At 46.9% G+C, this 142,929-nt stretch overlaps 2 long non-coding RNA genes across 2 annotated transcripts, besides 6 other annotated features; both read left to right on the top strand.

The window, feature by feature from the left end:
* Positions 34,150-34,209: an enhancer, noted in NCBI's record as "active region_20456". NCBI's record gives its function as "activates an Ori minimal core promoter by ATAC-STARR-seq in GM12878 lymphoblastoid cells {active_cell/tissue: GM12878}" and the evidence as "EXISTENCE:reporter gene assay evidence [ECO:0000049][PMID:35858748]".
* Positions 36,696-37,895: an enhancer, noted in NCBI's record as "BRD4-independent group 4 enhancer chr3:127121540-127122739 (GRCh37/hg19 assembly coordinates)". NCBI's record gives its function as "activates an origin of replication core promoter dependent on BRD2, P300/CBP, MED14 and CDK7 cofactors, and independent of BRD4, by STARR-seq in HCT116 cells {active_cell/tissue: HCT116}" and the evidence as "EXISTENCE:reporter gene assay evidence [ECO:0000049][PMID:35650434]".
* Positions 44,885-45,751: an enhancer, noted in NCBI's record as "H3K27ac-H3K4me1 hESC enhancer chr3:127113684-127114550 (GRCh37/hg19 assembly coordinates)". NCBI's record gives its function as "activates a minimal SCP1, AML or CMV promoter by ChIP-STARR-seq in naive H9 embryonic stem cells {active_cell/tissue: H9 hESC(naive)}" and the evidence as "EXISTENCE:reporter gene assay evidence [ECO:0000049][PMID:30033119]".
* Positions 48,089-48,900: an enhancer, noted in NCBI's record as "H3K27ac-H3K4me1 hESC enhancer chr3:127110535-127111346 (GRCh37/hg19 assembly coordinates)". NCBI's record gives its function as "activates a minimal SCP1, AML or CMV promoter by ChIP-STARR-seq in primed H9 embryonic stem cells {active_cell/tissue: H9 hESC(primed)}" and the evidence as "EXISTENCE:reporter gene assay evidence [ECO:0000049][PMID:30033119]".
* LINC02016 (long intergenic non-protein coding RNA 2016) lies at positions 49,922-118,285 on the top strand. Its single transcript, NR_110147.1, has 5 exons — positions 49,922-50,146; positions 84,309-84,341; positions 84,652-84,702; positions 115,861-116,057; positions 117,865-118,285. It is a non-coding gene; the product is annotated as a long intergenic non-protein coding RNA 2016 (long non-coding RNA).
* Positions 51,694-55,938, top strand: LOC105374094 (uncharacterized). The gene is made up of 3 exons (XR_924459.3): positions 51,694-52,183; positions 54,519-54,708; positions 55,233-55,938. It is a non-coding gene; the product is annotated as an uncharacterized LOC105374094 (long non-coding RNA).
* Positions 102,357-103,016: an enhancer, noted in NCBI's record as "H3K27ac-H3K4me1 hESC enhancer chr3:127056419-127057078 (GRCh37/hg19 assembly coordinates)". NCBI's record gives its function as "activates a minimal SCP1, AML or CMV promoter by ChIP-STARR-seq in primed H9 embryonic stem cells {active_cell/tissue: H9 hESC(primed)}" and the evidence as "EXISTENCE:reporter gene assay evidence [ECO:0000049][PMID:30033119]".
* Positions 132,952-133,001: an enhancer, noted in NCBI's record as "active region_20455". NCBI's record gives its function as "activates an Ori minimal core promoter by ATAC-STARR-seq in GM12878 lymphoblastoid cells {active_cell/tissue: GM12878}" and the evidence as "EXISTENCE:reporter gene assay evidence [ECO:0000049][PMID:35858748]".

Here is a 142,929-nt window from a genome sequence, read left to right as displayed (position 1 = left end):
CCTGAGTCTCTCTGGAAGCCTCCTCCTGCTGCATCATCACTCAGCCTTAAGCTGGCCCACTTGTCTGAGCACATGGCATTAGCAGCAACTGTGGCCCAAGAGTAGGTGTGGACGGCCTTGCTGAAGGCTGGACAGTCATGTTTGCCTCGGCTAATTGGTTAAATAGATTGTTCTACATGCACAGCGTTGAGCTTTCTGCTTTGATAAGGCATAATATTAATTTTAATTAAATCTCTGAAGGCTTGGCCAAATATTTCCATTTTCTGAACATGTCCCTTGATCATAGAGTTTATATTCCCTGGAGACAAGGCCGCTAGGAAGAGCTGCATCCCCCAGCCCCCTTCAGCCTCTGAGTGTAGGGGAAATGTGGGGGTGGGGTGGGGAAGGAGGTGGCTTGGCTCATGAGAGATTCACATGAACTGAGGACCTACTATGTGCCAGGCACTGTGCGTGGGCCTTCCATACCTTGTTTTCACTTGATAATACAAAATGGAATCTTAAATCCTCACTTGAGCAGTAAACACTGGATCAGTAGATTAAGAAGTTTGTTTAGAGTTATGTAGCTGCTAAGTGTGGGGTCAGGATCTCCCTGACTGAAGGGATCATGGGTGGTGACACCTGCAGTTTTGGCCCCTGTAGCTCTGCTCTGGAAACGATGCTTTGCTTTTCCTTTAGGGAGCCACCCCTCCCCTACTCAGTGCGATTCCCATAGAGCTAAGCTGCCCCTGCTCCCAGGCCACCCCAGCTCTGGAGGGGTCCACCACCTGGACCAGCCTGGGGTTCTCAGAGCACTTCACCCCGTGGCCTGGTGATTAGGGATGAACGTGAGACTCAAGCCTGGCCCCTGAGATCTAGTCCCGGGACTTTGGTTAGAGTCCATGGGAAAGAATTGCTGTCTTCCTAGTTGTTAGAGCAGGGTCTGGTACTATGGACAACAGCTTGTGGAGAGGAAGACAAAGCCAAGACATGGAGGCATGGGTGGGGAAAAGAAAGCAAATGCGTAGGGTGTATCATGTGAGCTCTGAGATTCAGCCGTGCCTGAAGGAAGACTGCCCTTGAACTTTTAACGTTATTTAAACCAGGAAATTATTAGGGTTTTCTTCCTTCTCTTCCTTCTTTATCTTTTTCTCTTCTCTTTCTCCTGGTCTTCTCCCCCTCCTCCTCCTCCTTGCTTAAGCAAGGTACTTAAAATCATTTCCTTGAGCGTCACTTTCCAGGTTCAACTCCAACAGTTGTGAAGTGCAGCCATGAAGAGGTGGGACACAGTGAAAAAGGTCCTTCCAGTCAACTAGCCATCTCAGGGGCAGCTTCCATCCTGAAGTGGCCTGCCCACTCCCTCTGATAGCTGCACTACCTCTGATAGGCATCTCAGCTGGCCCACCTCTCACTGCCAGCTCTGGCACACACCCCTGGCCTCCTGTTTGTGTGGCACTTTCGCTCCTGTTCTGGGCCCCTCAGTAGCTTGTCTTCTTAGCCAATTTTGGGCCTAGGCTCCCCACCCATGAGCTCGGAAGTCACCACTTCTTGGAGTTGTTGGAGAGCTAGGGTTTAATTTGGTGTTGAGTCCAGGTCAAATAAGGGAAATATCCAAGGCTGAGTAAGCGGTCCAGAGGTCCAGAGAACCCCACAGTGAGACTGTGTTTACCATTCACACATATGCATGTGAGTGCACCTTCACACATGCAGACGTACACGCAACCCTACAGATCCATTTGTGTGTGTATCTGTAGAGAGGGAGTCTGTGGTCAGGCTCAGAAAAATGCTGGGGGTTGTTCTGGGTGGCATGGCGTTTGCTTGCAGAATGTCTTTCTGGGTTACTGGAGTTTTCTAAAATGAGTACACATTATCTTTGCAAATAGAAATACATACGTGTATATATATCTCATATAATGTTTCAAAATTAGTTGCAAGTGTAAAAAATTGTAAGAAGAAAATGTAAAAAAATTTCACACAAAATATTCCCAGGGGCGGTGCCTCATTAGCCAAGCATGGTGGCTCATGCCTGTCATCCCAGCTACTTGGGAGGCTGAGGCAGGAGGATGGCTTGAGCCCAGGAGGTCGAGACTGAAGTGAGCTATGATTGTGCCACTGCACTCCAGCCTGGGTGACAGAGCCAGATCCTGTCTCAATAAATAAATAAATAAATAAATAAATACTCTCACCAAGAGAGGAGTGCCCATTTTCTCGCCATCTTTCCAACACAGGATATAATCAGTTCTTATAGTTTTTGCCAATCGAATGGGCAAAATCTGGAATTAGATTTTTTATTTTAATTTGCAGTTGCATAATTAGTGAGATTGAGCTTCTTTTCATATGTTTATGGGCTGTTTATTTTTCTCTGCAAGTAAATTTCCTGTTTATGTCCTTTGCCATTGTTTCTGCTGGGTTGCCTGTCTTTTGCTTATTAGGGACTTCTAAAAACATCTCTTTAGAGTATTAATGTTTTTCCCGTAATAAATGTTGTATTTTCTCCCAGCCTGTCTTTCGTGTTGAATTTGTTTATGGTGTCTTTTCCCTTATAGAACTTTCCATTTTATATCGTCAAAAGGATTTCCTTTATGGCGTCTCAGTCTTTGGTATTGCTTAGAAAGGCCGTTTCTGCTCCAAGTTCTACGGAGCTTGTGCCACATTTTAAGCCTGTGCTTTTATGGAATCTTTATGTTCAGAATATTGATCTATCTGAAATTTATCACCTCATATGCTGTGAAGTAGAATGCCAATTTTATTGTGTCCAAGATTCCCGTATAGTCACCAAGTGGTTCCTGAACTTTCTATGTCCTGTTGCTGTTATTATTTTTAATTCTGGGCTGTTCCTGTGCCTTCCACATGACCTGAAGGAATCAGCTTGTCAAGTTCCTCAGAAAAATTCTGTTGGGTTTTGATTGCTATCATACAGAATTAACTTATTAATGACTGTATGTATTTACTAGAAACCAGGGGCCAATATTGAGTTAATTATTTATTTATTGGACACCAGAGGCAAAAATTAAGTTACTTATTACTCTTCATTTCACGGCCCGCTATTATCATCCATGCAATGCTCTTTTCTTACTTTGTAGTAATTATTTCCCCTTTTCCCTCCTAATTCCCACTCCTAAGTAGGTACTTACTTAGGAGTTTGTTTGATAGTTGTCTTTGGATAGTTATCAGTCCTTATGAAATATTTAGTGTTGTTTTGTGTCAAGTGCAATACATTTTTCAATGATCGTGTTTTAAAACATGTCTAGGTAGCTATATGTGTATCCAATTTATTGCTTCTAGTAGTGGCATAGCATTTCTCACACAGCATCTAACATTGTTTTCTTTTTAAGTTTTAAATTTTTTGTAGAGTGAGGTCTTGCTCTGTTGCTCAGGCTGGTCTTGAACTTCTGGCCTCAAGCAGTCCTCCCACCTTGGCCTCCCGAAGTGTTGGGATTACAGACGTGAGCCACTGAGCCCAGCCTATCACTGTTTTCTTAAACAGTCCCCTGGCAATGAGTACGAAGGATGCCTCCAGCTCTTGGGTTCCTTAAACAATGCTTGGTTGAACATCTTTGTACTTATTCTCCTGTGGAGCTCGGCTCACATTTCTTAAGAGCCTGCAGCCAGGAATGGGTTTGCTGCATCACTTAATTTCCACTAAACGCTGCCTGATTGCTCTTCAGAAAGGCTGCACCCGTTTCTCTCCCACCCAATGCATGCACCATCCTGATTTCCTGTGTCTTTGCCAATGCAGAGTTTTTTCTGGCTTCCTAATTTTTACCACTGTGGTGGGGTAATTGTTTTAATGTGCATTTTCTGATTACGAATGAAGTTAAGCATCTCTCCATGTACTTAAGAACTATTTGGGTTTCCCTTGCTATGAGTTGCCTAATCATATCGCTTATCCTTTTGCTGTTGGGTTGATTATTTTGTTGTTAATCTGCAGACATTTCTTGTATATTCGTGGATGTTAGATAATGCAAATATCTTCTGCAGTCTATCACTTGACTCTATCTTTGTGTGCCTTTATCCAACAAAATGCTTCATTTTTATATAATCAAATCCATCTTTTTTCTACTTTGTGATTTGTGCTTTTATGTCTTAAGAGGTCTTCCTCCGCCCTTAGTTACAAATATATTCTCTTACATTGTTTTTTTCTATTAGGTTGACCTTTTATATTTAGGTTCACCTTAGTAAATGATTAATACATACCTTGGATATGAAGTTCCCTTAGTATATGATCAAAAGTAGGGATTTAACTTTATTTTGCCACTTATAATGAGTCAATTTCCCTACTACTGTTTCCAGGACACACTGTGCTGAACAGAAGTGCCTGGTCAGGCATTCTTAATTGATTTCTAATTTTAAAGAGAATGTATTTAACATGTCTATATATAAAGGCTTTTGGGTTTGGGTATACACCCTTTATCAGGTTGAGGAAGTTTCCTTCTATTACTTTTCTTGGTGTTCTTATCATGCATAGATAGGAATTGGACATGAATAAAGTCATTTCTGTGTCTATTGATATAATCCTGTGACTTTTCCCTTAGGTTATTAATTGGTGGATTTCACTGATAAATATTCTAATATTAAACTTTCTTTTAATTTCTTGCATAAATCCTATTAGGTAAACTACTTTTTCAAAAAGGGAATTGTTCATCAAGGTGTAACTTGCACACAAAAGGGAGATGAAATGGTAAATGAATGCAACAGTGGAAGCAGCGTCTCCATCAAGAAGCAACATGACCATCTGTCTGGAAACTTCTCAGCCCCTTCCCAGGTCTTGCCCTCCAAGGGCAACCACCGCCTTGACTTCTAACACCATTGGTTAGCTTTGTCTGCTTCTAACTCTTATGTTAGTGGAATCATGAGATGCATTATGTTTTAAAATATTCTGTTGGGTTTGATTCACAAATATTAGTTTAAGAATCTTTGCATTTATATTCATAAGTGACATGGCTTGATGATGTTCTTGTCTTGTCCTGTTCTTCTCCAATTTGGGATTGAGATTTTTCTAGCTTCATAAAATAACTAGGGCAGCTTTCTCTCTTTTCTTTGTTTCTGAACAACTTGCCTATAATGAGTTTTTCTTTTTTTTAATTTTTTAATTTTTTTATTTTTATTTTTTTTTGAATTGAACTGGGTTTTAATTTATTTTTTTTATTTTTTAATTTATTTTTATTTTTTTTATTATACTTTAAGTTTTAGGGTACATGTGCACATTGTGCAGGTTAGTTACATACATATACATGTGCCATGCTGGTGCGCTGCACCCACTAACTCGTCATCTAGCATTAGGTATATCTCCCAAAGCTATCCCTCCCCCCTCCCCCCACCCCACAACAGTCCCCAGAGTGTGATATTCCCCTTCCTGTGTCCATGTGATCTCATTGTTCAATTCCCACCTATGAGTGAGAATATGCCGTGTTTGGTTTTTTGTTCTTGCGATAGTTTACTGAGAATGATGATTTCCAATTTCATCCATGTCCCTACAAAGGACATGAGCTCATCATTTTTTACGGCTGCATAGTATTCCATGGTGTATATGTGCCACATTTTCTTAATCCAGTCTATCATTGTTGGACATTTGGGTTGGTTCCAAGTCTTTGCTATTGTGAATAATGCCGCAATAAACATACGTGTGCATGTGTCTTTATAGCAGCATGATTTATAGTCCTTTGGGTATACACCCAGTAATGGGATGGCTGGGTCAAATGGTATTTCTAGTTCTAGATCCCTGAGGAATCGCCACACTGACTTCCACAATGGTTGAACTAGTTTACAGTCCCACCAACAGTGTAAAAGTGTTCCTATTTCTCCACATCCTCTCCAGCACCTGTTGTTTCCTGACTTTTTAATGATTGCCATTCTAACTGGTGTGAGATGGTATCTCATTGTGGTTTTGATTTGCATTTCTCTGATGGCCAGTGATGATGAGCATTTTTTCATGTGTTTTTTGGCTGCATAAATGTCTTCTTTTGAGAAGTGTCTGTTCATGTCCTTCACCCACTTTTTGATGGGGTTGTTTGTTTTTTTCTTGTAAATTTGTTTGAGTTCATTGTAGATTCTGGATATTAGCCCTTTGTCAGATGAGTAGGTTGCGAAAATTTTCTCCCATTTTGTAGGTTGCCTGTTCACTCTGATGGTAGTTTCTTTTGCTGTGCAGAAGCTCTTGAGTTTAATTAGATCCCATTTGTCAATTTTGTCTTTTGTTACCATTGCTTTTGGTGTTTTAGACATGAAGTCCTTGCCCATGCCTATGTCCTGAATGGTAATGCCTAGGTTTTCTTCTAGGGTTTTTATGGTTTTAGGTCTAACGTTTAAGTCTTTAATCCATCTTGAATTGATTTTTGTATAAGGTGTAAGGAAGGGATCCAGTTTCAGCTTTCTACATATGGCTAGCCAGTTTTCCCAGCACCATTTATTAAATAGGGAATCCTTTCCCCGTTGCTTGTTTTTCTTGTTTTTCTTAGGTTTGTCAAAGATCAGAAAGTTGTAGATATGCGGCGTTATTTCTGAGGGCTCTGTTCTGTTCCATTGATCTATATCTTTGTTTTGGTACCAGTACCATACTGTTTTGGTTACTGTAGCCTTGTAGTATAGTTTGAAGTCAGGTAGTGTGATGCCTCCAGCTTTGTTCTTTTGGCTTAGGATTGACTTGGCGATGCGGGCTCTTTTTTGGTTCCATATGAACTTTAAAGTAGTTTTTTCCAATTCTGTGAAGAAAGGCATTGGTAGCTTGATGGGGATGGCATTGAATCTGTAAATTACCTTGGGCAGTATGGCCATTTTCATGATATTGATTCTTCCTACCCATGAGCATGGAATATTCTTCCATTTGTTTGTATCCTCTTTTATTTCCTTGAGCAGTGGTTTGTAGTTCTCCTTGAAGAGGTCCTTCACATCCCTTGTAAGTTGGATTCCTAGGTATTTTATTCTCTTTGAAGCAATTGTGAATGGGAGTTCACTCATGATTTGGCTCTCTGTTTGTGTGTTGTTGGTGTATAAGAATGCTTGTGATTTTTGTACATTGATTTTGTATCCTGAGACTTTGCTGAAGTTGCTTATCAGCTTAAGGAGATTTTGGGCTGAGACAATGGGGTTTTCTAGATATACAATCATGTCATCTGCAAACAGGGACAATTTGATTTCCTCTTTTCCTAATTGAATACCCTTTATTTCCTTCTCCTGCCTAATTGCCCTGGCCAGAACTTCCAACAGTATGTTGAATAGGAGTGGTGAGAGAGGGCATCCCTGTCTTGAGTTTTTCTTTTCTTTGAAAGTTTGCTTGAACTCCCTTGTGAAATGATTTTGGCTTGAGCTGTCTAGAGAAGTGGGTACTTGGTTACTATTTTAACTTCTTTAATCGTTATTGATCTATTTAAGTTTCTGTTTCTTTTTGTTCCAATTTTGGCATTTTATGTTTTACCAGAAATATATCTACTTTGTCCAGAATTCCAAATTTGTAGACTAAACAGTTGTTTGTAATAGTGATTACTTTGGAATTTTATATTATGCCTGTAGTGATTTTCTGTTTTTTGCTCTATATTTTGCTTATTTGCAATTTTCTCCCTTTTTCAGATATGTGGGAATTTTTTAAAAAGCCATCCTCCTCTTGTTACTGCTTTTGTTTTATTACATTATGGTTAGAGAATGGGTTTATATGATATTGATTTCTTATTTAATTTAGGGAGGCTTCACTTGTGCTTAATACGTGGTTGATTTTGTGAATGGTCCATGTGTGTTCAAAGATAACACATTTTGTCTCTGTTGGGTGGAAATTTTTATATCTATTTAAATATATCTTTCATATACATTTGCTTATGTTTGTTGTCTGGATCTATTAGTTCCTACGACAAATGTGTTACAATTTTCAGCCATAGTTTTTGAGTTCTCTATATCTCTCCATAGTTCTTTCAGTTGTTATTTTATATATATTCGAGGCTGTATTTTAGGTGAACATATGTTCATTATTAGCATGATATATCTCAATTCGTTGTTCTTTTTAACAAAGTAAAATGTCTCTTTTTGTCCCTTTTGATTTTTTTTTGCCTTGATTCCTGTTTTTCTCTTCTGATATTAAAGTTGCTGTGTTCTTTGTTCCTTATTTGCCTGATTTTTTTCCTCTTCGTTTCTTTTATTTTCATCTCTTTAATTGTGTCTCCTATAGACATTACTGGATTCTTTTTAAAAAATCTGAGACTCTCTGTCTTCGTTTGGTGCAGTTGCACCATTTATATTTAATTGAATCCTTGTTATATTAGGATCTATTTCTCCTAAAGTCTTTTTTGTTTTCTATTTATCACATTTTCTTATTTTTAAAATGTTGCCATATTTCAACAGATAGATCAAAATTTCTACTATTGATTTGAAATTTGGGCATTCCATTTTCATCTTTTAGAGCTTACCCATAACATATTTAGACTTTTACTCATGAGTATTTTTATCCAGTGTACGTTATTAGTCAAATTAGCTTATACTTCCAAAGGAATATGGACTCCCAAGGGGGAAAAAGACAACATCGTGTGAGCCTGGGGACTATGGTGGAGAAACAAAGATGGCTTCCAACGGCTGTGGATGTGAGCCGTTCCTCCTCACATCCAGAGGTAGAGCCACATTCCTCTCCCTCTGATCTGGGCTGGCTTTGGTTACTCATCCTCCTCAATAGAATATGGAGGGATGGCGTTTTGGGCTGGGTCATATAAAAACTTAGAACTTCCCTGGGTCTTTTGGAATGCTAGTGTTTGAGAGGTTCCCTCTCAGATCTTAACTATCATGCAGAGAGAAAACAAGCCACATGGAGAGACCACGTGTAGGCACCGTGACCAACCACCCAGCTGACCTCCAAACCAACAGCCAGCAAGAACTGCCAGCCCACACTGCGGCCAGGACAAATAACTGCTTCAACGTTGTTTCATCTGGGCGGGTGCTGTTGTTTCATTCCTGCCTTATACAGGTGAGGGGATTGACAACAGTCCTCTCAGTGTGCCAGGGAGAGAAAAGAGCAGAGTTAGGAAGCATTGCCCTGGCTGGGCATCATGGTGCGCGCCTGTAGTCCCAGCTACTTAGGAGGCTGAGGAGGGAGGATTGTTTGAGCTCAGGAGTTCAAGGTTACAGTGAGCTATAATCATGCCACTGCACTCCAGCCTGGGCAACAAAGAGAGACCCTATCTTAGAAAAAAGAAAAAAAAAAAAAGCATTCCTCTAACCTAATCCACTCCAACATTGACTGGCTCTTTTCCACTCTGGACTGTCATCCTTCCCTCTCCCTGCACACACACGTGCACGCACACACACACACACACAAGCACACGCGCACACACGCCAGAACTCAACCACCTTCTGTCTCATAGTTTTATGCTGGCTTCTCAGATCCATCAACCTCCCCTTCTCTGCTGTGGTATCTCTAATGCTGGGTTTTGGGCAGGGAGCCAACAATCTGTGCTTGGTATCTTGTTTGCAGTGAATTTATAGACTCCTTGGGGGAGAATCGATCCCTTTGTGTTCAAGAATGTAGTAGTTTCTCTACTTACTTAAGTTTTTGTTTATGTAAAGTTTGATCTTTTTTTCATATAGATCTTGTTACATGTATTATTAATTATTTTCTAGTTTTTGTCACTATTGTGAATGGGCTACATCTTTTCCCCCAAATGTTTTCTAACTGGTCATGGTTGTTGGTTTGAACTTGCTAGGTCATGTCTAGTCACTTGCTGGACTCTCTTATTTGTTCTTATAGATTTTCTAGATAGGCAGTTATATCATTTGCAAACGATGACAGTTTATTATTATTACTTCTGTCTAGAGACTCTTCTTTCTTGTTCTTATTGCAGGGCTTCTTAGGGCTCAGACTTGAAGGTCCCAGAGTATTCCTAAGTCCCAAATTCAGATGCAATGCCTGTTGGCTTTGCATTCCCTGGAATCTCAAGTCCCTTGCATAATAGGGTGGGAGGGGGCATTTGTCGTTTTCTCCCAACTCTGATGGGGATGCTTCTAAAATTTCACCGTTAAGTGTCAAGTTTACTAAGAGTTTCTAATGGACAATCTCTGTTAAATTAATGAATTTCCCTTCTATTTCCTAGCTTACTAATCAGAAGTTTTACAAGTCAGAAACAAATGTCGGATTTTATAAATTGCTTCTTTGGGGGTATCTATGTAAATGATCATATGACTTTTCTTATTTAATATGTGAAAATAATGGATAATATTACATTCATTATCTTGAGCTGTCTTTCAATTCCTGGATTACAATCTATTTTATCATGACCGATTAATCTTTTGATTATATTTTGCATGTAATTTGTTGATATTTTACTTAGGCTTTTGGAAAATCTTTAATGTGGGATATTGGTTTACACATTTCTTTTAAAAATTATCCTTGCCTAGTTCTTTTAGAAAGAGGTGGAATGTTTTCCATTTTCCTTGGTTCTCAAACATACATAATCAAAAATTTTAAAAAAATTGATCAAGAACTCAAGTTAAAAGGTAAATCAAAACAAAAATTAAAAATGACCTAAAGATGAACAGCAGTGATAGCATGACATATCAAAATATACAGGCTGCTGCCAAATCAAAGCAAACATTTATCTGAAGACAAAATGCATTTATTTGGAAAAATATGGCTGAAAGTAGAGTTAGCTAAGAGTTCTGCAAGACAGGCTGTAAAACAGAAGAAAGTTTTAAGCTCTAGGGATGAATATATAAATATATGCTTAGATTTAAAAATAGGGCTGAAAAATATACTCCAAAGTATTCATAAAGGTTAGCTCTGAATGAATAGGAGGGTGAAGCTGAGAGAATAAGAATAATTGCAAGAGGAAACTCTCATGTTTGGCTCTATGCACTTCTGTATTGACTGGCTATTTTACAGGGAGGATATGTTTTTACACTCCCTTTGATTTTTAAAACCTATTTTTTTAAAAATTAAAAAGATCATGCCAGTCACATTTCCCAAACACAATGCAAATAAAACTAGAAATGAACAAGAGGGGAGCACCCTCAAATCCATCCACTTGGAGATTTAAAAACAAATCTAAATAATGTGAATTAAACAATAACTCAAAACTGAATTATCAACTATTTAGAAATGAACAGCAATAAAGGCACTGCATAAAAAAACCCACAGGATACCACCCAAGCCATGTGTACTTAGAGGAAAATGAATAGCCTTAAATGCAGTCATTAGTAAAGAGGAAAGATTAAAAAGATAAGAGAAGCATTTACCTCAATAAGCTAGGAAATCAACATCAGAATAAATCTGAAGAAAGCAGACTGAAGGAATTAATGAAGAAAAGGAGCAGAAATTAATGAAATAGAATAAAACAATAGTAGATGAGATATAAATAGGAAAGATAATTCTTTGAAAAGACTGATAAGCCAGACAAAACTAGTAAATCTGATCAAGAAAACATATCAGTAACCATGCAGAAGGGGGATTATAGATACACAGATATGTTAAAATATGGGAGAATACAAAGCATATTTTTTGCCAATAAATCTAATTATCAAAGGTAAAATGAATACTTTTTAGGAAAAATCACATATGTACAAAGTGGCAGATGCTGCAACTTGGCTAACCCGACCTCTGCCCCAATCCCTTCCAGCAGGCCTGTCTCCACCCCATAAGTGGAAAAGCTAAAAACTATACTTTCCATATGTCCTTGCAGCTCAAGTTGAGTGTGTGGCTTGGACTGAGCCAAGCAGGTTATCAAAGCAGGACTCCAGAGGCAAAAGTGAGCTACAGTTGGTGGTTGAGGGGACTGTGTTTTTACCAGGAGGGGAGAGCCTGCCTGAGAATGAAGCCAACAGCAGAGGGAGGTGTAGCTTAGAAGTGGCAAAAGATGGATTCCTGGCACTGTTCCTGGATCCAGCTGTGCCTGAAGTCCCAAGGCTTCTCTGGCACACTAGCCAAAAGATCTCTTTCCTTTTATTTGTGCCTGCGTGAGATGGGATTATGCTTTTTACCATAGCAAGAGCCCTGCTTAACACAAGAGGAGTGACGAGCAATGGGCTGAGAGGATGGCAGGAGCCAGGTCATGTGCAGAAAGATTGTCTCTTGTGGCAAAAGCATTAGGCTCAGCCCAGACAGTTGTGGTAGAGGCACCCAGTGGTGAGTGGTGGAGGCAGTGGGTTTCTGTCAGGACATTGTGTTGGAGGGAATGGAATGTCTCCTCCCTTTTGTCTATGTTGCTCACCTTCACAGAAACTCAAGAAGCTTTCTAAACTCTGCAGTATACAGTGTTTTGCCCTTAACCAGCTGTGGTCTACATCTCTGGCTCATACACTGAAATTGAATCAAGAAGAAGCAAGGGGAAACATTATGAACAGACCTATTCAAAAAAGCAATTAAAAGGTAGCCTAATAAAAAAAGAAAGAAAGAAAAAAGAAGGCATCAGGTCCAGACAGTTTTATGGGGAAGTTCTGCCAAACCTTTAAGGAACGGATAACTCCTTTGTTGGAAATCCTGCTTTGTGTGTTCAACCTTCCCATTTTTATATGTTGTTAATGAATTCAGGTTTACATGCGCCTTGCAGGTCGGCATGCCGTGGGCTGAACCAAACAGGCTTATGGATTGGGTGTTGCTTGTGGGAGCCTCCTGTTTGCCCCTCCAATGCCCGGAACCCAGGGAATGGTTCACTCATTCATTCCTGAGTACGCCTACATGCCCGTGCTGTTCTGGGCATGGGAATACAGCAGTGAGCCAAACAGACAAACCCCTGTAGTTGTGGGATTGACTGCGGACAGTGCTCTAGCAGGGGAAACAGCCGCTGCAAAGGCCCTGGGGCAGGAGCAGCCTGCTTGTCATGTTCATAGAAGGTGGGAGGCCAGGGCGGCTGGAGCCAGTGATTGGGGTTGGGGGAAATGAGTAGGAGAGGAAGGAGGTCCGGCCTGAGCATGCCCGGGAGGCCACTGAAGGGCTCTGGCTTTTTCTTTGAGTGATGTGAGGAGGAACAGGATGGGGCTTGTGCTTCAGTAAGATTTCTCTGGCTACCCCAATGAGAAGAGACTGTAGGGGGATCAGATCAGTGTAGGGCTAATGCTGTTGTACAGATGACAGGCTTGGGCCAGGGTGGCAGCTGTGGAGGTGTGAGAGGGGCCTCACACAAGTGCGTTTACAGGGAGGGCTGGCAGGACTTTTCAGTGGGTTCCAGATGGGGTTGAGGAAAGAGATGCCCATGAGCTGTGCCAGTGTCCACCCAGGTGAGTGCAGAGGCCCCCAGGCATTGGGAAGCTGGCACTGTGTAATGAGAAGTGGTACCTGCCTCTGGGTAGGCTAAGGACGTGCAGTTTGGGAGCAGGGGTCAGGGCAGGGCTCCATGGCTCTCAGTGACCACAGGGACAAGGGCAGAAGGGGATAGTGTATGTGCCGGGGAGAGATGACTGGTGGGTGGTGGAACTGGGGCTGTTCCTAGCCCCGATCTTGCGTCCAGCTTCATTTCTAAGCACATCTTTCTCCCCCGCCATGCTGGGAAGTGCAATTTTGCTGCTATTGAAATACAATGTGCCTTCTCTTTCCTCGATCTCTCTGCTTTAATTGTGTACCCTGGCTCTGCGCCTCAGCGCTGGCCGGCTCGGAGATTCAGAATTTCAGGCTGACACCATAGTAACCACTTAGTTTGATTCAAGATTCCAGTGTCATCCCTGGCTGCGCTTGAATAGGACGGGGTGGGGGGTGGGAGCAGGGGAGGGGGCAACTGAAGACAGCTCCCTAGAGCAGCAGCAATTGTTTCTTCGTTTCCAAGGAAAATGTAAACAGAAGGTCAGCTTTGGCCAGGCTTCTGAATTTTCCTCCCTTTGTGGCGACAGGTTGATTTGGGGAAATTGGTCCTGTTTGTTATTTGGCCTTCTGGGCTTCCCCTCCCCCTCAGCTGGGACAGAGGCAGTGGCAGCTGCAGTGACAGGGATGGGGCCGAGTGCTGCAGAGCAATGCACGTCCGATGGGAGATGAGCCTCGAAGCAGCTGCAAATGCAGTCAGAGCCTGCCTGGCATCCTGAACAGCCCCCACCTCGTGCTAGCCCCACCCCAGCCTGCACGGGCCCCTGGGCTGGGGCCAATGCTAGCTAACGCCCAGAGAATGGCCCGGAGTTGGCCCTGCTTCCCCCTCCCAGCAGAAGCCATGAAGCTCTACCGTCCAGCCCTCCCAGTCCCCTAGCTTGTGCCAGCCTGTCCTGGTGGGATTCTGTAGCCCCTCTCCCAGCAGCTGGGGCGTGGTGTTACTTGTGCTGCCTTAGCTCTGGGCCCAGCAAGCCGCAGCTTCCCACAGCCCTCCCACCATACCACTCTTCTAGTGGCTCCCTGCCTTGGTTGCCCCACTTGTTCTCCAGGCCTCCTGTGGGCTCTGCCTCCCAGCTGGCCTGTGCTCCTGGAGCCACCCTGCTGGAGCCTGTTCTGTGAGCCCCTCTAAACCACTAACGCCACCAAGGCTTCTGGTGGCTGTGATTCCTTTACCTGTCCGAGCCTCAGTTTTTTCATGTGTGAAATGCAGACAAACATAGTGCCCTGTCTGCAGATGTGTTGAGGTCTCAAGTTCTCATGGTACTCAGAGACCGTGGCTCCCCACAGAGCTACACCTTCACCTCAAGTCCAGCTTCCCCCAGGACTCACTGGAGGTGGCAGGCCTGGTCAGCACCCCGTATTGTGTTATCCAGCTCCCTAGAGCCCCAGCTGAGCAGGCACATGATCAGAGTCCAGAGACACAGCTGATGACAGTGTCACTCACGTGGCGTATCAGGGACTGGCGGCTTCGTGGAGTGCTTCCTTGCCTCACCCGGCCCCTTCTGCATCTTGAGATCTGTCTCTTGTCACATTCCATTTCCAGGTGGCAATTTCAGAATCAGCAAAGCCTCTTTTGGTTGCAAGTAGCAGGGCCGGGGAGGCCAGGTGAAGTCCTTCAGGCACCACTGGGTCCAGGCGCTCGGTGGTAACATCACCCTGCGCTCCTCTGATCTAGCGGCCAGCTTCCTTCTGTGGCTCTGAGGAGGGGCGAGGCGGCGATCGGCTGCTCTGGGTTTACTTTCTGTCACTCTAGCAGAAAGAAAACCTCTCTGCCCAGCATCCATCAGGCAGTCCCAGAGAGGACTCCCAGTGGCCCTGGTGGGTCCTTTGCCCACCTGCTTGCTTTCCTGGGACCAACTGCAGCCTCCAGGGTGGGCAGTGGTCTACGGATGGCCCATCCTGGTGATAGAGCTCACCAGGGGCTGGTGTGTGTGTGTGTGTGAGAGAGAGATTTTTCCCCAGGTGAGGGAGGGGTGTGTGTGTGTGTGTGTGTGTGTGAGATTTTTCCCCAGGCGGGGGAGGTGTTGTTGCTGTGGAAGGGAAGGGCAGGCCTTTGAGGTCTGGCCTTCTGTGAGGCTGCTGTTCCTGACTGCCTGGACCCTCAGGGCCACTCCCTATCCTGGGCCTGAACTCCCTGAAACAAGGAGTGAATGTGCCATTCATGTTTTATGGCTGTCTGGAGCTTCCCAGCTTCCTGGGCCAGGAAGCTGCCTCTGGTCTGACCTCACTCCTCACCAACCCCGGGAGCCCAGGCAGGCCCAGCAGACACCGTCCCCAAACACGCAGTCCCTCTCCCTCAGCCTCCCACTGGAGCCGCCTTCTCCTCTCTCCTCTCCCATCCTGCCTTCTTTCCTTTGTGCCTTCCTCCTGTCTACCTTCAGTACACATTTACTGAGCACCTGCTGTATGCTGGCACTCTGCTATGGGCCCCGGGGAGCTGGCCAGGAGCCAGAGATCTGTGCCTGCCTTCTCAGCATTCACAGTCTGGGGTAGGGGAGAGAGACATGAATTGAAGGGCCACACAGTTCTAGGATTCCAAACTCTGGAGAGTTCTAGGAAGAAGGGTGTGGGGACGGTGTCCACCAGGGCCCTCTGCAGTCAGGGAAGCTCCAGGAGGAAGCAACACTGTGGCTGAGAGTTAAACAATGAGTTCGCAGAAGGAACGGCATGCACAAAGGTCCCGGGGTGGGAAGGAAGGCAGTGTGCATGCATGCAGGGAGAGGGGAGGCAGTGTGTGTGAACAGAGAGAGGGAGGCAGTATGTGTGAACAGGGAGAGGGAGGCAGTGTGTGTGAACAGGGAGAGGGGGGCAGTGTGTGTGAACAGGGAGAGGGAGGCAGTTCATGTGAATGCAGGGAGAGGAAAGGCAGCGCATGTGAATAGGGAGAGGAACGCAGTGTGTGTGAACACAGGGAGAGGGAATCAGTGGCCGGTGGGGGTGCAGATTGGGGTGGCGAGGCCAAGACCACACCTCTGGCCAGCTACTGCTCCTTCAGGAGGCAGCTGAGGTTTCGTCTCTTCCAGGAAGCCCTCCCTGAATGCTTCCTTGAGCCCTTCCTTTGGCCCTTGCTGTCCTTCCATTTCCGTGCTGAACTGTATTTGGTCGCGCATTTGTCTGTTTTCATCTCTGGGCTTTGAGTGCTTTAAGCGCAGGGCTGTTGGCTGTTATTGCCGAGTCCCCAGCACCCGGTGTGAGTCCGGACTCACAGGAAGCAAGTGGGGTAGTCTGGAAACGGTTTGTTCAAATGGCAGTGGGGTCGTAGAACTCAGTGAGAAAGACACAGACCCAGCCATGGCCCTGCCGGTCCAAGGACGTTCACTTCCTCATCGCTGCTAGGGTGGCAGGCTGTCGAGGGCCTAGAATTCTACGTCCAGGCTGGGAACCTCAGCCAGGGTCTCACTGAAGTCCTCAGAAAGATGTAGCTCAAAACACTGTGTATCATTTTCCTCCACCAGTGTTGAGCTGATGGAGAATGACCAGGAAGCCCTGTGGCTTCTGCGTTTGGGTGAGTCCTGGGGCACGGTGTAAGTGCTGAAGGAGGGGAGCTAATGGGGGCTCCTCTAAGGGGAAAAAGCTAGGTTTATCCTCTCTTGATACTGTTAGAAAGTTGACCTCCTCACTATAGAACATTTGGAAAATACTCAAAAGTAGAAAGGAAGGAGGGAGTGGGGAAGGAGGGAGAGAAGGAGAGGGATGAAGTGACAGGAAGAGAGACTTTGAAAGGGGAGGAGAGAGAGACAGAGACGGAGAGAGAGGGAGACAGAGAGTGAGGGAGAGAGTGGCAGACGGAGGAGGGGAGAGACAGGGAGATAAAAGGAGGTGGGGGGAGACAGAGAGAGGGAGGAAGAGGGCACAGAGAGAGAGGCAGAGGGAGAGAGGGAGGGAGAGGAGGAGAGAGAATGGGGGAGGAAGAGACGAAGAGGAGAAAGAGAGCTCCATTTCCACTGCTCACAGAATATGGTGTATTCCAGAATGGCTTAAGCATTGACTTTAAAATCCAGCTCTGTCTCCTGCCAGCTTTGGGGCCTGAGGAACTATTCCCCTGTCCCTCTGAGCGGCTTCCCTCCCTGTGAAATGGGTGCAGGAACAGTCCTGGGGTGAGAATCCCGTGGCTCAGGAAGGCTGGGGCGCCCTGGCCATTGGCATTCTGCTCTCCCCATGTTGCTAGAAACACTCTTAAACCATACTTTAATTCTTGTGAAGATTCTGAAACCCCACGCTAACCATGTTCTACCTGCTGCATAAGCGCGGACTGAGGAGCTTCGGGTAAGGTGGGCACCTCCAGCCCCGGGCCTTCCCCAGGCGCCCCCCAGCCTTGGGCGTCTGGGCCCAGCCTCGGGCGTCTGGGCCCAGCCTCCCGCCTCCACCTCACAGAGAAGCAGCAGGGCTCCCCGCAGATGGAGAGGGGTGACTGTGTCTCGTAGCACTGGCCTGTTTCCTAGGAAACCCAGCCGCGGAGGAGGGACTGGTGAGCACTCCCGGGGTTCTCCGATGTGGGAGGGGGCTCTGCAAGGCCCCAAGTCTGGCCCGTCCATTTGCTGCGCTCCGGACCTGGTCCTGGCCCCCTTGGGTCTCAGTTTCAGCACGTGTGTGTATGGGCCAAGGGTTGGGGGGGCCCAGGCTCCTGGCTCTGCTGCAGCGGGCACTGCCAGCTGGCCGCCCACCAACCTCCAGCAGACCCCTCACTCCGGATCTGCATCTTCCCTTAGGGGCTCCTCACACTCAGCCCATGCCCCTCCGCACAACCTGCCCAGCCAGGGTCCCGGGTACCTGCTAGTTGCTGGGCTTTCTGTGCTCAGGGGCCTTCCTTGTCCCTCTGGGACACCCCCTGGAGATCGAGGGAAACCTCATGCCATGCTTGGTCAGCTCTGGGGCCACTCCCTGCCCCCACCTTCAGTCATGCTGCTCCCAGGAGGTAGAAGGATTTCCAAACAATCTCTCAGCTCACCTCGCCCTCTCCATTCTGGAAGCCCTGGCACACAGCACCCTTTTCTGTCTGCTCCTTGGAGTAACAGTAGTAGTAGGTCCCATTTGTCATGCTCCTGGCATGTGCCATGGGCATCCCGTTCATCATCTCTGATTTTCGCAGCTACCTGGTGATGCCCTTTGTGCAGATGATAAAACTGAAGCTCAGAGAGACCAAGACTTCACAGACTCCAGAGCCTTGGTGCACATCAATGTGTCTGTTTTTTTGGACTAACCACACAGATACCAAAATTGGTCCATAAGAAACAGCGCGCAGTGGAGCTGGGGCAGCATGATCCCCAGGCCAGGACTGGCGCCCTTCCACACCTGGACCTTCAGCTGCTGCTCTGGTCCCTGGAGAGACCACTGTGAGCACCAGCATTGGCTTTGGGAGGAGAAATAAACCCCAGATTGTCAGTGGCATTTACCAAGCTACTGCCTTGAGCCGGTTGCTATTTTTGGTGATCTCTGTGACCAGCTTCTGCAGAGAAGGCATTTCAAGTCTCTGTCTGAAGAAATTGTCATGATTTGTATAAATGTGCATTAATGAGCCATATCCTGGCCAAGACACAGGTTTTTCCATAATGTTTAGCTAATTTGCAGGTAGCATCTACAAACCAGGAGCAGAGGCACCTATAGGGTCTGGGTTGGAGCCCTGACCTGCACAGGCTGCAAAACCATTAAAGCCTGCTCCTGCCCCCTGCCCTGGGCACTCACAGGGGCTTGCTGGAGCCAGGGTGCAAGGGCTGGATCAGAGCCACACTGCCTGGACTTGAATTCTGACTCTTCCACTTTGGAGCTGTGTGACTGTACACAAATCACTTACCATCTCTGAGCCCCAGCTTTTTCATTTGTTAAATGGGAAAACAGTAGGATTTACTTCAGAAATAGGGTCGTATGCCTATAGTCCCAGCTACTCCGGAGGCTGAGGCAGGAGAATGGTGTGAACCTGGGAGGCAGAGCTTGCAGTGAGCCGAGATCATGCCATTGCGCTCCAGCCTGGGCGACAGAGCAAGACTCCGTCTCAAAAAAAGAAAAAAAGAAATAGGGCTGTATGAAGACAGAATGAGTTAATATATGTACTGTATTTACGGCAGTGCCTGGCACTATAAAAGTGCTTATAAAACAAAACCCATAGGCTGGTAGAGATGTGCTGGGCAGACAGGACGCCACCAAGTGTGGCTGTACCCACAGCCTCCTGTAGATGCTCCTGGGCTTTTTGCTCAAAGTGGCTGGGTCCTTCACCTTGTAGTAGCACTCTGTCCTGCATAGCAGCTGATGACGCCCCGGCCCCTGGGATCAGCCCCTGTGTGAGCCCAGGGCTCTTGGAGTCAGACAGCCACCAGGGTGAGTACTCTGTTGGAGGGGCAGTGACTCACAGAGGCAGAGGGCAAAGGACCCTGCTTCCCCCTCCGGGGCCCTGTGCCTGCCCCGGGGAAAGGGGAGTATTGATGGAATCTCCGGATGTTTATAGCTTTTCACACTGGCTATAATCCTCTTTCCCCGTCCCTGCCCCAAGGATTCTGACATTTTCCCCTAGGGAGTGCTTTTCAGAATCCCAGGGAAGTAGCCTGGAGTGTGCAGTTAGGAAAAAAAGCACCTCAAGGAATTCTGCTCCATTTCCATACTATTACTGAGAGCCACAGGCAGGGAAAATATTTGATGTTAGATATTTGATGTTAGAGAAAAAGCATTAGGGCAAAGACTTTTGATGCAAAAATGGCCTGAAGTCTTAGACCTGGTGAGATCCTCTGGAGCCAGGATGAGACCTGGAGACACCCTCTAGCAGGTAGGGCTGGGCCCCCCAGCAGAGTGCTGGGTTCCCAGGCCCTGTACCTGCTCTGGCAGAGCTAGGCAGAGCACAGCTCACTGTCCACCCGGCTTCCGGTCCCAGATCAGATGCTGGTCCAGCAGCTGGACCCTGGCCACAGCTGCTAGACCTGGCAGTGCCCCTTGCTGTCTCTCAGACCAGGGTGGGGTTGTCAGCCCCGAGTGTGGGTGCTCCTCTTGGGTTTCCAGCAGCCCTGCTCTTGGTCTAGCTCCCTTCTGTTTGTTTTATTTTGTCAGTTGCCCTCTACCTTCCTCCAGGACAGGATTGAATCTTGCATGGCTCTCCCCCGGCCGTCTCAGGAGAGCATCTGGAGAGGTCAGCAAGGACCAGAGGGCTCAGGGCCTTGAACGCTGGGAGCTGGGAAGGCCAGACTGTGGGAAGGCCCCTCCTGCCCATGGGCTGCAGGGAGATGGTGGGGGCCTGGTTGTCGCAGGGAGGCCAGGGGCTTGTCTTAGCACGTGATGGCAACCCTCTCTCTACCTTGGCTGGTATGTTACCAGAGGAGTTGACGACGATCATGGAGGGGTCTACATTTCCCACCCCAGGGAACATCTTCCAAATATAAGACACCCAGCCAATCAGAAGGGCTGGTGGGCCATACTCTTGGTGCCAGGCATGGACCTGCTTGTGCCTTATGGAGAAGCCCAAGGGTCCTGGGGTTCAAGGGCAGCCAGGGATCCTCCATGGGGGTTTGGCGGCGGTCATTTTCCAGCTGGTTTTGAAGTGTTTTAGTATTTTTAACAACCAGTGGAGCTATGTTGATGTGCACCAGCTCTGGTTCCCTGAGCCCTCACCTTGGGGCTGCCTCAGGGGAGCCCTGCAGTGAGGTGGCCTTTTCTGGGGACCCATGGGAAAGAGGATAAGGCCTGCATGAGGCTGAGGCAGAGGGGACTGGGAGAGAGTTTGGGCTGGAGAGAGATTTAGAAGGCTAATTACTAATCCAGTGACTGAAGGATGTGGGTGACAGTTTGCAGGGAGGCCCAGATCATTACCTTGGGCTTGTGAGCCATTCACTGAGGAATTTCCAGAGCTTCACAGTTTCAGTAGAGCTAGGAGGAGAGTGTGGAGGTCAGAGGCTCCTGGCTGACCATACCATCGGGATGCTTGGCCTTCATCTAGAGAGAGCCTTGGGGTGGGTCAGGTGTGCCTGTGCAAGTGTGAGTGCAAGTGTGAGTGTGTGTGTGCCCGGTAGGCTGCTGGGGAGTCTTTCTCCTCATTCATCCTCTAAGCCCCGGCCCTGCTCCTCAGTCCCTGGCACTGCCCTCCCCACCCCCACCTGGGCCCCCCACAGAGATCAGCCTCTTGACAACCATCAGCTCTGCTGGAGTAGAGGGAATTTATCCGCTTGGCTGGATCCTCCTCCCTGCCACGGAGGACCATGGCACCTTCAATTACACCAGGTGCAAATTCATTTCATCCAGATTCACAGGACTGGGCTGCAGAGGGCTGTTCTCTGGCTTTATTGCAAAATGCATTATTTTCCTTCCTCTCTCAAAAATATTTATCTATGCTAATTTAGCACTGGAGCCAGCTAAGTTCTGCATGGGGAATTGCCCTATTAATTCTGCCGCCTGGAAATACTGCGCTGAGCTGCAGAGATGTTTCTGCTGCCTCCGGCTGGGCAGTCTCCTCCTTCAGATAGGAACCCCAGGCCAGAAGAGGAGCTGGCTGCCTGATTGGCAGTTTTGAAAGGTGCTGGGGACCTGTGTCTCACATATAAACTCCTTCACAGACTGAACATAAAAAATAACCCTTCACTTTTGGGAGGCTTTGTGGGAAGGGGCCGCCCAGATTTTTCAGGTTGCAGACATTGATTTCATTCTGGTACAGTCTCTACCATTTACCCACTGGGTGACCTTGGACAAATGATGCAACCTTTCTGATTCTCTCTCTCTGCATCTATAAAATGAAACTGATAACCTCACAGGGAGGCTATGAGGGTTATTCATTGGATACTTTTGAAGCCACAGTCACATGGCAGGGGAGTCATAAAGGGGGGTGTTAATGTCATTTGTCTCCAGAGCCACATTTCCCATCTAACAGATGAGGAAGGTGCCTGCCTGACATCCCAGGTGAGTGTCTCAGAGGCCTCTGAACAGCAAGGCCACCCAAGGAGAGCTCCTGAGGGCTCCCACCACATCAAACATATGATTTCTATACTCTACCACCCACCAGCTTTGTAGCCTACAGCCTGCTGTTCCCATATCTTTCTTTTTCTTCACCATCATCCCGACTTACATTGTTTCTATCTTCCTGTCCACTTCCCACACAGCTGTGACTCTTAAAATATAAGTGGGATTGTGTCATCCCACTGGCAGAACTTTTCAGTGGCTTGCCTAGCTCTTGGGGTGAAAGCCAACCCCTGGCCTCTCCCCTTTCCAGCCAAGTCTCCAGCCCGCCTTTCTGTGCTCACGAGGTTACACCATGGTTATGGGTTCTCCCTCCTGACTCTTGGCTTTTGCTGTGCTATTTGCTTGGATTTCTCCCAACATTCGGGTCTGGGTTCCAAAGTCACCTCCCCAGAGAGGGTCCGTCTGGCCTCCCTGCGGGCCCCAGAAGTCTCCGCCTCTCACACCACACTGCTTTCTTTCCTGTAGCACACACGCCTACCTGAGCACTTCTGTTTACCAATTTGTTTGCAGTCTGGGACCTTCCATGTAGGAGGCCCCCAGAGGCAGCCTGCTTCATACCCATCTCCCTCTCCACCTTTCTTTCTAACAAGACTCTCGATGGGTTCAAGTACCCCTCCTGCATGCTCCCAGCAAGTCCTGATGAGTCTAAACCAGCCAAGACAATCCCATTCCTCATGCTAGAAATTGTGGAAGACGCAAATCCAGCCACTGAGATGGGAGGTTGCTTCTGAGAAATGTTTGTTTTTTCTTTCTTTTATTAAGGTATCACACAAAATAAAACTCACCTTTTATACTGCACAGTCTGATGAGTTTTGACAAATGCATACAACCACATAAACACCACTATAATCAAGATATAGAACAAGTTCATCACCCCCAAAACTACCTGTGTAGACACTATCTCCCCTGCCCCGGCTCCTGCAAACACCAAGTTGATTTCTGTCTCCACAGTCTTCTGCTTTTCTGAATGCCTAGGTAGCTTTGTGAATTTGACTTTTTTCATTTGGAATTTGTGACTCAGCCATGTTGCTGCATATATGGGTAGTTTATTCCTTTTGATTGCTGAATAGTATGCCATTGGATGAGGTACCAGAGTTTGTTTATTCATCTGCCAGTTGAGGGACATTTGAGTTGTCCTAGTTTTTGGTGATTATGAATAAAACGTCCATAAACATTTAGATAGAGTTTGTGTGGACATATGTTTTCAGTTAACTTAGGTAAATACCTGGGAATGGAGTTGCTGGGTCATATGGTAGACGTATGCTTAGCTTGATAGGAGACTGCCAAATTGTTTTCCAAAGTGGTAGCCTATTCTGCATTTCCCCTAGCAGTATAAATATATGGAAGGTTAGCTGCTCAACACCCTCACAGGCACTCCGTACTGTGAGGTTTTTGTTTTTTTTTAAATTTTAGCCTTTCCAGTATGTATGTAGACACATATGTCTCATCGTGGTGGCTTTAATTTACATTTCTTTAATGATCCTGAGTGTCTTTTCATGTGTTATTTGCCATCCGTATATCTTTTCTGATGAAGTGTCTGTTTAGATCTTGTGCCTATTTTTAAACAGAGTTCTTTGTTTTCTTATCATTGAGTTTTGGGAGTTCTTTGTATATTCTGGACATAGGCTTTTTATCAGACACGTGATTTGTACCTACTTTCTTTCAGTCTTTTCATGCTGAACTGTGACTTTCAAAGAATAGAAACTCTTAATTTTGATCAAATCGAATCCATCAGTTTTGTCTTTTATGGAATGAATTGATTTTGGCATTTGCTTAACCTAAGGTCATAGAGACTCTCACTTAGGCTTTCTTCCAGAAGTTTTATTGTTTGAGGCTTGCACTTAGTTTTAAGTTCTGTTTTGAGTTAGTTTTTTCATATGGTTCAAGACATGAATTGAAGTTGTTCTCCCCTCCTCCTCCCCCTTCTCATTGCATCCGGGGATGTCTAATTGTTCCAGCACCATGTGCTGAAAGGACTATCCTTTCTCCATTGAATTGCCTTTGCACCTTTGTCAAAAATCAATTGGCCATAAATGTGTGGGTCTATTTTTGGACTCCGTTATGATCCATTGATCTATGTATACATCCTTTCTCCTACACCATGTTTCTTGATGATGGTAGCTTTATAATAAGTCTTGAAATCAAGTAGTATGATTCCTTTTTGCTCTTCTTTTAAAAATATTGTTTTAATTATTTTAGTTTCTTTGCTTTTCCATTTCAACTTTAGAATCAGGTTGTCAGTTTCTATAAAAATCCCACTGGGATTTGACTGGAATTGCATTGTATGTATAGATTAGTTTGGGGAGACTTGACGTTTTAACAATACCAGATCTTTTAATCCAGACACATGATTACCTCTTTCAATTTCTTTAGGTCTGTGATTTCTTTCAAATGTGTTTTATAGTTTTTAGCATGCAGATTTTGAATATATTTTTTAAGATTTATACCTAAGTATTTTATAATTTTGATGCTATTATAAATGACACTTTTAAATATCAGCTTTGAATTATTTATTTTTAGCATATAAAAATAGAACTAATTTTTGTTTATTGGCCTTGTATCCTATGGTCTTGTTAAGCTCACTCATTAGTTCTAATAACTCTTTTTTAGATTCTTTGGGTTTTTTTTTTTACATAGATAATTATGTCATCTGTAACTTTCTTTTTTGAGACAGGGTCTTGCTCCGTTGCCCAGGCTGGAGTGCAGTGGTGCAATCATGGTTCACTGCAGCCTCAACCTCCCAGGCTCAAGCAATCCTCCCACCTCAGCCTCCTGAGTACCTGGGACCACAGGTGCACACCACCATGCCCAGCTAATTTTTCTATTTTTTTGTAGCCATGTTGCCTAGGATGGTCTTGAACTCCTGGGCTCAAGGAATCTACCCTCTCCGGGATTATGGGCATGAGTGACTCCTGGCCCTGCATTTTTTTCAATCTGTATGCCTTTTATTTCTAAGTTTTGCTTTATTGTATTAGCTAGAACTGCCACAACAATGTCAAATGGAAGTAGTGAGAGTGGACATCCTTGCGTTGTTCATGACCTTAGAGGAAAGTATTCAGCCTTCCCCCATTAAGTGTTGAATTAGCTGGAGTTTCTTCATGGATGCCTTTTATCAGGTTGGGAAGGTTTTTAATCATGCATGGATGTTGAAGTGTTTTACTGTTCTTAAAAGGAGTCGGAAGGAAGAAACTCTGTTCTCTGGAACATTTTTGTACCTGGTTATGATGATTGGAACTGTGGCAGCCATTTTGTGACCAGGAAGAGAGCTAGTTTGAGGAGCAAAGTCAATCCATTGATAATGGGAAAGTGGAGAGATGGGAAAAACCAGACTTTCCATCATTGGTCTATTGAATTAACCAATCCTGGACCTTCCTTTACCACCAGAATTCTTGTCATATAAGAAAATATGGCCGGGTGTGGTGGCTTATGCCTCTAATCCCAGCACTTTGGGAGGGTGGGGCAGGAGAATGGCTTAAGCCCAGGAGTTTGAGCAGCCTGGGCAATGTAGTAAGACCCCATGTCTATTTTTAAAAATTAAAAAAAAAAGACATTAAATAGCTCTATTGTTTAAGCTTTGTTGTGCTGAGGTTTCATCCCTTGCAGCTGAGAGCTGCTAAACTGATACACACGAACACTCGAAGGTAGGAATTTGTTTTCTCACGGCTGCCCCATGCCTAGGATGGTGCCTGGAATATAGTAGGTGCTTGCTTAACATTTGCTGCAGAAATAAATGGAGGCCAGGGACTGAGGCATTTGCATTCTGAGAGTCAGTTTTGCTTCAGTCTGGTGGGAAGCCCTGGGGAGACAGGGAGAATTCTTTAGAATGTGTCATGTGAAGGGAAGATGACTGCTCTGAGCTTCGGAAAGGAGACATCAGACACTTAAGCAGGAATGGACTGGGTTTAAAATCAGGTCTCAGTCTTGAAGTGTGAAAGTGAAAAAAGAGGGGAAAGAGATGTAGAAAGAGCCAGAGGAAGACAGGAACTGCTCTGGGAGAGCCTTGTTCAAATTCTCCTTTATAGGTTTGAAAGCCCAATTTCTGCCATGTAAGGAATGATATATTTTTCGTTTCTGGGAGTAGCAGCCTAGGAGACTTGTTCTTTAGTCACGAGCCCTGTTTCAGAAGATAAACTATACAGATTGCAACAAGGAAAGAGGACATGTAATGCTTGCAAATTTCCTGTGCAAAGTTGCTGTCTGCCTAGAAATTATGCTCACTAGCAGTTTAATGTTTCAGTTAGAGAATACTTCCAATGAGGTAATGCAGCTATGACTGGGTGTCACCTTGCCCATCCTCCCATCCTCCCCGGCCCTGGGGAGTAATAAGCGGGGTCAGAATGCCCCCATCCCACCCTGGCTTGTAGCAGCTGCCTGGGGGTGCCCCAGTGTATGTGGGGGTGGGCAGTCCTTTCTCTGTCACCATCCTCTGCACATCCCCTGTGAGAACAAGTGAATCATGCCACATTGGAATGTTCTGAACTACTCTGACTTATTCTTTTGGTTGGACAGTGTAGGGGTTTAAGCTGGGAGCTCAAGGCAGAGTGGGTTCAAATCTCAGCTCTCCCACACACTGTCTGTGGGCAAGCCATATTGAAACAGGAGAGTTCCCTGGCCCCCCTTGTAGGATGTGCGACAGGGGTGTGTCTCTCTATTGGGCCACCAGGAGCTCAAACCCTTTATGGCAGGGGAGGGGAAGGGGGAGCATGCAGACAGGCAGGTGCAGGAACCAGGGCAAGGGCTTTTGGGCTTGGACCCCATGGCTGGCCATCACTGATCTGCTGGTCTGCTGGTCTCTCCTGGAATTTGGGATTTGGGGTTTATATTGGGGGCAAGATAGGGGGCATTGTGGGCCAAAAAGGCAACTTTTGGGGCACGAAAACAAGAAAGCCTGTTCTCATTTATTGACCTGGGAATCCAGGCTTGAGGGTGGGGCCTTTGCTGGGAAACCACTCTCTTCTACCTACTACTTCCTTGTCTCCTGTTCGGAACAGTATTTATGTCGGGCAAATCATTTATCCTCTCTGCACCTCTGTTTCCTCATCTGTAAGAAAGGGGGATACCATCAGTGCCTACCCCAGATGACCAAATGAGGATTAATCTATGTGGTTAGGACCCTGGGGCTTGCTGTTATTCTCCCTGGCAGAGGGTGACAGGGGCCCAAGGTTATTGCATGGGGAAGAGGAAGTGATTCCAGACAGTGACTGGGAGTGATTTCCACAGTGAGGCCAGAGCCCAGGAGGCCCCAGCATTGAAGACTGGGGGTCAGAGACAGCCGTGGGTGGCACCCCCTTGGTGACCTTGAGGGCTGATGTGTGTTCAGACAAATATGGGACAGAGGCGTGGGGACTCCAGACCATGAGTGAGCCACAGGAGGCATCGAAGTGGGAATCCCAGGTGAGATGGGGGCTGGGGAGGGAGGGCAGGTGTGGTCTGTGCCCAGAGGTAGCAGGGTGCCAGGGAGATTCATGAAGTTAGTGAACTAGAAATGCTGTGCAGGGAAGTCGGGTAGGGCCACAGTCATCGCTTCAGACCTGGCCTTGACATCAGAGGCAGGGGAACAGCCTCTCAGGAGGACGAAGTGGGCAGGACTCGCTCTGAGGATGGATCCTTCCACCAGTCCCTGAAATCCCTGACCTCTGGGATTGGGGAGAGGGTTAGGAACACCACTGCCCAGCCATAATGGACAAGGAAAGGGAAGCGAAGGTGAGGAGCCTCCAGCAAGGAACTTAGCCCTCCGTGCAGACCAGAGAGGCTGGTGAGAGGCTGTCAGGCCTCGTCTCTGAAGGGCCAGCTCTAGCATGAGTATCTGTGGGGAAAAGCAAGAGAGATCAGATTGTTACTGTGTCTGTATAGAAAGAAGTAGACATAGGAGACTCCATTTTGTTCTGTACTAAGAAAAATTCTTCTGCCTTGAGATTCTGTGACCTTACCCCCAACCCCGTGCTCTCTGAAACATGTGCTGTGTCAAACTCAGGGTTAAATGGATTAAGGGTTGTGCAAGATGTGCTTTGTTGAACAAATGCTTGAAGGCAGCATGCTCCTTAAGAGTCATCACCACTCCCTAATCTCAAGTACCCAGGGACACAAACACTGCGGAAGGCCGCAGGGACCTCTGCCTAGGAAAGCCAGGCATTGTCCAAGGTTTCTCCCCATGTGATAGTCTGAAATATGGCCTCGTGGGAAGGGAAAGACCTGACCGTCCCCCAGCCCGACACCCTTAAAGGGTCTGTGCTGAGGAGCATTAGTATAAGAGGAAGGCATGCCTCTTGCATTTGAGACAAGAGGAAGGCATCTGTCTCCTGCCCGTCCCTGGGCAATGGAATGTCTCGGTATAAAAGCCGATTGTACGTTCCATCTACTGAGATAGGGAAAAACCGCCTTAGGGCTGTTAGGGCTGGAGGTGGGACATGCAGGCAGCAATACTGCTTTGTAAAGCATTGAGATGTTTATGTGTATGCATATCTAAAAGCACAGCACTTAATCCTTTACCTTGTCTATGATGCAAAGACCTTTGTTCACGTGTTTGTCTGCTGACCCTCTCCCCACTATTGTCTTGTGACCCTGACACATCCCCCTCTCGGAGAAACACCCACGAATGATCAATAAATACTAAGGGAACTCAGAGGCTGGCGGGATCCTCCATATGCTGAATGCTGGTTCCCCGGGTCCCCTTATTTCTTTCTCTGTACTTTGTCTCTGTGTCTTTTTCTTTTCCAAGTCTCTCGTTCCACCTTACGAGAAACACCCACAGGTGTGGAGGGGCAACCCACTCCTTCAAGTATCCAGGGAAGGTTTGGGGCTAGGCTGGCTTGGACACAGTGCTCTCTCCTGGATCTGGGCACCTGGCAGTGTGATTGTCCCAGGGAGGGCCACATGCTGGGAGAGGGTGGGGCCAGCTGCAGAGGAGGGGCAACTGCTGAGATTAGGCCCCTGGGGAAGCTACCCAGCTTATCTCTATGCAGCAGGCAGAGAGAAAGGTCCTCTGGACCAAAATGAGCTAGGTCTGCCAGAGTTCTAATGATAACGGTATCCTATTTCCATTTGCCATTGTTTCCCATGTGTATACTTTCCTCAGAGCTGCTCAGTGTGGTGTGGGGACCTGGGAGGTGGGAAGCCCCTGTCCCTGTAGATGCTCAGCCGGCTCTGGTTGGCTCTGGCTGGGCTTTGTGCACCAGCAGGAAGCTGTTCCTCAAGGGCCCCATGATGTCCCTTTGCAATCTCAGATCCTCTGGTTCTTTTGACAGTCTCCCTTCCTTTGGTGCACTGAGCAGGTGGAAAGTTCCCCAGAGCAGTAAGGTTGTCATCTTGAGAGGACAAAATGAACAAGGTCTCCAGGGCACCATGTAGACTTTGCTGCCTTAGCAGAGATCTCTCAGGGACTCACTCCTGTGTGCCAGCTACCCCCTTTTCCCGAGGACAGTCAGAGCCTTGCTGAACTTCCTCGGAATCTGTGTGGATCTGCTCTGGGTGGGTGGAACAGCCCAAGATAAGGCTGGAGAGACGTGCGGGCCCTGCAGTAGTCCACCTCTGTGCCCAGGCAGGCCGGGCTGAGAACAGTGGGGATGAGAGTGTGCAGGCCTGGGCATCTGAGAGTGCCTTGTGCTGGCCTGAGCACCAACCAGCTCTTTGCCCCATTTTACCCTGACAAGAGCCCTCAAAGAAAGCACCAAGAGTACGGCTATTGTCTTTCATATGAGAGGAGGCCAGGTCCCAGAGTGGGCTGGTGGCCACCTCCTGGTGACGCTGTGGATCTGAGACACATCTTTCACTCCTTGCTCCTCCTTTCTGATGGTCATGGCTAGGTTCTTCTTCTTCAACAGTGGGGATGGTCTAGGATCTCTTCTCCCAAACAGAAGTCACTCTAGGTCTCATAAACAGGTGATTTGATACAGGGAAACTGGTAACCAAACTGGCTGGTGACTTAAGCAAGCCGGAGATTCATGACTGCTGTCCCACAGAGAGAAGGCAGTGTCACCAGAGCCCAGAAACCAGGGCACCTTTCGGAGTCATGGTAGAGGCTTCTGCATGGGAGCTGCGACCATGGAAGGGGGTTCAGTTTGGCGGAGCCCCAAACTGAGCTAGAGTTATGAAGGAAACAGCACTGCCAGAGGTGCTGCCAAGACTGAATAGGGAGAAACACCTGGCTATCTTCCTCCTCCTGCCCGCCAGCCTCTATCAGTGCCTTCCCGTAGACATACTTTCAGGAAGCCAGAGGGCAAGGCAATGCCCTACGGTACAGAGCAGGGCAAGGAATGAGATTTGCAAAGAGCAAATCTCAGATGTAGTGTCCAACATCCCCATGACCAGGCATAGTCCAGGCCCAGCCTCGGACCAGGGCCAACCCCAGCTCAGTGGTTCCTATGCGAACCGTAGGCCATGTTAGCCTTGTGCTCTGAGCTCTGAGTTACATGGCAGGCAGATGAACAGGAAGACAATCTGGGAAGCCCCACCGTGGGGCCAAGAGGGCACCACCCATTTCCATGCATACCTGGACTCCAAGCCTGGCTCCTTCACGCCTTAGCTGGGTGGCTCTGACTGTCACAAAGGAGCTCCAACACCTCCGTGAGTGTCAGTTGTTCTCATCTGTTCAATGGGTTTACTGTGCCTTCATGGGTATATTATGGTGAGGACTAAACGAAACAAGACCCTGTGTGAAATGTCCTAGCACTGCCCTTCTCTTCCTTTGGCCAGGGGCTGCTTAGAGCAGCAGCAGTCCTTCCATGCAGCTGTGGGCTGGGAGGCCAGCAGGGAATTCAGCTCCAGCAGGCAGGGCTGCCAGCTGCAGGGCCTGCCCTGACCTCAGAGGGGGCAGCCACCACGGGGGCCGGGGGACAGGAGGCTGCAGCTGCAGGCCCCATCTGTCAGTGGTGGATGTGGGGTGAAGGGAAGGGGATGAGCTGGGGAGGGAGGTAGGGAGACAAAGGAAGGGGAGAGTAAGATAAATGAGCAGGGAGCACCAGAGGGTGGGCTGCCTTCTTCCTGGAAGCCACCCTCCCTTCCTCTGCTCCCTGGTGGAAATGTCACAAGGCAACCTCTTAAAGACATAGAAAGGATCTGTAAAAGTCGGCAGAGAGAGAGAGAGAGAGTTGTCCCCCGAAGTGAAGGGACAGTGATACCTGGGACAGGTTGTCTGAACAGGCAGTGGTGGACAGTGGAGTTTGCCAGGGCAGGGAGGGGAGGCCGGGAGGAGGAGGATGGTGGAACTGGCAGTGGTGGAGGTGACAGGGGTAGGACCCTGGAGGCACGGCTCTCACACTAGGCTTTAAGAGGTACTGAAGGGAGTGGAGCATCCCACTGAGCCTGTCCCCACCGCTTCCAGGTAAGCTGGCCCCGAGAGGTTAAGTGACTTTCCCAAGGGTCACTCAGCTAGTTGGTTCTGGAGTCACTCAGTGAGCCTGGCTCCAGAACCCCAAAGACAGGCTGTTGCACCAAAGCACTCACTACCGCTGCTGGTACTTATAGTGCAGCCACCTTGGTGAAGTCTCAGTGGCCATCCTAACAGTCCTGGTCACTGTTTCCCAGGGACGCCCAGGGTTGGCTCATTAACCAGCTGCCTGCACGGCTTGACCCGGTGGCCTGAGCCTTTGCCTCTCTGCACCCTGATGCCCATAGGGGGCGGAGGGTGGTCAGAGAGGAAGTGTGGACTGCCAGCAGTGCATCTCTCCGTTGTCATGGCAACCCGGGCACCGTCTGCACCTGTCACTCATGAGGACTGGAGCTCCTGGGGTGGGGGTGGGGTTTTCAGATGCTTAATCCGCCCAGGCGAGGCTGAGACCCCTGGGCTCGCCCCATCCTCTCTTCCCCTGTGTCCTCAGGACAGTCACGGCCTATTTCCACCCCATCCCCTTCCCGGGCCACATGCCCTGCCCTGAGTGGACGGGGTGGTGGCCAGGCCTGGGTCTGCAGCAGCTTCTGGCCCCATTTTCTGAATGACCTCCCTGGGGATGGTCAGCCTCCTGCGTTTAAACACAAGTCCCTTGCTGCTGGAACTTGTTCATTCAGCCAGAGGAGAGTCTGGTCTGGGTCTCTCCCCATCAGAGTCCCAGTCCTGCACCAGCTGCCTGCTGGGCAGCTCCATGGAGGCCTCAGAGGCTCCAACCTTGCCCTGCATCTGAACAGTGCTGTGGCCTTCTCCGCAGAGCCTGCTCTCCCCCTCCACACTGTCCTCATGGGCACCTTGGCCTCCTCTCTCATCCAGGCGCTGTCTGTCAGCACATTCCGCTGGCTCTACCTTCAAAACACGTCCTCAATCCAACCATTTCTCACTGCCCCACCGCCACCCGCTGTCAGGGCCACCCTCCCGTCCTCCTTGGATGACTGTGACAGCCACCCTGCCCTACCTTCTCCACCCAGCCATGCTCACAAAAGCAGTCAGAGCGGCCCCATTGAAAAGTAAGCAAAGCAAGCATCTCCTCCACTTAAAACCCCACTGGCTGTCACCTTGCAGTGAATAAAGGCCACATTTCTTAGGATTCTGTGACCCATACCCCCACCTTCCAAAAGCCGGTCTGCAAAGCTGTGGGGCTTGCTGGCGCCCAGCCTTTCAGTCCCCATTCCAATATCACCCTCTCCATCAGACCCGCTCCCTTCAAACTGCCACCCCCGACTGCTCCATTTATCCCAAAACATTGTACTAATAATCATTCACTCTTCATGAAGACCACTGCCTCCTGGCTGTCTCCCCGCCTGGGGACTTTGTGAGGCTGGGGCTCTGGGCCCACACAGGCAGTTAGTTAGCATGTGCTCCGTGACTGAGCCCCAGCGGGGGTGGTGCATTCATTTGTCCACTCCAGGGCCTGCAGGGTCTTGGTTTGAGTCACACAATCCAGTGTTTCTGTTAATTTGAAAGTAGAGGCCAACTTTAACCAAAAATCAAGGTAATTGAAACAAAAACCTAGACATCTAAGCTCTCTGGGGAAATGGAGGAATCGGTCCACACTGTGCCCACTCCCATCTGGATGAGTTGGCTGGGGCTGGGCGGAGGTCATCCCCCTTAGGTGGGGCCACGGTCCCACAAGCGCCTGGTGCTCACTGCCAACCCTGTTACTCATGTCCCTAAGCCTCCAGCCCTCTGGGGCTCTGAGTTTGGCTCTCTGATTACCCCAGTCATCTTTCCCCACCTTGCGGTGGGTCCCTTCTGCTCTGTGGCAGGGTCTGCCCAGAGCCATGGGGCAGACTTAGTCTACTCTGGCTTGGGGTAGGAGGTGGTTGCTGTGCAGGGGTGGCTGGAGGCCCAGAGGGTTCTGCATAATACTCACAAGACAGTGATCAGGCAAGGCTCCCAGGGAGGTGGTCTCCGGGGAGAAGTCAGCCTAGGGGAGAGGAGACCATGGAGGAGCTAAGGAAGCCTCTGGGGTGTGGTCAGAGGGGTGGAGGGCTCTGAGAGGAGAGGGCAGGGGCAGGGCGGCCTAACAAAGAGCCAGAAGCCAAATGCCACCAACTGAGCAGCATGGAGGCCCAGCTGCATTCTGCCTCCGTGGGGAGACACTGAAGCCTGCAGCCAGGGATGGGACGTGGTGTAGTCGACACAGAGGTGTCCCTCCCCACTCTTCACATGCCTTGTTGTAGGTGTGCAGTGGAGACCACCTCTGACTGTCAGCTTCTTCAGGGCCGGCTTTGCCTGAGGCCATGCCCTCCTGAGGGCTCTAGGGGATAAAGGCCCCACCATTTCCATCTGCTTGGGGCACTGAAGGGCTTGTTCTGTCTGGAGCTCCCCTCTGGGTTGGCTGAGCGTTCTCGATTTTGCATTGCAGACTGACTTCTCCCTCTGCCCAACATTCCCCCACCAACCCTTCTTCTCACAAGGGTTGATCCCTAATAAACATCTTTCACCCCAAACTCATCTGGCCGGTGGGCCGAGGCAGGCTGGGGAGGAGGGTACACTGTGAAGTCAGGAGGTAAGCTGGGAGGTTCCTGCACCAGCTAGAGCCGAGAGGAGGAGACCTGAGTCATGCCATGGAAGACCAGAAAGTTTCAGCAACAGTGGATCACGTGGGGTTCAGCCCCCTGCTGGTGAGGTAGGAGCGACCTGAGCGCAGGTCCTGCCTCCACAATTTCCTGGTGACTCTGGGAAGCTCCCTGTACCTCTCTGAGCTGCAGCGATTGTATCTGTAAAATGGCAAGAATAGGGATGATAACTGTCTTGGGGGGTGGTTGTGAGAGTTCAATTGGATAATAGACTCAAGAAGCTCAGGCAGGGCTTGGTATGCAGTCTGCACCCTTTTTGTAAAGGTTGTATTGACAGGTTTGGTATCAATCATAGAACCCCAGAGTCAATCATCAATATAAACATCTGAGCAATGTGAGCCCCTCTCAGCCCTGGTGTGGCCCTCGGTTGAGGGAATTCCCACCGAAAGCAAAAGACCTATTGTGGTCTTTTCCTCCACAAATGAGTGGGGTATTTTGAAGTACTGGGAATTGGTTGGGGACACACATTGCTGTCTTCGTGGAGCCTGAGCGGGTCGGGGATCCGGGGCCGAGGGAAACGTTGCCAGAGGGCTCAGGAGGGTCTCCAGAGGCCAGTGAGATCCCAGCCCAGCAAGTTCCCAGGTTCTTGATACCGTCCAAGAAAGAATTCACAGAGGAGTTAGAATGAACCGAGGGTTTGGGTTTCTAATTTTATGGGTGTCTAATCAGTGGGTGGAATAATCACCAGGTATTCTGGAAAAGGAGGGGATCTCAGGGACCCCCAGTTACTGCCCCTTTCTCTCTTATTTGGGTTTGTCTGGAAATCCAAATAAGACACAGACATGTTATGGACGTGTCACCGTGACCAGGATTTGGGCCGTTTTCTCTCCCTTATTTTGGGTTTTTGGTTATTTTGTGGTTTCTTTACCCTGTTCTCGTTTTAGCTGTTGTTTGGGTTTCTCCATCTTCCTGTGACCACCTGGTGCTACTCCTATCTGAGAAACACTGGTCATGTCTTTCTAGCTCTCAATTGCCACTGATGGGCCTGAGGGGTGTGTGTGGGGTATGAGCAGGCTCCAGCTTGGCTCTGCAAAACTGACTTCTGAGGGGTTTCTGGTAGTCATGAGTCCCAGCAGGGCATGTGATTGGGCACCTGGACGGCCGTGCCCTTTATTAAGCTACTGAAGTCTTTGCACACAGCAGGGTAAAGAGCCACTGCCTGGAGCTCCTTGAGTGTGGCTCCATTCCAGACTCTCCCAGGCATTCCATCCACCTTCCTACTCACCCAAGGTGAGTGGATGAATGCCTGGCCCCAGGCCCCTGAGTGGCTGGTGTTCCTGCCAAGATGTCACAACTGTCTGCAGGTTGCCTGTGGGACCATTCCTGCAGCTCATTCCAGGAATGTCCTGCCGCGCTCTGTGCTACCGGGGACATGGAGCCGTGGTGGCACACAGCTGTGATTCTGTTCTCCCGAACCACATATCCACTGGGGGAGGAGGAGAGCCCAGAGGAAATCCGGAGCACTGTTTTTAGAAAGAATATCGTCACCAGCACTTACTGAGGGGCTTTCCTTGAGCCTAGTGTTGTTCTTAGCGCTTCCCCTGTGCTGTCAGATTCAAGCTGCCCACACTCAGTGGGGTGGGGGCCGTCATCATTTTACTTATTCTCACTCACGTTCTGGGTGAGGGTCACACAGCTAGTGAGTATGGAGCAGGGACCAAACCCAGGCAGTCTGCTTCCAGAGACCATGCTCTTGGTGACAAAGGCCTGGCACAGCAGCGTAGAAAAAGGCCAGGTGTCTTGCCCAGGCATTCCGAGGCTACAGATGATCTGGCATAGCTCCTGACACCTGGGAGCTGCCCACTGGGCTTCCCTGGCCCCTCTGGGCCCAACCAGGCATCAGAGGGGCCCCCCAGACCCCCCAGGCTTCTGTTTCTTTCCCCTGCACCCTATCACTGCCTGTTTGGAGATCTTGACAGTAGATGAAGTGACAAGTCTTTGTGCTTAATTAAGACACATTGTCCCACCAATTGGGAAGCAGAAATGGCTGGGCTGTTTTACAAATAGAAACAATTCTTGTTCATTATCCCTTAATTGAGGCAACAAAGGGCTCTGGAAAACATCCATCAGAACACATTCATGAACATTAGCAGAGAGGATTCGGTTTAGGACCACACAAAAGGAAAAGCAAATGTTCCAATCAGGAGTTATACAGACAAAGGGAAACAAAGGCCTGGAAGCACAAATACTACAGAATTAGCCCAATTACACACTTGATGTGGTGGGGAACAAGTTTCCTGGCTTCTGGCCAGCTCTTCTCTTTGCCTCTTGTTACCTTCTTCCTTTTCCCTGGTACCAGATGGAGAGGGGCAAGAAAGGAACCTCAGAGACCCTCTGCGAACCTGGCTTTGGTCCCCAGGTTGGGGAAGTGATGGGTTAACAGAGAGTCTTGAGGGACCCAAAACTAATCTGAATTCCAGATGTGGTCTGCCTGTAATTGTCACCTCCTTCATTTTGGTCACTATACTTCTTGTGATGCAACCTAAGATACTCTGTCCCAGTATGGATTTTAAGGTCAGCTTGTGGTTGGCTAAAGCTGCTGAACTGTTTTTACAACTTTTTTTTCAGGCTGGGTATTCCCCATCCTATATTTACACAATTGCATTTTGGGGTCCAAACAAGGAGTTTATATCCATTCTTGTTTGTACCAGCGCATTTGTCTGGTCACTCAGTGGAGTTGAGTGGATGTGGCCTCCTGGGACCACTACCCAGAACTATTCTTGGAAGCAAGCCTGCTTGTCTCTCTCCTCCAGGTTCTCTTGGGAGCTAGGTAAAGAGAAGCTTGCACACGTTAAGATAGGAAAAGCTTTTAAAAAATCGTTCCTGATTGGTTAGGAAATGACTGATCCTTGTGTCAGAGACATTCGAACCAGGGCAACTCCATCTCGAATGGTGCTGGGTAAAATGAGGCTGAGACCTACTGGGCTGCATTCCCAGATGGTTAGTCATTCTAAGTCACAGGATGAGATAGGAGGTCGGCACAAGATACAGGTCATAAAGACCTTGTTGATAAAACAGCTTGCATTAAAGGAGTCGGCTAAAATCCATCAAAACCACGATGGTGACAAGAGTGACCTCTGGTCATCCGTCCTCACTGCTACACTCCCACCAGTGCCATGACAGTTTACAAATGCCATGGCAATATCAGGAAGTTACCTTATATGGCCTAAAAAGGGGCGGCATAAATAATTCACCCCTTGTTTAGCATATTATCAAGAAATAATTATAAAAGTGGGCAACCAGCCTCCCTCAGGGTTGCTCTGTCTATGGAGTAGCTATTCTTTTATTCCTTTACTTTCCTAGTAAACTTGCTTTCACTTTACTCACCCTGAATTCTTTCTTGCTCGAAATCCAAGAACCCCCTCTTGGGGTCTGGATCGGGGCCCCTTTCCGGTAATATCTTTCTTGCGACCACTGAAGAGACTATAGTGCCGAAACCCCGACCCAAAGGCTAACTTTGGGTGAGTGGTGGGGTCTGGTAATATCTTTCTGGTGAACCACAGAAGGGACGATACTGAAGAACAACCCCCACATCGCCCCCCTCCCACCCCCGCAACCATCTGAAGGAAATAGACTGCAGCACTGATTGGCTGACTTTGGGTAAGTGATGGTGTACCCAGGTAAAGGGTGGGATTGGGTTAGAGGCCCAACTTAGGGGAGTTGGAGTCTAGCCTAAGACACAGGGTTAAAGGCTCTTCCCGATAAAAGGCAAGGACGCTTGACCAACCTTGGGTTTGAGGACCAACTTAGGAGGGTTAGAGTCCTTCCTAAGACTTAGGGGGTTAGAGGCCCTTTTCAGTAAAGTCCCTCTTGGCTAAGAACAGGTTTGGCACTATGGGATGGCAACTGCTATTCTCTTGGATGAATCTGTCTTGGACTCTTTGCTGATGGTAATGGGTGACAGGGTTAGGCATGTACAGGATCGTGGGACATGGGGAACTTTTTCCTCCCTAAAAGGGGAAACTTGAGAACTGATGGGACTGCTGGAAAAGATCCCTTCAGGACTGAGAAGCAGCTGCCTGAACTTTTCAGTGTTGCTGCAATGGGTGGCTCTTTCCCTGGCCTCCCTGAGTGCCTCGCCTTCCCCACCCTGCGTCAGGTAAAGCTTCTCTCTCTCTCTCTGTGCAAACTGGTGGAATGAATGGTAAAAATCACCGTTTATCTCCTCTGTAAAGTTTTGATTAATGGAAAAAAGGATTTGTGAGGCTAGTCTTAAGCTGTAGTGAATCTGGTGTGCTTTGTGTGTCTTTCTGTATGGTTCTGTCATGGAGAGGGATACCTTAGGATAGAATGTGGGCCTAGGACACCTATAAGTCCACTGTTCAAGACAGCCTAGCAAACTGGTCAGTTACAAACTTTGTTGCTGGTCCCTAAAAAAAAAAAAAAAAAAAACTGGATGAGGTTTCCCTCTTGTCTTGCATGTCTTTGGGAGCTTGACCTTGTAACCTTTTGGCCATGCTTTCTCTTTTCACAATGGAGGCCTGGATTCAGGGTTCAATCGCTAGCTTAAGGGATGAGCCTTTCTGATTGATATTTGGGTGTCCTTTGCAATTTTAAAATTCTCTTTCCCTCCACAAACCGTCTTAAATTTTCCTTTCTCAGAGCCCCTGTGAGGTTACTTTTGGTAAAGTTTAAAAGCCAGAAATATCGGTCATTTGGCCTGGCTAACGTCGGGTAATAAGAAATTTAAAAGGACTTTTCAAAAGAATGCGATAGTCAAAAGTCAGCTTAATTAAAAGCAGATATTCAAGTTCTAACAGCCCTAGGGATTCCTTAGGAAAAACAGAAGAGGCACTAAAGACCCCGTTTTGGGAAAAACCTGTTTTCCTCATGAAACCTTAGGAATTGAAAGTGAATAGATCCCTTTCAAAACCTAAGGTTCTGTTTTGTTTTGTATTGCGTTATCTGATGTTTTTTTACTTTTGGTGGTATCAGAAGTTCCTTCGCATTATGAGAGAACTTTGGTGTGTAGTAAGTAGGCAGGAAATATACTTTTAGGGATGTGTAATAGCAGTTATGGGGGAAACTTGGTTTTCACACATTTGGATCAGAGAAGCATGATCTTGGCCACCTGGGAAACGTGGAGATGTCCCCACCCGCTACTGAGAAATAAAACTCCCAAGGGTTGATGGGCTAAGTCCCTCTTTTTGGGATCCAGGATCTGGTATAAAAATGGGACCCTTAAATTTTGGGGATCTGTTTTGCCTTCCAGCTGTGCATGCTTATGAGGCCCTAAAAACTGCACACCTTAAAGAGAAACTTAGAAACTGGTGAGTAAAAAAACCTTACAACTACATAATCTTCTGTCTATCTGGGTATTTATATATATTGTGTGTGTGATGTTTATATCTAAAAGAGCTTTACTTAATTGGTTTTAAAATAATAAGAGCTTAAATCAAATATTTTAAAAGAAAAAATTGTAATGCCTTTTAGTTCACATGACTTTAATAATCTTTGGGAAATAAAAACAGCTTTAAAGATTATTGGTAAAATAAAGACATTTGGTCTAAATTAGGCAGGTCAGATCTTAAGTTTGCTAAATGCTTTAAGGTCATAAACTGCTTCTTTGACTTTTAAAAATTGTTCAATTTATTTTGAAGCATTAGATTTAGATAAGGCCTGGGGATGTGGGGTGTTAGCCCTGCCCCCTAGCTGTGCTGAAAAAAGACCGACCTTATCTAGTGTCCTAGGCTCCACACCTAGTACATAATTAAAATTGCATACTTACCAAGGTTTTCACCAAAAGCAAAAGTTACTAAGAGTTAACAGTGTAACATGTATTTGAGGCTACTGAAGAAATGGTTTTACATGCACCGTGTGTAAGAAAAGGGAAATGTGTGTTTGGTAAAAGATTATAAGAAATCATGGGAATGTGGATTTTTCTTGCCTAAATTAAAGGGTTAAAGGATTGTTTTAAGTCAGGTAAGATAAAGCCGAAGGTTTAAGCAAGTTGTGAAAGGTTTGTGAAAAATTAATTGTAAAAGAAATTCTGTGTGTGGACATTGGCTAAAATTAAATGGGTATTATTCAGTTTTCCCGTAAACTGAACATTGAATAACAGCACAACAGGTTTTTCTTAGAGCACTAATCTGCTCTTTAACAAAAAATTGCAAAGGGTTAGAAAAGGTTTATGAGAATCTTATGGTCAAACATAAAATTGGATAGATTTACTTATAAAATTTTATTAAGAATTGGGTTTAACATTAATAGCACACTAATATAAAGGTGAAATTTGGCTTATTTGGTATAAAAATCATACAGAAAGCACTGTCAAATATGAAATAGTATTTGGCTTTCTTTGAGCTATATTTGTATAAATATGTTATTGGTATGTGTTTCAAAATAATGGGAAACTCCTATAATTCTCTTACGGCTTAGTGTAGGTTATTAATAATTATAATTGTTACATAAAATCATTGTATGCCACAGAAGTAACCAAATTTCTTTGTCAATCGTGTTTTTTACTGTGGCTGTCCTAAAATGTTTTGTCATCCATGGACAACTGTTGCTTTGTTTTAATCCTCTTTAGAAGGTGGTTTATAATCAGCTATAAACTCTAATAGGTGTTCTTAAATGCAGGTTTCTGATAACTTTGGAAACCGTGATATTAGAATAGAGGAAAAAACTTTCAGGACGTTCATGGAGAGCTGAAATGTTCATGAATATCCAACAAAACAGGAGTTAACTGCATGGACTGAACTTTAACTAGAAGATTAAAGTAATCTTTTTGACTTTTTGCTTAAAACGTTGCTAATCCTTCGTTTGTTTTTCAGAGCCAAGAAAACTTTTCTTTTGAGCTATTTACAGCTTTAAACAATTGAGTAAAGTATATTCTTGTGAAAAAAATTTGAGCATATTTGTTTCTCTCTACCTGATTTCTCCAAAATTCAGAAATTATCTGTGAATAGCTTAACTTGTGGCAATATAGAGAAACTGGCTATTTTACCAAGGCTTTGACTGGAATGGTGTGTTTTCCTTTAAGGAATTAAACTTGACTTAGAGAGCCAATAAAAGGCCCTTGGGAAAAATGGTCTTGTACCTTGTGTACACAGTCCCTGTACAGGGTTCTTGACTTGTGGTAAGTGAAGAATGTCACTTTCTAACAGGCCCAGGAGCCCCAGGTAATCTTGGAACCTCAAGAGGAGCCCCAAGTTATCTTGGAGCCTCAGGAGGAGAGGAATTTACTCAACTCTTAGGTATTTCATGGTACAAACTCATGGCTGGGCTGAGCTTTAAAAAAGTCTTATCTGAGATTCCTTATGGAACAGAGTTCCATCAAAGCCAATTAAAAAGTCTATGTGAAAAATAATTATTCTTGCTGTATTTTATACAAATAATTAGGCCAAGTATACTAAAGCAAATCAGTTTTAACTGTGATTTGTCTTTAGTAAAAATAGGAAACTGGAGAGAGAAATTACCTTTCAAGAACTATGGTACACTTGTTATTAGATTCTAGTCTCATGGGTTATTTTTGAGTTTTTTCCTGCAACTTAGGCTGACCCTACTTATTCCTGTGAACTAACCAGTGATCTTTGGCTGCTGCTCAAAAAAAAAAAAAAACAAAAAACAAAAAAACAAAAACCAAAAAGGATGAGTAATGTAAAAAGTTGGATCAGTATTCTAATTCTGGACACATTGGAATCAGCTAGAAACCCCATATCAGCTTAGTTCCAACAGTTGCCCAGTTTATGGAAAGCCTTCTTATTTAGTGTACTTGGAATAATTTTTACTTATTTTGCTTTACTGTTTTGGAATATATTGCTGTTGTACTCCTTGTATAGGAATGCAAGACAAGCTTACACACGGTTTTCTTAAATTAAACACTTACTAATCTTCAAGATATCACCTTTTGTTGGAACTCAAGAGTTACGAATGGCCCTCAGCATACCAATGCTTTCTGACTGAGCTACTCTCTACCATTAAGACCCAATAGTTGGGCAGGAATATCATTGCCCCTATTCAGCCTGAAGAAGTTATGGAAGATGGGTCTTCATCCTTCTGCAACCCTTAGAATTAAGGATTTTCTTATAACAGGGATAGGGAAAATGTCAGAAGACTTTGAACCAGAGCAACTCCATCTTGAATAGGGGCTGGGTGAAATGAGGCTGAGATCTACTGGGTTGTGTCCCCAGATGGTTAGTCATTCTAAGTCACAGGATGAGATAGGAAGTCAGCACAAGATACAGGTCATAAAGACCTTGCTAATAAAACAGACTGCAATAAAGAAACCAGCCCAAATCCACCAAAACCAAGATGGTGACAAGAGTGATCTCTGGTCATCCTCACTGCTACACTGCTACCAGTGCCATGACAGTTTACAGATACCATGACAATATCAAGAAGTCACCCTATATGGTCTAAAAAGGGGCAGCATAAGTAATCCGCTCCTTGTTTAGCATATAATCAAGAAATAACCATAAAAAATAGGCAACCAGCAGCCTCAGGACTGCTCTGTCTATGGAGTAGCCATTCTTTTACTCTTTCACTTTCCTAGTAAACTTGCTTTCACTTTACTCTGTGAACTCTGTTCTGAATTCTTTCTTGTGTGGGATCCAAGAACCTTCTCTTGGTGTCTGGATTTGGACCCCTTTCTGGTAACACTTGCACAAAACTTGGAAATCACCAGGAAATACAAAAAAGCAGAAGTAAATAAATGGATCCCCCTGAGCAGCAAGTCAGTTTCTGTGAACAATTTTGTTTATTTCCTTCTAGTCTTTCTTTCAAGCACATTTTCCCATTTGTGGTTGAGAACATGCAACCTGTGACCTCCACTCTGTAACCTGTCTTTTCCCCTCTACATTTTAACCATCTGCATTTATTCATGTGATTGGAAACTCTTTCTAATCATCATTTTAGCGACTGCACAATGTTCCATCATATGGATGTGCCATAATTTTTTCCACTCTTCCTTATCCCGGAACATGTGGGTTGTTTCTAGCTTTGTTTATTATGAGTGATTCTGTCTTGGGCATCTTTGTGCAGAGAGTGCTCATGTGTCAGATTAGTTCTCTGAGACAGATTCCTCGCAGTGAAATTGTAGGAGTTAAAATAACTATTTTAAGGGTATTGCTACATATCGCCAAATTACTTTGAAAAAATCTACGCCAATTTATACTCTCACTAGCAAAGTAGGACAGTAGTTGTTCCAGTTTTTTTGTTTGTTTTTTAGAGATGGAGACTTGCTCTGTCACCCAGGCTGGAGTGCAGTGGTGCAATCATTGCTTGCCACTGGAGCTCTTGGGCTCCAGTCCTCCTGCCTCAGCTTCCTGAGTAGCTGGGACTACAGGTACGGTTCCAGTTTTGTAGCACAGATGTTCCTTGAGTTGCAATGGGGCTACGTCCTGATAAACCCACAGTAAATCGAAAATATTGTTAAGCTGAAAATGCATTTAATCCACCTAACCTACTGAACATCAGAGCTTAGCTTAGCCTGCCTTAAACATGCTCGGAACACTTACATCAGCCTACGATTGGATAAAATCATCTAACACACAGCCTATTTTTTTAATAGTGTTGAATAGCTCATATACTGCATACGGCTAGCCCGGGAAAAGATCAAAATTCAAATTCAAAGTATGTCAAAATTATGATGGTTTCACACCATCATAAAGTTGAAAAATTGTAAGTTGAACTATCCTAAGTCAGAGACCATCTGTATTTATTTTGGCAGTATGTATATGCGTGTTGGGGTGTCGAGGGGAGAGTTAGCATATATCTCACGTGTTTATCTGGCTCTAGGAAAGGGAGAAATCGCCCTGCACCCCCACCGCACTACAGGGGGCTTCCTCCAAGCTGCATAATCAGCTGCCTGCTTCTCCCCAGTCCCCGCCCCCTCTGCATTCCTCCCGATTTGCCTAAACCTGGTGTAAACTCTGTCCCTCTCCTGTGACAGTTCAACCCTCACTCCTTTTTCCTGTCTGCCCCACCCTCCTTGGAGGCTGGGTCTATTGTTCCAGGACACCCACGCACTGTGTTCAAATCCTTCTCCTGCCCCCTGCCCTAACGTCTGCCTGTGTGACCTGGGCAAGTTATTTCATCTCCCTGTGCCTCCGTTTCTTCCTCCGTAAATGGTGATAAAAATCGTGCCTACCTCCTTGGGCTGTTGTAAGAATTAAAGGAATTCAACATATGTGAAGCATGAGCACATAGTAAGCACTGATTTGTGTTGGAACCATCTGCTTCCATTGCGGGGGGTTTGTAGACTTTATTGTAGGTTTGGGTCCCGCAGGGAGCCTGTGGCCCTGTCTATCTTCTACCTCTCTGCGTTCCCAGCAGGGCAAACAGAGTGGGCCCTTCATCCTCCACAAGAGCAGCTTCTGTGGTGACACCAACGCCTGGTATGCGGATGCAGCTCCAGTAAGCTCTCCGTACCTCCCACCCTTTGAGCCCAAAAGTGATTGTTTGTCATCACCCCAGGCAGGTTTTGGGGAAGCTGACAGCAGAGAATGGCTAGCAGGATCATCGGACAGCTAGATGTTCTCAGGGCAGCTGGGTCCTGCCTTTTGCAGGCAGAGAGGAAACAGTCTCCAAGTCAGAGGCTCCCAGAGGAGTGCTTGGCGGAGGCTCCTGCTGTCTTGCACCACCCAGGGAGACAGCCACTGGGCCCTTCCTTTTAGGATGCCAGCGGTTGTGGTCCTGACCCATGTGGAGAGTGGTCAGGCCAGCAGGGGATGGACTAGCCAAGTCTGTCTAGGGGAGCCAGGTGCTCAGGGGATGGGTTACCCAAGGGCTAATAACTGACCAAGCCTTTCAGATGATGCAGTCTGAGGCCAAGCACTCCCTTGTATCTCAGACCTAGAACTGGCCTCCCTGTCTGCCAGCCACTTTCACTGTTTAAGCATGAAGGATTTAGCCCAGGTGGGTAGGGGGAGTGGCTCTCAGCACGATCTCCAGGACTGCCCCACGGTGGGCCTGCCCTCCTGCCATCACAGGGAAGCCAGGGAATCTGAAAGCCCGGATGTTCCTGCTGGAACCACACCAGCAGGCCTCGAAAGTCCCATTGCTACTCTTAACCCTCGGAGCTGTGACCATGTGCACTCAGGCAAGATGTGATGTGGACAGCAGGAGGGAGGCCCCAACAAGCTCTGCTTTCACTGAAAGGCTCGTCATGGAGACACTGGGTTTCGGCTGCAGCAAAAGCACCGGCAGGGCCTCTTGCTCTCTTCTGTGTTCTGGATCTCAGCCTGTGCATGTGAGTGGCTGAAGCAGAAATCCTACCCAGAACTGGTACTGTGAGGGAGCCTCGGAAAGGCTGAGCCCACCTCCAGCTTCTGCGTCGTGGGGAGCACAGCAGAGGATGTCTTTCTCCACCTGCTTCATCCACCCAAGTGCTGCCGTCCCGCCATCGAGGGGCATCAACTGTCCTCTCTGCCTTAGTGACATCTATCTCCTGTGACAGACAGGATCATTTGCTCCCAGGGTGGGGTAGTGTCAGGCCCGGGGGAATTCAGACCAAGACCTGCTCCCCTCTGCCTCTCCCTTGGTAAAGCTGGGAGAACATCTCTCCCTTTTTCTTGTACTTTTCTCACAACCAGGTCCCTTGGACTCTTACCTTCAGCACCAGTGCTCTTAAAAATATTTCCTGCAAACAGAGACAGTGCTGTCCCCAAGAGGAATTCTGGAGATGAAAAGATTTTCCATCTCATTACAGGTGTAATTGCTCTTTTCTCCCTTTGTTTGCAAGCCATACAAATGCGCACAGAAGGCTTACACAAGAAAAGGAATTTACTGGCTCATAGAACAAAAAAGTCTGAGGTGGACTTTAGGTGTGGCTGGATGCAGGTGCTTCAGTGATGTCATTGGCCCTCTCTCTTTTCTCCTTGTCTCTGCTCTGCTTTCCTCCACAGTGCTCAGGAAAAAAACTCCCAAAGAGGTGGCAAAAATGGTCATTATCAACTCTTTGTTTTCATTTCACAAGATTGGTCATCCCAGCAGAAAGAACATGTCTGCTTCCCAAGAATTTTCACCAAACTCCCAGAGTGGATTTTTATTGGCCCAGCTTAGGTCAATATCCCTAAGTCAAACACTGATTGGCTGGGCCTGGATCAGGTGCCTGCCTCTGATTGCACCGTGGTGGGTCCCATCTGGCCCCCCGAATGGAGGATGATGGACAGATGCTGTTGCCACATGGTCAGCTGCGATTGTCTCCACTGCAACTGCCCAACCTCTGTCCCAGTCACTGGATCCATCCTCAGTGCTCTGCTCTTCCTTAATGCACCCGGGGATGGCACCTGCTTCCCAGGTTGTTGTGGGCAGCAGAGCACTGGTGGGGTGGGGTCTCCAGATGGGCATTATGGGCTTGGCCCTGGGACATGCCTTGCTTTCAGGCCCCCACCTAGTGTCCCCTCTCCTGGGCTTTGAGATTTGGGGCCTTTCCAGAACAGTGAGGGGTGAGGCAGGATAGAGAGATTGTGGTTGTCACATGGAAGGCACCCCCCGGTTATCACTGGGGGTGGTGTGGACATATGGAGGCTCCACCTTAAGGCCACACCACCTGTTGTGGTCCTTGCATTCTCCAGCTTGTTTCTATCATGTCCTGAAGACATTCACACCAGCACAGGGCTGGAGATGCCAAGAGCTCCTGCAGCTCCCTGAAGACTCTGCTTCCAGGGGGTGTTTTGGAAAAAATCTTCCCTATCACCTTCAGCTTTTCCTCTCTGTCCCTCCCACAGTGGTCAGCATTCACTTTCTAAAGCTTGGCCTGACTTCACTCCAGGCTGGAGCCCCTGTGGATGTCTCTGCTGCATGGACTCTGGTGACTGAATCTGCACCTCTGTTCTGAATTCACCCCGGGGTGCCGGCCACTAGCGTTTAGGCCATTTAGGCCCTTCCTGACTCTGGGCCTTCCCCTGGGGGCCCTGGTAGGAACCCTCTGCCTCCTTTAGACCCCACTCCCATCCCCTGGGGCCACCTACTTCTGTCTTGCAGGGCATCTGCTTCTATATCACTCTGCAACCACACTTCCCTGGTCTGCCTGTCCCTCTCCCTCAGAGATGCTGTTCCCAGTGACTCTTGCGGGATGACAAAGCACCAACAAAACAGTGCCTTAAGACAACAGCAGTCACATTGTTGTCTCTGGTGGGTGGTGCTGGACTGGGCTGGCTCAGCATCTCCCGTGTGGTTGCTGCCAAGTGCAGAGGTGGGTGCAGCTGGGCTGGCTGTGTCTCTGCATGGTCTTAGGGCTCCTCTGTGTGTCTCTGAGCCTGGGCTATTTGGACTTCCTCTCAGCATGGTGGCCTTAGGCAGCTGGACTGCCAATGTGGTGGCTCAGGGCTTCTAGGGCTTGTTCTCCAGGGAGCAGACACCATGATCCAGGTTTTATGATCCAGGCTTGGAAGTCAAAGAGCATCACTTCTGCCATATCTGTTGGTTTAAACAGCTACAAAACCCATCAATCCCAGTCATTTGTAAGAAGAGAAGGTGGGACAGGAGATCTTGTCATGGTTGTCTTTGGACAACTCCTCTGCACAGGTGAGGAGGGAGGAAGACACATCTCTGGGTCCCCAGGAGTGGCCAGCACAGAGTCAGCCCCAGCCATGCCCAGGGAATTCTCTGCCCCTTCCCCATGTTGGGGGAAATCACAAATTCTTCCTCAGTGAAGAAAGTTTACACCCCCATAGCATCTGAGGGTCAAAGGTGCCTTCCAGGAACCCGATTTGTCCTCCCTAGCTCCCTCTGGGACCCATTCTCTGCAGCCCTGGGGAGTGGAGCCTGCATGGTCTCCTGAGCATCACTGCAGTGTTGCTCTTCCTACCTCCAGGGAGATCCTGAGAGAGCCCGAGTGTGCCCGGTGTGGATCTCAGCCCCACTGCTTTGGAGCTGGGAGACTCTAACACACAACTTAACCCGAGTCTCCATTTCTGCACTTGCAAAATGGTGATAATAATCCCCTCTTCTTAGAGCCGCGGCCAGGATCGATGGAGATAATAGATGAGAAAATACTTGGCTGGGGCAAAAGTGCAGTCTCGGCAAGAGTGTTCTTCCCCAGCACCCCTCCCATCTGATGCAGGACTTAATGAGAGCTGGCTGCTCCCTGGGATCTTTAATTAATTGTCCCAGCCCCACAGCCCCAGTGCTAGCAGATTAAACCCAGCCACGGTGGGGAGTAGGCTGCGGACAGCTTTGGATGCAAATGCCTGAAGCGAAGGATTTCTGCCTGTGAAATGGCTGAGTGGGTGATTTTAGAGCAGCTGCGCCCGGGGCTGCCCCCAGGGAGATGAGCCTCCGAGCCCTCAGCAGAATCAGTGCAGCCAGAGGGTGCCCTTTTCTTACCAACTCATCTCCGGTGCCTGTGGGGTGGGAACCTCGGCCTGCCAGCTCCAGCCCCAGCCCCAGCCCCAGCCCCAGCTCCAGCGTGCCTTGGCCAGCCCCAGAAACAGGAGGGAGGATGCAGGCAGATCAGTTCCACAGTGACCTAGAGGTAACCATCCAGGTGCCCTCCAGGTTCCCCAGCTGTTTCGTTCCCGAGGCGGTGCTCCGCCCGCCCTCTGCCCTCCAGCTCCTCCTGCATCAGACCTCGGCCTAGCCTTTGCTGTCCCCATGGCTTGGGATACTGTTTCCTGGCTGTCACAGCAGGGCTGTGTCCTCTGCAGCCTCCAGGGCTCCATGTGAGTGTCTGTCCTCGAGGGACATCCTTCTGGACACCCCCAGGCTGCTCTCTGCCTCGCCTGCACAGCTCCTGCAGCAGAGCCTGGAAAGCTCCCTCTGACTTGGTGTTTTGTCACCTCGCCCGCTGGTTATCAGCCCCATGGAAGCCTGGTGTCGGTGCCTGGGACCAGCTACAGGGGCTCTCAGGAGGGCCTGGACCGGGTCTGGGGCAGGGAGGGAGGAGCAGGAGCAGGCAGAGGAGACACCGAGCTTCACTGCTGGCACAAGGACAGCCAGGACTCCCTTTGGGCCTGGGACTGGAGTAGACCAGAGCTGTCCTGAGCAGGGGGTTGTCCAGGCCTGTGTGGCTCAGTCATAGGACATGGGCCTGGGGAGGATGGCACAGGGGTGCTGTCTGTCTGCAACTGGGGGTGATGCTGAGCACGTCTGGTTACAGCCCCTAGCAGCTGGGCAGTGTATCCTTCCATGAAGCAGGTCTGAGGCACATCCCTGCATCTGCCACAGAGGTAAGTGCCTTCACCTCTAAGTAGACAAAGCACTTGTAACACAGTGGGCGCTTAGTTACTCTTTGGCTGGCTGTACAGGATCTAGTCCCTACTAAGCACCCCAATTCTGATAACTTTTGGTTGTCCATGTCTGAGTCCCTGTTCTGCAGGAAACGGCACCCACACTATGGAGCCCAGGGTCCTGTGCTGGGAGCTTCCCGCAGCCTCTGTGCCTCCTCCTCCCCACTGGCCAGGGGGTCCCACTGTGTCTATTATGGATGAAGAGGTGAAGGTGTGGGCCCCAGGACGTGGTGCTCCAACCTCTGTGCTCACTGCCATGCTCAGCATGGCTCCCTGGGAGCCTGACCCTGAGGTGTGGCATGGACGAACCCTGGGCTGGGCTTCCTCCCTTTGCCCCTGGCCTTTACCCAGCACGAGCACCTCTGGGAAACACCCCAACCCCCAGGACAGTCTGAGTTCCTGCACCCTTCAGCCCGGGCTTGCCTGAAGATGGCTGTGTCTTTCAGCACCTGCATCTTCAGTGACTCCCCAGACTCCCCGCAGTCCCCACTCCCCACCTCCCTGGGCCCACGGTATGCAGCCACACCCAAGGCAGCCCAAGTCCCAGTAGCAACACCACACATTCCCAGAACGCTTACGCTGGGCCAAATTCAGCCTGTGCCTCTCCACAGCCAATCCTGCACTTGCCGGCCCCTAACTCTGTAGCTGCACACAGGGCCTGGGCACTTGAGACCTCAGACTCGCCACCGGCTCCTCAGAGCCCCTGCCCAGGTCACCTGTGTAAGGAGAACACAGTGCCAATGCAGCACAGCATAGTGACACCCGGCCTGCCGGGATTTAGCCCCCACCCTACCTAGCGGTTCTGGAGCTGCCACTGTGACCCATGCAGGGTCGAGCATCCCAGGTGAGTGCAGAGCCCCTGACCCGGGGATGTCACTGCTCTGTGGGACTGTCAATAGTGATACAGGAATAGAATCAAGGGACATAGGGGCAGCTCTGCCAGCACAAACCATCAGTAGCATCCAGCTTGGGGTTGCACAGCATCAGAAAAGCCTTCCTGGAGGAGGTGGAGTCTGAGCTGCCTCTTTAGGGTAAGTCTTTTAACAAGAAGAGGACCAAAAGGGTGGGCTACGCTGGGGGTGCAGAGGTGTGGGCTGTTTTCAGAACACCTGGGCTTGGGGTGAGCTGTGGGGGTGGGAGGTCAGGCTGTGGAGATGTGGCTGCTGCTGGGGCCCCTGTGCCTGCTGATGGGGTGTCTCTGGTACCTGGAACCAGGTGGAGCAGGTGGGAGTGGCCTGACGGGGTTAATGCCCACCTGGTCTCCCCAAAAGCCTTTGGAATCCTCACTCAGGGTCCAAGGACACCCTTCAAGCTGGCCCTGCCCATTCCTCCAGGCTCCCACCAGGGCTCCCCCACATCTGTGTTCCCCAGACACTCTGGCCTTCTTTCAGGCCCTCCCAGCCACTGCTGGGCCTTAGCACTTCTAGAACGTTCTCCTCTGCTCCCCTGCACCCCACTACCAAGTCTTTGTCCAGTTAACTGCATCACATTCTTTGGGTTTGAGCGTCATCTGCACTGGCTCAGGAAGCCCTTCCTGGCCCCAGATGGGATGACCCTGCCCTGTCCCCTCTCCCGAGGGGCTTGCACATCTTGGTGCTCTCACGGTGGTATGCCCTGTGACTCTTAGAGTTCCTGGCGCACTGTAGGGACTCAGGAAATACTTGCCATGCGAGCGGAAGAGTGAATGGATGGATGAGTCACCATTCTTGTGGTGACCTGAGGGCTAGCTGGATCCCAGGCCAGACAGAGAGCCCAGGAGAGTGGGGTCTGGGTCTCCTCGCCTTCATTGTGTCCTTGGCTCCTACCAGGCATCCGGAGTCTAGCGGGCACTCAATAAGTATGTGATGAGATCGTATTTTGGTGTGTTAAAAATTATTTTTTTGTCTATCCTAATTCCTCTTTGACTAGTAGTTATTCCCCTATTAAAACCTGACCATGGGCTGGGCGCGGTGGCTCATGCCTGTAATCCCAGCACTTTGGGAGGCTGAGGCGGGCGGATCATGAGGTCAGGAGATCGAGACCTTCCTGGCTAACACGGTGAAACCTCGTCTCTACTAAAAATACAAAAAGTTAGCTGGGTGTGGTGGCGGGTGCCTGTAGTCCCAGCTACTTGGGAGGCTGAGGCAGGAGAATGGCATGAACCTGGGAAGCGGAGATTGCGGTGAGCCGAGATCGCGCCACTGCACTCCAGCCTGGGCAACAGAGCGAGACTCCGTCTCAAAAAAAAAAACAAAAAAAACTTGACCATGAGACATCCGGTGGCCTTATGGAGGAAAGTTACTGCAGGTGAACAAGAGTTAGAGTCTTAGTTTTTCCATTTCAGGAGTCAATGCTTTTAATTTGCAAGAGCCTGGTGTGCCCCTATCAAATGCCCTGAGGGTCTCAAAGCTTCTCAGAGACGTGAAGGAGCAGGTGTGGAGCCAGTGACAGCTTCTCCCTCTCAGGAGGAAACAGAGTCTCTGGGGCTGGAGAAGCAGGAGGGGGTACGTCAGTTAGCTTTCATGGCATAGCAAGCCTTCCCAAAACCCAGGGGCCAAAGGCAGCACAACCGACAGTAATTTTTTCATTGTTCTGTGGGTTGCCCGGGGAGTTCTGGTCTCCGTGGGCTCAGCTGGGGCTGGATCATTGTGGCAGCCTCGCTCACATGTCTGGGTGGCCGCTGAGAGGCCCGGGGCTGGGTGCCAGTCTTCTATCCTCAAGAAGCCCAGCCCAGGCTTCTTCCCTGGGCAGTCAAGGAGGGCTGTAAAGCCAGGCTCTTTTCCAGTCTCTTCTTGCATCATTTGCTAGCGTCCCCTTGGCCAGGCCCAGGCTGGGGGGTAGAAGGAAGGAGCCCCTACTCTCCTGACGGGAGAAGCAGAGCACACGGTCATCTTGCAAGGGGGTGAGCATAGGGGAGTAAAGACATTTGTGACCTTTTTATTTGCAACTCACCACAGGGAGAGGAGGAGGATTTGAGTGAGACAGACCTGTGTCCTGCGAAGGCTCTATGCCCTGCCAGCGTCTTCTGGGTGGAGCTGGGGAGCAGGGATGGTAGAAGCCGGGGGATGAGTTGGGGGATCCAGAGAGATGGCTGTCTTTGTAGCATTTTCTGGAAGACAACATGGCTCAGGAGTGGCAGACAAGGCGGGGTGGAAGGGATACAGAACACCAGGGAACGGACACAGTGGGTATTACTACTGGACCCCAGTGTGGGGTGAACAAGACAGAGAGCTATCTGGGGACCTAGGCCTGGAGACAAGAGGGCCAGCAGAGAGCCCAGGAGAAACCAGGGAGGGCAAACGAAGATGCAAAATGGGACACTCCCAGGTCCCCAGGGGCAGGGGAAGCACAGGCAGGGGTCCAAAACCCGTTTGCACTGCAAGTGCTAGCTGGGTGGGTGACATTGCTGGGTGGATGACACTGTCGGGTGGGTGACACTGTCGGGGGGATGACACCACCAGGTAGATGACACTGGTGGGTGGGTGACACTGGCGGGGGGATGACACTGGTGGGTGGGATGACACTGACAAGCAAGTGACACTGGCAGGTGGGTGGCACTGGGAGGGGGTGACACTGGCAGGTGGGTGACACTGGTGGAGGGATGACACTGGCAGGGGTGACACTGGTGGGGGTGACACTGGCGAGGGTGACACTGGCGAGGGGGTGACACTGGCAGGGGGATGACACTGGCAGGAGGAGGAAACTGGTGGGGAGATGACACTGCTGGATGGGTGACACTGGTGGGGGATGACACTGCTGGGTGGGTGACACTGGCTGGGGGTGACACTGCTGAGTGGGTGACACTGGCTGGGGGTGACACTGGTGGGTGGGTGACACTGACAGGAGGGTGAAACTGGTGGGGGAATGACACTTTTGGGTGGTGACACTGGTGGGGGATGACACTGGTGGGTGGGTGTCACTGGCAAGGGGATGACACTGGTGGGGGGATGATACTGCTTGATGGGCGACACCGGTGGGTGGGTGACACTGGCGGGGGGATGACACTGCCGGGTGAGTGACATTGGCGGGGGGATGACACCTCTGGGGGAATGACACTGCTGGGTGGATGACACTGCCAGGGGGATGGATGCCGCGGGGGGATGGACACTGCTGGGTGAGGGACTCTCGATAGCCTAGAGCAGGGCTTGGCCAGGGGCATCTTTTTTTTTTTTTTTTTTAAACAATGACAAATGTTTAGATATGCTGCTGGAGATTTAAACAATTGAATAGTCCTAGTGATCTGTTTCCACAACAGAGGACGTCATTCTGAGATGTTTTCTATCAGAGACAAAGTCAGCTTCTCTGTCTTTTGTGTGAATCTTTTACTAATTTGAGGAGACAAACATTTTAAATAACACTTTGATATGGAATTCACATTCCTTAAAATTTACCTTTTACAAATAAACAATTCAGTGGGTTTTTTTTTTGTGGCAGTCACCAATATCCAATCCCATAACATGTCACCCGCAATAAGAAACCACAACCATGCCCCATGGCCTATCCCCATGCCCTTGCACCCACCAATCTACTTTCTGTCTGCAGAGATGCACTATTCTGGACCTTTCGTATAGATGGAATTTGTCTTGCAGGCGGTGCGGCCCCATGCCTGGCTTCCTTCACCACCCATAGGGGTTTCAGGGCTCCCGACGCTGTGCTGCAACACTTCATTCCTTGATTCTTTTTTTTTTTTTTTTTTTGAGATGGAGTTTCGCTCTTGTTGTCCAGGCTGGAATGCAATGGCGCAATCTCAGCTCGCCACAACCTCTGCCTCCCAGATTCAAGTGATTCTTCTGCCTCAGCCTCCTGAGTAACTGGGATTAGAGGCATGCGCCACCACGCCCAGCTAATTTTGTATTTTTAGTAGAGATGGGGTTTCTCCACATTGGTCAGGCTGGTCTTGAACTCCCGACCTTAGGCGATCTCCCAGCCTTGGCCTCCCATAGTGCTGGGATTACAGGCATAAGCCACCATGCCCGGCCGATTCTTTTATGGTTGAGTAATATTTCACCCCGTGGATGTGCCATGTTGCATTCACCCCTTCAGCAGTTGATGGACATTTGAGTGGTTTCTACTGTTTCCACTTTTATGTCTTTACAAGTGTTTTAACAAATCTTTGTCTAAGCGTTTACCCTTAATGCTTCAATTTTGAAACACTAGAAAATCTTATTATCTGTATACCATATACTTTGTAAAATTTGCCTTTTTCTACAAGTTCCTCACGTAATGCAAATTCACAGCTTCTTGCAGAACTATTGCTACAGGGCCATCAGCATGTGACACTAGGAGACTGTGCCATGTCATCCTTATGTGGGTCTGGGTCACAGCCGCCCATCTGCTGTGCTCCCTGGCTGCCTCTTTTGTGAAAAAGAAGGTGAGGAGGACCAGCGAGGAGACACGCCCACTCCAGGGGAACACCTCCTCCCACAGGTGGGTACTTTGTCGGGGGAGCCATATTCACATTTCTGCATACTTAAGGCAAAAGAATATTAATGCCCATTTTACAGATGGGAAAACTGAGACAAAGACAAGTCCAGAGGTAGCAAGAGGCTGAGCTGAGATGCACCTCAGGATTGCCCTGGAGGTGTCCCCTGCTCAAGGCTGCCTCCTGCACAGCCCAACAGCCTCTAGCAGGCAGGGCCATGAAGGGGACCCTCAGCCCCGGCCTCGGCCTCGGCCTCGAAGGAGAATCAGCCCATTAGCATTCCTCTCCTCTCCTCCACCTGCCCTAAGAGAGGAAACCTCTACTTAATCTTCAAAGAGACAACTTAACTACAGGTGACATAGAGTGTTTAGCTTATAAAGCGAAACTTAATGGAAGTGGAGTCTTCCCCTCGGGTACTGGAATCCACTTTCCCAATGCACTGCCCTATCCAAACCGCCAGGGCAGGCAGTGAGGCAGCTCTAGGGGATGAGGGCTGGGCATGTGTATAAAATCCCTGATCCCCTCCCAGAGCCTTGGGAAGCTGAGAGTAGATGTGTGCCGATCACCACCACCTGAGGGTTCCAGGACACAGACATCGTCATCCCTGTTCTACAGAGGAGGAAATGGAGCCTCCTATGCAAATTACATTCTTCATCACACCATGGCTCTTGAAGGGCGGAGGTCTCACTGGGCTCCCTGTGTCTCATGTCCTGCACAAGGCCTGGCTCTGAGGAGGGGCTGCACAACCTTCCTGCACAAGAATAAAGGCGGGACCGAAGCAGTGACTGTGTGAGAGTCCATGGAATGCCCAGGACCAGCACTCAGGGCCTTTGTCTTCTTGTCCAAGCACCAGGGAGCAGATAGGAGCAGCTTCGGCAAGACCCGGCTCAGTTGAATGAAGTCGAGTGTCTTAGGTCATGAACAGTACAGAAAGAGCTGTCCCTCTTCAGATTCGAGCGCTGCGGGGAGGGAGGGTGTGGTGAGGGTCATCACCTCCTGCTCCACTCCCCTGGCCAGAGCGGACTGGGCAGGGCAGCCCTGCGGAGGGGCCACTGGACAGCAGAGGTCGAGAGCAGCCTCCCTGGGGTTTGTCTGTTCCACTCTCCGGTTTTGTCAAAGATCATTTGAAAACTGGTCACAACAATATTTCCTGCTTCTTCTCAGCAGCAGTCAAGCACCCTATCCATGATGTTATATATAATAAATGGCTTTTGATTTACTGGCAGGAAAAACAATATCACTACCGATGAAATCTTATGCTGTGTTCTTACCAGTTAACAAGGGCAGGGTTGCTTGATGAAGAATCAAGTGGTTACATGTGTTCATTCACCAAAAGTTTATTGAAAAACTGCTTGGGTTATGATCGGCCCAGGGCTAAGCACACTGAGGTGGCTGGGACACCGTCTTTGATCTCTGGGAGCTCACAGTCTAGTTCCACTCTTTACTCTGGCCACTGGGTAGTTTATGGCTGCAATCTGTAACCCTTATAATTGAAATATTTGCCCCTCTTCCTTTCGTCAGTTCTGTTCTTCTATTTTAATTTTATTCTATGCATATCCTTTATTATCAGCTGTTGTAATATACTTTTATATGGGGATAAAAAAGGAAAAGATACAGATGGCAGATTAAGCATACACCCCTCCCCCACCTCCTCCTCCTGCTCCAGATCCCTGGAAATGACAGAAAGTATCTTTCTGTCTCTTTGCCTCTCTCATTCTCTCCCGCTGCCATGAATCCAGAATAGCTCTAGAAAACAATGACCAAATAAGTGCCATAAACAAGGCAGAGATGCTGAGGAGTTCCTGAGAGTTTGAACACAGAGGGACTGGCTGGATGAAGAATCCCAGGTGGGAGCTGCCCACGGTGTTCTAAAGGCAAGGCTCACAGACAAGGAGCAGAAGGCTTGGGGACAGTTGCTCAGGTGTCTGGGTGCAGAGCTGGCGTCTGAGTAATTGTCAGCCTCCCTCTTCCCTGACACCTGTCAACAGGGAGGTGGGAGGATGTCTGCCTCCAGGCTGGAGCAGCGGAGTGGCCGTTGAATAATCCTCTGGTGATGGGGGATCTGAGAGAAACGGGGGTTCCAGGGGGGACCCCGGCCCCACCCCCACCGCCACAGTAAACAGAGGCAACCGGGGAAACCATAATCTCATCTACAAACATGAGCATCCATCCCAAGTCAGCAAACCGAAATACAGCATTCAATAACTAGGAACTAACACCCAGGGAGATGCAGCTAGCAGCACAAAGAGAAAAGTAGAATTAACATCTTCAGAGGGGCAGGTTTAAGACAGTAACAGTGTGGAAAAGAGCCAGATACAGGTCTCTGGAATAAAGCCGTTGAAGTCAGGGTTTAGTGGCAGGCTGAGCAGCGAGTCGCCACCTCTGAAGGTGGCTTGGTGAATGTGACCATGGAATGAGGAACTCTCCTGGTGCAGTACTGAAGAGGTGGAGAGGATGAGAGAAAGGTGCTGTACAAGCTCACAGTTTCTAAGTGCACAGGTGGGCATTCTATACAGGGTGTGTGGAGGGGTTCAGATCCATAACTAAGGCACAGCTTGTCAGACAAAGGGTCACAGTGAGAACACATTAGAGGAAGGTGCATTGCTCAGAGATCCGGGACTAGGAGCTGCTGACGTTATCTCAATGTGATTTGGGTTGTCTCCCTTCGGGGAGGGGAATGTATTTTGGATGTACGTGGGATGAAAGCATAATTTAAGCAAGGAAGAGTTTTGAGATTTTATGCATGGTGAGAGCGTGTGTTTCTCTTCTGAGTAGCCAAGGGGTGGATTGTAGTCGGCTGTTGCTGCTATGTTGTGTGCTCTCAGAATGCCTGCCACCTCCCTTTTCCAGTGATAATAGCACCCCTTGCCTTAGGGGAACTCTTGCCCCATTCCATGTGGTCCTGTTGAACCTACCAATTAAGGTCTGCCCTCCTTCCACTGGCCACACCACACACACACACACACACACACACACACACACACACACACACACACGGAGTCACCAGGATAGCCACACGGTCCTGGCTGGACTACTAATGACATCCTATTTGGCTGGGGCAGTTGGAATGTGACCCAAGGCAGACCACCAATCCTCTCTGAAAATATTCTTTAAATGTGGTGAGGGAGAAACACTGTTTCTGCTGGGATTGTATGTCTGGGGTTGCCAGTGGCTGTTTCCTCTGATGCTTATAAAATTTCTGCCTGAAAAATGGAGCCAGACATAGACAGGCAGAGATAAAAACAAAAATGAAAATTAAAAAGCTGTTTTGGCATCACTGGAGGCCCTCAAGCTAGCTGTGCTTAAGATGGAAATGTCCACAGCCTGTCTTGTTAAGGAGCTAACCCACCTCTCACCAAACCCAAACACAAAACCCCAAACTTTCTTGCTTTTAACCATTTTCAGTTGGGTGCCTTTGTGACCAGTATCATCTTGACTTATATAGGATTTTTGAAAATAGTGTTGTATTTGTATATGAATATCATATCTGAATATCTTTCTGAAGTCTCTTCTTGAATTTTCCAGATAGATGTTTACATTAGCTGCAAAGACTTATAGTTTTATCCTTTTCTTTCCAATATTTACCCTTCGTCTCATTTTCCTCTTTTTTTGCCTCATCTATAATCCCTAGGATAATGTTGAATGGAATGGTAATAGTGAGCATATTTGATTTGTTTCTATTTTTTCACTCATTCACCATTGATTTAACATTAGCTGTGTGGCAGAGGTTGCTCTAGGTCCTGGAAATGCAGATGTGAACAAAATGGACAAAGTCTATCAGGAAGCTTTGAGGAGAAACAAGGATGGGGAGAGTGAAAGTGTATAGTGGGGAAACTGGATGCAGCTGTACCCTGGAGAATATGAGGTTTTCCTGGAAGAAATCATTCCAATGATACCCTGTGTCTTTTATAGTGAAATCTGATCTTTCCTATTTGGTTTCTGATAAATACTCTATCAAAGGTAAGAAAGTTTCTTTTAATATTCTGTTTACTGAAAGCTTTTTTAAAAAATCAGCAATGGATGTTTGATTTTATCAAATTCCTTTTTACAGCCATGAACATAGTTCAAGCCCTCCTTTTTAGCCTGTTAATGTGAACGACACCAACAGCTCTGCTAATATTGAACCAGCCTTGCATTCCTATATTTCTGTGTTATATTAGCATATTATTCTGTTACTACTACTGGATTCATTCTGCTAATATTTTATTCAGGAGTTTTGCACCTTTTTATAAGTAAAAATTAGTTTAGTATGTATGTTTTGTTAAGTTCTATGAAATGAACTTATAAAAGTTTCCTCCATCTCTATACTCTGAACTAGTTTAGGTTACATAGGTGTAATCTGGATGTCAGCTGAGATGTCTTGTCCTTGGAGAGGTCCGGTTCTCTCCCAGCTTCTCTGGGTATTTTGGAGGAGGTGTACATTTTCCCACTTCCCTCTTAGCTCTGAGCTTCGGTTGTAACTGAGGTGGTTCCATTTTTGGATTGTCTTTCTGAGCCATATGGGCTGTTTCTGTTCTGCCTTCAATTGCTCCTAATGTATGACACATTCTCTTTTCCTTACACCAGGCAGGTGGGTGTCTTGCAAAACTGACTGATGATTTAAGATTGAGGAGGGCTATGTCACAGTATCTCCCAGCAGACAGCCCCAAGGTAAACAGAAGACATCCCCTGTCCTCAAGGCTCCTTTGGCCTCCCCAGGAAGGGCCCCAGACACTCACACACTCTCTTTCCTCCAAGGAATGGCCAGGTCTCTGTTTTCTGGGACCCTCAGCTTTTGGTTCCCCCAACTTCATTCCGCCACTCAGGCAGACTGATTTCACTACCCTCTGTTCTCAGCACAGCTCCACTTTTGCATGGCCAGAGACCCATCACATCCGTGTTGTGCCAAACCAGGGCCACCTCCTCCTTTTACAATTTTCTCTATCAAAGGGACAGCACACAAAAATCCCAATTTCTCTGCTGTTTGGGATTGTTTCATAAAACTCAGAAAGCAGAGGTGGCTATCGTCACTTTTGATTTTAAATCCTTCCCCCTCTCCATCAGACGTGTCATCAGCCAGTGTTTTTCGGTTTCTCTGACTCCTGGGCCAGCTCACTCCATCGATAAAGTCAGAGGCTGGGGCTGGCATGACAGAGACCAACATGGGGCCAGTCTGTTTTTTGGTTTCTAGCTTGTCCCAGTGCCCCACACTTCACATCCACCTCTTCATTACTGAGCATTTGGGTAGCTTCTCGTTTTTGGTTTTCACAAATAATGCTGCTATGAATCTTCTCATACCCTTCTTTTTATGAATGTATGTATGCCATTCAATTGAGTGTGGGCCTAGGAGTGGAAGTGCTTGGTCATAGGGTTGGCATATGTTAGCTTTAATAGATGCTGCAAATCTCTCTTCCATGGAGATTGTACCAATGTACTCCCCCACCAGCAGCCTAAGAGTGTTCCAGGATTTCCAGCACATGGCCTTTTTCTGTCATTTTCATTATAATCATTCTGAAGGTGTGCAGCAGTAGCTCATTGGTGTTTTAATTTGCAATCCTCTGATGATCATTGAAGTCAGGCACCCTCTCCTGCATTTACTGGCTATTGGGCTATCCTGTTTCATGAAGGTCCAAATCCTGCTCACTTTTCTATTGAGTGGTATCTTTGTTTATTGCTTTGTAGGAAATGTTTCTATTCTGGTTATGAGTCCTTTGATAGATGTACATGTTCTGAATATCCTCTCCCACTCCATGGCTTGCATTTTCAGTCTCCTGATGGTGCCTTCTGATGGATGGAAAGTCTTCACTTCAATGTAGTCCAACTTGCCAATTATATTTTTTATGGCTGAAGGTTTTCTGTATATCTTTCAAGCCATCTTTGCTCACCCCAAGGTAATATGGTTATACTCCTAAGCTTCTTTTTCCCAAGATATTTGCATGATGCATTCATTTAGGTCTCTGTTCAAATGTTACCTCCTCACAGAGATCTTCCCAGACCATCCCATCTAAACCAGTGTTCCACCATCACATGCCACCCCTCATTCCATTTTAATCTTCTTCAATGAACTGATCATTACTTGACTTTATATTATATATTGAGTTATTATTTATTTGTTAGTGTATTGCCAGTCCTCTACACTAAATGTCAGCTCCATAAGGGCAGGAATTTTTCATTGTTGTTCACTGTTTTAACCCCAGTGCCTAGAACAGTGTGTGGCACACATAGTAGCTTGCTATAGATTTATTAAATGAATACATAAATAACTGCATTTAGTCCTCACCACTGCCCTGTGAGGAAGGGCTTATTTTGTTGTCCCTTTGAGTCTGGGGATATTCCTCTTTAAAATCTCTGCAAAATCCTATCAGCCATTCATACTTTAGTATAAACAAATATTTTTACTCTGCTTTTCCTTGATAACATTTTGCAGGTGAGGACACTGAAGCTCAGAAAATCCATCATCCATCTCAACAATGTTTTTGGAGCCTGTTTTTTATTTTTATTTTCTGTACCAGGCTCTGGGTTTGGGTCTGGAGGTACAAAGATTAGTAAAACAGTGGTTCTTGAAGCCATTTTGTGGACAAGTGGCAGAGTGAAGCATGGAACTCAAGATCATCTGACTGCAAAGCCCACATTCTGTCTGCTGAGATGTGCAGGGGACTGAAAGAGGGACTTTTCCGGGTGGGAGAATCTTGAGCATGTTTGCAGGCTGTGCGGCAGGGCCCACAGGAGAGAAGGATTAAAGGTAAAGAAAGGCTGGGGCCTCAGGAGGCAGCCAACTCCTTCTCCTGATGCCCCCTGAGTCCTCCTTTACCTCCAGGCCTTACAAGGCCTGTGGTTTCAATTGTGTCCAGTCTGATCCCAACTTCCGGAAGGGACCCCCCAGCAAGTCTCTGTCCCTGGCTCCATAATCATCCCTTCCCATCAACCTTTCCCTAATAAAATTCCCTTTCCTGCTTGAGGCTCTCCTCTCAGAAAGGATGGGTACAGACTCATTTATACTAAAGTATAAATGACTAATTAGACAATGTTGTGTTGTTCCTAGTAGGGTTTTGCTTTTCCCAGAAGGGATTTGAAATAGGCAGTCCTGTCACTGGACGGATGACTCCATAATTGTGTAAATTCTGGCCGGATAAGGTACTTGGGGAACTGAGAAAACTATCCACATTTAAAATACCATGAAGGCAGCAACTCTTTTGCTATACCTGATTATAACCAGTCTCCATATTAGCATAACATTTTCCAGTTTGCAAAGTCCTTTCATCTCCACCAGGTGGGTCTGAGGAAAGGAGTCTCAGGGGAGTTCACAGTCTTCTGGAAGGGGTGGGGGTGAGGCTTGAGCCACTTTCTGCCTCTTCTGCCCATGTCCTTTCCACGCTGTCTGGAGCTTGGGCAAGGAGAGCCTAAGCAGCTGCACTCTGTGCCTTCTCTTAGAGGCTCTGGCTCCCAAGCACTCGATGATTAATGCTGATGAGCCCCGTTAGCCATGTAAGAGGGAGGGAGTTCAGCCCCCCTTGCTATCCGGCCTGCAATGGCACCTTTCGTACTTGTGAGTTGGGCCCGGATTCTTTGGCCCAGATCACTGGATTCTGGGATGACAAGGGGCAGGGAAGAAGGGACAGCAGATGTGGAGGCTTGTCTGTGGGAAGCCAGGGCTAGCCTGCTGCATTTGAATGGGGGGCAGTTTTTCAGACTAGCTCCCTGGCCCCTGAGAGCCTGTCCTGAGAAGCTTCGAGCCCTGGACCTCATTTTTGGTCTGCATCCTGTGGCCTTGGGAGACCCTGCTTCTGCAGGGCCTCAGTCCCCAATCTGTGCGGTGCGTGTTTGGGAGACCAGTGCTCTCTAAGGCCCCTGAGCAGCCTGAAAACCTCCAGTGCTTGCAGCCAGGGTGAGCATGCATCTCCTCCAGGTGGGTCCGGCTGGACACCAGGAGCCTGGTCACCTGGGGGTAAGGGCTTGGGATGGGAGTGGTGTGGCAAACAGTGCAGAGAGATCTCAGGGTCTGAGAGTCAGGTGGGTCTGGGCTCAGGCGCCTGCTGGGACTCATGTGAGCTGAGTTACCCTGAGCATGCCACTTAACCTCTCTGATTCTGCATCTGTAAAAGGCAACTAACGGTGCCCTCTAATGAGGATGGCAGGTGCTTACCAGAATAGGAGGATCTGGAATGGGTCCCAGTTTGAGAGGCAGGGATGTTTTTCAAATAAAAATCATTGTTTTTTTTTTTTTTTTTTTTTTTGAGACAGAGTCTCGCTCTGTCACCCAGGCTGGAGTGCAGTGGTGCTATCTTGGCTTACTGCAACCTCCAGCTTCCAGGTTCAAGTGATTCTCTCAGCCTCCTGAGTAGCTTGGATTACAGGCGTGTGTCATAATGCCCGGCTAATTTTTCGTATTTCTAGTAGAGATGGGGTTTCACCATGTTGGCCAGGCTGGTCTTAAACTCCTGACCTCAGGTGATCTGCATGCCTTGGCCTCCCAAAGTGCTGGGGTTACAAGCGTGAACCATTGCACTCAGCCATAAAAATCTGTTTCTGTTGCTTGCCTGCTTTAAGACTCTCTTGGGGTTTCTCAGTGCCCCTAGCTCCCTGACTTGGCCCACAGGCTGCTTGTGTCCCCCCACCCCTTGCAGCCCCAGCTCCAGCCTGGGCGACAGAGTGAGACTCTGTCTCAAAAAAAAAAAAAAAAAAAAAAAAAAAAAAAACCACTGATTTTTATTTAAAAAACATCCCTACCTCTCAAACTGGGACCCATTCCAGATCCCCCAATTCTGGTAACTCTCTGCTCCGGCCCAAGCAGCCTCCTTTTGGAATTTATCTCATTTAAGAGCTTCTCCTCCTTCTCTCTCCTTGGCCAACTTTTGTCTGTCTTTCAGTACCCAAGTCAAAGAGATTTCCTCAAAGAGGTCTTTTCCCAGTTGAAATGAATCCCCCTGTTACAATTTCTCAGAGGGCCATTGTGTCGGAACAGCCATGACAGAGCTAGAGAAAGATATCTTTCTCCCTCTTTTGTAAGTGAGGTCTGGAGGTCAACAGTGCCAGACTCCCACGGCACCTCCGTTAGCCTCAGGAACCCAGGCTCCTCTCTTGTTCCATGCCTCTCAACATGTGGCATACCCCTCATAGACCCAGAAGGCTGCTCCAGCTCTGGCCATTGCGTCTCCCTTCCAATGGGAAGGAGGGAGGACGAGGAAGGAGGACACTCACCTCTCCAATCATAAGATACTTCTAAGGAAGTATAGTCTGTTTGTGTCCCTCCAAAATTTATATATTGGAGCCTAATACCCAGTGTAATAGTGTAAATAGGTGGTGTGTTTAGGGAGTGATTAAGTTATGAGGGTGGGACCCTCACAAATGGAATTAGTGCCCTTATAAAAGAGGCCTGAAGGAGCCTGTCCACCCTTTCCACCATGTGGGGACATTTAGTAGGCTCCATCCACAAGGAACAGGCCCTCACCAGACATCAAATTGGTGCCTTGATCTTGAACTTTCTAGCCTCTACAACTGTGAGCAATACATTTCTTGTGTTTGTAAATTACCCAGTCTAAGTCATTTTGTTATAGCAGCCTGGTCAGACTAAGACAGAAGTTACACATTTACTTCTGCCCAAATTCCATTGGCAGGAACTCTCTTGTGGCCACATCCAGTTGCAGAAGAGGCTGGGAAGTGTGCACCATGGCTGTACCCAGCTGAAAAGGAGGCGAGAATAGATATTGGGAGGCGAGTGTGTGTGCCGAGACCCTGCTTCTTTCCTGCAGGGTCTGTAGTCATATGTTCATGTAGCACTGGCCTGGGTATTTCATATCTCTCCCTGACAAAGTCAGGGCCTGGAGAGCAGGGAGCCCCCACCTGCTTACAGGGGTCCCCTGTACCTTGCACAGTATCTGGGATACAGTCAGTAGAAGCTCAGGAAATATTTGCTAAACGGGTAGATAAAACTAGTCCTGGACTCCTCCCTTTGCTCTCCTCTGATCAAACCTTTAGGATAGAGCCCCTTCTTTCGCATTCCCTACCTTTTATTCTCTCTGGAGAAGACCTCTGGGGCTTTCCCTCCAGGGGCTTCATGTTTCCAGCTGCTCAGTGATTGGGCCTGGATGTTCAGACCCCTCTCCCTCCCAACGGCTGTGCAGGGATTATATCACGGGGTTTGATGTGCAGATGCTGGGGGTAGGGGGAGGGCTGGTATGAATTGGAACTGACAGATTCCAGCGTGAAGATGGCCTGAGTCCCAAGAACACCAGCAGCCTAATTGGCAGTGCTGTACATCAGTGCTTCTCAAGCGCAGTTCGGCCGAGAATCACCTGGGGAACTTGTTAAAAATACAAAACTTCTGAGTCAGTAGGTTTAGGGTGATATATTTGGTTGCAAGTGACATAACGCCAACTAGCTTAGGCAAGAAGGGAATTGACTGTGAGGGCACAGGGGCTTCTCTTGGAACTGCGATGAGGCTGGGGTGCCCTGGCAGCTGGCCAAGAATCCCATTGCCTTTGGGGCTGCCCTCTTCTTTGCTCCTCCAGCTCTGGGGTGCACTGACGAGCAGCTCCCACCCCAGAGGGAGTGACCTCTCTCCCCACAGGGTTCCTGCAGGAAAAATCCCTGGGGAGGGCTCTTATTGTCCCGGCCTGGGTATGCCCCAGAAATGCTGCCAGGGGGCTAGGTTCTGTGACTGGCCATGTTGAGGCTGGGGCCAGGGTAGGGGCGCAGGGCATGTGCAGGGCCCCCTGAGGACTCTTGCTGCCTCATGCACCAGGACGGTTCTGGAGGGTGCGTTCCTGGAGCTGGGCACTGGAGCCAGCTGGTTCTCTCTCATGTAGAAACCAGGGAACCCTAGTTTTCCAAAGCCTCTAGGGACCTGGGATGCACAGCCAGACTGGGGAGTCACCCTTGCAGACCAAGAGGACAGAGCCACAGCTGAAGACCAGAGCCTGAGACAAACACCTCCAAACTGGTCTCAAGGGTTGGGTAGGAGAAGCCCCCACTGCTTGCTGCAGGCCTGGTTCTTAAAGAGCCAGGAGGGGCATGCACTAGCCAGAAGAACCTGTGGGTGGAGATGCTCCATGGCTTCCTCCTGGAGTCACCATGCAATGAGGGGGAGTCTGTGCTCTCCTCAGATTCACCGGCATAGGGGCAGCCATGGCAGGAGCCTGGGCACTAGCTGGGGACACAGCAGGTCCTGGGGGCCCTGGGGCCTGGGCCAGAGGGGCAGGACACCAGATCCCACTCCTCCCTGTCTTCTCAGTGGGTCTGCAGCACACCTATCGGAGTCCCTCGGGATGCTTCTTAAAATGCACACTCACTGGCCCTAAGGAATCAGACTCTGCAGGGCTGGGCCCCAGGAAACTGCTTTTTAATTGAGCTCCTCAGGGTGGCAGTCACAATCCCCACCACCTGCCCAGGACCATTTGTGAACCATGGTCTTTGACTACCCTCCCCGCCTTCACAGTGCCTGGTCCTGAGCCCTGAGCGCTGGCCCTCTCTCTGCGCCTCTGTGTGTCCAAGGTGCCGGGCAGCAGGGGCAGCACCAGGGGCAGGTGTGGTGGGGAAGGAGCTGCAGCAGAACTGAGGCTCTCCCACAGCCCGGCTGAGGTCCAGGATCCTCCAGGAGCCACGGTGTCTGGGGAATGGATCCCAGTGTGCAGCATCTGCCCCCCAGGGACAGACAGTTTTGGACTAAGCTGCTCCTGCACAGCCTCTTTGAGCTGCTGGGCCCCAGCAGCCCTGGAAAGGGTGCCCCCTGTCGGTGGATCAAGCCCTGAGGCGATGGTTCACTGAGAAGAGGTAAGGGTACAAACTGGCCAACACGGCCCATCTAGCCCTGGATGTTTTATTTGGCCTGCAACGTGCTTTGAAAAATGAATTGGTTACCAATATTTAAAACTCAAATTCGGCATTAAAAATTCTTATTTCCAGCTCCTTTTGAAAACTTGGCAGAGTTTGTCCCCTTGGGTCCCCAGTGCACCTGAGCCCAGGCTGGGGGGTGGGTCTGGGCTCTGCAGCCCCACCTCCATGGAGTCTTACATGGCTTCTTCCTGCTGCTGGCCCCAAGGCTTTGAGGTTCTGACCCCGGCCAGGCATCCAGCTCTCATTCTGCCAAAAAATTATGATTATTGTTCTCATTGTCATCATGGTCACTGTTTGTCCTTAGAGCTATCACTCCCTGCACTCATACACGCACTGTCAGAGCCTCACTCCTGGCTCACTACACACACACTCAGAGCCTCGCTCCTGGCTCACTGCACACATGCACTCTCAGAGCCTCACTCCTGGCTCACTACACACATACACTCTCAGAGCCTCATTCCTGGCTCGCTGCACTCATACACTCTCAGAGCCTCACTCCTGGCTCGCTGCACTCATACACTCTCAGAGCCTCGCTCCTGGCTCACTGCACACATGCACTCTCAGAGCGTTGCTCACTGCACACATGCACTCTCAGAGCCTCATTCCTGGCTCACTGCACACACACACTTTCAGAGCCTCGCTCCTGGCTCACTGCACTCATACACTCTCAGAGCCTCGCTCCTGGCTCACTGCACACACACACTCTCAGAGCCTCGCTCCTGGCTCACTGCACACATGCACTCTCAGAGCGTTGCTCACTGCACACATGCACTCTCAGAGCCTCGCTCCTGGCTCGCTGCACTCATACACTCTCAGAGCCTCGCTCCTGGCTCACTGCACACACAAACTCTCAGAGCCTCGCTCACTGCACACATGCACTCTCAGAGCCTCGCTCCTGGCTTGCTGCACTCATACACTCTCAGAGCCTCGCTCCTGGCTCACTGCACACACAAACTCTCAGAGCCTCGCTCACTGCACACATGCACTCTCAGAGCCTCGCTCCTGGCTCACTGCACACACAAACTCTCAGAGCCTCGCTCACTGCACACATGCACTCTCAGAGCCTCGCTCCTGGCTCACTGCACACACACACTCTCAGAGCCTCGCTCACTGCACACATGCACTCTCAGAGCCTCGCTCCTGGCTCACTGCACACACACACTCTCAGAGCCTCGCTCCTGGCTCACTGCACACACAAACTCTCAGAGCCTCGCTCACTGCACACATGCACTCTCAGAGCCTCGCTCCAGCAATTGCTCTGGGCAAGGCCTATTTACCCATTTTATATGTGGGAAAGCTGAGGTTCAGAGTGGCCCCGTGACTCCACGGTGGTCAGTGGCAGAACGGGTGCTGCAATCTAGGTTTGCCTGCCATGCTCCCTCTGAGGGGGACCTGAGCTTTGCCCATGCCCTCTGACCTCTGACTTCTAACCTGAGCGTTTTTACTCCTCTGGTCCCTTCTCCCAGCCTCTGGCCTAACAGCCTCCTCAGGTCAGAATCATGCCAGATGCTGAGAGCCAAGGAGTATTGGGCCTGGGTGGAGTAGGGGCTCAGGCGCAGAAGCAAGGGCCCGAGAGGAGGCCACAGGGCCGAAATGCCTGCCAGGCCCCTCCCTCCACCCTCCGTGTGGCTGCCACTGAGTATGGGGCAGCTACAGGTTCCCATGCCCTGACCCCGATCCTTAGCCCTAAGCTGGAACCACAGGACCCTCCTGATCCTCCTCCATGTGCTTTGAGGGGAGCCTGTCTTCCCTAATGTCTGCTAGGGTGGCTGGAATTCCACCATTGGCATCTTTCGCAATGTCATTCTCACTTTTAGGAAGGAGTAAGGGGTCTGGGAATGAGTGGGGTGGCCATCCAGAGGGACATCCTCACAACAACCTCATCCCAGGCTGGCTGTGGAGGAGCGTGGCAAAGGCAAGAGAGGCAAAGTGTGTGCGGGAAACAGCAGGGTGCTTCAGCGAGGGTGAGGTGTCTGGTCAGGGGAGAAGCCTACCTGGGGCAGGGAAAGGGGAGGAGGAGAGGCAGCCTGGCTTGGAGGGGCCCTCAGAGGCTGTGGTGCCCAGGCCAGGCACTGTGGCTCCCACTGCTTCCTCCTATCTCCTCTCTGCCACCCTCAGTCCGTCCCCTCCTGCCTGTGCCCCTCTTCTCCCTCCGTCCAATCCCCCTGCCCAGCCCCATCTGTCTCCTCTGCATTGCGCCATGTGTCTGTTTTTTCTGTCTCTCTGGGTTGGTCTCTTTCCTCATCAGTGTCTGTCTGTCTGTCACTCTGCACATACATCTCTTTCTTGCTCTGTCTCTGTCTCATTCTGTGCATCCACTCCAGCATCTCTGGGTCCCCACGTCGCTATCTCCCTGGGGGTCTTTGTCTCTTTGTGCCGGGTCTTTTTGCTCTTCTCTCTCTGTGTCTCTCTCTGTCCGTCTCTGCCTCTCTGTGTCTCTGTCTTCCCTGAGGGGGTGTGTGTCTGTCTGTCCGTCCACTGGGTCTCAGGCAACTGAAAATACCCCCTGCGTCCCATTTGATGTGCAGTTGTGAGATTCCCTTTGAATATTGCAGCAGCGAGTTGACGGTTGCCAAGGGAACAGGTCAGGAGAAATGGGGGGACTGAGGGGGGTACTGGGAGCCAGGCGGGGGGTGTGGGTACGCTTTTCTGTTTTCATCTTCTTTGGCATTTTCCTTTTCCAAAGCACAAAAAAGGGCGACAATTTAAAATGATTTTTCAAGAATCAACACGACAGAAATAATGGCTCCTAATTGTATTGGACTAAAAGCCAGGCAGGGAGAGTGGCAGTTCCCCCTCCTGTGCCTGGAGGGAGTTAATGGCCAGATTCTGGGAGTGGGGTGATTAGAGGGCCTGGAAGCCACTTAGCCTGGCACCCGGGGCTGGCATCGCCTGCAGCCGGCTCCCCCTGCTCAGCTCTGAGCACAATTTCAGACTCCTGCTAAGCCTGGAGCGTCATGGCCGGACGTGAGATGAGGTTTTGTGGCCACACGTGGAAGTGGGAGGTGCATTGTACCTCCTGCTGGCCTTTTAGCTGGAGGTGGGGGCCGGGGGCTGGGGACCAGGGGCTGGGGACAAGAGGTGGGCAGAAGAGGCCAGGCTCTCGCCATTCTCAGACCAGGTACACATTCCAGTTTTCCCAGGCAGCTTTGCAAAAGCATCCTTGCTCTCCTCTGCCCAGCCCCAATTTGGTCATCATGGGGATTAACAGAGACGATCCCTGCACAGCACCCAGCACGGTGCCACACTGGCCTGGCTGGCCACACACCAGCCTCTGCTGTCCAAGTTAGAGAACCCTGTGAGCTTGGACTGGACTTGAACCATCTGCTTCTGGAGTGGCCATGGTTGTTTCACCAGCATTTACTCACTTGTACACCAGAGTCATCTGTGAGTAGGATGTGGGTTTGTGCATTAATAATGATTACTTAGTAACTATGTATGAATAGGAATTATTAATGGACTTGTTTTCTTGTGTCCTTTTCTAAACTATGAGCCCTTATCCATTTAACCTGCATAGTAAATCTTTGAGATAGGGACTATTATTGTTCCCATTTTACAGATGAGGAAATTGAGGAATTCAGTAACTATAATATGGAAACGAAAGTGCAATGATTGGGGGAAATACAGGAAGTCAGGGGATCAAAGAAGCAGACCCCCCTCTGCTCCCACCACCCTGTTAATGGAAGGCAGAGCTGGAGGGTACCACCAGACAAGGTCTGAGCAGGGTCTGGTGGGGTGTGTGGGTGTCTACTGGGTGCATTGTGCGAAGGTGGGTTTGGAGGGTGGCGTGCACGGACTGTAGACAGGTGTAGAGCTGGGTGTGAGACCCACCTGGGCAGATTAGGAAGGACCTGGAGTGGGGTGAAGGCTCCTCACAGGGGGGCCAGGGGGCTCCAGAGAGGGCTGAGCACCTATATCCTCTTCCCCACTCCCAGCTACCCATGCAGAACTGTGTTGAAGAACAAGGCTGTCACCACCCTGGGGACTTCCAGCCCCACCCAGCCATTGCTTCTGCGGGATCAGACTGCAGGGAGCCAGCTCCTCCCAAAAAGAACCCCCAGGAGGGAAGGATTTCTCCCTTCAGCCACCCACCCCTCATCCCCCACCGGCAGCCGGAAGCCTATCCTCTGTCCCTGCGTCTCCAGTTGCTTTGACCCCATCTGTCCCCGTTAGTTATCCTACCTCTTTCTAAGAGATGCCCAGTGAGGGTGGGGCTGGGTGGTGGGTACAGTGCCATTGCTCTGTCCTGGAGCATGCATGTGGCTCTGTGTAGTGTCTCCTTAAGGTGGAAGCTTCTCCCCTCCTGTCAAGCCCTGGTCCCAGCAGCTCCAAGTGCCAGCTGATGCTGCCCAGGGCATCTGAGCTGTGTTTCTTACAATCTGCAGGAAATGTGGTCCTGCAGCCTCCACCATTGGGTGAGAGGGAACCAGTATTGGAGACGAGACTGGGAGAAGGACACAGGTAGGGGTTAAGCTCTCTGTGGAGGGTGCACCTGCAGAGGGAGGTGGTGGGAGGACAGTATGGGCCCCAGTGTCAGGAGGGCTGCAGTGAAGAGGTGCAGTGGGCCTCGGCTGGTGGGGAGGCCTTGGAAAGGTGGAGAGAAAGGGGCTGAGCACCTCCTGTGGCTCTCTAGCAGCCTGGACCTGTGCCCCAGTGCCTGATAATCGAATTAGGACTGACTGATGCCTTTAAAGACTTCTTTTGGCAACTGGCCTTCCCTCCCCATGGGCCTCCCAGTACTGGGTAGGACCCTGAGTTTTATAGAGGTGCTCTTTAGTTTTTATATTCTGATGTTTTGGTATCTTGGGGCTTTGCTGAACTTGGAGGGACCACCCCTTTCAGTTCCTAGAGATAGGAGATGTCTCCCTGCCAGCGTACCTTTTATATGCAAACCACCCAGTCCAGAGCCCACACCCAGCCAGCGCCTCGCACACTCTGGACCACTGTCCTCCTACCCTATACCCCCAGGGCCAGGATCAGACAGCCAGGGACAGTCTTGTGTCCCAGAGTCCCAAAATTATTCAAATGAATTAACCCTATATCTGCTTACCTAGCTTGCTGTTTCTTCTTGTGTATTCTGTAATGGAGGCTCCTGCCCACAACCCCCTCTCCCTCTGCCTCCTGCCGACCCGCTGCTTCTCTGCATGGCCCTGCGTGGTGCACCCCACACTGTTCCTCAGGATCTGTGAGTAACCAGCCCTCTTTCAAATGGCAGTCTGCTCCTTCTCTGCTGGCCTCACCACGCTGAGCATTTAATGCAGCCTCCCAGGGTGTATGCCAGGCCCCTCCACGTGCCCCTGCAGGCCCACTGCCTTCTTCCTCTTCTCGGGGCCCTGGAAGCCTGTCCTTGGCAAGGATGACACGTGCAGGCTCTGGGCTTCCGGCTTCCAGGTAGCTTTGGAGACACCAGCCAGAAGCCTAAGGGCAGGGGGAGAGTGAGGTTGGGGGGATTATCCCCGTGCCCCTCCCTGCAGGGCATGGGCTCTCTGAGCTCCTCTGCAGAGGCCACGGCTCTTCCTGGGTGCCCTGCTCCCATAGGGGTTCTTTCTCTGGGTTCTGGGATGTGCTTTCTCTTCTCACCCTGCAGGTCTTGTCACGGCAAGGGCTTCCTGCTGTCACTGGCCCCAAGTGCTTCACCATCACCATTTCCCTGAGCCCTGACCGCTCTTTGTAAAGGGTCCTGAGTGAAATGCTCCCTCATTGTTCCACCGGTGTGAGTTTTGGTCTCCTGCCAGCCTTGATAACAGGGATGACAATGGCAGGGCCGGGCTGGGCAAGGGGTGGGGGTGATCCCCAACCATTAACCTGAGAAGCTGCCTTTCATCTTTAGAGAGTTTTCTGATTGACACTTCAATTAAACTATTCCAGGACAAACCACCAAAATGCTAAATTATATGGATCAGATGGGAGAAAATAGGCACACCCATTCACCTTCTTAAGTTACTTTTTTCCTTTTTTTAGAGAGATAATTGGGACTAAGTGTTTCCCAAAATGTGTTCGTTCTTCTACCACCTCCGCAATTTTTGCCGTATCTGCACACCACCTGTATGATTATTTATCTAATAATTTCCTTTCACTCAGCTTACTTTTTGAAACAGTCAGGTGTATATAATTTACATAATTGGAGATATAATTTACATACAGTAGAATTTACCCCTTTGAAGCGTGTCGTTCAGTGAGTTTTGACAAATGCACACAGCCACGTGACCACCACCACCAAGACCTAGACCAGCGCACCACCCCCACGCTGCCCTGGTGTCCCTCAGTGGTCAGACCTGTCTGCCGCCCGAGGCCCCGGGCCACCCTGATCTGATTCCTGTTCCCGGGGTTTCCCACTGTTCTGCCTTTTCCAGAACTTCATGTGAATGGGGTCATACAGTGTGTGGTTTTTGTGTCTCACTCCTTTCACTTAGCGTGATGCTGCCACCCCAACCTTTTTCGTTTTTATTTTTTTTTGAGGCGAAGTCTCGCTTTGTCACCCAGACTAGAGTGCAATGGCATGATCTCGGTTCACTGCAACCTCTGCCTCCCAGGTTCAAGCAATTCACCTGCCTCAGCCTCCCGAGTAGCTGGGATTACAGGCATATGCCACCACACCTGTAATTTTGTATTTTTAGTAAAGACAGGGTTTCGCTATGTTGGTCAGGCTGGTCTTGAACTCCTGACCTCAGGTGATCTGCTTGCCTTGGCCTCCCAAAGTGCTGGGATTACAGGCGTGAGCCACCTTGCCCAGCCCACCTTTTTTTTTTTTCTAATCAAGCTAAAACCAAAACCATAATGTACTCATTTTATTGTCCAGCATTCTTGTTTCTATATGCTGTGTTTGCATGTAATAATTCATCAAACCCATAGCCTGGCTCTAGTTTTGAAATGTTTCCAGGCAGTAGAATTCTCCCTTCTTAGTTGTGACAAATGCATACAGTCACGTATCCCCCACCGCAAGCAAGGTACAGACAGTGCCATCACCCCAAAACCTCCTGGGCCTCTCTTTGCCATCAATCACTTCCCCCTCCCCAAACCTTCCCCCTGTAGGCACTGAGCTGACATCCCTCCCATAGGTTTACTTTTGCCAGAGTTTTGTGTGAGTGGAATAGATGTGGCATTTCAAGTCTGGTGTCTGTCACTGAGCATGTTTGAGATTCTTCCATAGTCCTGCATGTATTAATATTTGTTTCCTTTTCATTTCTGAGTACTATTTTATTGTACAGATGTGCCACTGTCCCTTAATCCATTCACCAGCCAATGGACACTTGGGTTGTTTCTGGTGTGGGCCTGTTACAAATAAAGCTGCTATAAACATTTGTACACAGGTCTTTGGCCATATGTGTTCATTTCTCTCACCTCACACAGACTTGCAGGGTTGTATGGGAAATGTACGTATAGCTTTATAAGAGATGGCCCAACTGTATTCCAACCAGGCTGCACTCTTTCCCTTCCCGCCAGCAGGGTGCGAGAGTTCCAGCCGCTCTGTATCCGTCAGCACTCAGCTGTGAGGTTTTGCATTTTAGCAGATCGAGTAGGTGTGAAGTGGTAGCTCACTGTGGTTTTAATTTGCATCTCCCTAATGACTAAGGACAACTAATGATGTTGAGCATCCTTTTGGAGGCTCATTTCCACCTGTATCTCTTCTTGGGTGATGTATCTCTTTATCTCTTTTGTCCATTTTTATTGGGTAAAAGTTTGCCTTTTTCTTATGGAGTTGTAAGAGTTCACTTTATACTCTAGACATCAGTCTTTGGTCAGATATATGTTTGGCACATATTTTTCCCAGTCCTTGGATGCTTTTTCATTCTCTTAACAGTGTCCTTTTTCTTTCCGTTTAATTTTTTTTTTGAGACAGGATCTTGCTCTGTCACCCAGGCTGGAGTGCAGTGGTGCAATCTTAGCTCACTGCAGCCTCAACCTCCTGGGCTCAAGAGACCTTCCCACCTCAGCCTCCTGAGTAGCTGGGACCATGGGTGGGCACCACCACACCTGGCTAATTTTTGTATTTTTGTAGAGATGAGGTTTTGCCATGTTGCCTAGGATGGTCTTGAACAACTGGGCTTAAGTGATCCACCTGCCTCAGCCTCCCAAAGTGTTGAGATTACAGGTGTGAGCCACCACACCCAGCTTCTTAATGTGTTTTTCAAAGAGCAAGGTTATTTAAGTTTGATGAAGTCTTCAACTTACTTTTAAAGCTTAAACATATTGCTTTACAGCTTTACATGGCAAACTCATTGTACTTGCCATAAATTGATATGTTATAAATGATTTTGGTAGAAAGTTACAGAAAACTCAACTTTCAAGGCCTTTGGGAGTTATCCTAATAGACATGTGATTATGCCACGGAACAGGGAACCTTGAAAAGGTAGTGTCATCGAAGGCTAGGCCTTCCCACCTCTCCACACCGCCTTCAGATTCCACAGCCTGATGATGTTTGCCCTCAGTCTCATTGCCCCGAGTTACTGGATGGTTGCCCAGCTCTGGGCATCACACCCGTGGTTCAGAGCAGGAAGAAGAGCAAAGGCAGACAGAGCAGGGCTGGGTCAGGGTGGGGCCAGCCAGGGACCCAAGGTGGCACATTGAAGGAGGCATTGGTCTTGGTGTATGGCCCTGACGGTGAGCACCTCCTTAAATATGGTACCCTGGGCACCTCTCTTGCCTCGCCTTAGTCCCAGCACTAGCACAGAGCTGGGAGTTTCCCTGCCTTTCTCTTATCATGTGATCTCTCTCCCAGAAGCTCTCCCAGCAGACTGCTCTATGTCTCATGGTTAGAACTAGGACTGTACTCATAGCCTTTCCTGAATGCAAGGGTGGCCAGGGGAGAAGACATCTTGGCATGTTGCAAGAAAAAGTGGAGAAAGCATGCTTCTGTGTAAAGGGGAAGAACTTTCCTGTGTTTAAGATGCAAGCAAATCATGCATGTCAAAAGAACATAACCAAAGATATGTTTTGAAACTGCCAGCTTTGCTAACTTACAAAATCTGTTTAGTTCCGGATGCATTTGAGTTTGTGGCCCTTGTTAAAATCCATATACATTATGGAATTACAAAGAACACAGAATGACTGGAACAATCTTGGAAAAGAACAAGTTTGGAGGACTACACATCCCAATTTCAAAGCTTATTACAAAGCTACAGTGTGGTACTACTTCAGAACAGACATATAGACCAATGGATAGAATTGAGAGTCTAGCAATAATTTATGGTCATTTATGTTCAACTTCTTTATGGCAAGGGTGCCAAAAAACTATTCAATGCAGAAAGAGTGGTCTTTTGAACAATAGTGCTGGGGAAATTGAATATCTACACACACACAAATAAATTTGGGCTCCTACCTCACACCATATACAAAAAATTAACTCAAAATGGATGAAATACCTAAAACTATAAGAGTTAAAACTACAAAATTCTTAGAAGGAACGATAGGGGAAAAGATGTGTGACCCTGAATTAGGCAACAGTTTCTTAGATATTGTTCCCAAAGCACAAACAATAAAATAAAAAATAAAGTAGATTGCAAAACTAGTAAAAACTAGTACATCAAAGGACACTATCAAGAAAGTGAAAAGACAACTCATAGAATGGGAGAAAATATGTTCAAGTCATATATCCAATAGGGGTCTAGTATTCAGAAAACTTAAAAACCTCCTACAACTCAAAAATAAAAGGATGAAGAACCCAATTAAAAAACAGACAAAAGATCTGAGTAGACATTTCTCCAAAGAAGATGTACAAATGGTCAGTAAGACATGAAAACATCCTCTGAATAGCACTAGTCATTAGTGAAATGAATAGCACTAGTCCATTAGGGAAATGGAAATCAAACCCGCAACAAGATAATGATTTCACACCCGCTAGGATGGCTACAATTTTTAAAAAAGGGAAAATAACAAGTGTTTCTGAGGATGTAAAGAAATTAGAATGCTGGTGTATTGCTGATGGGAATGTAAAATGATGCAGCCACTGTGGAAAATAGCTTGGCAGTCCCTCAAAAAGTTAAACATAGAACTACCATATGACCCAGCAATTCTACTCCTGGGTATAAAACGTATGTTCACACAAAAACTTGTACATGAATATTCATAGCAGCATTATTCATAATAGTCAAAAAGTGGAACCCATCCAAATGTGGCACATCCATACAATGAAATATTATTCAGCCATAAAAAGGCATGAAGAACTTGCTATTCCAAGTACTGAACCTTGGAAACATTGTCCTAAGTGGAGGAAGCCAGTCACAAAAGATTGTGTAGCCTGCGATTCCATTTATATGAAATATCCCAAAGAGGCAAATCCATGGAGACAGAAAGCAGATGAATGACTCCCAGGGGCTGAGGGAGGGCGGAAATGGGCCGTGGTGTTAAGGGTATAGGCTTCTTGGAGTGTGATTAAAATGTTCTGGAATTAGATAGTGGTGGTGCTAGTGCAACATAGTAAATATACTAAGAACCACAGAAGTACCCATTTTTAAATGGTGAAGTTTATGTAGTTTATGTTATGTGACTTATATCTCAATTAAAAAATTGTTAAAAGGACCTTGTGCCTGGAGAGGCTCCAGGCTGAAAGCTGAGGAGGGAGGCTGTTCCACCTGAGAACATGTGCCTTCTTCCCCATCAGAGGCACCCATGGTGGAGGGGGACCCACGTGAGGAGAGGCAGGGGCTGCTCCTCAACCTGGGTAGGACAGGTGCGTGCTGCCTTCTGAAGGCAGCAGGGGCCGTCTGTGGTCCTGGAACGCAGTGGCAGTCTCGGCTGAGGGCCCGGATCCTCGTATACCCAGGCAAACGTCACCTGCAGGTTTCAAGCCAGCCTGGCGTAGGCTGCTCTCGCCACACGTGCGTGGAGCCTTGGAGACACCTGGGGTGCCAGCTTCTGGGCTGCAGCCCCAAGAGACAAACAACTTGCCGTCTCCCTTCCCTCTGTGTGCACAGCCTGGCTTCATTAGTGGGGAGGTGATGATCTAATTTCCTCCAAACAAGTGTTTGGGATGTAGAATTTTCCTTCAACAACGAGCAGTGGCAGATGGTGAGAAATCTGCTTGCACCTTCCGGGGCTGGGTGGGGGAGCCACCCTGACATACCTGCCAGCCTGGCAGGCACTGCCTACTGTGGCCCAGGGTTTCCTCATGTCCCGGCCTGGGACATGACTGGCTAGAGCTATAAGAAGGATGATGCTGGTCCATCAGTTGTGGGGGTATAAGGCAGGCAGACTGGCAGGAGTTCTTCCTACGACTCCTCCACCAGCTCAGAGTTGGGGAGCCCTGCATTTCCCACACGCTCAAGAGTGACTTGGGCAGGGCACTTGCCCACCTGAGTCTCCAGGAAGGGGATCTTGAGACAAAGCTCAGTAGGCAGGGTGTTTGGGGGCCAGTCCTGTGGCAGGGAGGGAGGAAGCAGGAAGGGGCAGAGGGGCACACTGAGCTGCAGTGCAGGTGCAGTGACAGCCTCCATTACCCTTGTAGGAATCCTAGAGCTGTTCTGAGTCTGGGATGTGGCTGGGCATTGCTTACGTGGGGCAGTCATGGGACATGGGCTCTCCCTGGGGCAATGACGTATGCCTCTGGGGCGACCTCTGCCAAGGCCTTTCTGCCCCCAGCACTGCTGGGAGCTGGGGAATAAGCCCTAGAGGGACCTGGGTGGTGTGATGTGGCCTCCAGCACACCAGTCTCTAAGGTGTGGAACTCGGAAGCCTCTTGCTCTGGGTGAGATACAGTGATGAGGACAGAGAGGCAGCAGGGAGCTCACCCTGTCCAGGGCTTTCGGCCACATTATCAGTCCTTACAAGGATGGTGTGATCTTGGCGGGCTGCCTCTGAGATATTTTACCAATCAGAAAAAGATCCCAGGTCTGATTTGTCCCTGTCTTGGGTCCCCAGGGCCAGGCTTTCCTGGTGTGGAGCGGGCACTGGTAATCTGTTAGTGCCTTCACTTCTCAGTTCAACTGTGGCTTCCACCATTGTCCTATCATTTTCTTAGCATTAATTCCCCTTTTACCAGATGCCCTATGACAATAGGATGTGCCAGATCCAACATTTAGGTCTTTTATTGTCCTTCTTAAATTTTTTTTTATTTTTAGAGACAGGGTCTCACTCTATTGCCCAGGTTGGAGTGTGATGGCACAGACATGGTTCACTGCAACCTCAGACTCCTAGGCTCAGTGATCCTCCCACCTCAGCCTCTGGAGTAGCTGGATCGCAAGCAGGCACCACCATGCCCAGCGAATTTTTTATTTTTGAAAGAGATGGGGTTTCACCGTGTTTCACAGGCTGGTCTCAAACTCCTGAGCCCAAGTAATGTGCTAGCCTCGGCCTCCCAAAGTGCTGGGATTACAGGCATGAGCCACTGCACCCCAAGTGTCCTTTTTTTTAAATACATGAACTTTTCTTAATAAAGTCAATGAATGAAATGATTTTTGTCATAGTAGAAACTGAGAGTTGAAAAGATATTCGCAGAAACTCTATAAGGCTCTTTCCTGTGTTTGAACCAGCTTCGAGCCTTGACTCAAATGTCTCCCCCTCCACAAAGCAGCCCCAAATGTCCCTGTGGTCCGGGCACTGTGCGCAGCCAGCACACACCACCATCTCGAGTGGCTCGTACTGCCAGGCCTCTTTATAACACAAATGACAGACAACTCCATGCAAACCACCATCAGTGGCAGAGGAAGGGTGGCCCAGGCACTCAGGAGTCTAGTGGGCCGCCTCCACTGAGACTGGATCTGCCCGTCAAGCAACAATCCCAAGAGCCCGGGACCTCCTTGGCTCCCCTGCTCCCCCGCAGCTCTGGTGCCCACACCCTCATACCCCTGCATCCTTCCCAGAAGTCCAGATGGCCCTGGCTCTCATGGGGCCATGTAGCCTGAGAGTGGATGATCAGGGTGGGCCCCAGAAGAAAATCAAGTTTGTTGTTTTCCTAACCAGGGGAAGGATGAATGGACTTGGCAGAAGACCCTCAAGTCCTCTCAGAAACAGATGTTGCCACACCCACATCTGAATTTGTTGAACTCCTGTTAGCCAAGGGACAACCTGAAGGCCACCACATCCCGGAAGCCCTCCAGCCACAGGTTAAAGCTCCAGGCCATTCCATGCTGGCAGGACTCCTTGCCGGCCTGTCTGCTGTGCTGTGACGATGGTGGTCGAGACCATAGCCCTGAGGGCCCTCATGGTGCCTGGCTGCTCTCTTGTTCTCCAGTCTGAAGCACGACCTGGCCTAGAGAAAGAGCTGACGGGTGTCTTCTCGCTACATGAACTGGCTTGTCAGGCTGATGAGGTGGGGACCATGGAGCAGGCGTGGAGCTTGGGTTCATGGGGAGAATCCCAGGATTGGGAACAGGCCAGGCCTAGCACAGCCTCAGCAGTGTCACTGGGGACTGCCACATAGCTGTGACCCCATGCACTGAATGCAGCAGTGGGGTAAAAGGTAGGGGACACCCCCTAGAGTGCCACAGATGGCTCTGGGGTTCAGCCACCTCAACTCTGCACCCTGTTGCCCCAGCCCAAGCCCAGATGGGGCTCTGGAACGGCCACTCCCACACTGAACACTTGCCCTCTGTCTCCCACCACGTTGTGTTTCCTCCTCTGTGCCCTTCACAGCTGTGGTATGTCTGAAAAATCTCCTTGGAGGAGCTTAGGGGTGGCAGGAGGCGGTGGGGACATATGAGACTTGCTTTATTCAGCTTGCATGTTTACTTGGGGAGACTGTTGTGGGGATGTTGGGGACTATGGGAGAGGGAGCTAAAGCACTCTCAGACCTTGGTGCCACCATGACAAACTTCTAGAAAGAGCTTCTACACTCACTGTCTCCACTTCTCATTCTTCAACCCATTTCCACCTGCATTGGGGGCTGTCTCACCTCACTCCCTAAAATTGTCCCATCTTAGGGCCACCAGCAACCTGTATGCTGCTAACATGAGTAGCTGTTAAGTTCTTGTGTTAGCTGACCTCTCAGAAGCTTCAGTGAAATCCAAAATAATATGGGGCTGACATGACAGTTGAGTTCTCTCTACTGCATATGCACACAGTCCAGGCCTGACGCAGCAGCTCCAATGTCTGCACAAACTCAGACTCCTTCCACAGTGCTGCTCCTGCATCTCAGACATGCAGCTTTTTCCCTTATGGTCTAAAAGACTGCTGCAGCTCCAGCCATCATGCCTACATTCCAGTCAGTGGGAGGGAGAATGAGGAAAGAGTTTTGCCCCTGCCTGTGGGGGCCCTTCCAGCAAGCTGCACGCTCCACTTCTGCTTATATCCACTGGTCAGAACTTTGTCACATGGCCTCACCCAGCTGCAAGGAAGTCTGGGAAATGTCTTTGTGCTCAGCACCTATGTCCCCTGCTAAGGACAGGGGATGGTTACCAGGTGATAGCTGGCCACTCCTGTACTTTTGGCTTCGATGACATCAGCCCACCTGGTCCTCATTTACCCCTTTGATGGGGTGACACTTCTGCCAGCCCCTGGCTTGCTGGGGTGTCCGCAGGGCTCTGCCTCAGATCGCCCTATTGTTCTCTTCTCATTCTGCACACCAGCCCTTAGCTGGTTGCTTCCCATCCATGCAGGGACCACGAGCTCCCAAGCTCCCAACTCAAGCCAGGCTTTCACCCCTGAGCACCAGACACCCTTTCTAAGTGCCTGCTGGACAGCCCTGCCTAACATCGTACAGGCTTTGCAGCCTTGCCACGCATGTGTCCCTCTGGCCATCCCAGGGAACAGCTTCTGCCCATCCAGTTCCTCAGGCAGGGTCCTGGGCCTCAGGGTGTGAATTCCATCCTCCCCTGCTCCCCGACTTTTTTTTTTTTTTAGACAGAGTCTCTGTTGCTCAGGCTGGAGTGCAGTGGGGCGATCTCAGCTCACCGTATCCTCTGCTACTGGGTTCAAGTGATTCTTCCGTCTCAGTCTCCCAAGTAGCTAGGACTGCAGGCACGCATGACCACACCCCACTAATTTTGTATTTTTAGTAGAGACAGGGTTTCACCATGTGGGCCAGGCTGGTCTCAAACTCCTGACCTCAGGTGATCTGCCCTTCTTGGCCTCCCAAAGTGTTGGGATTACAGGAGTGAATCACTGCCTAGCTTACTTCTTTATCAGACATAATCACGAGGTCTCAGCAATTCCACTTCCAGATGTCTCTCAATCCTCCCACCCCTGCCTTCTAGCCAGTGTCACCACCCAGTTCTCACTGAGGCCCTTTCCCCCTGCACCCACTCACCGTATCTGCCTGCAGTGCTTCTACTCCCAGCTGTGCTCCACACTCTTGCTGGGAGGACTTTGACAACGCGAAGTAACCACTTCCCTCTCAGAGGCTGCCTGACTCCATGTTGTTCTCCATGTGCGTCTCTGTCTTTATCCATCACCTCCACCCTCGTCCCAGGGTGTCCAGGGTACCCACTGTATTTTAGGGACCCATGCAAGTTCCTGGAGGGCTGGCACACATCTGTTTCATTCTTTGCTCTGTCATCTAAGCAAGTGCCTGGCATGGGGTAGGGCTCAGTGAGTACTAGTTGTCAATAGGGACAGTAGAGAGGTAGAATGGAGACAGCTCAGCAGAGAAAGGCATGTTGGTGGGACAGAACAGAAAGCTACACATAGGCCCAGGTCCATACGGATTCAATATGGATGGAAGTGGCATTTCAAACCAAAGGGGAAAGATGGATTTTTTAAAAAGTTATCAGGACAATTAGGTCATTGTTTGGGAAAGAAAATGAAGCTGAATTTAGACCTATTGTGAGCCCTAAATGAGTGGGTTTGTGCCTAGCACTGTTCAAGGCAGGGGACATAAGAGTGACAGAACAAAGTCTCCCCTCACAGTGCTCAGTGCCAGCAGAGGAACAGAGGTCAAACCTACAGGGGAAAGAGGAGGCAAGGGGAGTGTGGGGAGACAGGCAAACCAGGGCCTGGAGGCAACAGCTGCTATTTTAGATATGCCTCAGGCAGAGTGAGGAATGAGGCATGTAAATGTTTTCAGGAGGGGGCTGGTGCCCAGGTGGATGGAACAGAAAAAGGGTCTCTGTGTGCTTGAGGAAAAAGAAGACCAGTGATATCGTTTGGCTCTTTGTCTCCACCCAAATCTCACCTTGAATAATTACTGCATGTCAAGGGCAGGACCAGGTGGAGGTAATCAGATCATGGGGGCTGTTTCCCCCATGCTGTTCTCATGAGTTCTCACGAGATCTGATGGTGTTATAAGGGGTTTCCCCCTTGGCTTGGCTCTCATTCTCTCTCCTGCCACCCAGAGAAAAGCTGACTTCCACCATGATTCTAAGTTTCCTAAGGCCTCCTCAGCCATGTGGAACTGTGAGTTAATTAAAGTTCTTATCTTTATACATTACCCAGTCTCAGGCAGTTCTTCATAGCAGCATGAGAACAGACTAATACAGTAAGGTGGTACCACAAAGAGTAGGGTGCTGCTATTAGGATACCCCAAAACAGGGAAGTGACTTTGGAACTGGGTAACAGGCAGGGTTTGGAACAGTTTGGAGGGCTAAGAAGTAGACAGGAAAATGTGGGGAAGTTTGGAACTTCCTTGAGATTGGAGGGCTCAGAAGACTGGAAGATGTGGGAAAGTTTGGAACTTCCTAGAGACTTGTTGAATGGCTTTGACCAAAATGCTGATAGTGATATGGATGATGAAGTCCAGGCTGAGGTGGTCTCAGACGGAGATGAGGAATTTGCTGGGAACTGGAATAAAGGTGACTTGTTGCTTTGCTTAAGCAAAGAGACTGGTGACATTTTGCCCCTGTCCTAGAGATTTGTGGAACAGTGAACTTGAGAGAAATGATTTAGGGTATCTGGTGGAAGAAATTTCTAAGCAGCAAAGATTCAAGAGGAAGCACAGCATAAAAGTTAGGAAAATTTGCAGCCTGATGATGCCATAGAAAAGAAAAACCAATTTTCTGGGCAGAAGTTCAAGCTGGCTGCAGAAATTTGCATAAGTAATGAGGAGCCAAATGTTAATCACCAAGACAATGGGGAAAATGTTTCCAGGGCATGTCAGAAAGCTTCACAGCAGCCCCTGCCATGACAGGCCTGGAGGCCTAGGAAGGAAAAATGGTTTCATTGACTGAGCACAGGGACACCCTGCTCTATGCAGCCTTGGGGCATGATGGGTGCCCTGTGTCCCAGCTGCTTCAGCTCCAGCTGTGGCTAAAAGGGGCTAAGATACAGCTTGGGCCATTGTTCAGAGGGTGTAAGCCCCAAGCCTTGGCAGCTTACACATGATGTTGGGCCTTCAGGTGCACAAAAGTCAAGAATTGAGGTTGGGGAACTTCCCTCTAGATTTCAAAGGATGTATGGAAATGCCTGGATGTCCGGGCAGAAGTTTGCTGCAGGGATGTAGCCCTCATGAAAAACCTCTGCTAGGTCAGTGCAGAAGGGAAATATGGGGTTGGAGCCCCAACACAGAGTCCCCACTGGAGCATTGCCTAGTGGAGCTGTGAGAAGAGGGCCACTGTCTTCCAGCCCCCAGAATGGTAGATCCACCAACAGCTTGCACCATGAACTTGGAAAAGCCACGGACATTCAACACCTGCTTGTGAAAGCAGCCAGGCTGGGGCTGTAAACTGCAAAGCCACAGGGGCAGAGCTGCCTCAGGCGATGGAAGCCCACCTCTTGCATCAGTGTGACCTAGATGTGAGACAAGGAGTCAAAGAAGATCATTTTGGAACTTTAAGGTTTAGTGACTGCCCTATTGGATTTCACACTTGCATGGGATCTGTAGCCCCATTGTTCTGGCCAATGTCTCCCATTTGGAATGGGTGTATTTACCCAATGCCTCTACCACCATTGTACATAGGAAGTAACTAGCTTGCTTTTCATTTTACAGGCTCATAGGAGGAATGGACTTGCCTTGTCTCAGGTAAGACTTTGGACTTAGACTTCTGAGTTAATGCTGGAATGAGTTAAGACTTTGGGGGACTGTTGGAAGGCCATGGTTGTGTTTTGAAATGTGAGGACATAAGATTTGGGAGGGGCCAGGGGCAGAATGACATGGTTTGGCTCTGTGTCCCACCCAAATCTCACCTTGAATTGTAATAATCCCCACTTGTCAAGGGCGGGATCAGGTGGAGATAATTGAATTATGGGAGTGGTTTCCCCCATGCTGGTCTCATGATAGTAAGTTCTCATGAGATCTGCTGGTTTTATAAGGGGTTTCCTCCTTTGCTCAGCTCGAATTCTCTCTCCTGCCACCCTGAGAAGAGGTGCCTTCCACCATGATTGTAAGTTTCCTGAGGCCTTGGAACTGTGAGTCAATTAAACCTCTTTTCTTCATAAATTACCCAGTCTCAGGTGTTTCTTCATAGCAGCATGAGAACAGAGTAATACAGCCAGCATGGTTGGAGCAAAGCCAGGGATGGGGAGGGTGGTGTATGTGTGTGGGGGGTGAGGGAAGACAGGGAGCCAGCCCCAGGGGCTTGGGCTGTTCTTCTAATTCTAAGCACAAGGGTGATCTTTGGAAGTGATGAGCCAGGTATGGTTCTAGCCCTCATGGAGACTGCATTAGGGAGAAAGTGACTGTGCACAACCAAACAGGTAAATAAACAAAAGTTTGAATAGTGACATATGCTAAGGTAGGAGGTGGGACTCGACTCTGGATGTGGGACCCAGGTGCTGGGACAAATTGAGGACTAACTGAAACAGGGACAGGGTGGAAACAGCCATCCATAAGTCATGCCCACCAGTGTGCCATGTCAGTTTACTGTTTCCATGGCAACATCTGGAAGTTACTGCCCCTTTCCACAGCAGCTACCAGTAACCTAGAAGTTACTACCCTTTTTCTAGAAATTTCTGCATAGTCCACCCCTTAATTTGCATGTAATTAAAAGTGGGTATAAATATGACTTCAGGGCTGCCTCTGAGCTGCTGCTCTGGGCACACTGCTTATGGGGTGGCTCTGCCCTGCTCCACAAGAAGCAGTACCTCTGCTGCCACTATGCACTGCTGCTTCAATAAAAGTTGCTGTCTAACATCACTGGCTTGCCCTTGAATTCTTTCCTGGGTGAAGCCAAGAACCCTCCCCAACTAAGCCCCAATTTTGGGCCTTGCTTGCCTTGTACCAATGCTATCAAAATATTCAGGGTGTAGGGGGAGAGAGGGAGGGATGGGTGAGGAGCTGTGGTCAGGGAAGGTAGCCTGGAGGAGGTGCTACTAAAGAAAAGTTGGCCACGTGCAGGGCCAGAGGCAGAGCAGGCCACACACAGGCAGGGCAGCTGGCCCCCTGAGGTGCTCAGAGCCGGATGCTCTAAAGGTCGTCAGGAGGTAATTGGACCTGCACAAAATAGAGAAAGGAAAAGAGCAGAGCAAGGGGAGGCTGGAGTGATCCCTGTGGGCAGCAAGGTGCTGGACTGGACAACTCCAACACTGGGGCCACGTTGCTTCCAACCTTTTCTCTCTTATCAGTGTGTTGTGCATTTCCCCAAGCCAGTGCATATTGGCCACATGTTGTTTCATACCAGGGATGGGTTTACTGTAGTGGAGAATCCAATTCCCTCTAGACATTTGATGTTTGTTTTTTGTTTCATTTTGTTTTGCAAATTCTACGATAACAAGCAAAGGTGCAGTCTTGCCCATGTATCTTTGAGTAAGTATGGATGTTAAGTTCCTAGAATATGAATCACCAGGTAAAAAGTTTTTGAAATTACAATTATATTTGTTATCACCAACGGTCCTCTGGAAAAGCTGTCTTTGTTTATACACCACCTTTCCTGAGCTCCTTAACAGCAATGGGTATGTAGTCTTTTTTGTTGTTTCCAATAGAGGTGATGAATATAATATATTCTAATTTAATTTGTGTTTCTCTTACTAGCAGTGAAACTGGGCTTCTTTTCATGTGTCTGTTTTTGGAGGGGAGCGTTTGAAAATTGCCTGCCCATTTACTTTGCCCACTTTTCCATTGTATTGTAATTTTCCCTCACGACTTGTGAGAGTAATTTGTAATTTAGGGAAATTTGACCTTTGTCTAGCTTCTGGATGGCAGCTAATTTTTCCCAGTGTGTCTATTATGTTTTTAAATGGGTATTTTGCTGAAGTGAAGTCTTCCACTTTTACATAGTCAAATCAGTCCGCCTTTTCCATTCTGGCTTCTGGGCTTTTTTGTCATGCTTAGAAAGACTTTTTCTCACACCAGGATAAAAAATTCACCCACGTTTTCTTCTATTACATTTTTAGATTCATTTTTGACATTTGAATTTTGATACTTTTGGATTTTTTTCTTTTTAGTCTAAGAAAGTAGAGATTCAGCTTTATTGTTTTCCAAGTGCTTACACATTTATCCCAATACCATTTATTAAACATTCCATCATTTCTTCAATTTTCATGCCATTTTTATCAGCATTTAAACCCTCACATAATTCATGGGCTTATTTCTGGATGCTCTATTCTCCCCCATTGATGTATCTGTTCATATTTTGAATACTTTGTCAAGTTCAATTGAGTTTTTTTGTCAAAAAATTCAATTAGAATTTTGATTTACAGAGGATTGACATCTTTACAACTTTAAGTTTTTCTCTTCAATAAGAAGATATGACTCTCCAATTATTCTATCTTATTTTATGTCTTAGTTGAGCTTTATAGTTTTTTTCATGTAAGGCCTTCACATTTCTTAAATTTTTTTTCTTAGGCATTTTATACTTTCAGTTGCTATTGAGAATGAGCTCTTTTCCTTCATTATATTTTTAGCTGCTTATGTTTTATATAAAAGAAAGTTATTGATTTTGATATGCTAATTTTATAACTGACTACATTAATAAATTGGCTTGTTGTTTCCAATATTTTAAAAATCTTTACCCAGTGATACCATACTATTATTTTCAATGATAAATTTGTCTCCTCTTTCCAATTTGTATGCATCTTATTTATTTATTCATTTTTTTTTAAAGACAGGGTCTTGCTCTGTTGCCCAGGCTGGAGTGCAGTGGTGTGATCATGGCTCATTGAAGCCTTGAACTACTAAGTTCAAGCAATCCTCCCACCTCAACCTCCTGAGTTGCTGGGACCACAGGCGTGCACCACCATGCTGAGATGATCTTAAAACATCTTTTGTAGACATAGGATCTCAATTTGTTGCCTAAATTGGTCTTAAACACCTGGGCTCAAGTAATACTCCTTCCTGGGCTTCTCAAAGTGCTGGGATTACAGGTGGGAGCCACTGAGCCTGGCCATGTATTTAATTGCATTGACTAACTCTTCCAGGAGAATGTTGTAATAAGTTATTGTTTGCCCTATGAGACTGTTACCTTGAATCAGCCCTTAGTGTTGAACTTTTCTCTTCTTTCTCCTGAGAGGTGGGTGGAGAGGCAAACCCGAGAGCTGTCTTGGCAGTGAGAGGCAGGCGTCAGGTGGGCCGATCTCTGCACTTTTCTCTTCTCTCCTTTAAGACACGGTTTGATTTGTTGGCTGAGATACTTAATTCCAGACCCACACTGTTTGATATGATAGCTATTAGCCAAACATGGCTTTCTAAGTTTAAATTTAAGTTAATTACAATGAAATAAAAGTTAAAATTCAGTGTCTCAGTTTCATTAGTCACATTTCAAGGGCTCAGAGCCACATGTGGCTTGTGGCTCCTGTACCTGACAAGGCAGACATGGGACATTTCTGTTACGGCAGAATCTTCTCCTGGGTAGTGCTGCTGTAGTCAGGCATCTCCACCCCCCACACAGCTGGTGAGCACTCATACCGCCTCTAGGCTTTCCAGATTCGTTTTCTAGGTTGTGGGGAGAATTCTTAGAGCTCTTAAAACTCCATTCTATGTGGCTCTTCTTGTTGTTTCCCTCCAGAATGCCCTCACCCTCTCTGTCAAACCAGGAAGTGCTGACAGGTTGCTTTCCCTTCCGGCACTGTGTTCCCTTACCGCCTTCCCAGTTCCACGCTCCTCTCTGAGGATGAGGGCAGGGTGGCCACATAGCGTCTCCTGTTTCACTGTCCCTTCAGAACTTTGCCACTGCAAGGTCAAGTGCGGGGTCTAATTTCCCTCCTCTTGCCACTCCCACAAGTAACCTGTAGCAGGTGGCAGAGTGATGCTACATGGTGCGGGACCAGGTGTGAAGAGGCCGCGTGCAGCTTCTGCCTCAGGCAGGCACATGTGTCTGTGTCAGCACACACCTCAGCAGGCCCTGAGCTTGTGTGAAGAGAGATGCCCGGCAGCCACCGCCGCTCCAGCCACCAGCCACAACAGCAGCAGAGGCCCCACGCCCAACAACCTAGCCAAGCCCTTTCTGCATTCCTGACCCACAAAAGAATGAGGATAATAAATTGATTTTTTGTTGTTGTTTTAAGCTACTAAATTTTAGGAATTGGAGCAGAAGGGAAATGAGTGTGTGTGTGTGTGTGGGGTGTGTGTGTGTGTGTGTGTGTGTGTGTTGGTGGAGCTGTGTGTCAGTTCCTTCCAATCTTTCTGGCCATGGAGAGAACTTTCAGGCATTGTAGGTTGGCGCTGGGGATGTGGAGTGATGCTGGGGATGTGGGGTGATGCATGGACATGACTTCCATCCTGCTCCTGTTAGAACAATAACTGTGGCGTTTTTGTGGGAAGGCGCGCTCGGCTTCTCTCTGTGCTGGCATTTGGCGCCTACCTGTTGCCATGGCAGCCGTGATTGGCACTCCCTTTTCCATCCGGGAAGGGAAGCTGCTCCAAGTAGACTTTTTCTGATTCCCCAAATCTCTCCTCATCTCAGTAATTCTCAGCTGTTAGAATTCAGACGTCTTCTCCGTTCCTTTTATGCTTTCAAGTAGAAAATCCCTTAGCTCTTCTGCCTAGGCTGTTTGAATTGGTATCAAAATCACATTTGATTTGAATTTAGCTGCCAAGACTCTAAGTTTTGTTGGGGCTAATACTCCTTCTCTGCAGCTTCCTTCAGAGTTTGCGTCTCAGTCTCTCCGACTTAGCCACCCCTGGGGGCTCTCCAGGGAGGGTGGAGAGGAGGCAGCTGGCTTCCTGGGTGAGGCCCTCTCTTTCTGCCACTCAGCACTGTGCTGAGTGGCAGAGCCCCCTGACTGGTACTCTGGCCGTGATGGGGGTGGCGGTGAGGAGGAAAAGTCCAGGAAACCACAGAGAAGCTGAGATTGGGAGTAGACCGGGTGGAGATCACGTGTGTGCTGGGGAGGGAGTGGGTAAAGGCCTCAGGGGGCACGGAGCCGGCCACTCAGCCTCACGGGGACAACACATCCATCCAGCCATCCGCACATGGGAAACAGCACATAGGAAGTGGGAGTGCAACTTTAAATAAGGTGGTCAGGGCGACCTTACCGGGAAGGCAGCAGTGGCTGATGCAAAGGAGGTTGGCGTGGGGGGCTGTGGGTGTTTGGGTGACAACACCCATTTGAGATGGGAACAGTAGGTGTGGAGGCAGGGCATTCCCGGCTCCTTCAGGAAACAGCAAGGTGAGACCTAGGTGGTGAGGCCAGAGGGGTGAGGGGGACCAGACTGGGCTTTCATAGAGGGGAGCAGCAGCCAGAAGGGGAATGGGGTTCTGATCTGGTGGCCCCTGTGTTCCCTGCTCTTCTGAGCAGGCATCCAGTGTTTGCTGGAGGAGCTCTGGGAGTGTGGGTTTGCAGAGCTTCCCTATGGGGAGCTCACCGTTGATCACGCCCCGGGCAGATGAGCCCGCAGAGGCTGGGGCCTGCAGGACCCTGTGAACTCCTTCTCTTTTGTGCCGAAAACCCAGGCGGAAAAAGTGCCACGTGGGCATTGTCGTGGGAATCCTAACAGGAGGTACTTCCAGGGACAAGACGACCAGGGCTCAGCGAGGGCACCGAGCCACTGCAGCCCCGCACGTACACATCTGCACAGATGCGCGGCCAGCACAAGCCCCTGGTATTGGACAGGAAAGCCCCGGGGAGAGACAGAGAGCAAGGGTCAGGACTCCTCACCCTGCACCCAGGCCTGGCGCTGCCTCTCCTTAGAGCCCCCTGCTTTCTCCAAAGGAACAGGCGAGGTGGCTGGGCTTCTCCACAGCCTTCCCTGGGGGCTCCCCTGTGGGTCTTTCTGCGGCTCAGAGGTGGGAGGCCCCAGCACCTCTCCGCCTGGGCGGGGCAGGCAATAGGAGCAGAGGACATCCTCCTGACCTGTAGGGCGTCTGAGGCCACCTTCCAGGGGACCTGCCCCCGCCTGCGCAGCAGCCTCGGGGGATGCGGGGGCTGCACCTGTAGAAAGGCTGACAACCCTGGCCAGGGCGTGAGGAGGCTGAGCGGGGCCCAGAGGTGTGGGCCAGGAGAGAGGACACCCGCTGTCGGGGGAGGGGAGCCCTGTGTCCAGGAGGGAGGCCGCTGCCAAGACCTGTGCCGAGGGGTGGCTAGGACACACTTGGACTCTGCACACATGGCCCGCAGGGGAACCCTGATGTCTAGGGTTACCCACTTCTCCAGAGGGATGCCATTTGCGAGAGGGCCAAGCAGGGAACCCTTGACCCCTGACAAATGAGGCTGCTTTTATTAGGAACTTCCTCTACAATGAGCACCACACTCCTGGCAGGACGGGAAGAAGCACAGCTTCGGGGTTGGCCAGACCCAGTCTCCTTTTCCAGTCCTGCCACTGCCTGGTGCCAGACTTAGCATGTCTCTGTGCCTCTATTTCTTCATCTCTAAACTGGGCACAGTGATGGTCCCCGCCTCACAGATAGTTTCGTCCCTCACCAGCAAAAAATATAACAGGAGCTCAAGGCTCTTGGCTCCTGCTCCCTGCTCAGAGCAGGCTTCGCTCCTGCGCTGACATTTCATCCACTCTCTCCTTGACGACTTGACTTTTATTTTTTATTCCATGATGTCTCTTTGGTCTAACTAAACTGCACTATCATCCATTCATTCTGAAATGTTACTTGTCATTTTGTTTTAGGAGTTTTTGCTTAAAAATAGCAGTGGTTTCGGATTTTTTAAAAAACTCCTATGTTTTTTAACAAGAAAGTTTAGCCTATTTACTTAAATGCCATAACTATTTGGTCTCATTTCTGGTGTTCTTTTCTGCTTTCTCACTTCATTTCCTTGCTATCTTTTTGCTCTTTTAATTTCACTGTCTTTGATTTTCCCACTAGTGACTGGGAAGTAGACTTATATTTAATTTTGCTTGTTTACCTTTATTTTATTTTTAAGTGGACCTATGTCGTAAAAATGAATATCAAAAATAAAGTGATAACTATTGATTTCTCTCTCTGTAAAAACCATCTCCCCCTCTCCACTGCGTTTTCTAGGTAATAGCTAGGATTTTAGATGCAATTTTCATTTTTAATTTGTTCATTAATTTTATTATTATGCATCTTCTAGTTCAGAAAATAATTGTCAGTACTGAGAATCTCTTTCTTTTCTAACTTAACTTTCCCATTCCTGAATCTTAATTAGGTGGAATATTTTTTCTACCGATTTTTCCAGAAGGTTGTAATGTATGAACTCATGGATATCTGAGATGATCTTTCTGTTGGTCTCACACACGAACAACAATTTGGGCGGACATTGACTAATTTTTTAAAATTTACATCTAATTGTGTAAATCAAAGTTATAAGTGTACATAAAGAGTCACAGATGATTTTGGCAAGGCTTGCCATGAAAAATAGTATTCTTCCTTTCATCTTTCCTCATTTCCCAGGTCCTGAAGGAAACCGCTTTCAATTTTTTTAGCAGATCCCTTTTGGATTTATCTCCTCACCTCTACAGAACAAGCTTATATTGTTATTTGTTGATTTTATATTTCATTTCAAGCAATGTGTGTTGACTTCTTACTCAGGAAATGAGGGTTTAGCGCTCTTGCAAAACTTGTCCCCTCCCCCCGTGATGTAGACGTGCATCCTATCACAGTTCTTGTGGTATGGTAAATTTGCAATTTGGTTTAGATCCATATTTAGAGTTTATACAGTTTTTTGGTGCAAAACCATACAGCAGTCTACAGTTATTTTCCTTTATTGGACAACTTATATATTTCCTGGAGTTACTGTTTGCTTAATTTTCTATAACTTACCCTGTTAATAATCTGTTCTATTAATTTTCTATTCTTTTGTTATGAATTCATGTTCAAACAGCCTCTAATTGAACCAGTCTGCTCTAGTATCTTCAAAGCATCAGTGACTCTACTTATGCCTCCTCCTCCTCCTCCTTCTTCTCCTTCTCCTTCTCCTCCTCCTTCTTCTTCTTCTTCCTCTTTTTTTTTTTTTTTTTTTGAGATAAGTCTCCCTCTGTTGCCCAGGCTGGAGTGCAATGGTGAGATCTTGGCTCACTGCAACCTCCTACTGCTGTGCTCAAGGGATTCTCATGTCTCAGCCTCCTGAGTAGCTAGGATTACAGGTGCATACCACCATGCCCGGCTAATTTTTTTTTTTTTTTTTTTTCAGATACGGGGTCTCGCCATGTTGGTCAGGCTGGTCTCGAATTCCTGGCCTGAAGTCGTCTGCCCACCTTGGCCTCCCAAAGTACTAGGATTACAAGCGTGAGCCACTGTGCCTGGCCTACCTATGCTTTCTTCTAAGGGGCTTTTCCCAGAACCTTCTAGTGTCTATGGGAACCCTGCCCTTTGCTCCTCATGGACAGCACTTCCTTCACCCCATCCTGAACACCCTTCCCATTTCTCAGGCTAAAGCACCCATTTCCTGAGTTCCACATCTCTGTCTTCCTTAGTCATTCCTCATTTTTTGAGGCATTGAGTATTTGAATGTATTTTTATTCTCCTCTCACTCTTACTTGGCTAGATATAGAATTCTAGTTAGAAATGAGTTTCCTGGGAACGTTGAAGATGTTGCTTTGTTGTCTTCCAGCTTCCAGGCTGCTATTGCAAAGCTAGTGCCAGTGCCATCTTTGACTTTGCACAGTTGTAAAATTTGTTTTGTTGTATTTTATTCTCTCTCTCTGGAAGTCTTTTGGGCTGTCTGTTTATCCTCAGTGCCCTGAAGTTTCATACATGTATCTTGATGTAGGTCCACACCTCTCCATTTTTCTGGCCCTTCTGACCTAGAATCTCCAGAACTGTTCTGGGACACTTTCATGAACTTTTTCCCCTTGGTAATTTCTTCTACTTTTTCTCTGTTCTCTCTTTTTTGGAACTCCTATTACCCAAATGTTGGGCTTCCTGAACTGGCCTTCTAACTTTCTGATCCTTGTTCTCCTTTTCCTGTCTCTCTGCTCCATCTTACGGCTTTCCTCGACTGTATCATCCAAACTCTTCTCTTACATTTTCCATTTCTACTATCACATTTTAAGTTTCCAAGAGCTCTTTCTATGTTCCTTTTGTTTAATAATACTCTATTCTTATTTCCTGGTCAGAATATCATTTCTTAGCGCTCTGCTTGTATTAATGATAATGATTTTGAAGTTTTCTTCCTCCCAAGTAACCTTTGTTTCCTTTAAGTTGCTTTTCTTGTTTTCCATTTGTGTTTGTTCTGACCTCTGTCTCTCATATCAGAGGCTTCCTCAGATGTCTGACAATCCTTTTGATTGCTCATATTTAAAAGCATGGCACTAAAACACTGGTGGAAAGTTTTGTGCATGTGCATGTGTGTGCATGTGCATGTGTGTGCATATGTGTGTGTGTGTGTCATGGGAAATTGTGGCTTGTCATTGTAGGACTTCATTGTAGGATGATCTGCTTGGGCTGTTTCATTGGGAGTTCCTCAGATCTTTCTTCCTGATCAGGTTGAATTCCCCTGAGTATCTGAGGCCTGGAAAGAGAAGCCTGGGTACCAGTGTTCTGGATGCTGGTGGGGAACAGGGCTGGTGTGTTCAGCACTGAGTGTGTCAAGTTCATTCATTTCCCCTGGTTCTTCTGACTTTAACTGTGCCCAATTCAGAGACCCCTATTCTGGTTTCTAGAAGTTAGCATTCTGCCAGAATGAGGTTGTCCAGTCTGATGGAGAGGCTCTGGGCATCTGCCTGCTTATGAAAATACTTTCAGTCCACTCTCTGTTTCTATTACTGCCTTCACCTCTGCTGCAGAGGCACCTTGTGCTTCCGTTCTCAGGACTTTTGGAGCTGCGGTTTATTAGGCTTCCCACAGCTGGCTCGGGAGTCAGCTTTCTAAAATCAGCGAATTCATTTATCCCTCATCCATCTCCTTTCCTGACTCTAACATTTGTTGCTATTTTCTCCTCTTCTGTTCTCTTTGTCCTTATAAGTGTAGGCATTCCCCCTCCTTTTAACATCTTATTGCCGTGTTAGTGGGAAGTCAGGATGGAGCAGAGGTTAATATCCATTTTTGGTCAGTTACATTTAAGCAGAACTCAGCATTGAGTTCTGAGTCCCCCCATGGGTAAGAGGAGGAGGCCTATTCTTTCATAGTGACACCCACCTCACATTCATTGTTGGCAGCCAATCTCACAGTCCCAGTAGCCGGATTGTGTAACTGATAAATTTCTCTTTCACATTAGCTTCTAGAAAGTTTTAAGACATATTTATGCCCTAAATATTTGCTGTAGCAGATCTATAGATTATCTTAAAGACTTTTTTTAAGACACAGGGTCTTGCTCTATTGCCCAGGCTGGAGTGCAGTGGCACCATCACAGCTCACTGCAGTCTTGAACTCCTGGGCTCAAGCCTCCTGAGTAGCTGGGACTACAGGCATGAGCCACCATACCTGGCTAATTTTTGTAGAGATGAGGTCTTGCTATGTTGCCCAGGCTGCCAGTTTTAACATCTTAATAGATTCTCTGCACTTATCTTCACAGAATGAGTCATTAAAGGAATGAAAAGTCCATTGCTGGGATAGACCAGCCATAACATGGAGCAGTTACTGACTTCAAAAAACACATTAGGTTTTTTTGTTTGTTTGTTTTGTTTTGTTTTGTTTTGTTTTGACAGAGTCTCACTCTGTCGTCCAGGCTGGAATGCAATGGCATGATCTCAACTCACTGCCTCCTGGGTTCAAGCAATTCTCCTGCCTCAGCCTCCCGAGTAGCTGGGATTACAGGTGCACGCCTGCCACCATGCCCGGTTAATTTTTGTATTTATGGGGTTTTGCCATGTTGGCCAGGCTGGTCTCGAACTCCTAACCTCAGGTGATCCGCCCACCTCAGCCTCCCAAAGTGTTGGGGTTACAGGCATGAGCCTCCGTGCCCAGCCACATTAGGTTTAATATGAGACTATCGTAATATCAAGATTGTCTGGGGACAGGGTCTCGTTATGTTGCCCAGGCTGGTCTTGAACTCCTGGTCTCAAGCGATCCTCCTGCTTTGGCCTTCCAGAGTGCTGGGATTACAGGCATGAGTTACTGCGCCTGCTTGTATTATCTTTAGTTATAGGCCTTGCCTTTGGTTCCACCCTTCCACATCCTTATTTGTTTATCTTACTTAGTAACGCTTTCCAAGGATGCTTTTGTAGTATTGATTATGTATACATGACATAGTTCATTTTGCAACCACCCACCTATAGTAACTGACTCAGGTGAAGGTCATCCGTGAATGCAACAACCTTCAGGTCAAAGTCTGTTGGGGAACTGGAGAGTCACAGGGTCTTAAAGCATCACCCTGAAAACTAGTTGTTAATTTAAAAACATGGAAAAGGCATCTTTTTATGATGGAATCCGAGGGACACCACCTTCACCAAGGGATAACACTTAGCATCCCCAGCAGTGGGGCGGACATATGTCATGCAACTCCTGAGGCAAGACGGTAGGAAGAACCCCTGCCACCTATGGAAATCTCCTGCCCAAGTGTCTAACCTGGGTGTAATGATGAGCATACAGTTGGCCAAATCTAGGTGCTGTCCATAAAATCTGGACTCTTCAAAACCTTGATGTCATGAAAGACAACAGAAAATCAGGAGAAGTGTTCTAGATTAAAGGACACTAAAAAAATCGGTCTAATGCAGTGCAAAATCCTTAATTAGATCTTGGGTCATAAAACAATATATGAAGGAAATTTGGGGGCAATTGGGCAATTTTACTATGTGCTAGATAGTAGATAATGTTAGTGTTTAAATGTTAAATTCCTTGGGTGTGGTTACAGTATTGAAGTTTTTAGTCTAGCTCCCTATCCTGGAGTCTAAATAGCTTTTATTTATTTTATATATGTTATGGGCTGGCTTGTGTATTCCCACAATTCGTATGTTGAAATCTTAACCCCTAGTACCTCAGAATGTGGTTATATTTGGAGATAGGGTCTTAAAAAGGTAATTGAGTTACAATGAGGCTGTCAGGGTGGGTCTTAATTCTATGTGACTGGTATCCATATAAGAATATCAGACACACAGACCACCAAGAGGAAAGGACATGAGAAAATAGTGAGAAAGTGGCCACACACAAGCCAAGGAGAGTAGCCTCAGAAGGAAGCAGCCGCTCTGACACCTTCATCTCAAACTTTCAGCCTCCAGAGCTGAGACAATGAGTGTCTGTCGTTTATGGCACCCAGTCTTGGTGCTTTGTTGTGGCCGTGCTAGCAAAGTGAAACAATACATTTTTAAAAACTGACTCTTTGGGAGTCCCCATGCACTTGGAGTCCATGAGCCAATGGGATATGGAAAGATGCTTAACCATTTCAGGGCTGGTTTCTCTGTTCATATTCAACTCTGCTGCTTAGAAACAGGGACCCATGCTGATGCCCAAGGGCAAAAAGCCTCACTTCCTTTAAGGAAGATGAGCAGGCCTGACCCTGATGCCCAATAACAGGCAATCCTAGGCTTTTTGATTTTCTTGCTTTTATTCCTTTTTGTTGGTGACCTTGTGCTGTTTGTTTATAAATGATCTATTTTGTTTAACCAAATATTAAAAATGGAAAACTCCGTATATAAAAAAATTGACTCTTTGGAACATTGAGCAAACATGATTCAAAGGGAGTGATTGTGAAAGCTAGGGCCTGTGCTGAGCCTTCTCTGATTGGCCTTAGGTGATTAAAAAGAGTCCTGTGGTCACTTTAAGTCACGTTTCAGTAATTGAGAGTGTCCAAGTCCAAGTCATTGAAAAATGTGTCCTCTCCCCTCCTGAGTGCCACCGAGGGTTGGTGGTTTATGGCGGGAGGTGAGATAGTCCTTCTTTAGGTACATTTCTCTCTTCTTGCCCCACTCTGGAGCAGAGGAGACCTAAGGCAACAGGAGTGTTCACCTGTGACTAGTGCTCTGCTCAGAGGCTATCTCCCAGTTATCTGGGCTCCTTCTGGCGCAGGCTTTTCTGGGATCCTGGCAGCCCCGTTCCTCTGGTTTGCCCTTCTCTCAGCATGGACCTTCTCTGTTGGAGTCCTACCGCCCCCGTTGGGCAGGATGAAGAACAGTCCTGGCTGTTTCTCTCTCCCATGTGGCCACATCAAGCGCACAACCTACTCTTCCCCCTTCACATTGTCCTGGTTTCTGGTGTAGCTGCTGTCCACGCAGAGGTCATGTGCCATGCAGCCGGTGCAGCTTCGGCTTCAGAGCTATGACTTGCCCGGGCCCCTTCCCAGATCCTGAGGGCCCCACCAGGTGCTTCCATGGTAATTTGATATTCACGTCCATAGCAAGGGGATCCCAGATTGTGTACGCTGCAGGCTCCACAGAACCTGGATCCGCCCTTTCTCCCAATATGGGTCTTTTTTCTCTCAGCCCTGAAGCTCAAGAGCCACAACCACCTGCTGCCCTAGTCCTCAGCTATGTATCACCTGCCAGCCCTTGTGTCCCCCAAACTCAGAGGTACACCCCACATCCTGCTGAAGGTCCTCCCCAGAGCCCCTCCCACTGAGTAAGAGGTGAGGGGCACACTCCCCTTCATCCACTCCCCTCAGCCCTCCCAGCACACAAGCCACTCTCTGCTCAACATCCTTCTTCAGAAACGGTCTCTCTCCACTCGACTCTTACTCTTGTTGCAAGCCATCTTCTTTGTGAATTCTGCATCCGGCCTCTCAACACCTTGAGGTGTGGCATCTATTGGATTTGGACATTTCCATTGAAATTCCCAATTGAGCATCCAGTTGCATTTAAACACATTTATTTTAAATGGGAACACTACATCAAAGATTGCTAGGGCTAGCTATATTTTAGTTAAATATACCTGATAATAAGTTTCTATAGACTGAATGTTGGTGTCCCCTCAAAATACCTGCTGAAATGGAATCCCCCATGTGATAATGTTAGGAGGTGGTGCCTTTGGGAGATGACAAGGTCGTGAGGGTGGAGCCCTCGTGGTTGGATTAGTGCCCATAAACAAGAGGCTCCAGAGACATCCGGTTTCCCCCTTCCCATGGTGCAGGGACACGGTAAGAAGGCACCACCTAAGAATCAGATAGTGGGCCCTCAGCAGACACTGAATCTGCCAGCACCTTGACCTTGAACTTGCCAGGTGTGAGATAAATTTCTGTTGTTTATAAGCTCCCCAGTCTATGGTATTTTGTTATGGCAGCTTGAAGGGTAAGGGATAAGCATGCAGTTGGCACACCATGTCCAAGGGTTCTGCATCATGGATTCAACCAACTGCAGATCAAAGATTTTTTTAAAAAAAATCCAATAAAAATAACATATAACAATAAAAAGTAATACAAATAAAACAATACAGCATGATGACTATTTAAATCACATTACCTTATATTAGGCATTATAAGTAATCCAGAGATGATTTAAAGTATAAGAGAGGATGTATGTAGGTATGTGAAGAGGATGTATGTATGTATATAAATACAACACTATTTCATATCAGGGACTTGAGCATCCACGGATTTTGGTCTCCTCAGGGGCCAATCGCCACACGTACCAAGGGATGACTATGCTGGAATAATGTTGCAATCGAAGTGGAACAATTAGCATTTAAAATGTTTGACCTTGTACCACCTACAATCATTGCATGCATCCCCAGTGGTAACTGCACCATCCTTTGGGAACCACTCGGCTAGCGGGACACCAAGGCAAGACTCTGTGCAAAAGCACACCCAGAGCTTGACCTGGTTGGCTTGGAGAGGGAGAGAGAAATCGCTCAACATAATTCAGCAAGAAGCTTGCTGAGACTTCTCTAGCAGACTGGGGAACAGTGAGTGGTAGGGGACCTAGGATAGGAGAAGCTGGGTTGGGTGAGAGGGGCTGGGGAATTTTGAGCAGGGACAGGGATGTCTAGTGATTAGTGTCAACCTACTTGCTGTGATGCTATGTACACTTTCCCCTTCATTTCCTGCCACATGGCTTCAGGATAGGGGGCCAGATTCTCACCTCACCCCCAGGGTTCTTAGGCTCTGAACAAAGGCCGATTGGGGTGGGAGGATATCATTAGAATAACCTAACAGAGTCCATACCTTCCCACCTGGTGCCCCTAACGGAAGGGGGCATGCTCTTATGTATCACTTAGCTGTTGCTGTGTAACAATTACCCTATAACCTAGTGGCTTGAAAACATAAACATTATTTCTTATAAGTCTACAGTTTGGCTGGGCAATTCTGATAATCTTAGGTGGGCTCGCTCATGCATCCGGGGCCAGTGAGGGTCGGCAAGGCAGCTCTGTTGATATAGGCTGGAGTCTGTCACTCGTTTGAGGGTTTGCTGGGTGGAGGCTGGTCTAGGATGGCCTACAAGCTTTCTTCTGGGTTCCCCAGCAGGTTCACCCGAGCTTGTTTACATTGCAGATGAACTGCACAGTGTCACTTTCACTTCCACCCCGTTCTACTGATAAGGCAAGTCACAGGCCAGCCCAGACTGAAGGGGCAGGAGAATGGACCTCACATCTCGATGGGAAGAAGTATGCAGCCATATTGCAAGGGCACAGACACAGGGAGGGATGCAGAATTGGGACCATGTTTGCGTCAATCTATCACATCTTGCACCCTGTGACTAGAGGCTCCTGGGAAGACCTCCAGCAGAGGCCATTGCTGCTCTCCCTCCTGTGGGTTGCTCCCTCAATGTAGTCTCCGGTGTGAGAGGCACATGTCGATCCAGGCTGGGGTTGGACTGATGTGGTGGACACTGCAAAAGAGCCCCAGAGCCGAAGGGTCAATATGCAGCAGCCCTGTGGCCAGCCACACCGGGGCTGGGTCTGGGAGTCATGGGGGCCTCTGGTGGGCAGTGGAGAGCCGTCCACATCGAGGTGGAGAGGCTGCCCGGGCTCTCAGCCCTGCTCCAGTGCAGCCAGCCAGGGGGGAACGGCAGTGCCAGAAGAAACTGGGAAATCATCTCCCGGCCTCGAGACGTCCTGGGCAGGGAACTGAAGGACTGGGGGCACAGATGGTGTTTTTTATCTTGCATTCCAATTGGCGGCTAAGGCTTTGGAAGAGAAAGGAGCATATGGGAACTGAACAGCTGGCTAAGTAGATGCAATTGAAGAACAAGATTTGATTTTCTGGACCATGGCTTAAGACGGGTTCTTGGCTGGGGCCTAATATTAACAATCTTAATATGCGTTTGCACAGGACTTAACTGTTTAGAAATCACTTTGGCTGATCTGCCATTTCATTGTCACTTTACATTAACTGGAGTTGAGGGAGGGTGGATTTCTACCCCATATCACAGATGAGGTGAGAGAGGAGAGATCCCCTGCCCTTTTAGATGCTAGAGCTGGTAGGTGTCAGGGCCAGCCTAGAATTCAAGTCTGTTTGACTCCAAAATCCATGCTCTTTTTAGCATTTCACATGTGAACATGTGAGCATTGCTTAGAGCAATGTTTTTCTACCTCTTTGTGACCCATAGAAATAAGAACTTTACATTGAGACTGAGGATGTGTGTGTATGTGTGCCTATGTGTGTATTTGTGTATGTGTGCATATGTGTATGTGTGCATATATATGTATATGTGTAGCATGTGTGTGCATGTGTGTAGTGTGTATATATGTGTGCATATGGGTGTAGTGTGTGTATGTTTGCCTGTGTGTGTAGTGTGTAGTGTATGTCTGCCTATGTATGTGTAGTGTACGTGTGCATATGACTGTATGTGTGTATAGTGTGTGTAGTGTGTGTCTATGTATGTGTAGTGTGTATGTGTGTAGTGCATCTGTGTGTATAGATGTGTGTAGCACGTGTATGTCTGTCTATGTGTGTGTAGCATGTGTATGTGTGCCTGTGTGCATGTGCATGTAGTGTGTGCATGTGTGCATGTGTGTATAGTGTGTGGTGTGTGTCTATGTATAGTGTGTATAAGTGTAGTGTATGTGTGTGTATAGATGGGTATGTAGCATGTGTATGTGTCTGTGTGTGTAGCATGTGTGTGCATGCGTGCATATGTGTGTAGTATATATATGCTGTATACATGTGTAGTGTAAGTATGTTTGTAGCATGTGCATGTGTGCCTATGTGTGTAGTGTGTGCATGTGTATATACATGTGTAGTGTATGTGTGTATATATGTGTGTTGCATGTGTATGTGTGCATAAGTGTTTGTGTAATGTGCGTATGTGTGCATACGTGTGTGTGCACGCCTATGTGCATGTAGTGTGTGGGCATGTGTGGGTAGTATGTGTATGTGTGCCTATGTGTGTGTGCGCATATGCGTGCATACATGTGTGTAGTGTGTGTATCTGCATATGTGTGTATGTGTGTGTAGCTTGTGTTTGTCTACTATTTGTGAAAAATAACATCAGAGGGAGATGTACACTGGTTCACAGAAGAAGATAGCTGGGAAGAGGGTCCCCCGCATGCCTGGCAGCCTGTGGACAGAGGATGGAGAACGCGTAGCCTCCTTTGTGCCTGGGCCTCTCATGCGCCCTGCCCGGGGAGCGGGTGCTCCAAGCCTGAGGCCCTGCCCTCTCCTTGCCTGCCTGCTCTGTGGCTGCTGTGGGGCACAGTCCTGAGGCCGAGGGAAGGCACTGGCTGCTCCGCGCCCGCTCATGGCGTCCCCTGCCTTCCCTGGCCCCTCACCTGCGGTCCCACCTCCCGCCCTCGACCTCAGGGCGGGGCGCGACTCGGGCCCATGGAGCGTCTGCCGCCCAGGACCGAGCTGGACACCTCTGCCTGCCCCAGACCGGGGAGTCGCTCCCAAATCGGAGCTCCGCCTCTGTGCCTCCTCTGGAACGTGCGTGTCCGTGCCTCCCGTGCCCCGCCGGAGTCTCAGGTGAGAGCCATGCGCGCCAGCTGTGCCGCAGCCTCGCAACTCCACCCAAGAGCGTCGTATCCGCGGGCACTGAGAGGTCGGGGACAGGCGTCCCAGGTGCGGCTCCGGGGCCCCTCCAGCGGGCTGCAGGCTGCTCCTCTCCGGCGGTCACCTCCCCTTCCCCACGCGCCTCCCCGCAGCTGCCGCCCGCCTGGCGGACACATGCCCTCCTTGACACCCGCCACGGGAGGAGGCTCAGCAGGTGCACTGAAGGGCCCGAGCCCAGCCCACCACCATCAGACTCCGCGGCGGAAGTTGCTTCCTTACAAATTATCCTTCCCGTCTCCTAATGACTTCCAGGGGAACGTCTGGATTTGGTGCTAGCATGTTTAACACCTTTATAATACTTGCTAATCTCTCTGCTCTAACAAAGAGAAAGTAGGCCTGGGGCTTAGAGTCCTGCCAGGCTGCGGTATCAAATTAGGGCTTAACAACTTTATTGTGACTTCATTGTGCTTTCTTGTAGTCGCATTATGGAAAATGAGACTCTCTTCCATTTGTGAAGAGGTATAAAGTGTCCTGTTAGGTATACACTAAATGTAAATTAAAGAAATGCAAAAAACCAAAGAAAATTTAAGTATAAATTAAGACATAATGAATATTTGAGAAAGCATAATTTGAGAAAGTCTGAAATAAGGGAAGGGAGGGAAGTGGGTAGCTGAGGTGTTTGGCAGCTGTGTGGGATCAAGAGGGTGTGGGTGATGGTGGGCCAGCATGCTGACACCTCACACAGGCAGGAGGGAAGTGGGCATCTGGGACCACACCTGAGGTACCAACGGCCCGCCGAGGCCTCTTGTCAAGGCTTCTCAACTCAGCCCCCTTCCTTTACCACCATATCCCTAGGTGTGGACACACCTCTACTGGAGGGTCAAGACACGACTGTGGTTTCTGGAATTGCTGAGCTGCACCCATAAGAAAGTTGACTGACAGGATATCCACCTGCCAGGGGCTGGGGTTGGGTAAGCCCAGGCCCAACTCGGGGGAACTTGTCCATCTTCTCTGAGCCCCAGGGTGCTTGCTGTGGTCCCAGCGCACTGGCCAGCTCTTTCCCAGCACACCCCTCAGTCTGAATCTTGATAATTATGGAGAACTGCCTGTCACACTCCTAAACAGAGTATCTGTCCCGACTACCCCCCGCTGTGCCTGCCTTTCCTCATGCCCAGGTTCAGCAGGACTCTTTTGGGTGCTTAGATAAAGGTACTGCGACAGCTGATCTAACCAGGGTAGAGCGAACCTTGTTGGTTACTCACCCATATCCACCACTGCCTGTTACTGCTATTATTTTCTGTATCACTACAGCCCCAGTCCTGTCTGGGTGTCCACTGTCCTCCATGGAACCCTGGGGAGGGGTAGGTCTTAACTAGCCTAAGCCAATGATAGTAATTTCATTTCTCTAGTCATTGGGCTTAGGAAGAAGCAGGTGACCTGATTCCAGCCATGGAGACCTGAGGTTGCCTCTGTAATGCCTGGAATTTTGGCAACCATCTTGGGATCATGAGGAACGTCAGCCTGAAGGAAACGTGCTGAGAAAGACAAAGAAAGGGGGAAGGCTCTGGGACCTGTGGCTTTTCACTGAGCAGGATGATAAAGTCTGTTAGCTAAGCCACATTAAATTGGGTTTTCTGCTGCTTGCAGTCAAAAATATAGCCCAACTGACATGCAGACGGAGGGCAACGAGCCAATACCCAGCCTGTCTGTCTGCAACTCTCCTTGTCTTTCCCACCTCTTTTCAATTCTCCTCTGAGAAGCTTGGTGTTTTCTTCTATCCTACTTTCTGCAGGCTGAGGGCATGAAAGCGGCTGTGGGAAGCTTCTTTGGCCTATTCCCTCTCCTGGAACTCCATGAAATGTGAGATGGGGGCCACTCCTCAGCTGGGCGTGCCACCCAGCAACTGCTGGGCTCCAGCTTCTCCTGCATGCAGCAAAGCTTGGAAGCCCCTCAGCCCCGCCACACTGTACTCACCTTCATCCAGTGCAGCTATGCAGGGCCTGCTCCAGACACCTCCCGAGGTCCCTCCATCCGACCACATCTAGATCAGAGGCTGCCAAGGAGGCTCAGGACAGCATAGACTTGAATGGCAGGGGACAAGCTCAGGATGGCCTGAGACCTGAATGTTTCTTTTCATGAGACTATATGGTGTACAATATGATGTTTTGATATAAGTATACATTTTGAAATGATTAAATTGAGCCAATTAGCATATTGATGACTTCACATACTTATCAATTTTTTGGGGGGTGTGAGTACATTCAGGATCTACTTTCAGTAATTTTCAAGTATACATACATTATTATTAACTAAAAATGCACCTTGAATAGCATACTGTGCAATAGATCTCCGGAACTTATTTATCCTGTCCCTTTGACCAATATCTCCCTATCCTCCTCATCCCCTAGTCCCTAGCAACCACCGTTTTTCTCTCTGCTTCTATAAGGTCAACTTCTTAGATTCCACACATAAATGAGGTCATATAGTATTTGTTTTTTTGTTAATGACTTATTTCACTTAGCACAGTGTCCTCCAGGTTCATCTATGTTGTCACAAATGGCAGGATTTTCTTCTTTTTTAGGGCTGCATTGTATCCCATGTGTCTATATTCCATATTTTCTTTATCCATTCATCTGTTGATGGATACTTAGGTTGATTTCATATCTTGGCTATTGTGAACAGTGCTACAATGAATGAGTATAGATATGTCTTCAACATACTGATTTCATTTCCTTTGAGTGTATATCTAGAAACGGGATTGTTGGATCAAATGGTAGTTCTATTTTTAGTTTTTTGAGAAACCTCTAAACTATTTTCAATAATGGCTGTACTAATTTACATTCCCATCAACAGTGTACAAGGGTTCCCTTTTCTCCACATCGTCACTAGCACCTGTTATCATTTGTCTTTTTGATAATAGCTGTTCTAACAGGTGTGAGATGATATCTCATCACAGTTGTCATTTGCATTTTCCTGATGATTAGTGACATTGAGTATTTTTCATACACCTCTTGACCATTTTTATGTCCCTTTTTGAGAAATGTCTATTCAGGTCCTCCAACCATTTTTAAATCAAGTTATTAGTTTTCTTGCTATTGAGTTGTTTGAATTCCTTATATAGTTTTGATATTAACCCTTTATCAGATGGTTTGCAAATGTTTTCTCCTATTCCATAGCTTGTCTCTTCACTCTGTTGATTGTTTCCTTTGCTGTGCAGAAGCTTTTAAGTTCAATGCAATTTCTTTGATCTATTTTACTTTTGCTGCCTGTGCTTTTGGGGCCATATCCAAAAAAAATCATTTCCCAGACCAGCATCATGGAGTTTTCCCCTGTTTTCTTCTAGTAATTTTACAGTTTCAGGTCTTACATTTAAGTCTTTAATGAATTTTAAGTTGATTTTCATATGTGGTATGAGATGAGGATCTAAGTTTATATTTTTGCATATGGATTTCACAACACCATTTATTGAAGAAACTGTCTATTCTCTATTTTACATTCTTGAAAACTTTGTCAAAGATCAATTGACCAAAACTGCATGAAGTTATGTCTGGGATCTCTAATCTGTTCCATTGGCATCTGTGTCTGTTTTTATGCCACTACCATGCTGTTTTGATTACTATAGCTTTGTAGTATATTTTGAAATCAGGGGCTGTGATGCTTTCAGCTTTGTTTTTTTCCCCTGAAGATTGCTTTGACTCTTTGGGGTCTTTTGTGGTTCCAAACAAATTTTAAGATTCTTTTTTTCCCTTCCTGTGAAAAATGACATTGGGATTCTTGCAGGGATTTCTTTGAATCTGTAGATTGCTTGGGTAGTTTGGACATTTTCACAATATTAATTTTTCAAATGCATGGACCTGGCTATCTTTCCATGTATTCATGTCTTCTCCAATTTCTTTCTTCAATGTATTACAGTTTTCTGTGTAGAGATCTTTTAATTCTTTGGTTAAATTCATTTCTAAGTATTTTATTCTTTGTGATGTCATTGTAAATCAGATTGCTTTCTTAATTTCTTTATTAGACTGTTTATTGTTGATATATAGAAATACAACTGATTTTTGTATTTTGATTTTGTATTCTATAAGTTTTCTAAATTCATTTATTCTAATAGTTTTGGGGTGGAGCCTTTAGGGTTTTCTATATATAAGATCATGCCATCTGGAATCATGCCATCTGGAACAGACAATTTAACTTTTTCCATTCCAATTTGGATGCCTTTTATTACTTTTTTATTGAGTAATTTCTCTGGCTAGGACTTTCAGTACTACGTAGAATAGAAGTGGCAAGAGTGGGCATCCTTGTATTGTCCTTGTTCTTAGAGGAAAAGCTTTCAGCTTTTCACCCTTGAATGTGATATTAGGTTGGCTTGTCATATATGGCCTTTATTATGTTGAGGTACATTCTTTCTAAATCTAATTTATTGAGAGGTTTTTTTTTTTATCATGAAAGAATGTTAAATGTTGTTGAACACTTTTTTTTTTTTTTTTGGCGGAGTTTCTCTCTTGTCACCCAGGCTGGAGTTCGATGGCGTGATCTCGGCTCCCTACAACCTCCACCTCCTGGGTTCAAGAGATTCTCCCATCTCAGCCTCCTGAGTAGCTGGGATTACAGGCGTGTGCCATGACACCCAGAAAATTTTCGTATTGTTAGTAGAGATGGGGTTTCATCACGTTGGCCAGGCTGGTCTTGAACTCCTGACCTCAGGTGACCCACCTGCCTCGGTCTCCCAAAGTGCTGGGGTTACAGGTGTGAGCCACCACTCCTGGCCTTGTTGAACACTTTTTATGCATTCATTGAGATGTTCATATTATTTTTGTCAATGTGGTGTGTCACATTTATTGATTTGTGTATATTGAACCATACTTGTATCCCACAGATAAATCCCACTTAATCATGGTGAATGCTCTTTTTAATGTGTTGTTGAATTCTGTTTGTTAGTATTTTGTTAAGGATTTTTATATCTATATTCATCAGGGATATTGGCCTATAATTTTCTTTTCTTGTTGTGTTCTTAGCTGGCTTTGGTATGACGGTAATGATGGCCTCATAAAACAGATTTGGAAGTGTTCCTTTATTTTCAATTTTTTGGAAGAGTTTGAGAAAGGTTGGCATTAATTCTTTTTTAAATGCTTGATAGAATTTGCCTGTAAAGCCATATGGTCCTGGAATTTTCTTTGTTGAGAAGTTTTGTATTACTGATTCAATCTTACATGTTGTTAATTTGTTCAGCTTTTCTATTTCTTCATGATTCAGTCTTGGTAGGTTGCATGTTTCAAGAAATTTATCAATTTCTTTTAGGTTATCAAATTTGTTGGCACATAATTGTTCATAGTAGTCTCTTAGCATCTTTGCATTTTTGTGGCATCTGTTGTAATATCTCCTTTTTCATTTAAAACTTTATTTATTTGACTCCTCTCTCCTTTTTCTAGGTTAGTCTAGCTATATGTTTTCAACTTTATTTTTTCCCAGAAAACATCTCTTAGTTTTATTGATCTTTCCTATTGTCTTTATAGTCTCTATTTCATCTCTAATCTTTATTTCCTTCCTGCTGTTGACTTTGGGTTTTAGTTTTTCTTCTTTTTCTGGTTCCTTGAGGTGTAAAGTTAGGGTGTTTACTTCAGATTTTTTTAAAAAATTGGCATTTACTACTCTAAACTTCCTTCATAAAAAATGTATTTGCTGCATCCCATAAGTTTTGGTATGTTGTGTTTCCATTTTTATTTGTCTCAAGATACTTTTTGAGTTCCTTTTGTATTTCTTCTTTGATTTATTGGTTGTTCAGGAGTGTGTTTAATTTTGTGGCCCAGCATATGATCTATCCTGGAGAATGTTCCATGTGTGCTTGAGAAGAAAATATATCCCACTGTTGTTGAGTGGAATGCTCTATAAATGTCTGTTAGGTCCATTCAGTCTACAGTGTTATTCAAGGCCACTGTTTTCTTATTGATTTTCTGTCTGGAGGATCTATTTATTGTTGAAAGTGAGGTATTGAAATCCCTTAGTATTTCTATATCGTTCATCTCTCCCTTCAATTCTATTAATATTTGCTTTATATATTTAGATGCTCCAATGTGGAGTGCACAAATATTTACAATTACTGTATCCTCTTGATGAATCGACAGCTTTATCATTATATAGTGACCTTTGTCACTTGTGACAAGTTTTGACTGAAAGTCTACTTTGCCTTATATTAGTAGAGGCACTTCTGCTTTCTTTTGGTTATCATTTGCATGGAATATCTTTTCCATCCCTTCACTTTCAGGCTCTATGTGACCTCAAAGCTAAAATGAGCCTCTTGTAGCCAGCATGTTGTTGGATATTAATTGTTGTTTTTAAAATTCATTCAGCTATACTATGTATTTTGATTAGAGAATTTAATTCATTTACATTTAAAGTAATTATTGATGTGGAAAGACTTACTATTGCCATTCTGTTTATTGTGTTTGGACTGTTCTGTAGTTCTTTTGCTTCTTTCTCCCTTGCTGTCTTCCTTCGTGATTTGTTGACTTTTTGTATCCATATGCTTTGATTCTTTTCTCTTTATTTTTTGTGTATCTACTACAGGTCTTCTCATTGTGGTTTCCATGAAGCTTACCGAAAACATCATATAGTTATAATATCTATTTTAATCTGATAACAACTTAATTTTAATTGCATATGAACACTACATTTTACCTCTTCACTGCTCCCCCTTGTTTTATGATATGAATGCCATACTTTACTTTTTTCATATTGTGTATCCATTAGCAAATTACTAAATCTATGGTTTTTAAAATACTCTTTTTAACTTTTACAATAGGGTTAAAAGTGATTTATATGTCATCATTATAATATTAGAGTATTCTGAATTTGACTATATATTTATTTTTGCCAGTAAGTATTACACTTTCATATGTTTTTATGTTGTTACTTAGCATCACTTTTTTTCAACCAAAAGAATTTTCTATAGTATTTCTTTAAGGCAGATCTCATGGAGATAAAATCCTTCAGCTTTTATTTGTCTGGGACAAACCAAATTGTCTTAGACAAATAAAAGCTGAGGGCTTTTATCCTTCAGATATGAAAATTGAAAGGATAGAAGGACTCTATTCTTCAGAAATGAAAGCTTTGCTGAATACAGTGTCCTTGGTTGGCAGGTTTTTTCTTTCAGTACTTTAAAAATATCATCTAATTCCCAAACTAGCTTCCAAGTTTTCTGCTGAGAAGTCCACTGATAGCCTTATGTGGGTTCCCTTGTAATTGATAAGTCTCTTTTTTTATGCTGCTTTCAGGGTTCTCTTTGTCTTTGTCTTTTGACAATTTGATTAGAATGTGCCTTGGAATATTCTTCTTTGGGTTAATTTTTCGTGGGATCCTTTGAGCTTCATGCATCTGGATGTCTGTCCCAAGATTTGGGATTTTTTTTCTTTTAAAGCCAGTATTTCTTTAAATAAGTTTTCTGTCTCTTTCCTCTCTTTTCTCCTTCTGAGACTCCCATAATTTGTATATTTATCCTCTTGATGGTGTCCCATAGGTGTCTTATGCTTCACTTTTTTTTCATTCATTTTTCTTTCTGTTCCTCTGGTTGGCTATTTTCAAATGACCTGTCTTTGACTTCACTGATTATTTCTTCTGCATGATTGAATCTGCTGTTGAAACTCTCTTGTATTTTTTAGTTCTTTCATTTTTTCTTTAGCTCCAGTATTTCTGTTTGGTTCGTTTTAATGGTTCCTGTTTCTTTATTAAACTCATTTTGTTTATGCATTTTTTTCTTATTTCATTTAGTTGTCCGTATTGTCTTGCCTCTCACTGAGCTTCTATAAGATGTTTATTTTGAATTATTTTTCAGGAAATTTATAGATCTCCATTTCTTTGGGGCCAATTACTGAAGCTTTATTAGTTTTTTTGGTGGTGTCATACTTGCTTGATTCTTTGTCATCTGCGTAGCCTTGTGAATTTGAAAGAGGAAACACCTCTTTAGTCTTTATAGACTGGTTTTGGCAGATGAAGACCTCCCCCTGGGTCCCTGACCTCATGGGACTGCTTCTGGGGTTGTAGCCAAGTGGGATTTCACCTGGATTATGTGGATACTGTTGCATCTGCAGTGGGGTCTGCGGCTAGTGGGCTTTGGTGCTGGCAAAAAGTCAGCAGCCTGTTACCAGGGGTTTGAAGGATTGTAAATCCTGTCTGGTCCCTGGGTGGCCTGGATTGCCTTTAGGACCTTGGTAAGTAGGGGCTGGTGCTGGGATGGGAGTCTGATTCAGGGTCCACAGACAGTGGGTCTGGTACTAAGTATGTGGATAGGTGTGGCTTCCTCCAAGTTCCTTGGAAGCCTTCCACTGGGTCAGTGATTAGGTCCCTGGGCAGGCAGTACTGGCCTCAGGCCATGGCTGAGAGGGGCTGGAACTGAGTCATAAAGATGCTTAAGAGTCCACAGCTGAGATTAAGTTCTGCAGCCTTGTCTCTGGTGGTACAGACAAGCAGGTCTCCCTCTGGATCCTTGGGCTGGCAAGACAGTGCTTTAAGACATCAGTGGAGAGGAAGTGGAGCCAAGTTACAAGACTGTTTTAAGATCTACAGTGGCACTGGGCTTGGTGGGTCTACCTACAGAGGCATGGGCAGGTAAAAGTGATTTCATGACGTGTGGTTTTTCTATTTCTTTGTAGGTTTCTGCTCATCAATTTTTACCTTTTAAATAGATTTTTCCCTTTTGTTTTTACTATTTAATTTGTTTCATTAGGTATTAGGGTAGGAGATTCTGTGATCCGGCTTCATTTCATTGTCTTTACCCAAATTTCAGCTTGGCCAGCCTCTGTAGCCCTCTTTCCTGAGCAAGCCACTTTGTCACAAACCCCATGAGGAATGGTACCTATCTCAAGCAAAGCAGAGGTATATCTGCCATCACTCTGCAGCTTTGCATCTTAAAAGTAAACAGTCCAGAAGCTGCAGTTTCTTTTCCAGCACCAGGCCTGCTAATGGGGGCAATAGACGACCCTGCCACATTGACACTGAGTTATAAGACATTCTTCTGTAATTCTTGCTTATTACAAAACAAAGTAGAATTCTGTGAGTTTAGCTCAGCATAAGTGTTAACTGTATTTTTTAAAATGAAGCTTATTTGTGAAAACAGGTTTAGTGCAATGGATCAAAACAAGGTTTTTACAATCAGACAGACCTAGGTCTGAATCCTGGTCCTGTGTTTTACTAACTGTGTTTGTAAGTATTCAATGGGTTCTTATTTAATTAAGAAAAGAAACATGGGCAAGTTATGTTGTCTCTCCAAGCCTCAAATTCTTTATCTACAAAATAAGGTTAATAATAGTACTCCTTCAGCTGTTGCTACAGGGATTAAAAGAGATCATGTATGTGAAGTGCCTGATGCAAGGCTTGCCCTGCATCAAAGTCACCATTTAGAACAAGATTTAAAGAAATGCAACCCTCAGGCACACTTACATGCATCATTCATTAATTTAGATTGTTTGCCAATAATTATTGCTTAATTTAGTCCCAATTTTCTCACAGGCTTGAGCAAACCTAACATAATAAGATGCTTGTAAATCCCCCAGTCTGTGCCAGAATAGCAGCTGTTCATCCATAGCTAGGGCTATGTCAGCAATTGCTAACCTCCTTCACTTCTGGCTCAACACATTTAAATCTGAGTTCTCCTTTACCCTCTGTGCAGGAGAAAAAGGGCTCCCTTTTTCCAGCTGTTCTGTTCCATCAGTGTTACCCTCTTTCCTCCAATTTTCCAGCCTACAAATGCTTTCCTCTCCTGTATCTAGTCTTACATTTAATCCACACAATCTGACCAGGTGTCCTGTCTCAGACTTCTCTCACTCTTGGGTACACAAGCTTTGCTTCCCCAACAAAGCTGTAGAGTAGGGCTCGTGTCTCTTCTCTGGAGTTCCCCAGAGCTCCCATCCAGAGCTGGACATGCTGTAGGTGCTTGGGAAATGCTCACTGACTGAGTACACTGTGGGCTTCCATGACCACCTTATCTGGAATAGTTTCCCATTCACTCTCCATCTTCTTGCCCTAATTACTTTCTTCAGAGTGTTCATGACTACTTCATGTGAGATGTTTACCCTTTGTCAATTGCCTGTTTGGGTCTTAGGGTACAGAAGCACCATAAGGACAGCAGCACCATCTGTTTTGTTCCCTGCTCTATCTCTATCATCTGTAAGATTTGCTCAGCATAGAGTAGATTTTTAGTAAACATGTGTGAAATGAACAGAGCCCCCAGAGTTCACCACTATGGAAATTTGGTTACGCATTGAACATTGGATCCTGAGAGGAAGTCCCTAGTAAGTCTTTTGTGTGAGTGCACATGCTTTATCAAATGGGATAAAGTTGGGGGCAAAGGAAAGAGGGAGAGAGGAGAGAGACAGAGATAGAGGCAAAGAACACACACATACACACACACACATGCACACACACATACAGAATTGCACCAGTTAATTGTATCTAGTGACAAGTAACTGGGAGTCAGCTCAATACCTTTTTACCTGTCTGATGGCCTAATCAAAGTCTGCCTTCTTTAATCCCATTCGCCATCCCTCACATTGATCCCAAACCAGAGAAGAGAGGGGAGCACAGGCCCCGGGGCAAAGTGAATGCAATTAACAGCCCTGTGGCTTCATTTCAAAGCTGTCACCCCGCAGTTTGCCCTAATGCTGCAGATTTTTTTTTTCCTCTGGGCTATTTCTCTTTTCACATTTCCTTTCTGCGAATCATGTTTTGAACAGCAAGGAGGCCAAAAACCTATAAAAAGAAACTGTGGCATTACACCAGGGATTCCCAAACTTTTGAAAGTCATGGAATCTTGGTTTAAAGAAAATTCATGGCAAATTGTTATATCTAGAGCTCACAAACATTTATTGGGCACTTTCTACTCACACCAATTTTTTCAGGCTCAGAGAGGTAAAGACAGTTGCTAAGGTCACACAGCTAATAAATGATAGAGCTGGGATTTGAACCCAAGTCCTGGTTCTTGGCACAGGGCTCCAGCCTCTTACACCCAGGACTGCTTCCTAGGCCATGGGAGGAAGGTCCATGCAAGGCCCAAGTGCCTCCCATGTGAAAGAGTCAACTCAGGACATGTGAGGAATGGGTAGCAGAGATAAGGGCAGGCTAGGCTTCTAGATCCAGGCATCCTCCCTGACCAGTCCAGAGGGACCCTTCCAGTTTCTTTCAGATCTGACTTAAAAGGTCAGATCTTAACCATGGAGTGACTGAAGGAACTTGTCCTAGAAAGGCTGGGGTGTAGCATTTGGTGTTTCTCACTGGGCTAGACTTTCAGCCACCCCAGCCAATTCCATGACAGTGCTGGGTGGGCCAAGGGGGAAGTGATTGATCTGTGGATAGCAGAGAACAGTCAGTTGAGATGTATAGCAGGAGGGGCTGCCCAGGGCAATAGGACTGGAACTGGACATAGACTCCTTTGAAGGCTACCCTCCCTGGATCTGCAGTGTGTGCTTCTCTGCTGACTGGCCCTGAGAACTAGGGATGAACTAACTTCAGGGCTGGTTGGGAGTTCCCCTAGCTGCCATTCAGTCCAGGTGCTTCTGGAGCAGCAGCTGGCAAAGGTGATGTGACAGGCCTTCTAGGACAGCACATACAGCTTCCCTACTTGGCTCCTGGATGGAGGGCAGCCAGGTACAACAAGAGTAGGAGACTTGGTGCACATGGATGGTAGAGGGGGTGCAGAGTCATATGCCATGGCATTAAAGAGTCCCTCCATCCCTCTGGAGAGCTCTCTGGCTTCCACCTGAGAGGGTTTGCTTATGGGGAGGTAGGTGAGCAGGATGGAGGCTCCTGACATCTGCTGCAAGGAATGGTGTGAGGTCTGCAAAATTCTTGCATTTTTTCTTGCTCCCCTAGAGAGTGTCCTGGTGGGTCTTTTTTAGTGGTTTGTAGCACCTTTAGGCCTGCCAGCCTGTCAGAATGGCAATGGCACAAGGACACTGCAGGGGTGGAAGCCACAGCAGCTGTCACAGGGTGTGTTCTAGACTAATTAATGCATTGAGTTTGTGCTCACTGGGGGAAGTGAAGGATGCGGACCAACAACATGGTCAGGGAGCATGGCCCTCTTGGTTTTGGTTGAAACAAATGGCTATGACTCTTCACTCCTGCCTAAAGCCTTGCCTTTTGCCTGTGACTTTGCACACCTCCCATTAAGAGGTGAGTCTATTTTCCTGCCCTGTGAGTCAAGACTTGGCCAACAGAATGTGATGGGAACCATAGTGTGCCATCTCTGAGCTAGGTTTCAAGAGGCTGTACTTACTCCGCTTGCTCTTAGATGCCTGTGCCTTTTGCTCAGACAACCCTGGGCCTGCCCACCAGAGAGTGAGCTATCCAGGGCCTGCTATTCCTGCTGCTCCAGCTGATGGGAGTTAGGCCACTTCAGACCAGCCAGCCAGCTGGCCACCCACCCACTGACTGCAGACATAGAGTGAGCCAGCCAAGTTCAGACAGACCTAGCCCAAACCACAAGCATTTCCCAACCAACTCACAAATGTGTGAGACAAAAACAATCAGTGATTGCTTTAAGGCATGAAGTTTTGGGGCAGTTTTTTCCTCAGCAATAGCTAGTGGCATGGTCTGAAGTATTTTTAGATATTCTCCATGTTGGTCTGTGGGGTGTTGGCCGGGCAAAAATGGGTGTGAACTGAAGAGCCCTGAGTGTTTCATAAAAATAGGAGATGGAGGGTATGAGGAGGCTGTCCATTAGCTGGTGCTGAATGCAGAGGAGCTCCCTGCTTGAGGACAGGAGACAAGACAGTGGGGGAAGAAAATGTATGCCCAAGACAGACTCCAAACATTATCTTCTAATCACACAAGAAATACATCAAGATGCTGTCTTTTAAGACAATTGAAAGATTCCAGATAAGCCCCAAATTCCCTTTGAACAACCTCTTACCCTGGTGCACTCCCCAAAGCAATTACTTTTATGAAGTTGATGGTGTCCTTCCAGACCTCAAAAACATTCTTCCATGTTGATATGGGTAGATAAAGTGTTTTTTTTTTGTTGTTGTTGTTGTGCAATATTCTACTGTGTGATTACAAAACATCTTAGTTAGCCCTTCCCCAGTTGACGGAAATGCCCTTATTTCCAGCGTCCACTTGCAACATCCCTGGATGTGCCTCCTTAGGCACCACGGGTTCTCTGGGGAATCAAAACCAGAAGTGAAGTTACTGGGCCCTGAGACACATGCATTTTCACAGGGCATGAGAACAGCCAATTTCCTTCCACCTTGACAGCTCATGAGATTATCAAACTAATTTTTGCCAGTTATGTAGGTGAATAAAACAATATCTCATCGTTGATTTAATTTGCATTTCCTTGATTACTAGTAAGGTTGTGCATCTTTTTTTATGGCAGATGCCTATCTATATCCTTTTCAGTAAACTCATATCCTTTGGCCATTTTCCTATTTGGTTGGTTATGTTTTCTTATTAATGTGATCTGTTGTTTTATATTGTAGGCACTCCCTCCAAGACAGACTTCTCTGTGGAAGCAGCATATTGGAGGCCTGCTAGGACAGTTCACAGGAATGGCTGTGGAGGGCTGCAGGCATGTCTCTAATCAGAACCTGCTTGTCTTTTTGATTGACAGCTGCACTTTCTCCACCAAGAAGTGGGTACTGTGCAAGTTATGGTCATAGTGAAGGTGGGGGACATGGTAAGTCCTTATTGTGCAGACAGTCATTTCCTGTTTTCAATCCCACCTGTAAATGGAATCTCCACTGGGGAGATACCCCGATTCTGGGGCAGTCCCAGTAAGGATCTGCTTCTGGGAGTGGGGGAATCCAGCATGAACACCCAGAAATATACTACAGCAGGGAGATCAGCACTGGTCCTTAAGCTAAGAAAAAGGGTAGCCACACACTGTCACTCAGACATGTGTGCTGAACAGAGCACAGGTGAAGTGGTGTGCAGGAAACACTAAAGACCACATCAATGCATTCTTCTAAGAGCACAGGGTGCTGTGCCCCTGGCATGGAAAGCAGCACAGGGAGTGGGGGAGCCTCCCTGATGGTGGGCAGGAGCCTCCCCAGGAGGCCGGAGAATTGGACAGAGGAGGAGCTGGCTGCAGTGCAGTCTCACTGAGGGCCTCTGCCAAACTCACCGAGCTCTGGGGCTGGAGTGGGCTTAGAACATGTCCCATATTGAGGGGAAGGGGCTGGGCCTTTCAGCCCTGCACTTTCCAGGGAAGGGGGAGCCTTGATAGAGGCAGCTCCATTCAGCAGAGGGCGATGCCTGGGGACAGCTTGGCTGTGGTCCTCAGCAGCCAGCAATCCCAACCAGATACTAAGCAGCTCTGTCGGAAGGGGACACGTCCCAGTGTCTGCACGCTCTGATAGCTCCTGTCTCCTTCAGAGCAGAGCCAGGCTCACAGTGACTGTCAAGCCCTGTCTGCTGCTGCCTCTATGACCTCCTCTTCCCCAGCTGTCCCTCTCTTTCCCTTTCATGCACTCTAAACTGGCCCAGCCCCGCTGTCCCTGGACCATGCCAAGCATTTTCTGGCCTTGGACTCTGGCTGGAATGTCCCCCACCTATCTCATAACAGCATGACTTGGTTCTTGTCTTCTTCCCCTTCTTGTTGAAATGTTCCCTTCTCTAGAGATGTACTCTAACCACCCTGCTTAATGGGGGGACCATTCCCCAGGTATCCTCTGTCCTTCTAACCCTGCTTTATGATTTTCCACAACATTTCTCACCACCAGACAGATCTCATTCATTCGTGAACTCCCTCTCCCTGGGAGAATGGAAGCCTGAGAGCAGGCATTTCTGTGCCCTGTTCACTGCTGGGTCTCCCGGGCCTGGAGCAGGACCTGTCTTGTGGTGGCCGTGTGACAGTGTTCACTGTATGAGTGAATGAACAAATGAATGAATGAACGGAAGACAGGAGGGAACTGCAGGCAGTGGACAGACTCAGATTCTTCTATGGCCATGGAATTCGCTGCATCAGAGCCACAAATACAAATGTCGCTGTGCCGTGAAGGCAAGCTTGGCTTTCTGTGTCAGAGACTTGCTAAGAACATAGCCCATGTCCTTTCTAAATTGTCCCCAGAAGTGTGGGTAGGACACAGCCATGTGATATATCTGGAGGAAAAGTTCAGACTAACAAAATTCCACTTGGAGACCAGGGTGCTGGCCAACAGCGGCACCAAACATCCCTAAAGTCATGTATAGATGGACAATGGACAATGTTTAGTGAGTGTGTCAGGGAGGAAGCAGAGCTGACCAAAACCCCAGGTCTCGCCTCCAACCATGGCTGATGAAATTGGCCTTACCAAGCGTCAGAAGAAGACTCTATCTTATTCAGGTGAACAGTAAGGAGACCCACCTTTGTAACGAGGGGACCAGCGGTGGCAGCCCTTCTCACATGGAGTGCCCAGTGATTCAGTCACACATGGGCCCAGGTGCTGCTGGGAGGTGTTTTGTAGATGTGGTTAACGTCTGCAATCTGTTGACTTTATGTACAGGAGATGATCCCGAATGAGCTGCATAGGCCTCATCGAATCAGTGGAAAGCCTTGAGAACAGAGCCAAAGTTTCTCTGAGGAAGGGGAAATTCTACCTGTAGACAGCAGCTTCAGTTCCTGCTGCAGTTTCCAGCCTGCCCTTCCTGATGTCCTTCCCTGTGGATTCCAGATTTGCCAGCCAGTCCTCATAGCCACATAAGCCAATTGCTTGTAATAAATCTCCTAGTGTTAATGATCCTTTAATAATATACATATAAATAATATATCCTAGTATTAATAAATCAATCTCCCTCTCTCCATCTCTCTCTCTCTCTCTCTCTCTCTCTCTCACACACACACACACACACACACACACACACACACACACGTCTTACTAGTTCTACTTCTCTGGTGGAACCTTGACTGATATAGATGAGTAACCAGAAAAAATTTAACGTGGAGAGGGGGCTTGACCAGATGTTTTACCAATCTGTATAGACAACTTTCCAAAATGTGGTCAGTCAGGACACAGTCATCAGTAGTCTAATCAGGTGGACTTAACTATCTAAGGCCAAAGCACAGCCAGCCAGTGTCATAGATCTGGATGGCACAATCAGTATAGCAGCTGTCCAGAACACAGCTGACCAGGCAGGATGGATTAAAGCCACAATGTAGAAGACAAGATGAAGACAGGCAATTGTCCTGGACGTGGCTGTCCAAGAAGACAGTCATGGGGGAAATGGCCAGTGTTTCCCAGGATCTGAGTGGCCAGTCCATAGTCATGAGGCTAAAACCAAAAAGGATTCACTGTCCACGACACTATGGCCAAGAACATAGTTCTCAAGGGCAAAGCCAGTGTAGACAGAGCGGATAGGACATCAATGACCAAGAACAAGTCCCAAGGATGCACAGCCAATGCCAACATGTAGATGGTTCTAAACTGTACAGGATACTCATGGCCATGCATAACCTTGAGGGAAGTGTCCTTGAGACAGCCACCATGTGTACTTGTGCTAGAGGTAGGCTGTGGTTTATTTTTCTCATTTATCCAAGAAGCTATTTTTGTTCATTAAAACCTAGTTACTTGCTGTATCTAGCCAGGATCCTGGAGTGCTCGCTTGGTTAATTTAAGCAAGCAGAGCTTTGACAAAGTAATTTTATTGTCCTCTGGGATTGGCCAGCTTATGCCAAGCCTCACTCTTTCTGTTGAAATGGAGTTAATTTTCGCTGAAATTGCTTCTTAGCAGACAAACATATTCCCCATCATTGAGGGCTTATGCTTCTGCAGCTCTATTATTCCTTAATTTACACACTCGGCAGCATAGGATCCATGCCCAAGACAGACAGAGACTCCTGCAGGTGGAGGAAGGCGGAGAAGACGGCAGCCCCTGTTCAGCTCCTCATACCTGGTTAGAATTAGCCGTTAGCAATTAGTCATCAATCATCCAATCAGTCTGTGCAGCCAGAGCCCCCAGTGTGCCCAGCTCTGTGCCAACCACAGCAAGAGGATGCAAGGAGGAGGGGTTCCCTGTCTGAAGAACCCAGTTTATTTGGGGAGGTGAGACTCAGACATGGGACTCAGAATTGACACAACACAATATTAGCTCAGACTTTGGCTCTGGTCCAAGACATGGAATAATGGAGCGACTTGCTGATGGGACATGAAAAGATGGAACGGTCTGAAAAAGAAGGAAAGAGAATGGCCCTTGGAGGGGACCTGTCATAGAGGAGCCCTGAAACTTCTGGTAAACCTTCAGGGAGGGGCTGCAAAAGTGGGCAGAATAGGATGGACTGGGTAAATGGGTCTAGGAGGAGCACAGTGGCAATCAGTGTTCTTCAGAGTAAGGAAGGACAGGAAGTGTTCAGGACAGGGCAAAGGCCAGGACTGGGGTCAAGACCATGACAATTAAGCCAGCATCTGAGTCACTATCATTGCTGGCCTTAGAGTCATGAAGGGCATTCAAGGTGAGATCAAGGCTAGAGGAAGGGCAGCTTGGCCCACAGCTGATGTCATGGCCAGCACCACGGAGAGCTCCCGTAGGTTCTGGTGCCTCCCACACCCAGTGGGCATAAATATTCAGATCCCAGTTGTAGAAGCAGAAATAAGTAAGCCCATGTTCTTTCATTCAGCCTTGGCTAGGAAATATAACTGAAGCAGAAGACATGGGCTTTGCCTAGCAGCTAATGAAGAACCTTGAAAAAAAAAAGGGAGTCTGTTGACACAGATGCTTTGAGAAGACAAGCAATAAGCTAGCCATTACATCTTGTTAGATGGATTAGGAGAACACTGGGGAATATTTGCATACCAATTACCATAAAATTTGAGTTCAATCTATACTTATTTTATGACTTGCCTTCAGAAAGTTGAGTTTCTGTGTACATCTGTTTGCTAAGAAGATTCATTTTCCTGTAATATTGAAATTTTTGTCATAATAGTTTCAAAAAGTGTTGACTTGTAACATTAACATTGAAGATTAAAAATGTTTATTAAAAAAAGCATTTGTTAAAATGTTTGTAGTAGGAAAGTGTTTATGCAAAGCTGCTTATTCACCTTGATAATGAACCCAAACCAAGCTGTATAAGTGTTGAGTTCCTTAATATTAGAAATATAGTAAGATGCACATTTCCATGTAAAATGTATCTGCAAGCACAACAAAATACTGTAACATACCAACTTTAAAACCCAAAGCATAATCTTTGTTCACAGAGGGTCAGGTGTATCTGGCTCCAGGCTCCAAGGAATCACACATCTGAACCTGCCCCATTCTGCTGTCTCTCTCTATGACTCTGCTGGGGCACTAAGCCCCCGCTTCCTTGGAGACCTTGCTCCTGTGCATCATGTGTTGTTGTTGTTGTTGTAGTTGTTGTTGAGATGCAGTCTCACTCTGTCACCCAGGCTGGAGTGCTGGAGTGCAGTGGTGTGATATTGGCTCAATGCAACCTATGCTTCCTGGGTTTAAGCAATTCTCGTACCTCAGCCTCCCTGAGTAGCTGGGATTACAGGTGCACACCTGCCATCATGCCCTGCTAAGTTTTGTATTTTTAGTAGAGACTGGGTTTCACCATGATGGCCAGGCTGATCTGGAACTCCTGACCTCAAGTGATCCACCCACCTTGGCCTTCCAAAGTTCTGGGATTACAGGCATGAGCCACCATGCCTGGACTGTGTGTCATGTGTTTTTAATTTTATTCACTTGTACTGAGTTTGTGTCTGCCACCTAGAAATTTCACTTACTGCTTTAGAGCTCAGCTAAGTTCTTAAAACTTAAGTATGTAGCTGGATGCTGTCTCAGTCCATTTGGGTTGCTGTAATAAAACACCCAGTTTACAAACAATAGAAATGTATTTCTCGCAGTGCTGGAGTCTGGGAAGTCCAAGATCAAGACAGCAGCAGGTTCAGTGTCTGGTGAGGGCCCATTCCTCATAGATGATGCCTTCTTTGTGTCTTCACGTGGCAGAAGGAACAAACAAGTTCTCCCTGGCCTCTTTTATAAAGGCACTAATCCCATTCACAAGGGCTCTGCCCTTTTGACCTAATTGCCTTCCAGATGCCCCACCTCTCAACACTACTGCACTAGAGATTAGGGTTCAACATATGAATTATGGTGGGGAGACACAAGCCTTCAGACATAGCAGGTACCTCCACACTTTTGGGGTGCATGTTGGGGGTGGATTTTACACGTGCCTGCTCTGTCATTTGACCTACAAGTTCCATTTTTCACTCCTGGCTGGTTAACTAGTTGGGTAACAATGTAGACTGTGAACTTTCACAATGCTCAGCACAAAATAAGACTTATTGTAGTTTGATGGATTGATGAACAAAGAGATGAATGAATGAATGAATGAATGAATGAGGCTTCTTAGGAGAGCAATTTAAATTCAAGAGACAAATCACCAGCACTGAAGGAGCAGGAGTGGGGCAATCTATTGGGAGCTGATTAAAGCAAAAGCTTACACAGCCTCACCTGGCCCTGAAGGCTGCTCAGTGTGCAACTCAGCCAAAACTTGGACAATGTGAAGGAGGAGTTTGTTCAATTGACCCTGGATACTTCCACTTGCTCTTGAGGGAGGAAGAGGCAGCAAGACTGAGATGCTCCAGTTTGAGGATCTAAAGCTAGACAAATTTGAGGTTGAGTCTCAGCATTGCAGTATGAGCTGTGTGGCCTTGGCCAGGTTACTCAATGCTTACTGCCTCAATTTTCTCAAGTGTGAAATAGGGAAGGATAAACAAGAGTGTAGCCTCATCAGGCCACAGAGATGCTTAGACACCAAGCACTGCATCTGGCACCAAGGAAGTGTTCACATAGCCATTAGAATTGTGAAGCAGGTGACACCTGCTGCCTACCACCTGGAGCAGGATGTCAACCCACTGCACAGTTTACAGGTGTCAGGGTTGCCAAGAAAGACACAACTCACACAGGCACTGGATGGAACAATACTTTACTTACACGGAGAAACTTCACTAGTGACTGTTGGTTCCCCGTGGCCAGTGGGTCTTGTCCTGAAGCCAATGCAGGGAGGTGGTCTGCACGTGCCCCTCTCAGGCTGCAGGTGAAGGACCTCATTTCCCTCTTGTCGGCAACAGATATGGCAGTGAGGTTGGCCAGGCACGATATGATGGATACGCTGAAGCAGACCAAAGAAGTACACACGAGGAAACAACAGAGAAAGGTGTCCTCAAGCACGGTGGTGAGTTCAGCACAGGTTGTGTTTCCTGAGCTCCTTATCTCCAGGGAAGGAATGGCTCCAGGCACAACCTCATGAGATTGAGCAGGGGTGGAGCAAGCTGCTCACGGCTGCCTCTCCTGGCAAGTGTTGCTACCAATACGATGGTCCTGGTGGTCATTTCTTGTTGACCCCCTGTGCATCTCTTTCTCTTTCTCAGCTTCTTTTTTTTTTTAAATTGTATCCTTCTCACCTTCTTTATGAGAACCTCTCGTCTGTGCGTCATGAGGCTCCGACCTCAGCTTCGGAGGAAGCCCCAGCAGTCTTGGTGCTTCCTTCACCTCTTTGGCTTATTTCGTTTTTCATTTATACTATTGTCTGATTACAACATCAACATATGTTCATTGTTTTAAAAAGACAAAAAAATCCCTAAACATGCAGAAAAATGGAAAGAACGAAATTTAAATTATTAATAAGTTTATCACTGTTGTCAGTATTTTGGAGTATTTCCTTCAAGCGTTGTTTCTACAAATAAACATACACACATTATAAACAAAGTTGAAATTATATTACATACAAAGTTCTTAATATATGTTTTTACTTAACATTTTCTCATCTCATTACATATTCTTTGAAAGCACCTTTTTATGCCTACAAAGCATTTTATCTTATGGGTGCAACATGCTTACATAACTGCAGCAATGTAATTCTGGTAGATGATATATTTTTGAGTCTTGTCCTCAGATAACAAACATTTGTAGCATGTTGCATTTGTCTAAGTCTGTACTCAATTCTACCTCACACGCTTTCTTCAGATAGCAGCAATTTTGATCTAGTCATTTCCAGGTGAAGTCAGTCACTTGAGATTTAAAATCAGATCATTTCTGTTTGTCTCCTTTTTCCTCTTCTCCTAGGTTGGCATCTAAGATTCATTCTTTTCTGTTTTTCAAAAGCAAAACCCTAAACGCCTCAAGACACGAAGTCAACACCACCACCAACAGTCAGCTTTCCCACCAGCCCAGGTAGGATAAAGCCATGCAACAGCAAGTCAAAAGGAGTGGAGGCCCGAATCCCAAAGACAGCAGAGTGCAGGTCCCTGGAACCTGCCTGGGTCTGTACTTCTCTCCGGCTGCATGGCACCATCCCCTGGGAGCTTTCCGAATTCCTGAAACCGGGCCATGCTCCAGATGAAGGACATCAGATTCCATGGCTGGCTCCTGGCTTCAGTGCTTTTTATATCTCTCCAGACGATTCCAGTGTGTAACAGCCAGTGCTACTTGCCTTTTGCTGTGCACGTGTGGTCCAATCAATGGATACCATTCCGTTAAAATGCAGAATCTTGGTCCCACCTCAGACCTGCCCCCTCAGAATCTGCACCTTAGCAAGGTCTCCAGGTGGCTTAAATGCACATTAAAGTGTGAAGAATTTATATGAAAAATAATAAAAGTCGTAAAAACCATTTATACAGCTCTTAACCTCTCATCCGTATTGATGGTATAAGAGGACCAATAATTGGCTTTTGAGAAATATATGGAATAGGATTATTTTGGAGAGAGCTCTGCTGTGATTCCCACCTTGCCCAAGGGGTGTGGTGGGGATGTGATCTTGTCATCGTACCAAAGAAACTGCTGAGAGCTTGCTGTCTGCTCTTGCAGTTTGGGGAATACCATAGCACACTGTCTGAATCACATATGAAAGTACAGGCCTGGTGCTGTGGCTCATGCCTGCAATCCAAGCACTTTGGGAGGCCAAGGAGGGCAGATCACAAGGTCAGGAGTTCAAGACCAGCCTGGCCAATATGGTGAAACCCCGTTTCTACTAAAAATACAAAAAATAATTACTTAGGCATGGTGGCACGCACTTGTAGTCCCAGCTACTCGGGAGGCTGAGGCAGAAGAATCGCTTGAACCCTGGAGGCGGAGGTTGCAGTGAGCTGAGATTGCACCACTGTGCTCCAGCTTGGGTGACAGAGTGAGCCTCTGTCTCAAACAACAACAGCAACAACGAAAGTAGAGAGGGTGAGGGCTGGCTGAGTGACCTGCAGAGGCTAAGCTAAAGGACTCTGGTTTGGAAAGTCACTGCTTCCAAGATTTGCTGGGCTAAGGAGTGAGTGAGCGTGTCACCTGGACTGGAGGTGGACACATGCCTGAGAGAGCCTCCTGGCTGCCCGGGGCTTGAAGGGACACACAGATCCAGGGCTGTAGAAGGAATTGGGAGTGATCACAGCAAGAGGGCTGTCAATATGAGGCATCCTCTAGGATGAGCAGCCCCTGGAAGGCCCTGTAAGAGGAAGTGCCAACTTGAAACACCTGACACATTCCAGAAACCAGAGAACAACCAAGTTCCCAATCAAGGAAAATTCTTCCTGTCCCCTGCTCCCCAGCGGGGGTAATGTAGCTTGGCATGGTGGAGGAGTGGAAGGAGCTGAGCACGCGGTTCTTCCTGGTCTGCAGCAGGCCCCAGAGCAGGGGAAGGAGACATGGCTCTAAATCCTGTCTGATTGCTTCCTGCATGAGGACGTCGGATCACTGAGTTGACACAGAGGCTGGTGATTTAATGTGGCCCTGGGATGCTGTATTGGCAACACGATGACTATAACTATCACTGCCCCCGCCATCTACAGGACCAGAGAAGTTATGGGGCCTGCCCAGCAGGGAAGAATAAGGAATGGAGAAAGAAAACTCAGAATGAAGTTACATCTCCTTGTCCTGCAATGGCTGGCATGGCATTTGCAGGCTGGGTGGGGTTGGAGAAGTCCCCAGGCAGAGGCCTCTGAGGCGGGATGGATAGAATCCCAGATGGGTTTGGGAATCTGTATAGGAGAAACTCTAGTGCCTGCTGCCCTGCAGGGCTCTGGAAGGCCACGAGTGGTCCAGGGCTCCTCTGGGGCCTGGACTTCCTTGGGATTCCACACCTGGCCATGGAATGAGGCAAAGGAGGTCCTGGTGGGAGGTGTTTGGGTCATGGGGGGAGTCCCTCATCTTGCTCTATAAATTCCAAAAGAACTGATTGTTCAAAAGAGCCTGGCACCTCCCTCCCCTCTCTCTCTTTCTTGCTCTGCTCTTGCCATGTGACTTGCCAGCTCCCCTCCTCTTCCACCATGAGTGGAAGCTTCCTGAGGCCTCACCAAGAGTAGGTGCTGGAGCCACGCCTCCTGTACAGTCTGTAGAACTATGAGCCAAATAAGCCAAATAAACCTCTCTTCTTTATAAATTAGCCAGCCTCAGGTATTTCTTTATAGCAATGCAAATGGACTAGGACAGGGTCTATTACAGCATTACATACATATTCATATGTAATCTCTGGAAAGCTTTATATTAAATGTTAGTAGAGAACTCTTTGGGTTATGGAATTGTAGGTAATTTTTATTTTAGTGATAGCTGTGCTATGATTTTTACATAGAATATGTATTACTTTGATAAAAACAATAAAATTTATCTTAGAAGTCCTTTTCCATATTGTCATAAGGTAAATTATCATGTTTATTTTCTTCTACTTATTTTATTGGTTCACTTTTTACTTTGAAATCTTTAATCCATCTGTAATTAACTTTGGTGCAAGGTGATGATCTGTATTTTTTTAGAGTATTTAGTCAATATCCCAGTAGACTTTACTGCACAGCCCAGCCTTTTCTTCTGATGTCTTAGCCTTTCTTCCTATTTTCCTTGCTCCTGTATTCTGTGTCACCTCTATCACGCATAAGTTTGTCATACATACAAAGTCAGTTTCCATTTATCTGCTCAGCTATTCTAGTGCCAGGATCACACCATGGTATTATGCCTTTTAATAATATTATTATCTAGTAATGTAGATCATGCTCATCATTTTTTAAGTGTATTCTTCCACGTAATCTTCAGAACTACCCTGCCAATTTGAACTAGATATCACAATTATTTAAGAAGAAATAGCATATTGGAACTATTTAGACTTTCCATTCAGGGACATGGATCTAATAGACTTCTTTAACGTCTGTTATTATCTTAATTTTTTTTCCTTTGACTAATACCTGCAGTCTTCTGTGGGGGGAGTTCTTGGCTGAAGAAAAATAAGACTTCAATTAAAATTTGTTTAAAAAGCAACAATAGTGAAAACCCTACATATTTAAACAAATGGGGACACTTAAAACTATATTCAGAGGATTATTCAAAGCCTTAAGCACTTTTTTTTTTGAGATGGAGTCTCGCTCTGTCACCAGGCTGGAGTGCAGTGGTGCAATCTCAGCTCACTGCAACCTCTGGCTCCTGGGTTCAAGTGATTCTCCTGCCTCAGCCTCCTGAGTAGCTGGGACTACAGGTGTGTGCCACCACGCCCAGATAATTTTTGTATTTTTAGTAGAGATGAGATTTCACCATGTTGGACAGGATGGTCTTGATCTCTTGACCTCGTGATCTGCCCATCTTGGCCTCCCAAAGTGCTGAGATTACCGACGTGAACCACCTCACCCGGCCAAGTACTTTCAATAGTAGGTAAGAAAATCTGAAAATAAACTAAGAATTCAATTTTTTTTAAAAAAAAGCAGAGCTAAAGAAAGCAAGAGAAAGGAAATGATAGTATTACAATCATAATTTTGAAAACAAGAAAATTAGAAGAACTGATGAATAAATCCAAGGTCCACTTATTTAGTCTCTAGATGTATTAATGGATTTGTCTGTTTCTTCTATCAGTCCTATCAGTTTCTGCTCCATGTGTTTTAACACTGTGTTGCTAGGTGCATGTATGTTCAGGATTATTAATGTCGTCTTGCAGAATTGACTCTTTTATCACTGTGCAAAAAAGTCCCCTTTTCCACAAATAATATTTCCTTTTATCTTTTGTGATGCCTGTGTTTGTCTGCAGCTTTCAGTTAGTATTTTCATGGTATATTTTTTCATCCCATTGTTTTTATCCTCGTTTTGTCTTCCTTTTTGTAATAAATATTTATTTCTTTTTGTAATAAATTGGCAATAGTAAGTAAAATGCTTCTTTGAGTTCTTTGATTTGTCCTGGCAAATTATTAAACATGAGGAGGGCACTCATGGGAACCCTGATTCACAGCAGTTCGGTCAGAAGCACAGGAAAAACGACCTGGGGCTGGTGATTGGTATCAACAGTGGGAGCAGACTTGTGGTGCTGAGCCCTCAACCTGTGATATCTGACACAATCTCCAGGTAGGTGGTGTTGGAATTGAGTTAAATTGTGAGACACCCAGCTGGTGTCTGCTAGAGGATTGCTTGTTGTGTGGGAAAAACCCACACATGCTTGATGTCAGAAGTGAAATATTGAGGGTGTCGAGTGAGAATATAGTAGGAGAAAAAAATGTTTTTTTTCCTTTACAGACAAGTGATCAATACAATAAACATGGAGCCCTCTAATTTATTAACCACAGCCTGTTAGCAGTATAGAAAATTTAGTCATAGGATGAAAACGTTTTACAACATCAAAATGAGGAAGGTACTGTGTCTACAGACAGAGGACATGTGTGTTACAAATGCACACTGCATTCAGGTCTGTGCTGGTCATCTTGAAACCCTGAAAAAGTGAAAGATTTTATCTTACAAATACAAATGATCAAAATTGATTCAAGAAAATGTAGAAAGGGGATATATTGGGAACTATGAAAGAATAAAAGTATGCAAAAGCAAAAATGACCTTCAATGATAGCACTGGAGTTTTGCTGGGTAGGATTTTTGTTGTTGTTGTTCTTATAAATTTCTTTTATTTCATTTTAACTTGAGAGATTTGCTTTAGGCAGACCTTGACATACTTTAATTCCAGTCTATTTGATTATTTTGCACCCAAGTGAAAAAAACTTACTGATTATTTATTTGGCAAAAATTATTAAGTATCACCAGAAACTGAAAAGTGTGATGCAGTCTCTGTCCTTCAAAAATTTGCAAATAATAGGGTGGGAAATAAGAATATTAAGAAACGTATAATGTACTACCTAAAAGTTATAAATAAAAACCAATGAATCTAAATGGTCATACCCAATTTATATGAAGTGAAACATATTCATGAAATATTTGATATATGGGTTTGAAAATGAGGTGGAAATTACTCGGGATGACTTGAGATAAAAAATTTTTGATTGGGGTGACATAATGAGACATTAGAAAGATTAATTCAGTAGTGGTGTAAGGATAGATTTGAACAAGGATGAATTAGAATACAATATGACTAGAAGGCAGGAAAGGGGTTAGGAACCCATTGAGTAGTTTAAGTGAAAGGCAGGTGATGGTATCCTACACTTCATGTTACCACTGAGATGCTTGAAAGTGAACAAATTTGGGAGATGTTGTTGCAGCAGAATTAGCAGAACTTGGCAAGGAAGATGAGTTGAACATGACTCTAAGGTTTTGAGCCTTCATGATTCAGAAAAAAATTTGGTGGCATGAGCAGAAATAGGAAAGTCAGCATGAGGAAAGGTACAGGGAGGCAAGCGGGGTGGAAAGAGAGTGACATTGAATGTCTGTGTTTTTAGGTATTTGAGATGCTGGGAAACCTCTTGGGTCTAGTAAGGTAAAAAACTGTCATGTAGGCAGATATGGCTAATAAAGAGGATGCCATTAGTTTGATAGACAAGTAGTTCTGTTAGTTGCCAGCTCTATGACCTAGGGCAAGTTATTATCTGACCCCATCTGGTTTTAATTTTCCTTGTCAGTATAAGAGAGAACTGGCTTTAGTAAAAGCTGGCTTAGTAGATTGATGCACCCTTTGGCAGGTATGAAGTGGTTTGGAACCAGTTGCCAAAATAATTTGTCCTAGATTTTCTACAGGCTTTGGATCAACCCTGTTATCTCACTATGGTCTCTCTCAAAACTTAAAGAAGATTTGCTGTTCCTGTGATCACCAAGATTGCCCAAGTTGATGCTCATAGATGCCCCCAGAACCTTTGCCTTCTGGACCATGAGTATACATAGTGACAAAGAGGCCTTTATAAGATATATGCTGTTAGCTTCCCAAAAGCCTACTCCCACTAAGATAAAAGGCACAATTGACTCCGTGTCTTTTTACTCCTTTTCCACCTTCTGAAAAAAAATGATAAAAAAAGACCTCATAATTTTAATGGAAAAAGACGAAAGAAATCCTGTATTAATTTCCTTGTTTTTATGGGAAATTCCTCATTGTAGGACTTGAGTCCACCTTTCCCTTTTTAAGCACCTACTTCATCCAACATTTGCCTGAACAGAGTGATGTTGCCAATGTTTAGTCGGTAGTGACCTCTAAACAGAGATAAAAAAATGGTAAAAATGTTGCTCAGCTGATTCACCTGCATCTGATTAAAAAATTTGATGTTCTGTTTGGGATATTTTCTTGTAGAATTAGAATGTAAAAGTTTGGTGTTTACAGCTGGGAATATTTCCCTGCTGGCTTTCAGTTCATTTCGTTCCTCATTAACCTTTATAAATATTCTAAACGGAAATACCCTTTTATTTAAGATGCAGTGCTTTCTTAGCTAAAGAATGAAAGAAAGCTTTAATATGGCTGTTATGTTCCTGTATCACCTATCCTAGGAGAAACACAAGGAAAAGCAGTGTGGCATTCTTGGAAAAAGATTTTGGAGTTACAAAGACCTAGAATTCCACTTTGGCTCTGTGACCTGGTAGCTGCATGACCTAGAGCAAATTATTATTCAGCCTTTCTAGGTTTTACTTTCTTCATTGGTGTGATGGGGTTAATGCCTGTGTATTCCAACAGTTGTTAAGAGGATCCAGTGGTATAATGGTGGCATTTGTCTTTAAGCACAGGAGTTCTAGAGTTATACTCCATGGGACCAAATCCTGGTTATATTCCTGTGAAGATAGTTTACTTGCCTAAGATCCTTTTCTCATCACGAAATGATGATTATAATAGCACCTACCTTATAAGCTTCTTGCGAAGATAAATAAGTGAAAACACACATTGACCAGCAAATATTAAATGTGCAATAAATATTAGCAATATTGATTAGTACATACTAGGCACTCAATAAATAGAAACTTCTCTCCTTTTCCTCCTTCATGTAGGCATTGTCAGGTTGTCTCTTCCATATTTTAAGCAAATAATCTTTCAGAGTGTCTCTTTCATATATTAAGCAAAGCAACTCTTAGGATATAGGAGAAAACAATTCTTACATCTTTGCTGCTCATCTACAAAACAGAGGATCATTTGCTGATTTTAGGTATTACCTTCTTTTGAATATAAGGCTTGGAAACTTGAAGACCAAAGGAAAGTGTCATTTCTTTAGAGCAATTATAAATGTGTACAGTCTCCTAGTTATCGAAATTGAAAGCTACCCTGCCTACCGCAATCTATTCGTCCCAGCTTCAAACACATTTTGAAAAACCCTCTGGGTGCTATCTTTCTTTTTAGTTATCCCTAGCCTTATTTCTTTCTTTCTTTCTTTTTTTTTTTTTAATTTTTTTTGTATTTATTGATCATTCTTGGGTGTTTCTCGGAGAGGGAGATTTGGCAGGGTCATAGGACAATAGTGGAGGGAAGGTCAGCAGATAAAAATGTGAACAAAGGTCTCTGGTTTTCCTAGGCAGAGGGCCCTGCCGCCTTCGGCAGTGTTTGTGTCCCTGGGTACTTGAGATTAGGGAGTGGTGATGACTCTTAAGGAGTATGCTGCCTTCAAGTATCTGTTTAACAAAGCACATCTTGCACCGCCCTTAATCCATTTATCCCTTAGTGGACACAGCACATGTTTCAGAGAGCACGGGGTTGGGGGCAAGGTTATAGACCAACAGCATCCCAAGGCAGAAGAATTTTTCTTAGTACAGAACGAAATGGAGTCTCCTATGTCTACTTCTTTCCACACATACACAGTAACAATCTGATCTCTCTTTCTTTTCCCCACATTTCTCCCTTTTCTATTCGACAAAACTGCCATCGTCATCATGGCCCATTCTCAATGAGCTGTTGGGTACACCTCCCAGAGTGGGTGGCGGCCGGGCAGAGGGGCTCCTCACTTCCCAGACGGGGCAGCCGGGCAGAGGCGCCCCCCACCTCCCAGACGGGGCGGCGGCCGGGCGGGGGCTGCCCCCCACCTCCCGGACGGGGCGGCTGGCCGGGCGGAGACGCTCCTCACTTCCCAGATGGGGCGGCTGCCGGGCGGATGGGCTCCTCACTTCCCAGACGGGGCGGCTGCCGGGCGGAGGGGCTCCTCACTTCTCAGATGGGGCGGCCGGTCAGAGACGCTCCTCACCTCCCAGACGGGGTGGCGGCAGGGCAGAGACACTCCTCAGGGATTTTTTTTTTTTTCATACTTTGAGGGAATTGGTAAATTCCTGGCTATACAAAGATTTGGTGATATTCCTCACTGAGGATAGCTACAGGAGTTATTTCTTTCCTCCTTTAGTCTGGATTTATTATCTTTTGTTGTTCATACCCTATTGATTTTTTTCTGGGCTGGTTACTTCTCCCCATTGAGGCCCCATTTTTCCCTGGAGAGGAGACTGACGGGTGCTCCCATCCCAGCTCGACTGCAAGCATTTAATAATAAAATCCTTAGGAACCAGTTTCTTTAAAAATGTGTAAATGCACAAGGAGCGCATTATCATTATGAGAAAATAAGGAGAAAAACAGCTATTGCCAAAGTCTCTGGTTCCAGAACTCTGCTGTACAACACTGTACCTATAGTTAACAATACTGTATTGTACACTTAAAAATTTAAGAGGGTAGATCTCATGTTAAGTGTTTTTACCATGAAATAAAAAGAATATTAAAGTTCATGAAGTCTTTAAAAATAAAGCCTTTATTGAATCCTTGTACTGAAGGAAATTATTTTGTATAAAAAAGTGTTTTTACTTCAGGAATATAAAAGATATGTGCCTAGAAATCAAAATAAAGCTTGATTTTTTAAATGGATGAAAAGGAAGGAAGAAAGGAAGAAAGAAGAAAGAAAGAAAGAAGGAAAGAAAGAAAGACAGTCAGTCCCCGGAGACAATCTTCTTCATTCCAAGACACTTTCCTCCTCGTGGGCAGTGAGTGGAATTAATGGGTGAGAGCCACATTCTAAACAGGGTCAGTCGAGATCTTCATGGCTTCTGGCAGAGCTGAAAGTTCCTTTTTGCAGAGTTTATTTCCTCATTTTATAATTATACTATATCTAAATTATCTTTATCTTATTTTGTTTGCTTTTCCTTTGATGTATATAAACGTTATGGAAAATTTTTTTTATTGCTATCCAAACTAAGGTAAAAAATATATTTTGATTAGATGTTAGCTTGGGTCCTCATTTTATGCCTCAAGAGAAAACCAACATAAAAATGAATAGAACACACTAACCCCATTCCCCTTTCCCGGAAGATGTCCACCCCTCAGCTCCTTGATGGTTTAGGAAGTCTTGGCTACAGTTGCAGAACCTCAGATATCTGATGTCTCTTACTCACCCAAGTGAGTTGCGTGGGCTCAGATCTTTGAAGAATTCCATCTTTCAGAGAGCAGGCTGAGGGGACTGCATGAAATATCTGGCATGGTATGAAAAGAGGATGTGAAAATGGGACTTTTGCTGACATCTGGAGTTTGGCTGAGGCCCCAAGTCCGAGGCCTCAGTGTTGGCGCCCACATCCTGGGGGCAGATGCTCGCTTATCTGTGGTAGAGACTCCTGCCTTTCCTGACAACCATTCTCCTTTCTTCCCTGGTCTTCCTTGGAGTTCATGTGGTCCTGTGATACCTTGAAACATAAGGGAGAGGAAGGAAGGCTGACCCCAGGAGCCTGTTCCTCTTTGCCTTTCCCTGTTTTTCTGCTTGAAATACGAAGAGGAAAGCGAGAGTTCTGCAACCATCCTGAGGACTCAACAGTGGCTCAGACATTTGGAAAGGCAGAATGCGACCCTCAGGGCATGGCCTCATGCCAGCGTGGAACTCTACCTCCAGGCTTCATCTGGGTGATGCACTCAGGCCACTGTTTGGGAAGCTCTACAAGTACAGCCAAGCACAACTACTGGCTTGGATACTGAAATGCGACATGGTGCTAGATTTGCAAAGGCCATAGAATGGGGGGCTGAGACCTGACTGTGGGAGGGAGACTGGAGGGGAGGGCTGCTGGCACACTCTGCCACTTTCTCCCCTTCGCCAGGTGAGGGGCCTCAGGGGGACAACTCTGAGATTGGCAAGCACCTCTTCCCGAGCTTCAGGGCATGTGGTGAACGACCTGACTCCCCTGAGCTGCCTTTAAGAGAGAGACTGGGACGGCGGGGTGAGGGAGACAACTGCTGGGCTGCTGGCTCCTCAGCACTGACCTTACTCCCACCACAGCTGTCCTGCTGGCCCCGGGAGGGCCCAATAAAGAGAAGCCGGACTGGGCCACCTTGAATGAGATTCTGCTCAAAAAAGGCACCTGCAGAGGGGTGGCCTAGAAGTCAGCCTGGGGCGGAGGGCCAGGGACAGAGGAAGGAGGGTGTGACCCTGTAGACAGTCTCAGTCCCGCCTTGAAGCTGCCAGGGCACCTAGGGAGAATGTCAAGAAGCTGGGAGCCCCATGGAAGGGAAGAGTCAGTGGCTGCTGTGACAAAGCCCAGGCAAGGTCGGCGGCTTGGCGGCAGCAGACATTTACTCCTCGCGGGGCTGCAGGCTGGAGCCCGAGGTTGGGCGCCCATGGGGCTGGGCTCTGAGCTGCTCCCTTTCAGGCTGCAGCTGACTGCATTCTCACTGTCCTCACACGGTAGAGAGAGGAGGGAGCTGTCTGGGGCCTCTTTCATAAGGGCCCTTATCCCATTCATGGGGCCCCCATCCTCATGACCCAATCACTAACGCCACACCCAAAAGCTCCACTCCTAACAACATCCTATTAGGGGCTAAGATTTCAACATGTGGATTGAGGGGACACAAACATTCACTCCGTAGGAGGCAGCATCTGGGCTCGCAACATGGGGAGCTCTGGCAACGCCAAGGGATGGAAGGCTGCCTGAGGTGGTCCTCGACCCAGGTGACCTCTGGAGCCAGAGGGTCTGCCATGCAGAGGAGGAGTGGGGGACAAGGAGAGGAAAAAGTAACCACTCTTCCTTTCCCAGCCGAAGGCCTCATTGAGATAAGCGCTAGAGGAGCAAAAGTTTTTAATGCGATAAAAGTCTGGAGTTTTGATATCGGACGAGACCAGACTTTGTCTTCTTTGTTAGGGATCAGAAATGCTGTGAAGCCTGCCTGAGATTTCACTGAGGTGGGGAAGAAAGATTTAACACAGCCGGGAGAAAAGGCGGCAGTGTCAAAGACGGAGGCTGCTTTCTATCTGCCCCTTTCCGAGCCAAGCTTGTTTAGTGGCAAGCCTGGAAATTTAAAGGGGACCGAAAGGGGGGTGAACTCCTCTAGCTGGTGGCTGCCTCTTGCTGTCCTGTGGTTTCTGTTTCGTTGGAAGCAAAGGAATCAAAGCACTTTGCTGTCAGAGAGGTAAGGCATTCCCAATTTTGGCACACCATCAGATAACAGATGCACAAAAAGAATAAAATAAAAGTCGCCTGTATTCTGCTTCTCACAGATAACATTTTTGTGTCTGGTCTTTCAAATTGGATAACTGGACAGCAATGGCACTTTCTGTTGTCTCAGAGAAGTGTCTCTGAAAAACTAGTGCTAGACACATCCCTGCAGGATTTAACAATAGCCAACTGGATCCATCTTCATCACCCACTGCCTCTAGCTTTGAGAAGAGGTGAGTTGCTCAGCAGAGGAAAAGATTATTTGCAGGAAACTTTTAGACATAGAGGGCTATGCCATTGATTGTCCTTTCAATACCTATAGTCAAGGAGAGTGTGTTCCTCCTTTGGGTCAGATGCAAGGGCACCCCAAGAGAGTCACTATAAAATTTAGGGTGGCATGCAATAGGGGAGCCCATGGCTGGAGGAGCTGTGGAAACTTGTGCTATGCTTGGATGGAAGCATCAGCTGGTTCTTGGAAGCAACTTGTGTCCCTTGGAGTTTAGAGGCTTATGAGCATGAGGACAGGTGCCTGACTCTCCCAGGAGCCTGGATGGCAGTGCTCCCCCACAGCAGCCAGGAACAGGGAGCAGGAAAGCTGACTGCAGGTACTGTCAGTCAGGGCAAGGACATTTGATGTCTTCATGTCAGTGGACAGTAGGGTGGAGGTCTGGTCATGAGTCATCCCGGAAGGACCCCAGCCCAAAGCCTGCCTGCCAAAGGGACTGTGGACATTCCTTTGGGGGACAGGAGTGGAGAGCAGAGGCAGGAAAGAGGAGTGCTCATTGGCAAGTCAGGGCATGGTGCAGTGGGTGTCCCTTGAGGGGTGGCTGTAGAACCACAGCACCCACAAATGGAAAGGGCTTTGCCCCTTTTCCTCATATCCTAGAGGATCCAGAGCACGGAGGGTGGAGGAAGTGCAGACTGTGCCCTCTCTCTGCCCTGCACTGGTCCTGAGGCTGAGCACCATGCCAGGGCCTGGGGAAGGGAGACCTGAGGGTCCTCTGGAAAGGCCATGGTGGGAGGAGAGCAGTGCCCTGTGCCACTGTACCTGGGAGCGGGCGGAGCTGTGTGCCACTGTACCCGAGAGACAGGGGGCAGAGCTGTGTGCACTGTACCCGGGAGGGGGCGGGCAGAGCTGTGTGTATTGTATCTGGGAGGGGGCGGGGCAGAACTACGTGCATTGTACCCAGGAGGGGGCAGGGCGGAGCTTTGTGTATCGCACCCGGGAGGGGGCAGGCAGGTACAGTACAGTATGTACTGTACCCGGGAGAGGGCGGGGCAGAGCTGTATGTACTGTACCCGGGAGGGGGCGGGGCAGAGCTGTGTGTACTGTACCTGGGAGAGGGCAGGGCAGAACTGTGTGTTCTGTACCTGGGAGGGGGCGGGGCAGAGCTTTGTGTGCTGTACCCGGGAGGGGGCGGGCAGAGCTGCGTGCCACTGTACCTGAGAGAGGGCAGAGCTGTGTGTACTGTACCAGAGAGGGGGCGGGGTGGAGTTATGTGTACTGTACCCGGGAGAGGGCGGGGCCGAGCTCTGTGCACTGTGCCCGGGAGGGGGTGGGGCCGAGCAGTGTGCACTGTACCCGGGAAGGTGCAGGTCCGCAGCCTTCTGGGCCTCGTGATTTTTCCTTACGCGATGAAGGAATAAGTAGTGTTTAGGATCTTGCATTTAATGTAACAATGTATTGTGATCATTTTTCCATATAGATAAACTTCTACAGCTTCATTGTCAGTGCCTAATTGACAAATTTATTTAATTCCCTGAAAGAAATTGGGTATTTGGAAGGATTCTTTTTTATTCAGTCTGAAACTCAATCTCACATCAGCAGCCATCACACCAAAGCCTAATAGAAATCAGGACTAAAATGTGGATATTGGTTTCTATTATTTTTATTTAACATTTTCCTGCAGTTTCTAGCTACTTCAATTACATATGAACCATAAATAAGAGGTATAATTCTTATAAGTGAAGAAACAAAATTATAATTATTTGCAAATGATATGTTTATATATCTATGCTTCCCAAGAGTATCAAAGAAAAAATAACTGGAATTAATTAAGAGGCTTCAGTCTAAATACAATTTTACTCAAATGAATTTTCTGTATAACATAAGTAACCAGTACCATTGAAAAAAGAGATCATTTACATAGGGACAGAAAATATTTAAGTATTTGAAAGTAACATTTACCAAAAAATTTTAAGACTGCTGTAAATACATTTACTATATTTTGCTGAAAAGAAAATCAATGGAGTACTGTATTTCTGGATAAGAACACTTAATATATTTTAAAATATGTTGTGACAACTAAGCACATTTATAAAATTTTCATCATCCTATGCCATCAGGGAAATGAAAATTAAAACAATGAGATACCACTGCACACCTATTAGAATGGCCAAAATCCAGAATACTACAACACCAAATGCTGGTGAAAAAGTGAGGCAGAAAGAACTCTCATTCATTGCTGATGGGAATGCAAAATGGTACAGCCACCTTGAAAGATACTTTGGCCATTTCTGACAAAGCTACACATAGTGTTACTATATAATTTAGCAATTTTGCACTCCTAGGTATTTACTCAAATTATTTGAAAACTTATGCCCACAAAAAATTGCACATGAATGTTGATAGCAGCTTTATGCATTATTGTCAAATCTTGGAAGCAACCAAGATGTCCTTTAATAGGCGAATGGATAAATAAATGGTGGTACATCCATACAATGAAATATTATTCAGCAATAAAACTAAATGAGCTATCACACAGTGAAAAGACATGGAGAAATGTCTTAAGTGCTTAAATGCATATTACTAAGTGAAAGAACCCGGTCTGAAAAGGCTACACACTGTATGATTCCAACTACATGATATTCTGGAAAAAGATAAAACTATGAGGACAGTAAAAAGATGAGTGGTTGCCAAGGGTTCATGGGAAGAGAAGGATAAATACATGGAACACAGAAAATATTTAGGATGATGAAGCTACTCTACCTGACACTATAATGGTGAATACATGACATTATATATTTGTCAAAACCCACAAAATGTACTCCACAAAGACTGAACCCTAGTGTAAAGGGTAGGTCATCATAAAGTATGAATGTTCATTCATCAGTTTTAAGAAGTGTACCCCGCTAGTGCAAGATATTAACAATAGAGGAAACTGGGGAGGTGGGTATAAACTCTGTACTTTTTTTTAGTTTTTCTGTAAACCTAAAACTGCTCTAAAAAAATAAAAGCTATTAATTAAAAGAAAAAAAACTATCCAGCCACAAAAAAGCATGGATAAATACTTATTGCTAAGTGAAATAAGTCAGTCTGAAAAAGCTACATATTGTATGATTCCAATTATATGACATTCTAGAAAAGGAAAAACTATGGAGACAATTGAAATATGAGGGGCTGGGGGTTGGTTGAGCAGGGGAAGCACAGGGGAAGCACAGGAGATTTTTTATTGTGATGAAACTATTCTACGTGATACTGTAGCGGTGAATGCAACACTATGCATTTGTTAAAGCCCATAGAACTTCACAGCACAAAGAATGAAACTTAATATATTCAAATTAAAGAAATAGTCATTTAGGAGGTGGAAGGATCCCAATGTAGAACGCAGGATATGACAAAACAATCTAACTGTATTACAAATGTATGAAACCACCTCACGGAAGGGGATGAAGGAAAATGACACCGACCTAAGTAATTTTAGAAATGGGTGGAGACTGAAAATATAATAAATGTATGTCAATAAAAATATATATCAACTCTTTCTTAGCCAATTTACTGATTTAATGTAATTCAAAATCTCCAGTAAAATTGTTTTTTCCCCAAAAAAACTGATCACAAAAATAATACAGATTATTTTTAAAAGAGGAGGAATAGCTAAGTAAATATTGGATAAGCAAAGCTGGGAGGTGAATTTCTATAACTGGTTATGGGCAAAAGGAACTTTACAAAATCATGGGACTATTGATAAAGTTGTTTCCCATTGGCATTCAGTAGAACACTTCTAAGTTAATGGATTGGATGGTGGGAGCCAAGTTTCTCACTTTTGGAGTGGGAGGTTCCAGTTAAGCAAGGGAGGAAGCTAGGATGACCCATGTGGCAATGGATTAGAATTGGACACATCAGTATGAACTTAGGTTTAGCTTAATGTAGATGTAATTGGTTATATATAGAGATACACACATGTAGATAGATGATCGATAGGTCAATAGATAGATGTGTGTGATTAGTATACACACCTTCTTCCTTGTTCTGTCAGCTGAGCAGACCTCGAAGCAATGACACTCCAGCACCAACTAGCACAGCTGGGGCCCAGGTATTGGTTTCTAATAATCTCCAATGAAAGGAACCAAAGCTCCTTGGAAAAATGACTGGTTTTAGGACTAGGGCAGGAAATATACCAAATCCAAAACCAAAACCCCTACGATGATGGGAGTATTTAAAAGGACACGGGCACTACCTGAAAGAGTTCCCAATGAACCTTTGAACGGCAAAATAAATAGTGTAGCATCAAGTTATAACCCCCCCCAAATGAGTTGCAAAATAAATGCCCGTAAATCCATACTGATATAGGCAAATGATTGAATAAAGAAATCAGTGGGGTTGGGGAAGGGAAAAGACAAATCTATAGAGAAGAATTCCAAATAATTTAGATACTCTGCCCTCAGGGAGGTAGGGCATAGCCTTCACCCCTTAAGTGTGGGCTGCACATAGTATCTTCCTTCTGAAGATTATGGTGGAAATGGGGAAAAAGGAGTAACTGCAGTGGAGAAACCTGACAAACCCTAACTCTGCCAGGTGACCATAGTCAATGTTAGCAGTGGTTTGAGTCATGTTGAGAGCAGGTGCCCTTGATGAGAAGGGCAATTTTCCTCTGTGGTCTTCCTCCCCAACACACCTCATCTCAGTCTAATCATGAGAAAAATACCAGACAAATCTCAATGGCAGGACATCCTGCAAAATATCTGACCAGTATGCCTCAAAACTCTCAAGGTCATCACAAGCAAAGAACGTCTGAGAAACTGTCACAGCCACGAGGAGCTGAAGGAGGCGTGATGACTAGTTGTAATGTGGCACCCCGATAGGATCCTGGGACAGCAAGAAAGCCATCATATAAAAGCGAAGAAAATCTGAATGGAGTATGGGCTGTAGTTAATAATAATTATCATTATTGGTTCATTAATTGTAACAAATACAAGGTAATCGTAACTAATTTAAGATGTTAGTAATGGGGAACTGGGTACTGAATGTATGGGGAACAAACATCAGTAATAGCTCTACAATTTTTCTGTAAATATGAAACTATTCTCAAGTTAAAAATTTACTTAAAATTATATGTCAACTCTTTCTTAGCCAATTTACTAATTTTAATATAATTCAAAATCCCCAGTAATTTTTTTCCCAAAATGGAAAACTGATCACAAAAATTATGCAGGTTATTTCCCAAAGAGGAGGAATAGCTAAGTAAATATTGGATTAGCAAAGCTGGGGGGTGAATTTCTATAAGTGATTTTAAAACATGTAAAGGGACAACCTTAAAACAATATAGTTCTGATGCGAAAACAGAGCAAGGAAATGGAATGCTTGACCCCCAAACAGGCTTGAGAGCTTGCCTCTATAAAGGTGGCTGCTCTGAAGGACTGAAAAAAGAAGGAATGGGCATATTTGCAGACATATCAGGCATAGAGTCATCCAAAAAGCATCCGGTTTTATTTTAATTTTAAATGTGGCCTGAGGTGCAGAAGGCTGTTGGTCGCACTCCTCAGATCATGGCCGGCTCTCATCCTCACTCCATGCAAGGTTCTTTCTGGTTCTTTTTTGTTTTCCCCTTATCCTTCATTCAGACCTTACCTCCCCAGCAGCACCCAATCCAGTGTGTTTGGTTTATGTCTTTAGAAAAGCAAGTACTTCTGAAAAATAGGCAGTATTGTTTCATGTATATATTTTCAGTTTAGATAAATGCTAATATCCAGTAGGTCTAATTGTATTTCTTTCCTTTTTAGCCCAACAATACGCATCTTCAGACGAAGCCACGTTGCTGTATGTGCTCTAGTGTAAGGCTTTGGGCTGCTGTACGGTGTCACGTAGAATGCGCCCACCATGTGGATCGCTCCCTTCCTCTAGCAATGGAGGTTGCCTCACCCTTCCCAGTCCCACATGTGATACTATGATGAAAGAACTTTCTGGTTCTCATTTCTTGTGTATGTGTGACTTTCACCAGGATTGACTCAGGAGGGTGAGTGCTGGGTCATAGGGCCACTCATACTTAATTTCCTGAGTGCTACCAGCTTCCTCTTCATAATAAATGCACAGCGCACATTACGGCCAGCTGTGCACAGGGCTTCCATGACCTTGGTACTCCCCAACATGTGTATTACCCAATTTCCTCATTTTGCCCATTGAACAGGAATATTTTGCATCCTGTGGATGCAGTGTTTTCATTTACTTACTGAAAAGGCTGAGCACTGCTCCCTCTTCTCTAGTCCAGCTTCTTCAACGGACAGCCCTTTCATATCTTTTGCTCATTGTTCTATTGAATTTCCTGCCTTTTTTGGCTATCTTGTTATGTTATCTTATTTATTTATTATTTTTTATAGATTTAGAGGGCACAGATGTAGTTTTGTTACGTAGATATATTGCATAATGTGCAGGTGGGCTTTGAGTGTAGCCATCACCTGAACAATGACATTGTACCCACCAGACAGTTTCTCACCCCCACCCCCAGTCCACCCTCCCACCTTTCTGAGTCTCTGGGGTCTATTACTTCACTCATGTGTACACATTATTTAGCTCCCACTTATAAATAAGAATAAATGTCCTGCCTTTTGCTCATTGATTTGCATGAGTCCCTGGTATATCCCAGATTCGCCTCTCTGGCTGATGGCTGTCTTTCTGCCTTACTGTGGAGATCAGCAGGCTATGGCTTACTTGAGGCAATGTGGGGAGACTAGAGTTATCCCCAAAGTACTCCTCCTCCACCTCTGTCCTGGGCAAAGGGCCTTCCTCCTCCACCTCTGTCCTGTGCAAAGGGTCCTGCCCTCTCTTCTACTCAAAAGTGCCAGTGCTCCATCTCTCTGCCAGTTCTCCAAGCACCAGCCACAGCCAGTGGCCCCAGGGGGTCTCACTGCTTTTAGTGTTGGTTTGAGAAATCCATCGACCTCCCTCTGGCATTGGTGTATCTCTGAGGCTATCTTTGGAAGCAGTGACCCTGTGCTAATTTGACATCTTACCTAGAGCCAGAAGACAGTGTGCCACTTGCCAGTTTTACAGGGAAAAAGATTCAGAGGAAAAGTATTTAAGTACTTTTCACATTGTATATTGAAGATATATTAAAGTGGTTTTTTTTTTAAGGGGAAACATATAATTATTGTGTTTGTCACATCTAGTGGTTGAAAGCTGCTCTTCTTGTTTTCTCCAAGTCCTTATCATTTTCTTGGTGGGTAGCAGACCTCACAGGAGGCCTGTACCATTAAACAGAACCCAGGGTCATGGCAACAGCTCGAGTGCTTCTGCACCACGGGCTGTGGGAGCGAGAGATTGAAATCTGAATGATTCAAGAATAACTGTAGCTCATGTGTACTGAATGGCTTGTGGTTCATTATTTTTGTGAAGAAATCTATAAAAGGAAGCAGAGCTGGTGTTTTCCTTGTGAGGTTTTTTCCATGGCCACACTTCATCAGAATCTCTGGGGTGGGGCCCAGGCATCCTTGTTTTTTCACACTGTTCAGGTGACTTCAAGGACAGCCAAGGTTGAAAGCCATTGCCAACCTAGACAACTGGTTTTTAAACCTGGCTATACATTGTATTGCCCGAGAGGATCCTGCTTCCTGGCTCCCACTCCCAGAGGTTCCGATTTAACTAGTATGGAATACAGCCTGGACACTGGGATTTCTAATGCTACTCGAGTGATTCTAACGTGCAGCAAGGTTGAAGAGCCTTGGCCTTTGAGTGTGGCAATTCCTCTCCCCCACACCTCTCACACCACTGTGTTCTTTGGTTTCATTCCATCTGATTTTTGAGCTTCCCTTCCAATAGTCACTATTTATTT

The sequence above is a fragment of the Homo sapiens genome, chromosome 3, assembly GCF_000001405.40.
Source record: "Homo sapiens chromosome 3, GRCh38.p14 Primary Assembly".
NCBI lineage: Eukaryota > Metazoa > Chordata > Mammalia > Primates > Hominidae > Homo > Homo sapiens.
Note: the sequence above shows the minus strand (reverse complement) of the source record. Positions and strands in the feature narration are given on the sequence as shown.